The 127,023-nt window shown below is 42.1% G+C and overlaps 1 long non-coding RNA gene across 1 annotated transcript; it reads left to right on the forward strand.

The window, feature by feature from the left end:
• Nucleotides 1-2,508: 2,508 nt before the first annotated feature.
• On the forward strand, nucleotides 2,509-100,345 carry LOC309344051. Its single transcript, XR_014157581.1, has 4 exons — nucleotides 2,509-2,800; nucleotides 46,640-46,798; nucleotides 87,115-87,214; nucleotides 98,712-100,345. It is a non-coding gene; the product is annotated as an uncharacterized lncRNA (long non-coding RNA).
• The last annotated feature ends 26,678 nt before the right edge of the window (nucleotides 100,346-127,023 follow it).

A 127,023-nucleotide genomic window follows, 5' to 3' on the forward strand; every position in this document is an offset into this window, starting at 1 on the left:
GGGCTCAAACCCATGATCTTGAAATCAAGTGTCTCATGTTCTACCAGCTGAGCTATCTCAGCTGTCACCTCCACAGAAGACATACCCAAAATATCATATATATTTTTTTTGCTGAATCAATCTCAGTTTTATATCTATATGAATATCATGTGTGGATCCTAAAGCATTTCTCCATTGTTTTAAGTTACTTAGCTTGTACATTCTAACTCCCAATTTCAGCTGTTGGCGAGAGCTGAACCAAGGACTTCCCTGCTGTCCAGTTACTGCGCCTACAAGAATACTAGCTCTCCGCCTGGGTCTGGCTTAAATTCAGGACGTTTCCCTTTCCCTGAGTAATTCAGTCTACTGACTGTATTGGGGGCATTAAGTGGGTGCTTAGGCAGATGGAGAAGGACAGCTGCTCAGTGCTAGAGCCCTTGCTTTGCATGTAGAAGGTTGCAGATTCAACCCCCAAGTAGGACTGGGAGAGCTGCCTGTCAGTGTAGGCAATAGAGTTGGATGAACCAATGGCCTGACTTGGTGTAAGACAGATTTCTGTGGCCATCCTATTCTGCTTTCCCAGCCCCCACAGCTGCTCCTTTTACACTTGCTAGTCTTTCCACCCCAACCTCTCACCTCATAAACAAAGTGCCTTGCTTTAGAGACACCTCCCTTCTCTCTCTCTCTCTCTTTTCAATGCTTCCAGTTATTGGCATTTATGGCGAGAGTTAATCTGAGGCGGCCACACTTGACTATGTGCTATTTCAAGTTATGGTCAATGCCAGCATAAGAAATTGAGACAGGCAGATTTTGAACTGGAGCTGAATGCCATTTGCAGCCCCAATTAGCATCTTAATAAATGCTTCGTTATTGCAATCATGCCATTATTATGTTTTACAAACCTCTTGCGGATTGAATTTGTGTTTGTCCAACCATGAGACTTTTGTGCTACACAGAATAATGGTGAGGTTGAATTTTACATAGGTAGTCAGATGACACATACTCTTTCGCCTGTGACCCAGTAAAAGGGGCTAATGTTTTTAGCCAGTAGCTAATACAAAGCCATAATTAATGTGATGGATTTATGTCTCCTGGATGTCACGTTAATGTAAAACCAAGGCTGTTTCTCTGACATAATGAAAACTCGATGATAAAGGGAGCCCCAGAAATGAATCCCTTTTGAGTTCTGCGAACACCTTCAAAAAGAATGTGTGTAAATATGAGAGAAAACAGTTTCAAATGAATGACAAAATCAATCAGTGCTACCTTTTGGTGTATTGAAAATGTGAAGCACATGTCAAAACCAGTATCAGTTCGTGGTTTATTATCCAAGTGTAAAGGAATATTGGAAAAATATATTTCATGGTTGAGAAATACATAGGCAGTTCAGCCAGACTCTTCTTGTTTCTTGTCAGCCAATACAAAACGTGTAAGGAATTCTTTCAGGGTAAGGAAATAATAGTTTCTATGATTGCAGTGGCCAGAAACGGGTGTGCTACAAAGAGACAGGCGACAAAGTGAAATTCCAGGCAGATATGGGCGAAAATGTGGAAGATAACAGGTCATGTGTGAGGAAAGAGGGAAGACAAAAGACTGAGTTGGTTAAAAAGGTCGAGACCACGTTTGCCAGATTTCCTAAAAGAAAGTGGAGCCCAAAGTTGGATGTACTTTCCATTCATTGGGAGGGGGGGGGACACGTTTGAGCGATTCGTAGTTGCACTACGATACGATTTTTTTTTTTGGAAAGGGAGTGAGAAAATATGAACAGTGCGGAAGCGCATTCCTTTTGTTCAACAGGCTATGAAACGCGCAGACGCTCTTCTGAGGGAGAAATTCCTCAGCGTGAAGCGAAGCCCTTGTTCATGGTGTGTCGACCAAAACCCCCAAATCCTTAAGCGAACCCTGAACGGAAGCCTCTTTCTTTTCTTTTCTTTTCTTTTCTTTTCTTTCTTCTTCAAATACTTCCCTCAGACCCCAAACGAAGCCCCGTGTGGAAAGCGCGCGCTACGAACGCGCCTCGACGGGGCTCGCTTTCCTCACCACACAATACACACACACGCGTGGTGAATGTGTCTGTGCGTGTGTGTGTCCCCGTGTGCGTGCAGGGGCGGTGGCCTGCCTCCTCCCAGTCCCCACCCACCCTCCCGCCTCAGCCGGAGAATGACTTCACGCTCGCCGCCTCGCGCCTCTACTAATCCCGTCCCCTTCGGAAACCCTACAGTCATTCTTCCACACGGACTGTGGCGGCGGCGGCGGCGGCGAGGAGGAGGAGGAGGACCCAGACAGACAAGACAGACGAGCTCTCCCTCGGCGCGCGCACTCCCAACTCTCGCCGAGCGACGCGTCGGAGAAAGGCGAAGGGGTGCCCAAGTTATGCTTTCGCCGCCAATGGGGGAGCGCGTCGCGCCTCACGTGACGATGCTTAGACCCCCCCTCCCCTCCCCACCCCGCCCGCCCGCCCACCTCCAGCAATCACCATCACCCTGTCTCTTCACACGGGCGCTATTTAGTTCTTCAATTCAGGTCGGCCAGCTCGCGCCGGCGGTGGGATGTCTCTGCGCGCGCCAAAGGGGAGCGCCCCGTTCGCAGCGGCGGCGGCGGCGGCGGCGGCGGCGGCAGCTGCTGGACAAGGGAGACTTTCCCACCACCGCCCTCCTTTCCGTTTCTTCTTCTTCTTCTTCTTCTTCGGCCCGGCCCGACACAGCCCCTGCCCCGGCCCCCCGCGCATCCATCCCCTGGGAATTCTGCATCTTTGGTATGCTTCTCACGCCGCGTCCAGCTCGACGCCGACGCCGGAGGGACTTCGCCTCAGCGGGAAACGGTGAGTGCCGTCCCCCATCCCCTTCTTTCTTCTCCGAGCGGCGGGTTCGGTCCCGGGCATGTGTCAAAAAACGTTTCCCCTCACTCTCGGCGGAGCCGCCTTTGGCGCGCAGGTGGTGGGGGCATTCCTGAGGAGAAGACTTTGCTGGGGGGGGGGGAGAGGGTCGCCTGTCGATTTTCCGAGAAAGCCCTCAACTTCTTTTTATATATATATATATAAAATGTGCAGAGTTATTCCCTCAGGGCAAAAGTCTGCGAAGCCACGCCGCTGCTTATCACAGACAGTGTCCTGCTTTGTTCGTGAGGGAAAACGAGGAGGGGGAAGGTGGGGTGGCTGGCTGGCTGGCTGGCTGGGGGGGGGGGGGACGGCGGCGACGAGGAAAGAGGCTCGGGGGGGGGGGGACGGACGACGAGGACGCTCGGCTCCTTATTGATTTTCCACGTCTTCCTTTCTGGGGGGGGGGGGTCTTGAGTGAGGTGCGGCGCTCCGGGTGGGGCGTCGGGCAAGCGAGGGACAAACTTTGCCAAGTCAGCTGGCGAGGGGAGGACGCGCCACACTTTGCAGGCATCTGACAGTTATGATAATGAGGCCGCCCGGAGACACTTCGGGGACAAAACGCCTCGCAGGTTCTTCTGGACAAGGGTCTATGGGGCAAGAGACGCCCCCCCACTCCATTCTCACCCCCCCCTCTTTCGAGTAGGATATCTTTCTTTCTTTCTTTCTTTCTTTCTTTCTTTCTTGACATATAAATAAATAAATCTCTTCCCAGCGATTTGTTTATTTATTTGCCTGCCTAGGATAATTTAATTGCACCTAGGGGGGAGAGGCTGCTTCCCCCCCCCCAAAAAAAGAAACCCCAACACACATAGACACGCATTGGAATTCTCCTCTCGCCTTTGATTTTGAATTTGCTTGAATTCCCAACGGGCTTGGGAGAAGAAGAAGGAAGAAGAAGAAAAGAAAAAGGAAAGGGGTGTGGGACTCTTTTCATAGCACAAGATCAGAGGGAGGAGAAGACAAGGCAATCAGAAGACATTCATAATAAGGAGCCTTTCCCTGGTGCTTTTTACACACACACCACGAGAGATTCAAGTTGCTTTTGCTGCATGAGATTTACGAGTTCTCAAGCAGGAGCAACAGACAAAGCATAAGGGGGTGTAGTTTCTACTCCTTCTTCTTCTTCTTCTCCTTCTTTGCCCTCTTTTTCTCCCCTCCTCCCGAGAAGGGGAAAAAATGAATTCAAGAGTCTCGGAGTATAGCAAGGCACTTTGATTTACAGCTTATGCTCGTATAAAGAATTCTCACCAGGCACTAAAGAGTAGAAAAATGCGACCCTTTATGAGAAAGTTGCATTCTGAAACTAGCTTCACAGGGGAGCGGTTTGGGACGGAGGGGAGGGGAGGAGGGGAGGGCGAACAGGACAATAGAAATCTGATTCAGACCCAGCTAAGCAGGGTCTGTAAGAAAGTGCAGAGCAAAACCTAACACACAGAGAGACATGCAAACTGTTTCTAGGTTCACCCACAGCGAAACAAAACAACGCCCCTTGAAATATGAATTTCAATTAAAATGAGAAAATGGTTTAGTGAGACTCCAGACGTTCCTAATTACAGTTGGAAATAAATCTTCGTGGGCAGAGCCTACGCTTGCTGTGGTTTGTTGGGAAAGGAACCCAAGGAATGCATTTTCTAAAAGGAGGACTCAGCGTGAAAATATCTCATAACCTTTTTTAAACACACACACAAAGCAACACTCTTTTATTTTTTCCTCTTCTTTGTCTGCTGTACTGTTATCTACACCTCCCCCAACCACCGCCCACTGTGAGCTGAGACACCTGAAGGCCAGACATAATGATCAACAGAGCGCTTTACTCCAGCCTGTCTGGATTCCAGCCAGGTCCCCCCCTCCCCTTTCCCCATTCTCCAATCAAGGAGCTTGCACGCAATGCACGCCAGGCTTATTCTTCAACTGCATGCAGAAGAAGGGTGGGAGTCTTGCTCCTCACACCGTGGCAAGACCCAAGCAAACAATATCCCCTTTCTCTAGCCAGGCGAGGACCCGTTTTGACACGTATTTTCTCTCTGTCCCTCGCAATGCATTTGCAAGCACCACTATCTGCTCCTCTTTGCAGTTTTGTCAAGCTCACAGTTTACTTTAGCATTCATGTGCTGTGCATTTCATATACTATGGCAGTTATGAGACAGTTCCCACAGGTATTATTTTTAGAAAGTGTGGTGTCTATAGAAAGACATTGCACACATGTGTCTTGCATGGTGCTTCTCCCCTCCCCTTTTTTTAAAAAAAAGATTACTATGTTTAGACGAACATACATAAAAATGCCAAGGTAATTCAATAACCTATTTGTAAGAAGCATCAAGTCATTTACTTTGCTGTTATCCCCCTTGTTAGGCAGCTATTGCATTGTTTTGAGAAACAACACTTTCATAAAGTTGGACTTTGGGGTGAAACACTGAGGTGCTTATGCCTTCAGAGCTGCACTTAAAATTTCGATGTGGCCTGTGAATTGGTTAAAAGGAGATGAGTAACTGTGCAATTCTACATTTGTTTACTTGGAAGTAAGTCTGATGATGTGCAGTTCAATGGCTTACTCCCAGGTAAGTATGTACAGGACTGTAGCCTTAAAGACAAGAAATATTTAGAGTGGAGTCACTAGGAAATTTTGCCTGAAACCAAATTCAAAGCGGTTTTGGATGATCCTGAACAGGTGATGCATAGGTATGAGTTTTGCAGGAAGTTAACAAAATGTTGATAAAGATTAGGGAAATATTTCCTGCGGCTTTTGCACGGTAAGTGTTTGTTATAAATGCATTATAATGTGCAGGTTGATTCTTTTATGGTAAGCTTAGCGCAGAGTACTGGTTGGTGTAAAACTGCTTTTACCAGCCTAAAACGTGCCAGGTTATGGAAACCCGGTGCAAAAGCAATGAAACTGGCTTTGAATAGGGAAGTGTTGTGACCTTGTTGCCTCTTCACCTGATAAATTTCACTAATGATGTTTGAAAACAACAGCAACTTTTGCCTGAAATTTGGCCAGTTAAAGAGAATGTTGATGTCGTTTTAAAATAATATTAGTGAAATCTCTTAGGTGAAAGGGTGGGAAGGTCACACATCTCTCATTCAAAGCTAGTTTCACATACCAACCAGTATTCTGTGCCCAGCCATGCAATATAGAAATGGATATGGCCATTATAATACATTTATACCAAACACTGTTATTGAGAGTGAAACCTATGCAGCGAGGGAGGAATGCAAATAAAGTGTTGTCGTTTTTTTTTAAAAAAGATACATCTGTAATTTTGTGAAGTGCTTTAGGTTTACTCAATGAGTAAATTGATTTTCTGTTCATTTGTTTTTGTTTTCAGTGGTGCATTCAGCTAGTAACTTTCTTTCTAAAAGTTCCCCTGACCCACTGAAGGCATTTTTATGAGAGAAAGTATGTGTGTTGGGCAGGGGGCGGGAGTAATGACATTCTCTAAATAATTTCAATGGAAACATTGTCTGCACACATATGGCAAAGTAACTTGAGTAACATGTTAACTGATATAGTGTAACAAAACATTTCCTTAAAATTTCTATTTAAAGAGGAGACCTATAATGTTGTCCATCTGCACTGTAATGCAGCCTATTGCATGTGTATGAAAATACCATCCATACAACAAAACAACATTTAAAACTCCTTACTTAGTTCTGATAGGGTAGTGGAATTCCAGCAGTCTAAGTTCTCAGTATGTAACAGCACTATACTATAAATGTATACCTAGAGTTCAAATGGACTTACTTCCTTGTAAGTGTGTATTGAAGTACTTAAAATGAAGTCCCATTAAGCCCAATAGAGTTTTTTCCAACGTGAGTGGGTAAGGAATTGAAAGGTTGTTCATGAAAACACATTCATTCTAGTGTTCTTAATGTGCTCTATTTTCATTATCACTGTCATTTATTCAAAACAAAACAAATTCCTTCCAGTAGCACCTTAAAGACCAACTAAGTCAGTTCTTGGTATGAGCTTTCGTGTGCATGCACACGAAAGCTCATACCAAGAACTGACTTAGTTGGTCTTTAAGGTGCTACTGGAAGGAATTTGTTTTGTTTTGACTATGGCAGACCAACACGGCTACCTATCTATAACTGTCATTTATTCAGTTTACTTACCTCTTAAAGCAGTTTTTTTTAATTACTTCAAATAACTAGAGAGGTTACAGCATCTCCAAAGATGCATTTATATCCGATTTCTACCTATTTAATGCACCAACAGATGTTAATATATATTCAATACTTAAAGAGATTTCATAATCCCAGTGTGTTACTTCACATCTTACCTGTAAATGACCAGAACTTCACCACAATGGCCAATAACAGCCTTCAATGGCGGTAAGTGATCTTGTGATTTCTTCAAAAAAATGTACAGTACTGGTCTCCTTCAAAGTGTGAAGAGAAAGGTTGAAAACTGACTGTTCGCTGTTCTGACTTCCTCAATGGAAATTATATGGGCACCCATACAGTTTCTTCATTGGGGTGAAAACAGCTGGATTTCAGTTGATTTCAGCGGAGTAATGGGGGAAAGGGAGAGGGCTCAAAAATCTACTTGTGTTTCAAATCACAGCCTTTGTGGCTTTGTAAAACAAAAGAAATACGTAAAAAGGGAAGGAAAAAGAAGAAGACTCACAGTCAGAAATATACACAATGTACAGCTTCATCCCCACTTCTGAGTCAATATACATTCATTAGTACAAAAAGTTTTAAACTTAAAACTTTTAGGTACAGGACTGCTGCTCTAGCCTTTGGAAATGGGAACCTGCAACTGAATTAAGTTTATCCAGGATCAAACACCCTTGCTGTACAGTTTCCCCACTTTTAAGTGGGATTCATTACGATACTGATACTTTCCTTGGTATAATCTTCTGAACAGTAGCTACATCTAATAAATAGTTTGTTGAACAGTTGTGTAAGTTCATTCTGAAGGAGTATCAAAAATCAAGATATTCTCTCTTACTATTATTCATTTTGTGTTTGTGTGTGGCAGTCGTCATTCTCCACACACACACACACACACACACACACACACATCATGCCCTGGAATGGCGCTTGGTCTAGGGCATTGTGGAGGATGCAAAAATGGTGGCCGGTTTGCCTACACAGTTTCTGCACCTGTGTTGCAACAATACGGCAGCAGCAACAACAAAAAGAACTTTAGGGAGAAAAGAAGGAAGCCGTGCTATCGCCAGTGCAAATGGTCTCCCCAAGAAAGGGGAAGAGCTGTAACTCAGTGGTGGAGCGTATGATTTGCCTGTAGAAAATCCCAGCTTCAATCTCCGGCAGGTCCTGATAAGGTTGGGAATTCTCCAATCTGAAACCCTTGCAAGCTGTTGCCAGTCAGACAATAAGGAACTAGATGGACCAATGGTCTGATTTGGTAGAAAGCACCTTCCTATATTCATTTGTGTTAACTGTTGAATAATTTCTCCTTTCCCATAAGAAATTTGGTGAAAACACCAACGCACCACCAATTTCTCTGTCCACAGACTGAGTGGATAATTTTGAGAGTTCATTTGTTATTACCACTAGCCCTTTAAATTTATGGTGTGACATTGTGTTGCCTGACTCAGAAATCTGGTTCTTCTGTATTTCCAAAATAACTGTGAAAATGTATATTCACAGTCTCCTGAAGAATCCAGTGTTGTACACCTGTGCCCTATCTATCTAGGTGCACACACATGTATGTGCACTTACACATACATACGTGCAGTTGAGTTTCCCTCTACTGATCAGCCTCTCCTATTCCTTGGCTAGAAGAACCCATTCAGACATTATGCAGCAAGCTTGTTTCTTCTAAGGACGAAACCAGTGTTCACAGAAACAGGACCACAAACTCTAAGATTTGCCTTTTCAGAGGAACACGCAGTAGACCTATACCGGGAATAGCAAATTCAGCATGACTCAATACCATGCATCCAGCACTGCTTTAAATACATGTCCTGATTTATATATTCAAGGCATTGACTGCTGTAATTACTGCATGAAGTTTGCATCAGCCCTTACCCACATCTTCTCAAATTACGTGTTGGGTATTCTCACATGGTGCTAATTAGGCAACCATTGCTGAACCAGGTCATCCTACTTCCACCACCGGAATGTCTTCGTCTCCATCTTTGCTTCCAGACTGTAGCGAACAGGGTACATTATTTAGGTGACTGCATGCAAAGAATAGATGCCAGAAGTGCCAGAAGGAGAACCCAAGGACAGGAGCCATTCTGAGCCTTCCAAAAAGGACAGGGTTGCATGTGCAGGAAACAAAGGTCGTTGCTGCATGCCTGCTTCAACCCCCCACTGCTTCCAGCGTTGCCACCAACATCTGTAAATCAATGCAAGAAATACACTCAGCACCGCACCCTTTCCCTATAACCATCACCTCTGAATGAACCTAGCAATAACACCTTTTTTAACAGATTGGCTTTTGTAACAAGCTGGAGTAGAAATCATGGTTATTGGAAATAATTAGAATTTGAACAATGCTTCCACTTGGTGTTCTGCCTGGTGGTAGGAGCCGGCAAGGGGGATGCAGATCATTAAAGAAGCACTTCTTATTGCAGTACTTCAGTGTTACAGCTGCTGTTTCAGTGGGACTGTAGCTGATGTGTCTGTAGCGAACTTGCTCCCTGTGCCTTGACTAGTGGTAATGGTCTGTGGCCAGCCACCTGCAGATCTGTAGGTTTTGGAACCATTTACATTTGTGGTGCGTGTATGCCAAAGTGTGGTGGAGGAGATAATTTGGCAAGCCTTTAGGATATGGTCTGATCTCAGCACCCCAAATTTCGGTGGAAAAAATGCTACGAAACTTTGATTCATAAACATGCTGCCCAGTGTCGTGTGATGCTCAGTTGTGTGTAGTTAATTTGTAGCTATGAAATTTACAGACGGAATATTGTGTGGCTGGGATAAGTTGATGGGGTGTGTGGGGGTAGGGAAGGGGCTTACTAACCCTATACCCTCTGTATTTTTTTTCTTGTGTAAATCGATGGTAAAGTCACCAAGGAGTAAAGGGTTAAACAGCTCCTCCTTAGCTAGTCTTCCCCTGTAGCTTGCAGCCTGTCTGGCTGCATTTGGTAAAAGAAAAGCAATAGTCGTATTTGGGGATAAATTTCAAAACATTTACAAAATGCCTGCACACTTACACAAATGGCTTGTGTACATTTCCAAAATAATTTGCATATTAAGTATACACTTAGACTTAGACAATACACATTGTTCTGTTTAATTTCCGTCCACTTTTGTCCATCACTACTCTCGTATTTCCAGCAGGTTATTTTTTTTAACTTCTTCCACATACAAATAACCCTCACCCCAATTAGCGAACTGCCAGATTTATGTTATTGTGCCCATGCAGTCAAAAAAGGGCGGTGGCAGCAGAGGAGGCATAGAATTCCAAATATTGTAAATAGCTGTACTGTGGATCAGGAGGTAACCTGGTTTCGTTCATCCAAAAATAAATTGACACATGGACAGCACATAAGTGCAAAGGTAGAAATCTACATTATGCGTTTTATAAAGCACCCGGTAATGCAGAAGGGGAGACAGGACAGCGGAAAGGGAAAAGAAATGGGTCGACACATCTGTCAGGAACCCAGAAATGTTTGTACCTCATTTAATGGGGTATAAACTTTCCCATGTCAGAAATGAAAGTTTAGCATAGCGTGAGCTGTGGCTTTCCAGGGTGCCTACTTAAGGTCAAATGTGTTATGGTCTACACCCAGATTTCATGCTGTTTCCAGAGCATGTAGGAAAGGCTTAGTACGTGAAGCCATCCTTACAGCCTTGAAGAAAAAATTATATCAGAGACATTCTTAGAACGTTAAAAGGACTGCTTGGATTGCCCCTACTTGTATCAAGCCTGTTGCTGGCAACTGAGCCTACAAATCTTGCTAAGCATGGGACATGAGTAAGCGAACATATGCATCTATAGAAAGGAAACGAGCTGCGTAGAGCATTTTTGGAGATAAAAATATGTTAAGGGAACCTAAATGTAAACATACTCCTCTTTGATTCCTTGGCAAACTCTTGCACAGAAAGAGAGGCGGGTTGGGGGGGGGGAGAGTCTGAGTTTCAACAACTTTTCTGTACGGTAGAACTGAACCAGATGGCCACGTGCTCTTTTCTTATTTAGATGAGAGTTTTCCTTTCAATAACATCTTTCTTCCCGACCTGCTTAAAAATTCCAGAGAATGAAATCAGCACAGGATTTTAAATTCTAATTGACCATGTGCAGAGGAAGGGCCAGTGGAGAAATCAGTAGAGCCATTGTGAGACATACTACATCAATCTCGCCTTTGTCTTGCGTCCTGGTTAGCCAGAGCTGAAATAATTAGGAATATTTGATGTATATGGGTTGGACTAGAATTGCTATGTTAACTGTTTTTATGTGTCTGTGTGTGGAGGATGTAGGTGGAGTCCTTTTTCTAGAATGAGGTGGTGCCCAAGAAGCAGTGGCATAGCGTGGGGGGTGCAGGGGGGGCCGGCCGCACCGGGCGCAACATCTGGGGTTAGGGCAAATCCACGGGTTAGGGGGCGCAAATCCACGGGTTAGGGGGCGCAAATTACTTGCCTTGCCCCGGGTGCTGACAACCCACGCTACGCCACTGCCAAGAAGGCATGGTTATCTAGGGTGTGTGCTATGCGTTCATTCACATTCGGTGCATTTAAAACAAAACGTGCTTGAAAATTCACAAAACTTTAAGATATTTGCTTTCCCTCAAAAGGTGTGTTTCTAAATGCATTTCCTTCCAAATCACAAATTACTAAATGTACTTTCTTTGAAAACCCACACTTCAAAAACATTTCGATAGTTTTATTTTGCACCAACACCTGTGTTAGAACATTTGGAAAGTGTGAAAAGCCTTGGGTAATTTGGGTTCTGGGAGGTTGTGAATCAGTTGGTATCAGAATTCACAACAATCGGGTTCTTCAAGCATCCTTGGTGTCATCCTGCACGCAGGCAAACACTGCTTATTCTCACGATATGAGAGAGAGAGAGAGAGAAACCCACAGGCATTATAAGGGAGGGAGGGAGCAAATTATAGCATGCTTGATTCCTTGTCATTGTTAACTGTAGGGTGAGTGTGGCTGGAGAAAAGTGGCTGTGATATGTAATTTATAACTGCATACACTGAAATGTATGCAGTACTTTCCTGCTGTGCTGTGCAATAATCTACAGGCATGTTCTAGATGTGACAAATAACTAGAAGATGCAAATTGTAATACTTTAAAATATTTTTCACCACAACACTGCCATCTAAAAATTGAGTAAAAGAGCTGGAATTATTAAAATGGCAGTATCATTACCAATGTTTAAAAATAACCATGAACTAACACTGCAAGTACAATCCAGCGGAAGTTAAGCCCCAATTATCTGAATGGGAGATATTTGTCTGTATTCTGAACATACCCATCAGGAGTGTGTGCTGTAAATGTTGCTGGATCATGCCATGTATTTTAATAGTTCCCTTTTAAATTTTATAAGCTCGTCATGAAGGTATGTTGTTTGCGTCAGGAGGAACTGAAACAGTCTCAAATTGTAGTTGAAATCCCAGTATAGGATTCATAGAGTTCTCGCTTGCTTCAAAAAAGTCACGATATCTCACCACAAGCTGAAATTTTACTTTGGTCGTTGTATCTAAAAGGAGCATTGTTTGAATTAAACAAGCTGATCATCAAATGTCTGAATCAGAAAATTCGTCTGATTCTCTGGTCATACCATCATCAACAGTAATCAAAGCTGCACGTGTGTACATTTCACGGTATGTACGTGTGCTGAAAAACCACAACTGGTTGTGGCTTTCCATCCTATGGAGATGTATGAAAGTTATTAAAGATTCTAAGACATCTAGCCCAGTGGTTTTCAGTCCATTTTCTAGGAAAGCCATGGGGTTCCTTGGAAGCTTCTCAGGGATTCCTCAGTTAGATTAGTAATGATGCATGGGTTTCTCCAAAAATGAGCGTGCTCACCATTACCTTCCTTGCAATCTGTTGCCAGAGGAAAGTTTGGGGTTGTGCAAAGTCTAGGTTGTGCATTGTGTTTGTGTTGGGCTACGGTGAGGCCCACTAACTTTGGGAAGTGCCCCACATGAATTGAGTCTGCACTCTGGAATTCATTGTTGCTGTATGGAAGATATGAAGCGGCTTCTCAAGAGATGAGAGAGGAGTCAATGTGGAAAGGTAGAAAGTTTGAAAATCACAAATCAACTTAAGTGACCCATAGTGGCCCAATCTGAAAGCTTTCAGAGATTTAATAGCATAAGTAGTATTTCTGTCTTTCAGTAGATGGTAATATTGGATTGTGGACCAGATCCAAGTGCTCTTGGAGGAAACTGATGCTCTAGGCTTGGTTTTGGCACAGAAACTGCTTTGGTCGCCAGGTTGCTCACCTGGGTAAGGTGGTTTGAGCATGTAACACCAATCCTGGCCCAAATGCATTGGCTGCCATTGTTTCCAGGCCCAATTAAAAGTGCTGGTTTTGTCCTATAAAGCCTTAAACTTCTCAGGACAGTAATACCTTATTAATTGAAGGACTGCCGCTCCCTATATGAAGTGGGGGGAGGGGAAGGGAGCAATACAGCTCCTTGCCAAGGGTGCAAGGGACCCTAGGTAGGTCTCTGCACGGTTAATACAAAATATGGCAGATAGGCAAGTGGAACACATGTTACCCATTTTCAAAGAGCTCCACTGGCTCCCAGTCTGTTTCTTGACCTAATTTGGAATGCTGGTTTGAACTTTAAAAATCCTGCAAGACTCATGACCGAGATGCCACAAGGCCAATCTCTTTCCATACCAGCCTGACCATGGGTAAGAGACCCTTCTGTGGGTTGCTGTGATGAGGTGGGGATGACACGAAATATAGTCCTTTTTCTTATGGCACCCTGCCATAACAGAACTTGCTCCCCCAGCAAAGCTCACCTAGCTGCCCTTTCTGTTACCCTTTTAGTTTGAAGTGAATACGTTTCTTTTCACCCAAACTTTTTATGATGCTTAATCTGACAGATATGTCTGTATGGCTTTTCTTTAAACCGCTGTTACGAAACGGTGTTCTTTGGCTGTACCATATAAATCTTTATTGAGACAATTGTTCCACATTTTAGAAACTGCCTTGGAATGCTATACGCCTAAAAGCACTACTCAAATGGGAAAAATAAATGAGCAAAATTACAGCTGGGTATACTGTCAACTTTCGTGCACCAATAAAACGGCATGTACCAATTGGGTAGAATTATGCACTGTATATATTCTGCTTACCTGCCAAGGCATGCAAGAATTTGTGCATGGAAACTCAGACATTGAAAGCGTGTTTTGGGATCTCTTAATTTTTCTGCTTGCCCATGAACCCCCACAACTGTGACCACAGTAAAGGACAAAAAAAAAAAAAAAAAAAGAAGCGGGGGGAGTGATTCTAACAAGCAGGGCAGAATTCATAATCAGAGCACATATACCATGTTCCCTGAGACTTTCAATTGAATTTGTCCATGTAAGAGCTGCAGAATTAACCCTTGTAAACAAAGGAGGCAAAACAGAGATCTTGAAAATGTTTTGGGATAAAACTGCATTGATTCACAGCGAATGGTGAAGTGAGAAAGCATGTGGTCTTCCCTAGGAGTTGGTCCTGAAGGTCTGACAGTTTAAAACAGAATGAGCTGGTTTAGGGTATTTGACAGTTTTCTTTATTAGACAGAATGGAAAGCTTTTTATTCCATTTAAAAAAGAGTTCTGTGAAATTCAAAACTTTGCTAACGCAACCCAGTTTGTTCAGTGAAAACCCACCTTCATTTGGGGACACTATTGCAGTGAGACCACTACCCTGACACAGACTGACTAGCTCAGCACTAACAGGGATCCTGCAGTAGCACCATGTGCCTCTGACTGCAGATCAGGCCCTGTATCCTTCTAAGCTCTTGCGAAAAACTGGCCCTTACTCCACATATAGATCAGCTATCAATAAGTTATTGGAATGCTTGAATAGAGATATAGTTTAAACCTTTTTTGGACCTTAGGCTGCAATCCTAAACAGACTTACTAGGGAGTAAGTCCTGTTGAACACAGTGAGAATTACACATGCCTAGGATTGTATTGCTAATGCAATCCACTTTGTGCTTTTAATACAATCAAGTGATATACGTAACTTGTGAAATGAATAGATTAAATAGCTGCTGGGGTAGAGGAGCGGGGGAGGGGAGCCCAGTTGCACAGGTGTGGCTAGAAGCATATTTTGGTATGTTTTCAGTTGGCTTTTGACAAGGACCGATAACAGAAAACATCTGGATTCATAACAGAAGTTTAGTGGATGAGCAGAGGTTGAAGTCTTAAATAACATTTTGCGTCTGTGCCTGCCATTTTGTAGGGACAGAAAATTGCTTTCTGACTCACATATGTGGGACTGAAACAAAAAAAGAGAAAGAGAAAGAAAAAAAACATTTTAGGTTTTTGCTATTCCCCCATCCCCACCCCCCACTTCGGTGAAAACACAATGGCACCCAGCTATGCATGAGCGAATCTGTTAATTTAGGTTTCTCGGTTTCTCATTTTCCCAATATTAAGGTGAATTCTCCTCATTTCTGTATCAGTTTGCATTTTTTTTAAAAAAGACATGCAAATTCATCAGCATTTTAGTGTGAATTTCTTCACCACCTTGGTATGCAGTTTTGCCTAAAGACATTTTTGCAAAGCAGTCGCCCCTAATATGGTGCACTTCTCTATGTTATTTACACCAATATATGCATTTTAATGCACACTTAATGCACACTCCAGCCCTGTATATGCATTTTTGAACGCATTACTTGGCTGCATTGCAAAATTCAGAGAAGTGAACATGTTGAAAGTTGATTGTGTTCTCGTTCACATATTGCTACAGAAAGTGTGAATTAGGTAAGTTTGTCTTTAAATGTTAACTTAATCAAATTTCTCCCTAATCCCTACACCCTGGATAGGACAAGAAAAGCTTCCTTCTGCCTGCTAAGCAGGTTGCGTTAAGTTCCACTGGGCATTTCCCATTGCCTTCTTGTTGGCTTCAGAGCTGTACAAAAGTGCATTAAGAAAATGAAATGCCTCTTTCTCCTTTCACATTCTAGCATGGTTGAGGTGGGAAAACAGACAAGTAATGATGTGCTTTGGCCTGTGTGAAACCTTAGCCACAAACCATGCATAAGCTGCAGAATGGGAGATATTGTTTCCTTGCAAAGTAAGTAGGGATGGGCCTTACTTTGGCCAGCTTAATTTTCGCGACAAGGCACCCGAATGTATTAACATTTGAGCTGGTCCTTTGAGATAGGGTGGGGGGCAATGGGACTGCCTCAAATTTGATTTGGGCTCATAAAACCAATCCTGAGAAGTGCTTTGGCGCAGTCTCACAGTGTTGGCACCAGACATGCAAATAGGTAACTTCTTCTTCTTCTTTGGCTATCACTCGTAGCCTAGTAAGATTGTCTTCCATAAACACAGTTTTAACAATGAGCCTGTAAGTGACTGTGGAGGCCAATTCTGGATCCACACATCCTTCCACAGTGGGACTGCACCATTGATGATGGGGTATGGGAAGCACCCCATGGGTTTCTAGAGCTCATTATAACTTAGCCAGCATGGAGAAATTATGTACAGCTGATTGCAGCCATTGCACAAACCAGAGTTCAGAGACGTATTTCATAGTATTTCCACCATCTTGTATAATGCTATAATTAGGACAGTTGGCATTAGATAATTGTTTTATGTGACTATTTGACATGCTCATGTATTTTGATCCAAAATAAGCCCCACAGTGGCTTGTAACAAACAGCACAATACAATGACATGGGGTGGGTACTTCTACAGCATCTAGTAGTTATTCAGCCAGATAGTTTGAGCTTCTGGACTTAATGGCCTGAGTTCATCCTCTCTTTAGATAGTAATGTGCATTGCTTCACTTACTTCAAAACGTGGTAAGCCTGTCCTGCTGCATTTGCGGGTCCCCTGCTCTCTCTGCTCAGCTGAACTCTGGTCTTCTGCTCCAAAGTCATTCCCTGATGGTGCCGCTGCTGTCTGAGCAGCAGATTCTCCCCTTTCCCAGTGATTCAGGGTCTTTTTACTGGCTGAAGGCAGAGTGGGAGGAGTCATGCTCAGCAGCTATGCCCCAGATGAGAGGCTGAGTGAGTGACTGGAGTTGGACCGTCTATGACCCTGATGCTGTGATGCTCCTGTGCTGTCCTTAGTGACTTTGCCATAGCACTGCAAGTCTCTCTTTGTCTGTCTGTCTGTCTGTCTGTCTGTCTCTCACTTACGCACAATCAGCCAAGAGGAGCCAGATGCATTCCAGGTGGATTAACACTGCCACCTCCTCCCCTGGTGGCCTCTTGTTTCCTTTAATTACTGCATGGAAAGGGAGAAAATTAGCAGTTTTCCTTTTACTGTGTCTCTGTTCCAGTAGAAAAGCAACCTGCTGTATTTGTACTTGTCCCCTAGCAGCTGAAGGCAGAGGAGCCTTGCCAGAAAAATGTTGGCAATTCTATAAAGGCAGTTTTCTATTCCCTCCCCTCCCCAAAGATGCATTTCCCAAGAGAATGCTAAAAGCAAAGTTTGCAAATTGCTCTTGAATAAAATTACTCAGTTGCCTGACGTCCTTTCCTCCCACGCCATTGTGATGTGTGTTTTCCAAAATGTGTTGACCGATCTGAAATCGAAATGTAACCATGTTCCAGAAAGGTGAAGCCAGAGCATAATAATAATGGGGGGGGGGCAGCTTCTGACATTAAAAGAATAAGGATTAAATGCTTTGATACGTAAGGAGCAAGTAAAAGTGAGGGAAATCGTATTTTTATTTTTTAAAAAGGATTTCTAAACTATACTAGTGATTTCATTTCTGTTTATCGATTACTTATGCTTTGAAAAGAAAACACCCTCAGAGCTATAAGGTGACACTGCAGGGGTTGTCTGGACTTTTAACTGAGTGTAAAGTCTGTTTAGTCAGTGCCTTCATGCCTAACGCTGACCTTTCACCTTGTCATGCTTCCCTACCCCAGGTGCAACACTCCCCCCCAACAACTAATTAGAATGTGCCTGTTACACATGCATTTTGCAAAGTACAGGCTATTTAACACAGCACAGACCCTGTTTCACAAACATGACCTCCTCAAAGTGTGTCTTTTAGTGCATGTCCAAATTTGTTTGCTAATGTTTCCATTCCCACAATCCTATTAAATTAACAAAAAACAAACTAACATAGCAGCAGCAGTTCCCGCCAACCCTGACTTTGCTGCACCTTGTGGCCAGATATTGTGGTATTTCTGTCACACACATAAGAGCCCATTATTCTCTCTGCTCCAGGTTAACCAAGGCCCAGTATATTACAATCTGTAGAATAAGATAAAAAACAACAACAACCCTATCCTGACAATAACAACTGAGGCTGCTGTGTGGGTTTGTGTGGGTTTGTCTGCAATCAATTCAACCCTGCAGAACCTTTGTCTTTCTCTGTGTCAGGGGATCACTGTTCATGAGGGCTATTTTCCATGGGTAAACAATCAGACCTGCAACCATTCATTAGTAGCCTGAATTAGGATAGTCCAGGAAACGCTCTGTTGCCATAGTCAAATCTGTCAGAATCAGGGTCGAGGTGAAGCAGTTGCACCAGAGCAAGAGGTTTGGGACAGTTCTAAGAAACAGCGGATCTGGGCCTCTAGAGTGGCTGGGAAAGCCCAGCCAGATGTGCAGAGTATAAATGATGATGATGATGCCATATCCTGGAAAACAACAGAACAATTTGATGTTTTGCTTGTTTAAAGAAATCTTCTATCCTAGAGAGTGCAGAACAAAAAATTGTAGAGCGATGATATCTTTGTAGTTGCCCCACTACAGAGTACCTGGCTGACTTTAGTCTTGCAACAGAAGTCCTCTATTTGATTCCTGTTTGAACTTCTACTATTTTCCTCACCAGTGGTGGATGGTAATAGAGGCTCTTCGCTGTTCAGAGTGGGAGAGGGATTGAGGCAGTCATGGATATCTAGTGATATTTTCCTGTGATTTCCCCTTGCTTTCTTTTTAAAAAGCAATACAGTATAACTGTGTCTGATTTAGGGACTTCCCTATTCAGAATACTCTCTCATGAACTCATGCCCTACAATTATCAAAGGAGGCAGATTGCTACAGTGAATTGATTTTTGCCAAAATTCTTCCACAAGTAAATAGCTAAGAATGACTGAAGCTTGGGGGAATGTCCTTTACCATCTTGGTCCTGATCCAGCTGTAATTATAGGAAAATAGTGACATGTAACACCTAGTGGCCTTGAATGAAGATTTCCTCTTTGCTTCAAACGACACATCTAGTGAGTTCATTAGAGCTCAGATGAACATTGCAATAGAAAAAGGGGGCTGTGTATCCAGATGCACAGTAGGAGGTTGCTTACCCTTAGATAAATCTTCCTTGCTTGATTGGGGGATGTCTGCCACAAGCACCTGGAAAGCCAGTTCCACTGTAAGAAAAAAAGTTCTTGTACACCAAGGTGAAAATATTGCTTGGAAATTCACTCTTATTCTGCCTCATTTCTATGAATGTGCTTGGTCTATTATTATCTTGATGAGCATACCTATTCCTATTGGTGTTGCATTCTGTGTGAGCTGAACTATGCTTCATACCCTTCTGAGAAATACCCCACCCCACCCTCCCACTATATATAAGGGTTTGGTGACTTCTGCTTCAGTGTATCTGAAGAAGTGTGCATGCACACGAAAGCTTATACCCAGAACAAACTTAGTTGGTCTATAAGGTGCTACTAGACAATTTTTTATTTATTTTTTATTATTTCGACTGCGTCAAACCAACACGGCTACCTACCTGAATCTATCTTCATATCTGGAGTGGAAGAATAGGTATTGTATCATATTATGGGTGTTATAGGAAATGCATCATCACCAAAAAGGGGGGAGGGAGAGAGGAAGGCACAGTTTTACATAAAATGTTATATATGTTAGCTGCAAATTTAGAAATGATTGCTATAATTTTAATGGGCATATAGTACGTCTCACAACCACAGGAAAACTGATCGAAGTGAGCTCCATCTGCTGTGGAGGCGCGTGATGTTCTGATGGGCAACCTCAAGGCCCCAGCTGCCGTCTCTTCTTAGGGTTCTTTCTCTTCAAACTGGACTTTGGCTGGGCAACCCTTGAAATGGTGTCTGCCTTGAAGCAGAGGACAGCCCTTCAAATAGTCCTGTGTAAACAGGAGAGGGGCCACCCACCAGGCATTGTGAACTATGAGAACGACCATCAGATATTTGATGGGCATCAGTTCTTTGTTTTTGTTTTTAAGAATTTGGAGGGGATGATTGCATGGCCATAATTTGGCCACGTGGATAAATATTGCTTCAGTGCAGGGTTCTGCTTAGGCTGACCTGCACATCACTGTGATATTTCCAGTTTTGTAGTATAGGGCGTGCCTTACTTTTAATTAACCCCATTGACTGAATTCAGAAGATGAATATTGTTCAGTTCCGATGCTCTTCCGACTACCCAGCAAACATTTTCCAAAAATCCAGCTGAATTGTAAAGTTAAAGAACTCTTGCCTGCAAAAATCTATAGCTTTTAGAAGCAAAAAATGATTATTCATCCAACTGGGAAATTAAAACAACATGAACTTGCCCAATTGATTATTTACTGATTAGCCAGTAACTCTACTGTACAGTAACTCTGCCAAAACAACTGCTGAAAATATAAACCAAGACACAGTTTCAAACATATTTAATCATTGTTAGTGGTTGGTGATATATTGGCTTGCACTGAAGACCTACTTCTGATGTGATTCTAGCCAAGTAATTCACAAACTGTGCTGAGGAAGGGAGAGGCCTATGCGCACACACACACACACACACACACACACACAGAGAGAGAGAGAGAGAGAGAAGACATCTACCAACATTTCTCTTACCCATTACTGTGAGTTAGAATGCCCCTGCACAAGCTCTTCAAAATCCTTCTTAAGGAAGAACAAAAGCAGAAATATTATTCTCTGCATTGTTGGTAGCCTAATAGAAGCTTCCAATGCCCTTCCTCACTACTAGTAGTGAGCAATTGACACGGGAGGCTCCAAAGTCACTCAGTGATAGAGCACAATGCTTCCCATGAGAAAGACCCCAGGTTTAAAGTGACCATTGCACATTGCCAAAAGGGGGGAGGGGCAAAGGAGAGCACATTTGTATGTGCTAATTTATATGCATAGATGTAAAATTAGAAATAATGACTATAAATACAGTAGATCTCACCAGAATAGGGGGTACTGTGACCAGGCGATTCCAAAGCCCCATATTACTGTTGGTAGAAAATAAACTATCCTGAGATCTACAGATGAAGGGCAGTATACAAATTTAATAAGTAAATAAAATAAATTAATAATAATAATATATTCATCCACTTTCACATCGAGTCAAAAGGTTCTGTCATTGGAGAGGCATGGGGCCCAACACCTCTCCTTTTAGAGATCAGACACTGAATAATGCCTCCCCCTCAAAATTTAGAGGCTCGGGCTAGAGTTGTGGAAGAAAGGAAAGGAAACGCCACGGGAAATCAAATTCACTGGTGCTTTATGAAAAACCCCTGCAAGGACAATGCCAACACTAGCTCCCCCAACCTTGCTACCACCTCGCCCTGCCGCATCTCCATCCCAAAAAGCACAGCTGCTGCTCCACCCCCACCCCACCCCCTCACATGCTGCTGCAGTCAAAGATGCAGACAACTAGCAGCAAGAGAGGGTTGTTTTTTTCTTCCCCTTTTAAAGAACCATAGTCTAACAAGCAGCAATGAAGATTTAGATTTAGTGACATCTCAGTACATATTGGCTCCTGACACAGAAACAACACATTTCATTTCCCTTGGTGATTAAAATATAATAGCCTCAGTGTCTGAGAGAACTTGCTTGCTGCTGGCTCTCTTGAGGACGGTTGGGGAGGTCAAACTTAGGTTTGTCCATGAAGTGTAGAGCTGTCTTCTGAACATGAGTGCCAGCTTTGAGCCTGATATCTCAGTCTCCAAAGCCAGCATGAAATTTACAACACACTTTGCATTTCCCTCTACCTTCTTTGAAAACGGATGTTGCTATTGAAAGTTTTCAAACTTTAAATTGTGGGCTAGCATACATGTTGGATGGAAATTTCCCCTTTGGCACCAAAGGGAGATTGCCTTCCCCCCAAAGGAAATACTACAAGCTTCAGTGGATGGAACTGTGGGATGGGTTTTAATGAGCAGGAAAGGGTATCTCAGTTGCAATTTAACCCTCCAAGTGCCTACGTGTCTGGGTTGAACAGTTTCACAATCCATCATTGGCAGCAAAATTAAAAGCAATGGAATTGGGCTGTAAAACCTTGTTTTGAGTAAGCCCAGTTATGAAATAAGTTTGTATCCCACTTCTTACCTCACTTAACAAAGAAACGGGCAACAACTTGTAAAGTAAGTTTAAATTAAGATTTACTTACTTTATACTCATGCATTGGTTCACAGTACCAGTAAAAACTATGCCAGCAAAATACTTACATTTAAAGTATAACCAGCTTCAGACATGTGCCTAAAGCTGGAGCAAGCAGAGGCATGTCTGTATCCAATGCTGGTCAAAGGGGGGATGATGACAGGAAGTACTATATGTTCCTTCCTCTCCAGGAGAGGAGAGGAAATGACATCAGGCAGAGCCCACTCTACCAATTGTATTTCTATGGTCTGAGTCAGCAATACAGCTCTGCGGCGTTAGCTCCTTTTCATGCTAGCTAGCAAGAATATGCATTTGTTAGGTTTGGCAGCTAATCTCCCACAGGAACTACCACAGAGAAGGGAAGGGTTAATCACACCTCCATGCCTGCTGTGATCCCAGTAATGATCAGCATTCCCAGCTGATGTTATTTGCACTTTGAAAAAGCTGCACATTAAAAACAAAGAGGCAATTTATTTTTAAAATCACGAGTAGTTTTGCTCTCAGTCCTCAAGAAAGATAATCACGCATTGTATTACATTTTTCATTCTCTTTTTCCCACTGAAATCGGCTGTCGTCAGTGGGAAGCCAAGCTTGTATTTGCACTTGAATGTAGCATTGTGTTCTCAGCTTGTGCACCAAGACTAATTCTGGTATTTTGGGATTGACTTAAAGCAACGTACTTGCTGTATTACAAACAAACAAAAGATTCACAAGAGGAATGACATGCCCGGAGTAAAACCTAAGGTCTCACTTTGCTCAGCCAGTGGTTGACCTTTTGTTGACCTTCAATGGTACCCCCAAACCAGTGGGTTATAAGAAAGATAAGTAGAACTGTTCAAACCCATTCCAAAAAATTATGCTCAGCATCAATATGGACAATGATGAGTAAGAAGTTATGCAAGGCAAGCCAGCCCTGATGTTAGTGCTGTTTAGCTGGGCTTCCGCAGTTTCACCAGCCCATTGCCCACACAGTTTCAAACCCATCTTCATAGCCACGGCCAGAAGGGCTAAAAAAAACAATAGAGAGGCGAGATTATGAAAGTTGAAGCTTGCAGGAGCTGACTTTGTGTGCCCAACGCCAAAATTCTATTGGCAAAGGATAGCTTGCGTACAGTTATGAAAGGAAGGGAGTAGGCGTTGTAAGATCAACCCACAGACACAAAAGAAATGGTCAGGATTTGCAGTACTGTGCAAGGGTACCCACTGACTGATTTAACAAAAAAGGAAGCTCCTTATACCCTAAAGTCTTCTTTTTTAAAAAAAAAACTCCCATAAATCAGCCTGTTCTATGTTTTATTTCATGCTATGCAACTCCTGAAGAATGCTGTCCAACATTACGAAGATAATGGAGCTTTCCCCACTCCTGCCCCATTACACAGACACATTTTTTGAACGAAGACTTTCTTGACTGAAAACTGTTTCTTCAAGAAAGCTGCTGACTGTACCAGCTGTCCAAACATATTTTTCAATCACTCCGTGTTCCATCCCAGTGCTGCTGAATTGGAGCTTCATTTTAGGGTCAAAAGTAAGTTTAACTGCAGGATCTACTGAATATGAAAAAGAACATAAGCTACACATTATTTGCTCTATTTCTGATAGTGGTAAGGGAAATTTCCACTTGGTCCCAACTCCTAATTATATTAGAGACTGCAAGGGAAGTGCTTTCCAACCTTTCCAGGAGTCCAAGAGCTGCGGGGCATCATGACAATATTCACTAAGGTCCATCAGTTTCCCAACAAAGGTGGATTTGCTCCTGTGTTTGCATTTTGTTAACATTCTTTTCTTTCGGTCCCTGTCTATCAGATTTTTGAGCTGCAGATTTTATTATTTGAGCAGTGCTTAGAACACAGTTGGTGCATCATGCTTACCTATTTATACATATTTAGGCCAATGTGCTTTGTGCATCTTACTCTGCAGCATGCCACACCGTATAGCCCAATGACAATTTTATTATAGACAATAATACACATTTTATGTATTTTAATTCTATTTAAGGTGGAAGACTGCAGCAGGGAGAACATTTCCATTCCTAGTTTTGAAATGCTTACAAGTTTACTATATTCCAGTTTAAGGCTTATATGACATTTACAAAGCATTTTTACAAATCAGAGTAATAACAACTATATTCTCCCTTTCTAAATCTTCTCCAACACTGGCAGCTCTTCGAAGGGTGTGCAGAAGACTAAAAGTAATTTTATAACAGCAGGCTTTACTTCCAAGTAAACATACACAGAAGTAGAAGGCTGCAGCCCTCTACAAATCTTACTTGGGGGTAAACTCCACTGAACATAGTGATACGACTTCTAAGTTACCATACGCACAATTCCACCGTGCATTTCTTTCAGCTGTCCTGAGCTTTGGAAATTTACAAATAATAGTACTGAAAGACGTTTCTTCTCCTTGTGCCCAATACATAATCCTAAGCACATTTTAAACTTGACGTGGCAATTTGAAAAAACACACACTTCTGCACGTTATTTAGGCCAGTTGTGAAGATACTTGAATGATGGTTTTTAGTAACAGAAATGCGGGGCCTTTAGTGCAGACCAGGACGTCATCTACACACACATAGTGGAACCTCGGGTTGTGGACATAATCCGTGACAGAGGCACGTCTGCAACCCACAGCATTCTCATCCTGAAGCGCCGTGTCTGTGCAGGCTCCAGCGCAATTTGCAACTTCTGTGCATGCATGAGCAGCGAAACCCAGAAGTAACCTGTTCCGGTACTTCTGGGTTTCCCGTGGTCTGCAACCCAAAAACACGTAACCTGAAGCGTCTGTAACATGAGGAATGACTGTGTGTGTGTGTGTGTGTCTTTTTTAATTAAATTTTGCTTCTTACATCTTATCAGGCATGCAGGCTGGGTGCCCTCCGCACCCGATCCAGCCTGGGAAAGGCTTCCCCATCCTCATGCTCTTGCCTTATGTCAGGGGACACGAGGCCAGACCACAACACCCAGAAATGGTGGGGCACTGCACCATCAGCCCTGCTGGGGCAGGACAGGGGTTTACTCAGGCATGCTAAAGATCCTCCCCTGGGGGATCTGGGCCAAGCCACATTCCCCGAGACCACTGAACCTAATATTTCAGTGATGGATTGGGTTTTGTATCATCTCTTTTCTTTTCAGTGTATCTCTTAGAGTGGTCTTTATAGAGACTACAGCGTTTGTTTTATTATTTGACTAACACATCCGCAGACTACAATTTCTAGCAGAAAAATGCTTCCTGGCAAACAAAATAAAATATAAGGAAACTTGCTGAAATGATCTTCCCTTCCCAGTGTTAACATGCTCTAATATTTAGAGATCACCTTCTGTTTTTCTTGACTCTGTAATACAGTAATTAATAAATGCAAATCAGTCACTCATTAAGACTATCCATGTAATTATGAAGTCTGACACTTATTCCTTGTCCACGGAGACTACTCATTGTCTTGGGGAACCTAACCCTTCCTCAGAACATTTGTTTTTGCCATTGTCAGTAAATGTGAGCTCAACAGATCAGGTTTTTGTGGCAATTTGTGGCCATATTTTAAAAGAAGAGAGGTTAAAAAAATGAAAACGTATGAACTTTCAATAAATCCATCTAATTTATTCCCATAACTTTTCCTTCCTCTTTGGAAGCCACTGCCCATCAAAAAAAATGTTGTTGTGATTCTTCCATTTTGTTGTCCGCCACAAGCAAATCCATTGTTCTCCCTTTGTTTCTGCTTCCTCAAAATATGTGTGGTAAAACAATCACTTAGCCTCCAGTTTGATTTATGTTTTATGTGCTCATGCAATTAGATCATAATGACCAGAGAGGGACATTGAACTCAGAAGGATGCACTTATTGCAATTTTGGATGATGTGTTTATGATTTATGTGCATGTTGGAACTAGAAGCAGCAATTACATGGGCTAAACCAAATGAAGATAAGTGACGGTGGAATATGTTCTGCACATATTCGTTACTCAAATTGGATAGCACTAAGATATTTTAACATTTCTTTAGAAGTAAGCAAGTGAGACAATGAAAGCAATTTTCTCTCTCTCCCCCTGTGCATTTTTTTAAATGAGCACAACATCTGGATAAGACTGAATGAAATGTATGAATAGCACATCTGTTTCCAGGAAGTTTAATACAAAATGTAGAAGAAGTAGACACTGAATTCTTTAGTGCCATGGTAATATCATTCAATCTTCACCATTAAGATTTCTCAGTGTGTTTTAGAGAACAGTTTTTTATGCCTCGAAAATCAGCTTACTGAATGCAGTAGTAGATTTGAACTTCTGTTTATGGTGATGAAAATAATAATACATTTCAACCTTTATAAAAATTGGCATGGTATTTTCTTGTATTTGTAGAATGTCTTGCAAAGATTAAAGAATCACTTCCAAACTATGAAGCTAACCCCCCCCATTTAAAATGGAGCCTGCTTTTCTTAAAAAAAGGGGGGGCTACTGATTAGAAGCCAAAAAGTTGAAAGGGCCTGGGTCATTTATAATTTTTTTTTAACCCATAATTCAATTTTCTTCCATTTCCAGAATTAAATCTGCATTTTAAAAATTCCTCCCAAAATGTGTATTTAATTACGGTTTGTATTTTAAAACACATCATATGTGTATTTTCTCTAAAAAAAATACCTATTGAAAATTGGCATTTTGATATAACTGTATTGCAGCATACAGAGATCTCCAAGTCCTGATCTTCACATGAATCCAAGAAATGTGGTTCAGGTAATTTCATGTAGGAATCCAGAAAGACTGAATTGCTGAAGCGTTCAAAAAGCGAGTGGGCACCCTGACTCCCCATTAGCAGGTTCAAATTTGGCATCATTCCTTCCAGCTGATCACCTTTGGTTGCGCAGGCATCTTAAATCTAAATAGGATATTTTGCAGATTCATAGACTTAAATGACCTTTTCAGAAACTGAAAGAATATACTTCTTCCCACCTTTGACTTCTCATCATAACAATGTCATTGTAAATATTATTAGAGATCTTATTAACTGTTATAGGTAAAGGTAAAGGTAAAGGTCTAGTTGTGGTCGACTCTGGGGTTGCGCGTTCATCTCGCTTTATTGGCCGAGGGAGCCGGCGTACAGCTTCTGGGTCATGACTAAGCCGCTTCTGGCGAACCAGAGCAGCACACGGAAACGCCATTTACCTTCCCGCCAGAGTGGTTCCTATTTATCTACTTGCACTTTGACATGCTTTCGAGCTGCTAGGTTGGCAGGAGCAGGGACTGAGCAACGGAAGCTCACCCCGTCACGGGGATTCGAACCGCCGACCTTCTGATTGGCAAGTCCTAGGCTCTGTGGTTTAACCCACAGCGCCACCCATGTCCCTTATTAACTGTTATAGTCCGCACAATTCATACCACATTTCTGCCTGCTTATAGAAAAGCACTTGAAAAACACTGATGTGCAGTTCCCCTTTGTGATGGCCCAAGTGATGTCCAAGTGACCTTCTTGGTTCATGTCTGTGTTCTCCACCCAAAGAAAGACAAATCATTGGAGCAGCCTTTGCCAAACTGGTGCCCTCAAGATGCCTAGGACTAAAACTCTCTTCAGCTCCAGTGAGCATGGCTATGTCACATACTATCATGTTGGCAAAGACTGTTTTGGAAGATCTATCTGTTGGCAAGATCAAATGGAAGCTCAGAGACACAGGCTTCAGTTTGTGAGCCAAGATGCATGTTATTTTAATTATGTGATTACATTTAAGACATATATTTGAGCCTTTATCTGTTTTAATTATTGGGGAGAAGATTGATATGGATGATGACACATGAGGAGCAGTGTTAACCTTTTCCCCATGCTGCGATGCTGACAAAAGTAATTTTTTCTCAGAGCAGCTATTTGCTGTGTGAGAGAAGGTGCTATTGGTGGCAACATGTTATTTTGGGCTCTGCCCTCAGAGGACCCATGCTCAGTTCCCAACCATTCCCAGTTAAAGGGATCACATGTTACAGGTCAGAATAAAATCTGGAAAATTGAAATCTTATATAAAAATAAATTATCAGATGTCTAGACACCAATGGCTAATATAAAATATGAAAATTTAGCAAATATCCAGTGTATATTGGTGATCAAATTCTCTTTGAAGATAATTTTTAGAAGCAAATTGATTTCCAGCTTTGGAGATAAATAATAGCCTGAGATTTCCCAGCATCAAAGCATTGTTGGAAGTTTTACTGTCAGGAGGTATTTTACATAACACAGTATTTGGCTGCTTTGTTTATTAACGCATAAATGCCTTTGTGCTCACTGTCCTGGACAAGTGTGCAAGATGCTCAGTTTATGAATGACTCATTTTCAAGCTGTAAAAACACATCTAAGAAATCTATTAACAATAAAGGCCATTTTAATGTGTTCCTTTATTGCTGCATAAATGTCACCATCCATTAAACCAATTTAACACAAACACAATTTGCTTGGTTTAATTACTCAATCTTTGAGGAGAATAATTGAAATTTCATGGAGAGGGGCATACAGTTTCTGTTTACTATGCTACCTTTATGTACATTTTACACCTTGTGCCACAATATAACTTTACTAGCAGGGAGTGCCAGGTGCTGCCTGGTATATATCGAACAACAAAAAATGTTTTTTAAACAAAAATTGTAATTTGTGAGTTTGGGCCCATCTCACCAAAAATTGGGAGAAGTCATGTCAAATTCACATTTGGGCCTGTCATCATGATCAAAAATGGCACCTGACACCCAAATATCAACCAAGACTCCCACCCCAGGAACATTTACACCACATTTGACAATAATATCTCAAGAGGCGTCTGAATGTGTAGAGAACAAATGGACAGAAAGACAATTCACACACACACACGTTAATTATCAATTACCCTGAGCTCTTTTAACAAAGACTAAAAACTGCTAGATTTCAACAGAATTTTTCAGTGAAAGTATTTTTTGCTTTTCTTCTGTTATCATAGCCAACGTTCTAGTTTATATATTTCAACAAAATGGCCTTCAACGGGTGGTTGCAGTGGGTGGGCTAGAATCAGAGAATCATAGAAATGTATAGTTGGAAGGGGCCCCAAGGATACTCTAGTCCAACCCCCCTGCAATGCAGGAATAAGCAGCTGCCCCATTTGGAAATTGAACCTGCAAGCTTGGAGTTATCAGCATCACACTCTAACCAACTATCCAGCTATCCAGGCTTCTTTCTCAGGAGACAATGGAGGAGTGCACCTTTGGAGGATGAAGTCAAACTGTTGGGATGTTACAGCACCTGCTGAAGCTGTAGAGACTGTTAGAGGAGAGAGATATTTTCTTGCAAGTACAGTAAAGAACACTTGAATGGTAGTAACACTTGAGTAGACAAGCTCAACAACTTTGGTCACTGCCCCTCCCAAAAGCTTGACAACTCTTGGCAATGACAATGGGTAGATTACTGCCAGTTTTTTTAATACTGGGAGTAGATCGCAGTCGCTGGAAGTTAAACGTGCCTGACGTAGAGCTTATTGGACACAACATAGCTTAGGACTTCTTTTGGGAAGGCCTCATTGTTAAAGGACTGAGACAGGTACAGTGGTACCTCAGGTTACAGACGCTTCAGGTCACAGACTCCGCTAACCCAGAAATAGTACCTCGGGTTAAGAACTATGCTTCAGGATGAGAACGGAAATTGAGCAGCGGCTAAAGTGGTGCTTCAGGTTAAGAAGAGTTTCAGGTTAAGAACGGACCTCCAGAACGAACTAAGTTCTTAACCCGAGGTACCACTGTATTGCAATAAGAAGATAATAAAAGAACCCTTAGATGCTGAGAAAGAATGAGCTGAGGGACGGACAGCAAGACAGCATAGCCTGGAGGCGCAGGCTAGATTCCCTACTGCAAGATAGGGAAGGAGTAAAGCACCCCATAATGTACTTTACTGGGAAGTTATCAGTGTGGGGAAATAAGTACTTTCAGTGGCACAAATGGAATGCCTTGCTATGATTTGGGCCTTGGATGAGTTAAAACCTTATATATGGGGACACTTTTCCAAATAGTACTGGGCCGAAATGTTCAGACCAGATTTGGGGTGGTGGTATTTGTGTGTCTGCAGGAGGGGTGAAAAGCGAAAACACAAGAAATTTGTTACTTATCGTTCCATCCTTGAAACTGGTTTCATAGCCATTCTCTTTTCCTAAGGAGATCTGAGAAGTGCAGTTCTGTGAAAGGGATCACAGAAATTTGGTAAATAATCCAGCAACCTCACTTTTAGTTAACAAGATAAAGCTAAAGGGACCCCTGACCGTTAGGTCCAGTCGCAGATGACTCAGGGGTTGCGGCACTCATCTCGCTCTATAGGCGTATAGCTTCTGGGTCAGAACAGTGGACGGAAACGCCGTTTACCTTCCCACCGGAGCAGTACCTATTTATCTAGTTGCACTTTGATGTCCTTTCGAACTGTTAGGTTGGCAGGAGCAGGGACCGAGCAACGGGTGCTCACCCCGTGGTGGGGATTCGAACTACCGACCTTCTGATCAGCAAGTCCTAGGCTCTGTGGTTAGACCACAGCGCCACCTGCGTCTTGTTATCAAAACCTGGAGCCAATTCTGCCTCCTTCAGTTATGCGATGTTTGTTGTTGTTGGCATCTGTCTGTCCAAGGGAGAAGTCAAACTGAGGTGACGTGCCTGGGGCACAAGCCTAGGCATTGTGTATGGAGGTTTTGGGCTGCCCAGACAACAAGACCCTTGTCTCAGCCTAGCAAATGTGGTTCAAAGGAAAGCAGGGAAATAAGTGTGGCACCAACTGCAGGTGTTGCTGGAAGGAGGTATAGAAAGCACCAGCCAACCATCTTAGGGACTCCACTCTAGATTTACTCTTTAGCCCTTTCTTCTCCTGAAGATATCCTACAAGGCAGCGGAGCTTTAGGATCAGAGTTTTCCTTCTCCTAGATGGGCTACCTTCCCAGGTTGAGGAGCCCCATCTGCCCCTCACTTCCCTCCACAGCACATGCAGAAACTGCCTTCTCAATTGTTGGACCCACTACTGGTCTCGTCCGCTCAGTCCGCCTGAGCACGACTGTATACTCTTTATAAAAGAATTGACTACTTGTACAAGAATGTATAAGGAAGACACTGCAATGATGCTGACAAAACTTCTGGTCCTCCTTCACTGACCTCTATTCATAGATCCCAGATGGGTCAATAAACGCTCACCAAGTCTTTAAAGATAGAGGTTAGCAGTTATTAAATTACTTGCAGGCAAGGGCAATGCATTTCCTCATTAGACCCTCTCTGCTCACCCGTCCTTTATTCTTCTTTGTGACTGAGAGGTTCATGGATACATTTAATTCCTCTTCCCCATTCTTCTGGAACCTTTTTTCTGATTTAGATTCTTAGTCTTCCACATTATACCCAGCCCCTAGTTTGTTATTGGGGTTGAGGGGCTCAGGAGGTTGTTTACATCTGACCCTAAAAGTAGATTTAATACCCCGCCCGGGCACAACCTTATGATGCATCTTGTGCATATATATTATTAACGCATGCATACATACAAGGAAGAATCAACATCTTCCTTGTAGTCTTGAGCTTGTTTATCAGTGTTGCTGTTTCTGTTACATCGGTATGAGGAATTGTTGTTGTTTTACTTGCGGTAAATATAATATTTATTTATTATTTTTATAGAGTATCTGTGTATATAAAAATATATTTTATATTTTAGGGTAAGTTTACATTTTATAGTAATGGAAACCATCTTTCATGTACCCTCCAATATTTCTCCAATGAAAATAGGGATGTCCTATTCTATTATTATTATTATTATTATTATTATTACTCTGCCCATCTGACTGGGCTGCCCCAGCCACTCTGGGCAGCTTCCAACATATATAAAAACATAATAAAACATAAACCTTAAAAAAACTTCCCTATACAGGGGTGCCTTCAGATGTCTTCTAAAGGTTGAACAGTTACTTATCTCCTTGGCTTGGGCTTTACATAACTCCATACCCTCCAGAATTTCTCCAATGAAAATAGGGGTGTCCTAAGGAAAAGCAGGACATTCCGGGATCAAATCAGAAACTAGGATGGCTTCTTTAAATCCGAGACTGTCCTTGCAAAATAGGGACACTTGGAGGGTCTGACATCAAACCATATGACAGTTTTTATGACCTGTTTTTGCAGCACCTCCCAACATGCAGCAGGTGATCTTTGCCACACCATCACCACCAATCCTGGGAAAGAGAAGCATGAGTGCTTTTTATGTGTGGTGGTAATCAATGGTACAGAGTACTGTCACCTCTTACCCTGGCAGCCGTAGTATGCTTGAACCCACAGCACTTCTATCAAGGTATGAGTGCTAGCACCTGATTTTTACCTGGGTGTGGTGCAAGTCATACAGTGTGCAAGAATACTTTTCTACAAGAGAACAGTTTGCTGGTGGAGTCATTTAAAGGGGGCATGCATCCCTGTAGTGGCTGTCCTATGCAAACAAGACATTTGCCTTCATGGCTGTGGAAATAAGCTACAGAACATGTGGGCAGCAGGTCAAGCTACACTGGAGCAGAGCAGAATTTCCAGTGTGGCTGCTGAATGAGGTTTCGTTGCTCTGCGTAGTTCCTTGCCCTCCCTGCTTAGAAAACCAGGAGGAGCTATATAATCCAGAACAAATTCTCTTAGGCAGCAACCCTAACTATAGGAAAACAGCATGATTTTCAAGCAGTTTAAGTTAAGCTAGTGCAAAGCACACCAGATCCAGACCCTGTTCCAGAGCAAGCCTATTGCTGGCTGAACCAGCCCAAACCAGGCAGAAAGAAGACTAGAATTTTAATATAGCGTTTGACTTGCACCACTTTTGTTGGCAGTGCAAGTTCTGCCAGGTTGCCAGGTTACATGAGTGAGCTGAATAGAGTTAGAACACAGCGTAAGTTCCCTTCTCAGTCATGCCCCTCTCATGCCCCTTTTGGGGGACTTAACACTAGCCTTACAGCATATCTCTAGCTGGGGAACTTACACTAGCATAATCCTGATTGAACCAGAGATCTACCAGATCCTAACTTTCTCATGCTGGTAGATCTTGAGTTTGAATTATCCCCTTGGTTTTCAGATAGCTATGGTCAGCAGCTAGGTTTTTTGGAGAGCCTCTTTGGGGAGGGGTGATTGACCTTCCTTTCCCGAGCTGTTAGGAAAGCTTGTTACCCAGCAGTGGGTCTGTGTGCCTTGAGTTTTCCTCCTCCTCCTCCTCCTGTGTATTTGTGGAGGCGAAGGAGGAGCGCAGCCAGGAAAGACATGCTGCGCCATTCCAGCAACCTTGACACATACGTGTGGTAACCATAGCGGGGAGGTGGCGGGGACACCTCACTGTCAGGAGCAAAAGAAAAGAATAGAAAAGACCCTACCTCATCTGAGTCCAGCTTCCATTTGTGGCTGAGCAGTGATTTAAGCCTCATGCAGCTGCAGAACAAATGTAGTAAAATTTATTTACATTGGCCCTTGGCCATAACAAAAGCGGAGTTAAAAAAGAAAGAAAAGAAATCACCCCTTTGCATTCCTGAAATCACAGCCCTTGAAGCATTTGCATAAAGCAAAACCAATAGAAGAGTGCAAGTACAGTTTGGCAATGAGAAATTAAAATTGCATCAGCAACAACAACAGTTAGTGGTGGTAGTAGTTGTAGTTTAAAAAGTATTCACTAATCACTAAGCCTTTTGATCTCTAGGAGTACTTGATTTGATTTTACTGGCATCAAAGACTAAGCACACAAATCCTTTTTGTTTAAATCTATCTTCTTCCCACACACCCCACTCCCCAAGACATTAGAACTGCATGAGGGGGAAGGTAGGCACATGGTTTGCATTCCCATCATTTGGCTCCATGTCTCCTTCCCCCACCACCGCTCGCATGAATTCAAGGTGTAATTTCTGAGCCTGCTTTCCTTTTGTAGGCTCCCCGTGGTTGCTGAGAGTTCTAAATTGTGTAAGGAATACAGCATGCTTTCCCAGCGTGGACACTTTCTCCATAGCTCTGTCCCACCACACCAGCTGTGACTGGTCACAGGTAGCTGAAAATTCATCCCCTTGGTGACAGTTGGTTCAGGTTGCTTCCCTCTAGGTTATGTCAACGGAAATATGACTTCCACAAAGAGGCTGTGTACATGCCATACATTTAAAGTACATCCCAAACCCCCCTGGGAACTGTTGTTTGTTAAGGGTGCTAGGAACTATAGCATGTATTTCCTGGGATTCTTTGGGAAGGCGATGGATGTGCTTAAAATTTATGGGGTTGCGTGCAGCTAAAGTAACATTCCTGAAGAGAGATGAGAGAAACTCTGGCTTCCCTTTGCATATGAGAGAACATTACGTGTAGTATTTGTCTGTCTATTTATAGAATATCTGAGTTGCATTTTTAAGATTAGGCAATCACTCATAGTGACATACTTTTTTTAAAAAGAGGGTTAAATTAGAACATTAAAACCACAATAGAAAGCAGAAAGCTATGCAGATAATTTCAAGAAGGAGCCAGTGGATGCCAGATAGAATAAACATGTTTTTTTCTGGCAGTGAAGTAGGAGAGCCAGTCAGACTTCCATTGGCAGTGAGTTCCAAAGGGTAGCTGCCATAATAGTAAAATCAAATACCTTCTTTGTGTTCTCTTGCTCCTATTATAAGAAAAGGTGGAAAAAGTAAGCAGGGCCTTATTAAATGCTTTCAAACTAAGCACTCTCTATGAGCAAGCTCTACGTTTATTTGGGTCTATCCTGTATTTGGAGCTGTGAAATGCAAGCAATAGAACTGATCCAGCAATAGTGAAGTCCTAGGCAGGGGTGGTACATCCCATTTCGCTGCTTGAGGAAAATCAAAAAGTGCCACCCTGCTCTGCATCCTTTACTGGTGGTATAAGGTGGCGGTGGTCAGTTCTGGCAAGATTTCACAAGATTTTTGTGAGATCTTGATGAAAATTGGAAGTGGGTGGGCTCATGGGGGCAACAGCTTGGGGGCTTCTGCCACCCAAGATGGCTGCTTCACCCCACTTCATGAGCAAGCCAGCAGCACCTCAATGCCCAACAAATTTATTGTAGTGTGAGTTTTGGGACCCCTCCTGAGGTGGTGTTTATTGAACATTCATCCTGATTTGCTTGCAGAAAGCTTGCACAGAAGTTAGATTGTATTTGCTCTTTGTTGTGCATTTGTTCTGATTTGTTTGTGGGGTCGTTATATGATGATGAGTTTTGGAGGCAACAGAGCTCTCAAGTTCACTTTTAACTGCACAAAGTTCTGGCGTGTGCTTGAACTGCACGATCAAAGTAGTGATCGTGCAGAGGCATGCTGTGTCAACAACATTCTGCTTTATCAAACTCGTGTTGTGGGGTGTTGTGTACAAGAGCACGTGCTGCAATCCATTTGTTCGGCTCTACTATAGAACTCATTGTTTCTTTGGCAGCAAGAGACTAGCGTCGTTATCCTCCTTGAATTCTTAATAAATACATGCAATCATTTCACAGTGCTCCAACTTCCAATTCAACAGTGTTCTTGAAGTCTTTAATGTTGCATCCATCAGTTATCCCATTGCCTTGCATGGGACAAGTTGGGAGGGTTTAAACAGGTGCTCAGCATGCATGTGGGCTGCTGCCAGAAAGCTCTTATTGACAATTGCAATCCATACAAAGGGAGATAAGTTCAAACTTGCTGTTGGAAATCCTTGTTTGTGTTGGTGCTCCACACTTGGGGAGTGATACTGAAGTCGACTTCTACCACCTCTTTCATTTCTTACAAGCTCATGTTCTGGAGCATGGTATGGAATGAAAAGGGGTTTAACACCAGCTACCTGGTGCTGCTTGATATGTAGCCACTTCAGCCGGCTAATCTCACAATGGTCCACTAGGTGCCCATCATTTTGTTTCAGGACCCCCTCAGGTGCAGAGTCTCTAAATGTTGCATGTGATCAGACAACAAAATGGGAGAAAGTGGTTCAACTATTGCTCTCCCAAATGCAAATCATGAGCACCCGCAAGGGTTTTTCAGTGTCAGCCAAAGGCAGATGGCCACATCGAATGGACTGGAGACGTTACATGGTTGATTGAAGTGGAGCAAATTGCTTAACAAGATTTCATTTTTCATAAGTTATTAGTGAAACATTCAAAAAGCAACTAGGACAACCCCCCCTCCGCAAATTGCCAGTATTTTGCAGCAAAAACTTTAACTTAGCACTTTTTGTTATTTGCTTAAATTAGGGTAGATTATATTAGCACCTCCCCCTGCACAGACATACAATTTCATGCTATACTCAGGTATATATATTTTCAAATCAGTCAAGTTCATTCCAGCCCGCCTTATAGAGAGGTTCTTACTTATCATTCATCTCAATACCCAAGTACAGTGTAGCTGTTAATCTCCCATGTACAAATAGTTTGGGGGGTGGGGAGAGGTTGAGTAGGAATGTAGGTATATTTTTACCTGTCTTCTCAGAGTTAACTCTATCTCTTTCTTGTATAGAGAGGTGGGAGAACAGACATATAATTTAGCAACTATATATTAAATGTCCAAGCCTGTAAAGATCTACGCATTTACAACTTTGTACACTTGAGAATCAACAGAAAAACCTCACCCCTGCTGTTCTGTTTTTCAAGGTCACTGCCAAAACAAGATGCCATGTGTGGCACACAGTGTAATTTGTATAGGAGGCATGGGAGCAGATGGAGCCATAATTCACTAAGCCAAGCCCTATGCAACCAACTAATATCAAACTATATTTTTTTCCCCGTGGCTTGCCTTCATACATTTGACTTTCAATTTCCATAAATACCAGCCTTTCTGCAAGCAGGAAAGAAAATAGTTAGGGCCCCAGTTCTGAACTCACTTATCACAAGCCAAGGGAACTCTACTGAGGAAACTCTTCAGCAATGAAATAAACATTGTTCCTCCATATTTATCTTTGTGTCATTTAGATCAGAAGAGTGCACTTTGAGCTCGTTTTCCTTCTCCCCCCCCCGCCCCCCTCCACCAAGGAAAAATGCAGACACCACAATTTCTGAGCAGGCAGTGGAAGGAAACTGTTGTGAATCACCTGCCTGGTCACTTGTACTTAAAACTAATTCAAACAAAAACTAGTGTGTGGGGTAAAACGGTTTCTGGTCTGTACTACTAAAGACTACAGACGGGTGAAATTGTTGAATGCTCTTTTCTCCTCCAAATAATAAAAAGACTTCTCTAGAGAAAATTAAAATCATATCAGTTAGCAGGGTTCTACGCTATCATCTTTGCATGCAAGTTTTATGGTGCAGGATTTGTTTGCTTTTTTAAAAAATGTGGGAGCTTTCAAACTTCATTTATTCATTCATTTAATGAATGCACCACATTTCATATGAGGATCACAAGGTGGTTTACAGTATAAAAACACAAAAATGCATAACATAATATCAAATGAAATAATACTCCCACAACCTAGTTTAAAAGGCCATAGGCTGTTTAATTAGCCAGTAGCCTGCGTGAATAGAATGTTTTTGCCTGCCGCTAGGATATGCAATGAAGGCACCAGGCAAGTTTCCCCAAGAAGAGCATTTCACAAAGGAGGAACCCACAAACATGCAGCCCCACCTATAGCCTGCTTTGCAGTAATTCAGTACAAGAACAGATTTAACGCAGAATCTGATACTTGTGACTTGGTATTAAGGCACCAGAGTGATGAGGGTCACTAGACAGACCCTGAAGGTTGATTGAAAAGTCACCGTATGCTAGGACTGGGTGAATCAGTCTATAGAATCATAGAATTGCAGGGTTGGAAGGGATCAGGAGGGTCATCTAGTCCAACCCCCTGCAATGCAGGAATCTTTTGCCCAGCCTGGGGCTCGAACCCACGCTCTACCGACTGAGCTATCCCAGGTCCGTGCAACATTTCACATGTATTCATTCATGTGTCCATTCATTCCTGTTTCCACATTAATCTGTTTTTAAAAAAATCAAAATCATATTTAAATAAGTATTTTATGTGCATTCTATTCTAAACTAACTTTGTGCTAAAATATTAATCTTAATGCATTTTGGGTACATCTAAACTGTCCAATTGCATTCCAAGCTGCACATTAGTTCCGGTGGTATGGATCAGGTCTGCTCACAGAGATATAATTCCTCAAGCACCGCTATGAACTGTGTCATTGGATGCCCAGTCATCTGTATACATCTGTTGGATTTAAAAGGTCAGAACACAAACAAGAGTTGTGCAAGTGGCCCTCTCCATAGGTTTTTGTAGTTTGATTTTAATAACTATACGTGTGTGTGTGTGTGTGTGTCTGTGTGTGTTCCTGTTGTTCCTTATCTTCCAACATATACATTTTTTGTTCCAGGAAATGTCAGGAATGCCTTCTGGTTGCTTTTAAATAAACATGAAAGACTCCCTTGCAAGACACAGTATTTTAAATAATTACAAAGGAGGAAGTGTGCTTGGATTATAACAGTTTAAGAGTTTTGAAAGGTCAAGAATCTCATGCTGTAATTAACATGCATTATCTTTATCACTGAACCCAAAGTCTTCTGCTATTGTGTACCTCCATTAGGCTCGGGCAGAATTTTAATATGTCTACAGCATAATCTGCTCCTATACACTTAACACTAAGCTGCGCTGCTCAACTGGGATCTAACATTACTTGACACATGTTACTGTTGTCATTTCATTTGTCACTAAAACCTTGTTTACTTGCTTCCTGGTATTAATTATTGGGAACAGGATCCTTTCAGGCTAGAGAAGTAGCTCTTTTAACTCCTGTCTAGACTTTTCAAGGGAAATATTGATGAGCCCTTTCATGTTTCTGCTAAACCAGAGATTGAGATAACAATGTGTTTTAGTGCAAACAATGTAAAGCCTCATTATTTCTTGCCAAAAAAATATATCAGCGCAACTCCTACCCTCCTTATTAGTCACTGGAGCAATAATTTCTTACATAGTTGGATACTTCCTCAGTTTGTCAGACTGATTAATTAACGGCTCACAGCAGGAGCTCAGAACTGAACAACCTACAGAAATTGTAAAAGATCAGCATTACTAGTTCATAAAATATTGGAATAGATCCCCATGTAGAAAGGAAGGAAGAGTGTTCTGATCATTCTTTGCTTTCATGTGACCATTCTAAAGTCACCCATGCTTTCCTAAAGATTTCTGGATGGTAGGTGAAGATAATTTGAGTAAAAATAAAAGGGCAGATTTGCTCTAATGCCCCGAAGAGCCGTCCTTTCTGTGGAGAAGATATGGGAATCTAAGATTCCGAACAATATTTGTAAAAAAAGGTTACAGCAACTTTGTCACTGAAGTCTGCAGATATAGCACGCATTTGTCTGAATTCAAAGAACCGTGTGAATACTTATCCTATAGCTTGCAGTTCGTTTAGTGGATTTTCTCCTAAATCCAGTCCACTCCCCTCCCCACTTTGACTGTTACTGTCTGGCAGTTCTTTTTAAAAGCTTTTGACTCTCTCCAGCTATGAGAGTTCCCCTTTTCTAAGCCCCTCTAATAGTGCTGAGTGGACAAAAAATTACAGATGCGGGAAAAGCTGACAAATGACTGCACGGTCCCTCCTCCTCCCTGCCTTTCCAGTGCCTCGACAGTCAAAGCTTCTGCCAAAACATGCCTGAAAGCTAGCGAAGGAGACAAAGGCACAAAGATCCCATTTGCTCGAGGAAAATAGACTTCATGTGTAAAACACCAGCAAGAAGAATACGGAGCTGGCAAGATGTCCAAGGCTTCAGAGGCAAAATGCAGGGGAAAGCATTCTTAGGAAGATGAGAATTGTATATACTAAGCTCAACAAAATAGCTGCAAAGAGGGACACTTTACAGGCATGAGAGCTTCCATGAAGAAAGACTGAATAGAAAATTCTGAGTTTTATAGAGCACACTCTAACCTTTTACTTCAGGCTGTTCATAATCTTCGCCAAATAAATATTTTTCAAGCACTGCAACAAGGAAACTCAATATATGAATTATGCAGATAAAATAATTTTGCATATATTTCCAGAACTCAAATGATTCCTTTATAAAGCAGAGGTGGAGGCAGCAATCCTGTACACACAATCTGAGGTAAATCTCATTGATCTCGGTGAGATTTACTTCTAGGTAGACATGCTTAAGATTGCTCTGTTAGGCTCTTAGAATTTGTGGTGGTTTCTGCAGTTAAGATGGCAAAGCAGGGGTGGAAAGGAAGATCACAGAGAACAGAGATGAGGCAATGGGGACTGGGGGACAAAAGAGAATGAAGATGTCAATGTCATAAAACACTTCCTGTATGATACTACAGATTTTCCATAATGGAATATTAAAAGATGAAGACTGGTACTTGTTATACAAATAAGGCAAATCTCAGGATGGCCATAAATTTCATAAATATCTGGCCGAAAAGCCCTAGAGGTTTACCACATCTCCTTCCTTCCCAGTCCCCCTAGCCATAGCCCTTGCCCATAGATACCCAGTTCTCCCTTTGCACCACTGTTTCTACTTAGATGCCCACCGATTTTAGCTTAGTGCAGTTGTTGTTGTTTTTGGCATATAGTTCCCAGACTATATGCTTCGTGAGACAGTAATCAGGGGCCTCCAGGTGTTTTTCTACTCAGATGTTGTTGCTGCTCCAATCAGCATGGCCAGTTGTTAAGGCAGGGGGAGTTGCAGTCCTACAAAATTTGGGCAGCCACAAGTTTTCCATAGCTGGTTACAGGAGTCCTCTATTTAAAGGATTTTGTCAGTGAGACTGACCTGCAAGTTCTTTTTAAAAGCTTTTGACCTACTGACTGTTAATCTGCTTACTGCCACCAAGACGTGTATCACAACTAGTTGAAAGAAAGATGGCTGACCCTCCATTTTCAAAATGGAGGCACACCAATGGCACATCAAATTTTGAAATATCATTATTTTATCAAATTTAACTAATTATTTCACTATGGACAGCATAATGCATTTGGTAGGGGGGAAATGACTTTATATGCAATGTTTGCAAGAACTAGTTTCTAGCGTATAAATATTTTTCTCCCTTTTGTTAATTTTCTCATTTTCCTTTCCATAATTTAAATCTGTTTTTCTTATATTAACAACAACAGTGAAATCCGGGTAATTCTGCTTGAACAAAATATAAGAATTCCAATTTTCAATTAAGATCCACAAAATTTCTTGGGACTAGGGTGTTCATAAATCTCAAAATATTTGTATTTATTGTATGTCTTCTTCATCATGAGTCAAAGCAACTGTTGTTTTTTATTGTAAGATTACATTTGCCAGGTTGCTTCATATCAGAAATTTAAATGCACCTTTCATGACAAGAGTTTTTAGTTGCTGTTTTGAAGACTGTTGTTGGCATCCATCTGTCTTGAGAGACAATGAAAGAGTGCATCATCAGGAGTAAAGTCAAAACTGTTACAGTTATAGCACCTGCTGGGGCTGTAGAGACCAAAACGGGAGAGACATGTTTTATTGCAGCTGGGGCAGATGAAGGAGTCTGCACCATGGCATTTCTTCTTTCTCTGCTCCTCCCAGTAGACATTTCTCCTCTGGTCATTGCTGTGGATACACAACCTGACTGCCTGTCTGCAGGCACTGCAGTCGTATGCAAAGGATTCCTACATAGAAGGGTTAATGCTTTCAGCCTTCATGTCACATTTACAGACATCTTTTTAACACAGAGTTGGTCTGCCAACAAGCCTGGTGCCTGAGGCCAGCTCCATGTAAAGGACGTCCTTCGGGATCCTGCCTCCCCCCCCCCCCCAATGTACATGACCAAGCAAGTATAGACATCGCTGAGACAGAAGTGCGAACATGCTGGGAATCTGGGCTTGGAAGAACACATCTTTGTTTCAGCCTCTGTCCTGTCATGTGATGCCCAAAATCTTCCTTACACAGTGTAAATGGAAGGCATTGCGGCCTTGATGACTGTAACCATTATATATATAAATATGTATGGAATATGGAAATTCAGAAAAAAGCTGGAGTGCTACCCAGAAAAAGTTCCACTGGGCTTTCATGCTATGTTACCGTGCTGCAGATTAAGGCCATGGTTCAAAACACACAGGGAAGTGTTCCACTGAAACCAATGTGATTTTAGAACTGTAGGTTTTGTATACAAGTCATATGACAAACTCAGATTTTGTTGCAGATTCAGAAAATCACATGCACACACACAAACACTGGTTTATAGGCAGTGCTCACATAGATGTATGTATGTATGTATAATCTTGTAAGCTAATTAAGGTCATGCATTAACATTGTGAAGCCCAAGTTCATATCTTGGATCATATCTTGATCCAACAGAATAGACTTGGTAAAAATGGCGTATTGAATAATGTTTGGTATGAATAGTTACTTTTTAAAAATAGCATAATTTTAAAAAGTCAATGGTGTAAGTGTGTTGAAAATACTACTAGCTTTGGTTTTGAAAGGAGGCCCTTCTGTTAAGTATTTGCAAATTTGATTGACATCTGGAGTGAAGTTCCTTGAATCTCTATATAGGTTATGAGATGGAATATTTTGCTCCTGATGTTCTAATGTCAAGTAATATTTATTTTAGTGCAATCCCATAAGTGTCCACTCTGAAGTAAGCCCCAGTGTATATGTTCTTATCCATACTGAGGCATTTTAGTTGCAGACTTAAAGGGTGGGATCAGTAGGAAAACGTCTATTTAATTTTTTTCAACGTGTGGCTCCAGTACAGCTAAAATTAACCGCAAGAACCATCCGTTGAAACAGCGTTATAACATTCAGTTTTTAGTTATAACATTCACAGTTTTTAGTTGGACTTCTGAACATCTTAAGCATAAAAGTGAAAATATAATGTGAAAATATAATGTGTAAAATGTTGCAGGTTGGTTATATTCACAGTTTTAAGTTGTGTTACTGAGTAGCTTAAATAAACATAGATTTCAAAATGTAATGTATAAAATGTTGCAGAGGTTTCATACGTCCTCATCTCTCCAGGTCACACATCCACTGCTGCTTTCATGTCACTCAGATGGAGATTTGGAAATGTTGGCATAATGCTAACCTATACAACTTGCAACCCATCAAAACACGCAAAGCTCACAACCCATGTACAGTACAGGCGGGAGTTACAAACTAGGCTTTATATCAGGGATAAGGAACATCCAGCGCTATGGTCAATCTTGGCTTTCCAGGGGTGGTTGAAGTTGAGGTCATTTCCCCCCAAACCACAGCCACCTGTTTGCTGGGTGATGTCAGCTGATGGCCAGGGGGACACAGAATACTCAATCCTGCTAGATGCTGCTTTGCCAGTGTGTTCCTGCAGGCACCTGTTTTTTCTATGAGAGCATACTAGTGGATTTCATAATGGGCCAGTCTCTTTGGCAGAGGCATTGGCTGCAGCTGCACATCATGCTGACCTATGTTTAAGCAAGAAATACACAAGCAGGAAAGAGCTCCAGTGACTCCCAGGCTCACACAATTTTCACTCCCTTCTCTTCTTCCCATGTGGCTGGGTGGAGCTTGGAAGCTTTTTCTCCCAGCAACAATGAGCTGACTTTAAGGGGAAATGAATGCAAAAGCTTACAAAGTCCTCCTACTGGCCACAATGCTGAGAGAGGTGTTCAGTTCCAAAGCTAACTGCAGCTCCCTAGGTAGGCTTGAACCACCAACCTTCTGGTTAACAGCCAGACACACTGACCCATTACAAGAGTAAACAACCAAACCCTGATATGTGTACACACTGGGTTTACGTATCATGGTAAATCATGGCTTAACATACTGCCAACAAGCAACAGCAATGCTTAAAAGAAAGAAAAAACTACTTCAAAGAAAGGGGAGTAGGTTGCAATAGTAAGTAAGTAGATATAGTATTCCTGACAAACCAAGTTTTATTTTGATTTTTTTTAAAAAAAACACAACAACCTGTTTTTGCAATTATTAAAATAAAAATAGCCGTAAAATAATACGGTGAAATATGACTGTGGCGTGACAGATTATTTGCATCACAATTTGCATCACAATGCATTAAATGTTCAATCTGCTATTGTGCTATAGCATACAACTAGGGAAATAGTCATCATTGTGACATCTGATGCAAGGAGAAGGAGAAAAAGCAGGTTTCTGTGCTGCAAGGTCCTCTGGAGGTGTAGGCAGTATCACTCCACTCCCGTTGCACCCCCTGTGAAGGCTAGGTTTTGTCTTTTTTGACTACAGGCTCCCTACATGCTTATATTTTTTCCCATAGGAAGGAGTGGGAATTATTCACAGATATGAGATAAAGAAAAGGTACATTTGAGGAAACCATTGGAATGAGGTGGCCAAAGCTTGATCTTTGTTAGAGTGGTCATGGAGCCCTCTCTACAGAGAACAGTCCTTTATATTACTGGGCTGACCTCAAGGTGTTACTGCTAGTATACAAAGCCTTTAACAATTTGGGTCAGCTTACCCCAAATGTGCCAACTAGACTGCTTCAGTTGGTGGAACTGGCACTGTACACGTGTCACAAAGTACCTGCAATGCATCTGTAAGAACTCGATCATTTGGTGTGATGATCACCAACACTTTGGACTTCCCTACCAATTGATATCAGGAAGACTATCCTACTACATTTTTAACCTTCTGAATGCTTTAAATTACAGCTGTGGGGTTTTTTTCCTTTTTAGTGAAATGTTACTGTTGTTGTTTTTTGTAATCCACTTTGAGGTTCTTTTACAATCAAGCAGCGTAGAATTTTTTTGTTAAATAAATAAATAAATAAATAATATTACTAGCTCTTAATGGGGTTCCTTGAAGGAGCAGGTGTGCAGTTCAGAGGTATTCCTGGAACCACTGTTATCACTCGAGGCCCAAGTGGCCTAGGAGGCTGGAAGTGCCTGTGCCAACCTTCGGCCATTTCTAGATAAGGATAGCATGCCTATTTTGGTACTCATCCTCTTGTGACCTTCAAGCTGGACTACTGCAATGTGCTGTATATGGGGCTACTCTTGAAGACGAGCTCATACACATATACTGGTTGCGATTGTCCAATTCAAGGTACTTGCTCTGATATTTGGGTCCAGGACCCAAATATCTGCAAAGATGCCTTCTTTCACATCAACTTACATGCGCTCTCAAGTTCAGGTCCACTGGGTAGTCCCTATACAGGACAAAGAATGTAGTGTTGGAACCACGAGGAACAGGCTTTTCAGTAGAGGCTCCTCACATGTAGAACTTTCTCCCTGCTGAGGTGCATCTGGTCCCATCACTTTGTAGTTTTGTGTGGCTGGATAAGATGTATCTTTTCGGGCAAGCACTTGGAGGAGAAGAGACTTGTTTAGATAAATGAATTCATTGCTGCTGTTGGTTTTTAGTAAAATGCTCCTTTAGTGAGTTGTGTTTTGTATCTTAACAGCTGTGTTATTTATGGAGTTTATAGATTCTTTTTATCTAATTTGACTTGGTTGTAAATCGCCCTGTGGTTTGTTCATACAGCAGAATAAATAAATACATAGGAAAGAGTCAGATACAGAGGTTGCATGTTCAAGCAAGCACTCCTGTGGTATCCTCCAGATGTTGTGAAATTCAGCTCCTCTCTTTAACACTGGCAGCAGTTGATGGAGGTTGCAGCCTGCCAGATCTGGAGGGCACCACGTTGGCTATTCTTGCTGTAAGATGTCCCAAGAATTAAGCTGGGGTTGGGCATCCCTACAATGATTTTCTCATCCATCTGCTAGCAGTCTTCCTTGCTATGGTGAGATGGTGATTAATGAATTAATTTCCATGTACATATCTTAAGGTGATGTACAAAATATAGGTGCTGCACAAAATATATAACTACCAAACGCCTTGGGAACCAAGCCCACTCTGTTCTGAATGGCCCCACCAGGAGTTCTCTCAACTTGAGCATGATAGAATGTTCAGAATTCAGAACAAACAAAATGTGGCTTAGTTGCAGGACCTGCAGGAATGCCTGTATAAAGTGTTGAGGTGTTTTTTTTTGGGGGGGGGAATGAAGTTTCTTTAAAAGCGACCCCTAAACAGTTAAGTCTGTCACATGCAGAGCATCATCATCCTCTTCATCCTCATCATCCTCATCTCCCTCCCCCCCCTCTCACACACACTGCATCAAACTACATTTACACAAACCTACCTTGTTTACCACACTATTCAGTTTGTCCCCAATGTCAGTATATTTAAATGCAATCTGAAGACTTCTTTGTTTGCACTGTTGTTTGGTTCTTAATTATTTTGTGCTGGGGGTGTAGTCCCTTAGTTAACTATACTGCTGCTCTGCTGTGTTTTATTATAGTGGAGTAATTTATATTTCTGTTTTATGTCTTACTGTATATGGCTGTTTTGACAATAAATTATGTGAAGCCACCCTGTGCTCCAAAATAAAGGGTGGAGCATAAAAATAACAAATAACTATTTCATGATGTTCCTTTATCCACACTCCTTCTGTTAATACACAGAGAGATGTGTATTAATTACATTTTCCTTCTTTTCCCAGATGAATTGGAAGAGGCAGATGAGTGACAAAGTTGGCTCAAGGCAGTTGGTCCAGCATCTTCTGTGTCTGCTCACAAGGAGCCGATGAGGCATGTTATCAGTCCATCAAGATGCAATGCAATGGCCTCTTCTGCCATTACATTCTTAGAAAAAGGCACAAGTAAGTTGTTTCTGTGAACTGTATCCAAATGCACGAGTGGTGAGGAATATTCATCACTAGAGACACCATGCTTGATTTTTTAATGCTGAATTTGATACTGCAATTTCAGGATTTTGTTTTTACAATGGCATTTCCAGTCCTTGGTGCTGTAGAGATCGTTTGTGCATATAAGAGCAGCTGTTTGTTTTTAAACACCCTCAAAGGAACTTAGAATAAAAGCCACCAAAACAAAATTTAAAAGCTTCACAATAAAAAGCAATAAATGTCGCATTAGTAAAAGAGATTGAAAACAAACAGGTTAACCATGTCCTTCAATGTGTTTGCAGTTTCTAGTTACACATATTCCATCTAACCTGTCTTCAGCCATCTCAAAACCATGAGCACTACATCACTGTGCAGCCGAAGGTAGCCTGGTACAAGAACTATGTATCTTTGGTACATTGCTTATTCTAACAAGGAGCCATCCTTCTCCAACCTGTTGCACTTCAGATGTTTTGAGCTACAGGTCCTATTAGCCCGCAGCCGGCATGGTCAGCAATCACGGATGGTGATAGTTGTAGCCTTGAGAAGCCTGCTTTGTGCCATTTTATATTCCCAGCAGGTTGTGGTTTGTGTGATTGAAAGTCTCTGAGGCGATCTACTTTTTCTGCATATATACAAAGCATATTTAGGAAGCTTCCTCTGCATCCTATCCTACTCCATCAAAAGGGAGGAAGGGATCTACTCGTTTCAAAAAGCCTCACTGAGTGGTCAGACAGGCAGTCTGGAACTCAAGAATTATAGGTGAAAGGAATGAAATGAAGGCCTGAAAGCTATAATTTATCTTTTTGTGGTGTCATCAGAAGCAGCTGTTAGAGGCAGGCAAATTAAAGATTTAGGCTTCCTCGGACAGTTAGCTCAGGAATGGAAAACTACTGAGAAGAACAAACAATTTGTGCCTATCTAAAAAAACTTCAGGATCTTTTGACCTGCCTAGTTTGTTTTCTTCTCATCTCATCTGTTCCTCTGGCTACACTGCTCCCCACATATGGCCGCAGATTGCAACCCTATACTATTCCCCCCCCCACTCCATCCAAGTACTACTACAGTAAGAAGCAATGAGAAGCAAAGGCTTGGCCCCCAATGCTGTCACCATCTTAAAGTTCTTTATATATATATATATATTAATATTTATTAAAATTTTTAAATACAAATGCACAAATAATAAACAAACTTACTTATATCATAACGTGGTTTCATCACTTCTTTGGACTCCCTCACGTCTCCCGCTCCCATTTACATCGTAAAAAGGTTTTTCCAAGCAAATTAGGATCTTATATCCACTCATTTAAATATAATCTAGCAATTCTCCAAAAAATTTATGTTTTCTTTAATCTCACTTATCATCAAATTCAAATCTAATTTAGTGGTGGGCAATTTTTTATAATCTAGCATCCTTCTTAACATTCAACCAAATTGCAATGTTTTTGTAAATACGTCTTAAATTTCTTCCAGTCTTCCTCAATCCTCTCTTCTCCCAGGTCTCGGATTCTGCCAGTCATCTCGGCCAGTTGCATATAGTCCATCAGCTGCATCTGCCACTCTTTCAGTGTGGGTAGATCTTGAGTTTTCCAGTTTTTAGCGATGAGTATCCTTGCTGCTGTTGTTGCATACATAAAAAATGTTCGGTCCTTCTTTAGCACCTTCTGGCCGACAATACCCAGAAGGAAGGCCTCTGGTTTCTTAGTGAAGGTATACTTAAATACCTTTTTCAACTCATTATATATCATTTCCCAGAAGGCCTTCACCTTAGGGCATGTCCACCAGAGGTGAAAGAATGTTCCTTCATTTTCTTTACATTTCCAACATTTATTATCAGACGAATGGTATATTTTGGCAAGTTTAACTGGGGTCATGTACCATCTATATATCATTTTCATTACATTTTCCTTCAGAGCATTACATGCGGTGAAGTTCAGCCCAGTGGTCCACAACCTTTCCCAGTCCTCAAACATAATGTTATGCCCAATGTCCTGTGCCCACTTTATCATAGCCGATTTAACCATTTCGTCTTGTGTATTCCATTTTAACAGCAAGTTATACATTCTAGATAGTACCTTAGTCTTTGGTTCTAACAATTCTGTTTCTAACTTCGATATCTCCACCTGGAACCCTAACTTTTTGTCATTTTTAAAGACTTCTTTAATCTGAGCGTAATGTAACCAGTCTCGCACTTTATCCTTCATTTTCTCCAAACTCTGCAATTTCCAATTGTCTCCATCTTTTTCTAATATTTCCCAATATTTTGGCCATTTGGCCTCCATATTGGGTCTTTTTCGGGCCTTAGCTTCCAGAGGCGAAAGCCACCTCGGAGTCTTGTTTTCCAATAAGTCTTTGTATTTTGTCCAGACATTAAATACTGCTTTCCTAACAATATGGTTCTTAAAGGCCTTATTGATCTTAACCTTGTCGTACCATAAGTATGCATGCCAACCAAAAGCATTGTTAAAACCTTCCAAATCCAGTATGTCAGTGTCTTCGGGAAGTAGCCAGTCTTTTAGCCAGCAGAAAGCTGCGGCTTCATAGTACAACTTTAAGTCTGGCAGGGCAAAGCCCCCTCTTTCTTTCGCGTCAGTTAATATCTTAAACTTAATTCTGGGCTTTTTGCCCTGCCAGACAAATTTAGAAATATCTTTCTGCCACTTCCGGAAGCACTCCGTCTTGTCCACAATCTGTAATGTTTGAAACAAAAATAACATTTTTGGCAATACATTCATCTTAATAGCAGCAATTCGGCCTAACAAAGAAAGCTTCAATTTTGTCCAACTGTCCAAGTCTCTCTTAATTTCAGTCCAACATTTTTCATAATTATCCTTAAATAGACTCAGATTTTTTGCTGTTATATTCACCCCTAGGTATTTTACTTTTTTAACCACAGTTAGTTCTGTTTCCCTCTGAAACCGTTCTGACTCTGTGTCTGTCAAATTTTTCCCCAGCACCTTGGTTTTCTGTTTGTTTAATTTAAATCCTGCCACCCGACCAAAGTCTTGTATCAGTTGCAATACTCTTTTCGTACTAGATTCCGGCTCCTGCAAAGTCAAAACTAGGTCATCTGCAAAGGCTTTAAGTTTATATTGTTTCGCTCCGACCTGGATCCCTTCCACCAACCGGTCCCCTCTGATCATATTCAAGAGCACCTCCAGAACCGAAATAAATAGCAGAGGGGAAATCGGGCAGCCTTGTCGTGTTCCTTTTTCAATTTTAAACTCTTCCGTAACCACATTAAAGTTCTTAAAGTTCACTGGGCTACTTTTTGATGGCATGTGACAGGCTGCTTACATACAAGGTGCCCATGCAAAACCCTTAGCATTTCTAGGTAGCACTATGGGGTCTCTCTGTGGTGGTTAACGAACATCTGCCTTCCCTTTTTTGGGGAGGGGAGACCACTGAGGTTACTTGAAGGGAAAACATTTTTTTACATACAAATTGTAACTGCCTCATAAACTGGAAATTATATAAAGCCGAAATCCCAAGTCCGCGTACTTAAAAGTAAACTCCATCAAGATCAACAGGACTTCTTCAAGGGGAATACAGTGGCACCTCAGGTTACAAATACCTCTGGTTACAAACACTTTGGGTTACAGACTCTGCTAACCCAGAAGTAGTACCTAGGGTTAAGAACTTTACCTCAGGATGAGAACAGAAATCATGCCGCTGCCACCTGCCCCATTAGCTAAAGTGGTACTTCAGGTTAAGAATGGTTTCAGGTTAAGAACGGACCTCTGGAATGAATTAAGTTCGTAACCATAGGTACCACTGTATATTCAGGACTGCAGCATTAATGGGAAATATACTGCTATTTCTATATCAGTTTCCTGACATGTAGGGCAAAGCTCATCCCACCCCAAAAGCTCTTTGCCTCTGCTGCACCCCTCCCAGTGTCCCCCCCCCATGCAATTATTGTTATTTATTTGCTTGTTTATAAGATTTCTGAGCCACCTTTAATCTCCCAGTATATATAATCTATAAATACTCTTAATGTATCATTGTAGTATAAAAACAACAAGCAAACAGTAACCAGTAAAACCATTTCAATCAAAACAGAATGGAACAGTATAGTATAGCATGTATGTTCGTTATCAATACCAATATTTATTAGTCCCTTTTCTCACAGTGTGACCCAAAGGGACATTGAAAGCAATTAAAAACAACCAAGTAAAAACCTAAAAACATAGCTTGACAGCTCCTGCCCAACTAAAAGAGTCTTCAAATGAAGGCTCAAAAAAGCCTGAATAAAGGGGGGGAAATACCTATATGTGTGGCACCCCACATGTTCAGTCCCTGACTGTTCCCATATCGAAGGTCTGCAGTGGGCTTTTACTCCTGTTCCCTCAAACATGAATATAATCCTCTGTGCAGAGCAACCCTGATAAAGCATAGTTCAACAATGTGTGAGGTAGTCTATTCACATTCAAGCAAACATGAATTTTTTTTTAAAAAAAACCTACAGTCTCAACCCCTGTGCTCAACACAGGTAAAGTTGCAGACTTAGTGCACATGGCAGCACAGAGAGAGAGATTTTAGGGTTGGGTCTTGAATATGCACATCTGCCTCCCATCCACAGATGCAGCATTCAGAGGATGAGGCAGATTCATGGATATGCCTCGTGTTGGCTAACCTGGCTTTGGAGCAGTTAGTATTCCCATGTTGTAAATGACCTAAGGCTAGATAATGACTTTCCTGAGGCCCCCTCCTAGTGCATTCATGGCCAAGGAGAGATTTGAACCAATGGGATGGTGCGGGTTCTGTCTCACAGCTCCCACCCTAAGCCATAACACCACATCGTCCTTGTCCAAAATGAGCAGCTAGCTATTCAGCATGGTAGCGGAACATGTTGCAACCGTTCCGTGCTTGTACGTTTTAGCAGATCGTGAGGAATGTTTTACAAAGCAGGGAAAGTGAAACAAAGAGAAAAAAACATATTCACTCAAACGGGGGGGGGGGGGGGAGTTGGTGATTTGTTTGCCCCCTTCGTATGCCGGCTGTTTCTACACTAGAGGATAAATAGCTGCTTTTATGTTGAACAATGCTTACCACATTCGCTGACAAGCAATTGCTTTCTCCCTGTTTAGTCAACCAGGCTTCCAGATAAAAGAAGTTTGGAAAGAAGAGGGGGTGGGTTTTCTTTCCCCTGCAGTGAGGAGAGACAAAACAGCCACAGTATTTGTGCCCTGTCCGTTGCTTAAGCAATGACTGAGCTGAATATCTCTAGTAAAAGTTTTGTTGCTGTTTACATCCCCCCCCCTTCACTTCTTGCCATGTCTACACATAATCCAGGCTGGGTGTGAATGCTAACATTGGCCTTCTTCAGCTGTCTCATATATATTATTTGGTGGTGAGTTTGTTAAAGGCTCTACACTCCACCTTTACAAAAGAAAACTACTGAAGGAGGCGAGGGGAGTCGGCATTTTTGCACAGATCCTTCCTCTATGAATTCTTTCAAATAAAAAGAGAGCCCCCACACCCTGATTAAGGTAGAATTAAGGCCCCTTCAGACTGCTGAGATTTAAGCTCTGGCTCCATTTATGGCTGGGTTTTGTTTTTTGTTTTTAACACACACACTATGGACTAGACTGTGATACAAGGGTATGCATCATGAATGTGCATCATACCATCTGTCTGTTCCATTTGTCCGTGTGGTTCTGCAGTCAAAACAAATCCGTCAACCCAGATTTGCTAGTGGTGGGTTGCCTAGGAGCCAGGATTACAGCATTGCTCTTGCGTGATGTGTGTGTGTGTGTGTGTGTGTGTGTGGTTGCTGTCTTTCATGATATTGCTTGCCTCTTCAATTATGCCCCCCTCCACACACACACACACACACACACACACAAATCTCAGAAGACTTTTGAAAGCGTTTCAGGAAGCATATCCAATTCCTCTTAAGAGAGGCTCAGAAATGCACCCAATTTGGATCAGGGAAACTGAGGAACAATGATTTATGTGGCTTATTATTCCTTGATGTGCAGATGAAGATGATTTATTTGGTTTCTTACCTGCCCTTCACCACAATTTAAAGGACAATTTAGAATATTTAAAACAAATTGTAGCCACAAGAATAGGGTGGGTCTTCAAAACACACATCTCAAGTGACAAAGGAATCTTCAGCATTCACCAAAAGCTGTATAGTGGAGTGGATATGCCAAACACAACTCTGTGGGAAGGGAATCTCACTACTTAGGTGCTGCCGCAGAGAATTTCCCACTCCACCACCCCAACCTTCTGAGGGCGGTGGAACTACCAGGAGAGCTGCTTCTTGCTGATCTTAACACATCATGAAGATGATGGCAACAATGATAAATGAGGAAAGCCAGACAGATGTTCTGAGTGGGCCTGTGGAAAAGTGATAGGTTGCTGACGCTTTTATTCCCAATCTGGCAACTTCATATTGTGCAGGCTATATCTTAAATGGACTTAGATATTTTATATGGAAATCTTGTTTGGACAGAGCTTACATCTATAAGCTCCATGGGTAGGCTGGAGACAGATGGAAGTTTTAGGAAGATAGGTCAATGTCAAGAGGCCTACTAGTTACTTACATAGGTAGCACTCTGAAATACTTGGTCATGTTTGGCACCTCTGCTCTCTCCCCAGTTTCAGCCTTCATCAAATGCTATTGCAAAGGGTGGGTTAGTGACTGCTCTTGTCATTCTCCGATTGGCTCTGTCTTTCTGTCTTGCACATGTGCAAATGGTGGTCCCCAACATGAAGAAAGGCTAAATCATATCCACATTTCTATTTTGCACTGCCAGAAAGAAAACATCAAAGATTTGATCCTGCATGTCATATGACTGCCTTTCTGCAAGGCAGAGAACCCAGCGCAGAGGGAAACAATTTATCTTGATAATCCAAAATGGAGGCTACAAATTTAATTCAAAGTTAATTTGGTGTTGCATTACGGAACAGCCTTTATTACATCCTGAGTTGTATTCAAGGTAGTCCCTGGTTCCATCAGTGCAAGGACTTCTCCTTGTTCAATGAACCGGTCTTCCCCATTCCACCTCCCACTTGCTTCCTCCATCGATTCTGGGGGTTGCCCCTGCCCTCTGCTGCAGATTGGGGGGGGGGCAGCGCAAGATGTAGGTGGGATGGGGGAAGTCCTGCTGCCCTAGTGCTAATCTTTGCGCTAGTACAATTATTTTGTTGAATATCTCCTCGTGTGTTCATTCAGTGATTTGATAAAGCTATGACTTGCACAGCTAATCCTGCATGACTTTACTTAGAAGTAAGAGCCAGGAAGTCCCATGGAGCTTACCTGGAAGCCATTGTAGATTCGATGGCACTGTTAGTGTCTATTGCTCCACAGCATGTGGTCTAAGATGTTTCATAAGTTTGGGGTATCGCATTCCCATGGCTCCCAATCGTCTGTTGTGTGATCTGCTTTTAAAACTGCCGCATGTCTATTTTTAACTGCCGTTGATTTTGCTTGTTGGCTCAATTTTGTTTTTAGATTTCATTTCGTCTTGCTTTTAGCTAGTACTTTTCATCTTATTTCATCTCGTGTACTATTGTAGAAAGGTGGGGAATAAATTCATAAATAGCCTGTGATTTCCCCTTATTCATTCATAGTATACATACTCTAACTAATATTGTCCTCCACTGAGGAACAGTGTTTACATATTACATATTCCCCCCACCCCACCCCACACACTCAGTTCATAGTGACTTTCCCCCCTCCCCCCCTCAGCCTCAACGGAACAGCCAACTCAGGTTGTGCATATAATTCCTCTCAAAGGAGCCCAGGGTGGTTCATGAGAAGTCCCTTTACAAAGAGGGCTATAGGTTGAAAGCAAAGAAGTGGAACATGGGAAGAGGCCTTATACCAGGTCAGAATTGTCTCCTCTGACTGACTGGTGGTGGCTCTATGGATCATTAGCACCACTTTTTTAACTAGATCCCTGTTCAGGCACTAGTTTCCCTTGTGATTAGGGAGAGTATGGGTCCACTGAGTGTTCTCTTGTTCCATCATGCCACCATGCCCATCTCTGGACTCCCGTGCACATTAGGACCAGGTTCTACTAAGGAGGTGTGCTAGTAGGAGCCAGTGCAGGTGGTCCTGCTTGTGCAATGAGACTTTCCCCTCTCCTCTCTTGCCCACTCTGTGTTTCCCCAGATTGGCTCTTGAGAACCCACAGAATACCACATGGATGGAGTGTGGGAGATTGCTCCCTTGGGCTACTGGAAAGCATGACATTGATGCTTCTCCAAGTTTCCCTTGTGATTAGGGAGGGTGGGAATGCATTGGCAGCTGCTTCTCCCATCATGTCAGTATGCTCATCCCTGGCACACTATGTGCCTGGGATAACAAACAGGTACAGTGGGGAGCCTACAGCACTTACACAAGCTCCTCACTTGATTCAGACCCCCTGATCCTCACTTGATTTAGACCCTCTGATCTATTGTGCAGGCCTTACCCTATGCACAAGAAGATCAAAAATATCCATTCTTAAGGAAATCAGCCCTGAGTGCTCACTGGAAGGACAGATCCTGAAGCTGAGGCTCCAATACTTTGGCCACCTCATGAGAAGAGAAGGTTCCCTGGAAAAGACCCTGATGTTGGGAAAGATTGAGGGCACAAGGAGAAGGGGACGACAGAGGACGAGATGGTTGGACAGAGTTCTCAAAGCTACGAACATGAGTTTGACCAAACTGCGGGAGGCAGTGGAAGACAGGAGTGGCTGGCGTACTCTGGTCCATGGGGTCACGAAGAGTCGGACACGACTAAACGACTAAACAACAACAACTACCCCATGGAAGTACCACAGGCTCTGTGCTGAAGATGTGGGTGGCAATGGGCACAGCAATGACAACACGGACAACATTCCCCAGTCTCCTTCACTGAATTTTAATTTCGGGGGGGGGGGGCAACTACTTGGATAGGTCTTACAACAGGCATAGGCAAACTCGGCCCTCTAGATGTTTTGGGACTACAATTCCCATGATCCCTAGCTAACAGGACCAGTGGTCGGGGATGATGGGAATTGTAGTCCCAAAAATATCTGGAGGGCCGAGTTTGCCTATGCCTGTCTTACAAGATGTCAGGAATTGAACATCAACCCTTCTAAATGCAAAGTATGTACTCTATATACTAAGTTATAGGGTCTGTGGAGGTGGGTATGGAGAATGCAAACATGGCAGGAGAGGGAGGAGAAGTTTCATTGTCTAAGTGGAATTTATTCCGCTTATGCAGTGACTTCAGCCTGGCGGGCTCTGGTCCATGGGGTCACGAAGAGTTGGACATGACTAAACAACTAAACAACAACAAAGTGACTTCAGTGGATTCAACCCACCGGTCTCAAATGCTTTTTTTTTATCAGCAGTTCATTTTTAATGTGCATTAAGAATGCTTTTATTTGTGTCCTAAGACTGTAATGAATCATACTTGGGGTGTGATTGTCACCAGTCCTTCAGCATTTATTCACTGCAGCAGCAGCAAAGCTCTTTTGTTTACCTTTGTTAATGGATCAAAGATTTCCAGATGTGAACAGAAGGAAGTTCACATTACTAGGAGAGCAGCGACTTTGTGCAACACAATCAAAAGAGAGTGAATTGTTTGGTAAGCCAGCAGGCAGCCAGCAGCTTACAAAGCTTTAGAATCAAAGTATGTAGAATTATTGCACACCTGGGGAATGATATGGTCAGAGTTATGCAGCTGAAGTCCTATTGATTTCAATCAATGGAATTCGAGCACTTGTTTCCCATTGAAATCAATGAAACTAAAGAGGGCTTAACTTTATATTGATTGTGCTGTTGTTTCTTAGTTGCGGGGGGGGGGGGGAGGGAGGACACAAATTTTCCAAAAGATTTAACCAACATTACAAAGGCTAATTGTTAGAATTTTTGAGGATTAGCCAGGTTAATAGAAAATTACATCAAATCCTAAAACGGAATTCATTTGAAACTTCCATCTTGAAACTAAAATATCCCTTCATCCATTAAGTTTGCTAAATAATAATAAAAAACAATTACAGTAAGTATTTCTACTGTTATTTTAAAAAAATAATTCGGTTGACTCACTTGCTGTGCATGAACTTTATAAGCATCAGCAGATATTATGGGATGGAATCCCTTGTTTTTCTGCTGGAACATTATCCTAAATATGTGCAAGTCTGTGTAGAAGCAACAGCAATAATTTGAACTGAGACAGAAGAACATAATCTTCAAAGAGCATTGCGTATCTAAAGTATAAACTAGCATCTCCATAATGCTCACTTCAGAGACTACTAAACGATAACCTGAAACTGCAATCCTATAGCCATGGGACTAAGTCCTTTTTAACTCAATGGGACTGACCTCTGAGTGGACTTTGTGCTACTTGAAAACCTTAAAAATAAGATTTCTTACATTGCGTGATTCATTTGTTTTGATCACTAGTTCCCCCACACCCAGTTTATATGACTTTTGGGTTTGTGTCATTTTTCAGTAAGCCATTTCACCTTTTTTAAAACCACATTATTGGATTATTCTTTTTAGCTGAAAAGAAAACAGGACCTGTGCAGCAGGTGATAAAGTAGTAGTGGCTGAGAAAGAGAATTGCAGGCAGATTGTATTTCGGTGGAAGGGGTAAAAATATTTTTAGAATACTTAGATTTCTCAATCAATCACCTCCTTGAAAAAAAAGTTGGATATTCAGGCTTAGATATTACTATGCCTTACACAGTATAGACAATAGTTGCATATGAGCTATGTGTCTCTTTCTGCATCCATACTCCAGGATTTTAGCTCTATTAGGCTCATGGTCTGCATGGAGTCTGCATGGAAGTCTCATTGAGTCCAGTGGGATTTACTTCAAGGTAAGTGGATGTAGAATTGCAACCATGATTCTAAGCATTTTTGCTCAGAAGCAAAGCCCACTGTTTTCAGGATTGCGGCTTCCAGTGTTTAGAAGGCAAAATGGATGGAACCTGCAGATAGAGCAGAAAATTGCCATAGGCTAACATAAGATATTGTTCGAAGAATGTAGAAATCTGTAAGCAGTGATCAGAGAGCAGAATGAAGAAGTATAATTCTGAAAGCTACATGGACCACTGATGTGGTGCATGTGTGTATAATAAAATGGAAAGCCATCTCATGGCTGAAAAATGCAAAAATGTGCGCACATTTAGGAACATTTAGAACATATGAATGTTCTAGCCCAGCCACCACCTTGTCCCTCTGTTTCTACACAGCATTTGATCTCCAATTTTCTGAGTGTTGAAGGATGCCTTCCAGAATGTAAATACAATTTCAAACTGAAATGTGCAAATTAAATAAATATACAGTTTTGTAATCTCAGCTGCGGAATATGTGCTTTTCTATTACAAAATGTAGTTTTTTCCTAGTTCAAAATCCCAGGTTACTTTTGGTTTTATTTACAATGGACTAATGCAATCCGTGACTTGCTATCCTTTCATCTATTAGAAATATGTTACCCATGAGTCGAACAATTGAAAACAGTCATAGCATATTTAAATAGGTGCTGTAATTTGTGGGAAACCTATGCAGCTATTGATATATGTACCTATCAATTCTGATATGCCACATCTAGCCTTTTCTCCCCATTTCTCTGTGCAGTTGATTTCTCTGATTTACATTTACAGATCTATTTAATTAAGCTAAAGCAGAGAAGTGCGTGTAGATCAGAGACAGGGTGGATATCGTGCAAGATTAATTTGTATTTTGCCCTAGACAATTTAGGGGTTGATTTTTTAGAGGAGCAAACCAAAATTGCTATGTAAAGGTGGTATGTTTTTAACTTATTATCTCTCTCACGCATGAAAATATTATAGTCATCACTGCAATTTGCAAGTTCTCTTTAAAGTCAAAAGAGTTACTCTGCTGAAGATTAATATATGTTACAGCCAATGGTGCAGACAGCCTTAGACAGAGGTGGGAAATGTTTTTCAACCCAAGACCACAATTCCTCATAGACAAACTTTCAAGGGCCGCATGCCAGTGGTGGGTGGTGCCAGAGGCAAAAAGTGAGAGGAACAACAGATGCTACTCTTGCGTTTGTGAACAGTAGGCTGCATTGCAGCCACACAAAAATCAGCGATTGCTACATACATCTCTTCATCCTCCATCTAGGCAAGCAAGAGGATGCATTATAGGCATGCAAAAGCACTCAAGGGGCATGCAGAGAAGGGCTGGTGATGGGTGTTGTCTGGGAAGGGGGTGTGGACTTGGGAGCATCTCAGCAGCCAAGCATAGAATACTGAAGGGCTTTAGTTCCAGTTACAGATAGGTAGCCGTGTTGGTCTGCCATAGTCAAAACAAAACAAATTCCTTCCAGTAGCACCTTAAAGACCAACTAAGTCAGTTCTTGGTATGAGCTTTCGTGTGCATGCACACGAAAGCTTGGTATCTGAAGAAGTGTTGGTATCTGAAGAAGTGTGCATGCACACGAAAGCTCATACCAAGAACTGACTTAGTTGGTCTTTAAGGTGCTACTGGAAGGAATTTGTTTTGTTTTGAAGGGCTTTAGGTTCCCCTCCTTTGGCCTAAGACATTTGGGAGCCTAAGGCAGAGCATTAAAATGGCACCCCATGCTGCATGATGTTGATGTTGATGATGATGATGATGATGATGATGATAATAATAATAATAATAATAATAATAATAATAATACAGCAATAACTAAACTGCTGATGATTTTCTACCTTTTAATGGTAGCCTCAATTTGTCATGCTTGATGAACTACTTCTGTAGTTAGGAACTAGGCCAGTATTTCTCAAACTTGGGTCCCCAGCTGTTGTTGAACTACAGCTCCCATGATCCCTGCTAGCTAGGGATGATGAGAGTTGTAGTCCAATAACAGCTGGGGACCCCAATTTGAGCAACACTGAACGAGGCTCCGTGACCATATAAAATTTGGTGAATGATGACATTCACGTTGAAATGCTTGAAATGCATTTTCTCACTTTCTGAAAACACAAGACTGCTGGTAATCAATCACTTTCACCACATTTCAGGCATTTGCTGTAACATATCCAAAAATGTATTCAGGTCATGCATAGGCTTTTTTTGTGTACAGATAGATGTCAACATAAGAGCATAAAAATAGCTTTTTAAATGCAAACCAAAAGTCCAACAAAATGCTTGGGGAAAGTCAGAGCTAGCTAGCAGGGTTAGGCTGTGTGTGTGGTGCTGGGAGTGGATTCCTGCTCCCTGGTTCTTGAATGGTGCCCACTTCAGATGACTAATGTGTGAAGTTAGCTCTAGTGGAAGACCTGGGCAATGGCATTTTAGGCATCAAACTCATCACAGATCAAACGTTTGAATAAAACCTCAGTTGCCAAAATTATTTGCACTTTTCATTCTCCGCAGAATTTAATTATACTGTCGTTAATTGGCAAGGACAGGCTAGGGTTTAATCTAATAAATATGGAAAGACGATCAGATCCAAAGATAGACCAAGTTCTTGAAAGCACTTTTAGCAGCACATGCCCTCTTGATTTTGAACATCATGGGCTTTGAAAAAAACAAACACAACACTCTGTATTACTGCCACGATCACTAAAATGGTTCGGATGCGTTGGGAGTCTAAGAAGAAGCCGTTGTTAAATAGTGCAGATATGTATGTGGGGGATTTGAGTAGGAGTTAATCAAATCATTCAACCATGGCCTATTTCTCTACTAAAATAATATATAGTCTGACAACAGAAAGGACAGCCAGGGCTCGATCTGCCATTACAATCTCCATTCAGTCTGTTGAATTTCTGCATTGCTAAAATCTCTGCCTGTTGCATAAGCTTTTCCTGCTCCAGTACTCTGTGGCAATTAAATGAGGCTCAAAAAGGCAGTTTTTGACCTCAATTTGTTGGTTTTCATCAACTTAAAAAGTTTGACCTTAAGGATTTTCTTGGGGGTGGGGAAAACATTCCTATCCGTGCTACATACCATGCGTTGTTGCATTATCCTATAGAAACAGCTGCTGTGTGGAAGATGAACTGTGCATGTTTTCAAACACAGGACTGCGACTCAAAAACATAAAAAAGAAGTACCCTCCATTGCTTTCTCACATTACACTGTAGGAGAGGCATGGATGCTCCCTTGAGTCTCAGAGATATGAAAGCGAAGCATACTTATGAGAACAGAAATACAGGAAACTAACTTTGGAAACAAACCTTGGCTGGAGGGGTCTCACTGCTGAACTTGGGGTTGCTGCCAAAAGCACAAGTTCCATTTCAGTTCTTCTCATCCCTAGTAAAGTTATTTTTGTTCCAAGACCCTTTGCCTAGCTAACTCAGTGTTGTGGTCTCAGACTGGGGCCTTTGCTATTCACTGCCACTTGACCCTTAAAAAACACACCAACAAACCTAGAAATGCTTGAGATTGAACCTGAGCTCTTCTGCATGAAATTATTATTATTATTATTATTACCCTGCCCATCTGGCTAGGTTTTCTGCAACTGCAGATACTTGAGAAATTTGATCTTTCTGAATTCCCTTATGGAATTCCGATGTGGATTGGAATTTAGATAGACACCAAATTTCACACATCTCCAGATGCCGTGGCACAGTTCTTAGTGGTCTAAATGTATTGATGCCCACATTCAAATATGTATTTCAGGTGAAAAGTAACAGTTTAAGTACATATTTTGAGGAGGGAAATAAGCGTTGAAATACATCATATCTTGAGAGGAATTTTGTTTAAGCGTAGATTAATGCTGAAGTGGAACAGAATTATTAAAAAAGGTGTGATGAAAGTCAGATGGGTTAGAAACAGGTTCATCCACCAGGTAGGTAAGAACACGATGCGGGATTAAATGGGCCTTTTTGTGCGATGCGGCTTTCTTATGTTCTTATCCAGGGCTGGCATTTTGCCACCTGAGGCAGACCACAAAATGGCGCTTCTCCTCTGTGCTAGGGTGAGTGAGGAAGGGGTGAGTGAAGATCTACGTCAGGAACCAGGGGAGAATTAATATCTGCATTGGGAACAAGGGGGAGGGGACCAGCAGCTCCTCGTATTCACCAAGAAGCTGCTATAGAGATGACATTGGGAGGGATGCTGAGGAGGCAGCAGATCTGGCCTTCAAGGAGCACACCACAGCTGTCGCTGCCACCATAACAAAAACATTCCCTGGAGGCGGTATCTGCTGCCTCTGTGAATCCTGCCACCTGAGGTGGTCACCTTACCTTGCCTCATAGGTGGGGTAGGGTGGGGTCTCCATTCACATTTTGCATTTCTGGACCTCATAACTGCATCATTGTCGGGGCAGAGGAACAACACGAGTAAGCTTGCCTAATGGGAGAGAGGAGGTGAACATGGGCTGACTTTTCATTGGCAGCTACATCTGGTTCCGCCCTCGAACATGCAGTGAGAAAAGACTCCAAAACAGAGTGTTGGCATGTGTGTGTGTGTGTGTGTGTGTTCAGATATAGGAATGATTTGAGAGAATATGCCCTTGCATTTAAAATAAGATACACAATGTTAATGAAGGCAGGCAGGCTATGACTGGGTATATAATGCATTATCTAAAGACTTGCAGTACAGACTCAATCTACATTGGTGCAGTGAAATGTGGAGTGTTTGACAACATCATCTGATAGCATAATTGTATCCCTTCCTTCCTGAAATTACACCACTATTCCACAGAACAGACAGACATCTGGAAAACCTACTGCATAAGTAGCAGCTGTGGTTCCTGTGCTAAATTAGGAAGTCAACTGGGTTTCCCCCTGGTTTTGTTACAAACCATTTTTTGTAACTTTAGAGGTATAATAACTATTTGCTAATTTCATCTGTGAAAACAAAATCAGAGAGAGTTATATAGCCTGACTTTTCCTTGCACTTTAGAAGGTTTTTTCAATATGTTGCATCAATTATTTATTTAAAATATGTTCCGTGTAAGAACTCTTGCCTCAATTTTGATAATTTTGTTAGCCATCATTACCTCCAGATTTTAAAAAGGCAGAGTGTAATTAATATAAGGAATGTGTCCTCATACACTGATGGGCAAAAATGTTAAATAAAAGATAGTAACCAAAAACTACCCTGATTTTGTAAAGAAACAGAATTAAATGAGGACAGATTACTTTTCTCTTTTAACCAGTTTTGTAATCACTGCTCAGCCACTGGAAGAGATTTACAGCTCAGCCCTAAACGTGTCTACTCAGAAACAAGTCCTGTTGAAATAAATAAGTCGTGTTATGTGCAGTTCAGATTGAAGCCACAACTTTATTTGCAGGACTTGTGATCGGTGATTACAGCAAGTGCAAGAAAGCATCCCATTACATATCACCACCATCATGTGTATTAATTAAAATATTAAACGGGAGCCATAATATTAAATAACAGCTGCATTTTCCAAGTTTAAACACAACAATGTAGCATCCTCTATGACATGGTAGAAGTGTCCCATGTTGCTTGTATTCATCAAAGGGCGGTGTATTCTACCACAAACTGAAAAAGCAAAATTTCCAGGGAGGAGAAACCTGAAATTTATGGAAATATTTTAGTGGGGAAAACGTCTCATTTGAGGATATCCAGATGTGTGGATTTCAACCACAAGATTCATTTTCTCCCTAAAGCACAGCGAAAGTCTTTCTCTTGATTGACGCACCAACGTGGCTCCCCCTTTGTGATCTTTTATTCTGTGCTGAGTTGTACAGCTTAGGGGCCGGAGCTCCTGAAAGCTACTTCCACCTGGAGGGCACTTTAAAGTGCTCCCTGTGGCGACTGTCTCCATGCAGCACACTGTTTGTGTGCAGTGGATTGCGATGCCAAACTGGGGGTTTGGGGGAAGGATTTCTCTCCATGACACCACAAACCTCCTTAAGAAAATGCAAAGCATCCTCCATGTAAAAGTTATTTTGTGTGCATTAGTGTTTTTTAGTTATTTCTGGTACATGAGTGTCCAAGCCCCAGTTTGGGTGCTTTTAAACGACAACCCACATGGAGAGAGCTGTTCATACAGTTACAATTTTCCAACACACGCTCCCACTGATGATTGCGGGGGGGAACCAAGCATATAAGCCTCAGGCCTTGTGTACCACAAGCCTTTTCGGTTTGGAAGCCCACTCACTTCTGTATGGGCTGAATAGCCAAGCCTTGAATGTAAGAACAGCCTTGATCTAGCCCAGGGTCCTACTTTCTGAAGTAGTCAACTGGATGGCTCTGGGATAGTCACAAGCAGACAGACATGGTCAAATACATTTTGCTTCCTGAAGCGAAGGACAAAGCAATGCCTCACATTTCATGTACTAAAGCCTATAGGAATGTTATGGATCTCACTGCAGCTTTGGCAGTGGAAAGTGTCCTCTGTGGCATGTAAAAGCAGGATGCTAGGGGTGCTCAGAGGTGGAGCTAGCTGCTCCAGCACCCAGAGCAGCCCATGGGGGCGGGGCTAGCAGCCTGAGGGGCGGGGCTAGCTGCCATTGGGTGTGTCGGTGTCGGTGTGCGTCCCAGGGGGGTGCGTCAGCATGCATCCCAGGGGAGTGTGCCAGCGGTGGGGAGCATCCCGGGGGGCACTGCCAGCGGCGATGTCACCCCCCTCAGGGAAGGCACTCAGGCCAGCTACACCCACTGTGCTCCGCTACTGGGGGTGCTGCGTGGGATATGTGTTACACACTGCTCTGTTCTCATAGGGAAGTAAGAAGGTATTGGCTTCTATTATGACCCATGGTCATTGCAATGTTTCCATTCTGCTGCAGTTTGACTTCTGGGGAAAAACAAAACCCTACCTTATTTGTCTTGCAGTGTGCTGTGGCATAATTTTAATTATTTTAATTAGCACGACAATATTCTACATCATTCATTTCAGTGCAAAGGGGAAACATCGCAAAGGCGGTGGACGATCACATCAACAATTAAATTTCATTTGCAGACTGAAAGCAGAAATAACAGTGAACAACCAATTGTATTTACTGAATTGATTTCAAATCTGGACATGGAATAATAAGCCAACATTAGTAATTTTCATTTTCACTCGAATTCTCTGACATCCCTAGTTTTCCAGCACATAACAACCTCTGCTCAGGCCACTTCCCCTTCTGCCCCCCCCCCCTGCATTTGCCTGAAGTTGCCATCTCACTCTTCCTAGTGGTAGGGCTCGCCCATCAAGCTGAGCATTAAGTCCCCATCTGCTGATGCTCTATAGAAACTGCCTCTGAATATAGAGGATCCCTGGAGTAAGCATCACTATTGATAGATCTATCTTTGGTGAATTTGTCCAAATCTCTTTGTATTAAGTTACCTAAGTCAGCCGTAACCACCACATCCAGTGACAGTAAATTCCATTATGTCTTTTATGTGTGGGGGAAATAACTTTCTTTCTTGCATTCATATGCACACTGAGTTCATATAGAAATGTGTACGTATGGAGAAAGAAACACATAAATAAGAACTTGTGCCAGACGTCTCCTCACGCGAGCAGTGTGACATCAGAGAATATATTCACAAAAGATCACAGAAAGTGCCTCTGTGGAAAGGGGTTTCCGGTTTCTAGCACATCCTCTTCACGGAAGTAATCACTGTAATTTTACCAGAGTACCTCTTCTGATGTTTCATTGCTCACATGAGTAGATTACTCCAATATAGTCCAGATGTTTCAAGTTTGAAGAAGGCAAGTATGGAGAACAATTATGATAACTGAAAACAACAGGGTATCAAAATACCCCACACAGTGTAGCAGTTGCTTAGAACATCAGCTTCCTTCTGTTTGATTACATTATCTTGTTGTTCAATTTAGCTATTAAACCACACAGATTTTATATTATCAGGGTTGCAGTTTGATTAAGAACTTTGACCAGGTAAGTGTAAGTACACCTGCAAATTAACAAAACCATAATATGTATATGTTCTTTTTGGAGATAGTAAAGAAAGTGTGAGGGTATCATAGTTACAACTTATAAAAGTTAAGTTACAACACATAAAAATGAAAGGACATTTAAAAAAACCCCTCCTATTATAACTAAAGCGAATAGTTATTCAGAAAATAAACAAGAATGCCCATTACTCACAGCTCTGCTGAGAGGCAGTATATAAATCTTTTAAATGGTAAATGGTAAATAAATAAACTCTAGTGATTAATAAACTCAAGTGATGGAAATGAGCACCACAGATTAATAATCTAAAGTGTCAGTTGATCTATCTATGGATAAAAATTTACAACCTAACACTTGAAACCCAAAGCAGCAGAATTTAGTTGCACCTGATTATTATTATTATTATTATTATTATTATTATTATTATTATTATTTTTAAAGTATTGGTACTTAAATTGGTTAGCTTGACTAACTTGTTCAGATGGTTTCATTGGGGCTTAGTTGCAATGAAATGTAAATAGGCTTGGAACCATTTTGGATGTGAACAAAATTATGATAATGAACATTCTTCAACGGAGAAAAGTGTGCTCTGTGATTCAGAATACCTTCTGCTACCAAGTTTTAAAATGGCTGCACTAAGAGCATTCAATCACAAGTACTTATATGTTTTACATGTTTCTTTTTGATGATAGAAGATGTTTTAAGTCAAAAATGGCAGGGAAAAAAATATATTTTAAAATACATGTGACCAAAAATAAAATTATAGCAGCATCAAGATTTTACTAGCAATCAAATCTGTGTATACAATGACATTGTGTTTGACAAGCGTGAGCAAGTTCCTTGTTCTTTTGTTTCACTTTATACTTTAATGCACCTATTATGATAATCTCCCACGTGTTGCGGGTGAGTGGGTGGGGGAATACAAATTTATCCCAAAATTCACAAATACAATACCATAAGCTATCTGCATGAGTTTTAGTTAGATAAATTACTTCTAGTAAGAGTTGGATCTAGCATTTGCAGACAGTTGCAGCAAATTGAAGTACACGCCGTCATATCTTCTATGAAAAGAGTTCAGGAAGGCTCACTTCAAAGGCAAGGGCAATCAGAAGAAAACATAAATCAATTAGAACTCTTGAGGGAGAGGGAGAGAAAGAAAGGAGTTGCATCAGCTTTCTTGAATATTGTAAGCAGGATATTGCAGAAGTATGGGAAACTGTAAGAAGCCACAGAGTCAATAACCATAATGCTCAGCTGACCACCACTCAAATCCAGTGTTAAGGACTTCACTGTCCAACACCAGGAATATCAGAAACTGCAACTGGTAGCCAGGCCATTATTCCATCTAGCTTAGTGTTGTCTACCCCAAGCTGTCTGTGTGATTAAGTCCCATTTGGACAGTCTATCACGAAAGAGGGGTGGGTTGATCACATGAGCAGCAGCTTCTCACAGACATATGCCTAGTCTGAGGGTCCATCATATGCATAACATACATGCCCAGGCCATGTATGAACTGTATGGGCAGGTCCCCAAATCGCAGCCCTGTCAGAGAAGAGCTCCAAAGACTCAGAAGACTAGGTTTCTTTACCACTGGAGACAGTCAGGTGACCTACTAGGGATATCCATGCCCCAATAAGGCATTCAGCCCCCGTGCTTCAGGTAGCCCGTGTCTTCTGAATCTCACAATTCCTCCTGTAAATTATATTTAGTCCAGGCGGTCCCTTCACCTCACTCCACCAGTCCCAAACCCAAGAGGAGATATTCTAATCCCACCAGGACACACACCTCACCAGTGATGTTGTCAGGACAGAAATTTGATGCAGAAGTTCAAACTAAGTTCTAAATGTGGTTTAAGGCCCTCCCTTGCTCCAAAGTTGGTAACCATATTTTGGATAAAATGTCATAAATGGGCAAAAGGCTTGTTCAGCATCTCAGTTTATTAAGCCAAGAAATCATCATCTGAACACAGCCATTATGTTCTGGAAATGAAGCGAAAAAAAATATTTCTGCACAGGCAGCTACTGTTCTTGTCCATGACATTTTCCCTCTGTATTTTGCATATTTTTATTGGTGGATTTTGAAAAAGCTTTCTTTCTAAAGGCCATTCAGAAATTGCTAGTGCCTTGTGCAACTTGGGCTCAAAGTCAAAGAGTTCTAGCAAAGCTGAAATTTTCAGAAGCGACTATCAGTAATTAAAGACAAGTCTTATTAAAATTGGGGAATAAAGTCAGCTAAATTAGATCATCATCATCAAGAGCAGAAACTGAACATGCTACCCTTCTGCAAAGACTGAGTATGCCTGATCAAGATTGCACTAAACGCCTGCAAATATTTCCAGAGCAGGGGGCAGGGAGTGGGCCCTCAAGGGTGGGGGAAAAAAAGTCCCTGATTAGCTGAAACCTTCGTTCCAGCTCATATTTTTTCTGAATGTTCAGAATCCCCAATTATCATAATTTGGGATACTGTTTTAAGGATTCTTTATTTTTCCGCACCATCTGATCCCAGCCAATCAGCGATTCTGTATGAGTGTGGTGATACCATAATGTCATGCAGCCTATCAGAGTGGGCAATGTAAAGCATCACTGACAGATGTTACTTGCTGGAGCCCAGTGTACTAAAAAAGAGAACAATGACTTAGTTGCCTCAGCATTTGGGATAACTTTCCTCACTGCTAACATCCACTCTGAGCAAGAGGCACCCAGACACAACAAGCATACACTTTTTCTGCTTGCTGTTACAGCACTGAAACATATCCCCTGTCAAAATATATAGGCCTGTGCCTCCAAATGGTCTGGTTAATCCAGTGAACGATCTGTCTATGACCTCCTTGCTGTCAGGATGTGATGTTCCTTTATCTCTCTCCTACCTTCACAAGTTTGCTAAACCATCTCTCCACTTCCAGTTTATTTGAAACTGACTGGCCACTTCATGCATCTCATAAAGTGTGTCCTTGCCTATGAAAACTCGTGCTGCAATAGTTATATACCTCCTGTCCTAAAAAAACCAACCCCTCATGGTGGCATACATGGGTTTCCCCAGGGCCAGCCCATCCATGAGACAAGGAGAGGCAAGCTCCTCAGGAGGCAGAATCCATAGGGGTAGCAGATCCCAATGTAGATCTTTATTCTCTCCTTGTTCCTGTTGTTGATCTTCACTCCCCCCCTTCTTCCCTGGCAGGGAGCGGGGCCCATTTTGTCTTGGGCTGGCCCTGGGTTTCCCCTCCCCATTTTATCCTCACACAGAAACCTGTGCAGTACTTTAGGCTGAGAGATGGTGACTGGCCCAAGATCACCATGTGAGCATCATGGCTGATTGGTGATTCGAACCCTGGTCTCCCAGGTCTGAGTCTAACACTCTTAACCACTACACCACATTAACCTTTCTGCACTGCTCCAATAAACTACTATAAAATAGAGCCACTGAGCAATATCCACTAAGATTCTTCACAAATGAAAGACATGATTCATAGTTGCTGGAGGCTACTCTACTGTGTTTGCTTTCCTTCATCAGGCTAGTATTACCACCATTCAAGGAATGGTGCCAATCCAGTAGTGTGCTCCAAGTTTTTCTCAAGGTTAAGCAAAGGTTAGGTTCAATTTCAGCTCTTCTGATCCTAGTTTTGGTTTAATGGTCCAGGCTTGTTTGTTTCTTCTTAAGATTTATATACTGCTGTTTATACGCTAAGGTTACAGGGAAGGTTACAGAGATCCATCAACGCCAGGCACAGTCTTAATGCTACAATATCAAAAGTCAGTGTACAAGTTTCTCAATCTGTTAAAAATACATACATACATACATACATACATACATACATACATACTATTTTAGCGGTAGCAACTCGGTGTGCTGTGGCTGTGAAGAACTATTTTCATTTTATTTTATGGTTTTTTGTGTTTTAACATTGGACACCACCCTGATGTGTGTACTGATATGACAATACAGAAATAAATAAATAAATAAATAAATAAATAAATAAATAAATGTATTATTTGCCCTGACAGGATCACTGGAGATCATTAGGAAAGCTAGAAAATGCACAAGTATTGTGCCGTTATATAAATCTATGGTTCAATGCATTTGGAATATAGCATGCCTTTCTAGTTGCTTCCTCTCAACACAAATAAAATTTGCACAGATAAGGTCAACTGGAATGATCATGGCCTTGGGGGCTCTGTCTGATAAAAGGCCAAAGCATCCGGGGCTTTCTAGTTCAGTGGGGAAAGATGAGTGATAGAGAGGTGTTAGCAAGATAAAAAAAAGTTCATAAACCATGTGGTAACTGATACATTTTCTTCCCTCTCTCACTATTATAGACAAAGGGTCGTCCAGTGAAGCCGAGGTTAGCATTATACTCAGCAGTGCTAAGAAACCAAAGCAATTCCTCACACAACACCTAATTAACCTTTTTGAAACTCAGTACCAGAAGATGTGAGACTGACCACCAATTTAGAAGGCTTTAAATACAAGTAGACAGAGTCAAGGAAGATAAGTATATGAACACATCATGAGAGGCAAATAGGAGCAAATAAGAGGCAGTGTATATCTGTGAGCGCCAGATGCTGCAGAGCAACCAGCAAGCATCTGCCTGGCCTCTGGTGAAAGCAGAACATTGGAAATAGATGGTCCTTTGATCTGATCCAGCAAGGCAAATCTTAAACATTCCTATGAAGATTCCTTACAGAGCAAAGCCTGCAGCTGCAGCTCTTGAGGAACATATTTGTACAGGACCATAATGAACTTTCTCATCTGATCTAACATCTGCAGAACAATTCCAGGATGCCGCAGATAGGGAGATCCGATTACAAGCGTCTGTGGGTTTCTTGACTATATGCCTGGTAACACAAGCATCGCCATGCAGAGTATAAGTAATTGGGACATAAATATAATTTCTCTGTTCCATAACCAAAACCACCTTGTCCCACCTCCCTGATGAGCGTTTTCCACAAAGTCCTTTGTTTCCTAATTGTATTGGTAATTTCAGATGCTCTGTGCCCCATCGTCAACTCATTTGGAACATGCATATTCCCATCAAAGTAAAGAAAAGGCTATCTGTGTGGGGGTTTTTTGAGAATCACGGCTTTCATGGAAGATTGCCTGATCCCATTATTGAAAATCAAGAGCAAAATGTACACAGAGATCCGTGTCAAAAGCAGGAGTGAAGGCAGCAGTTGATTTATATACATTTAAACCCACAAACTGTATTTGTAACCCTTTTTATTTATAGACACAGCTCGCCATTAAAGCAACTAGCTATTATTTCCATATGTCCATGAAGAGAAATTTTACAAATGAAAATAATCTGAGCATAGCTCAACTGTTTTTCCATGACTAACCATGATGATGCTACAGAAGATGGCTTTAAATGCTTTCTTTGTTCGGTTGCCCCCCCCCTACCCTTGAACAGTTACATTTCTAGATGGACTCAAGTTGTAAACTAATATTGAGCTTCTTGTCGAGGCCAGACTCCCCCCCCCCCCGGTCAGGGTTTTTTTATGGGCCTAATGGGATTAAACTTGGGTATCCCATATCGCCCATGAAAAAGATCAACCTACATTTTACTCAAAGCCTGACATTTGTTTTAATATGAGTCATTTAAAAAAAAAAGGATTGCTTAAAATATAACACACTATCCAATCTTTCACCCCACATTCCTCCTGCCTCAAAATGACAAATCAAGGATCCTAATGTTAATTCTGAAGTGTTAATTCAGAGCTATTTCCCCCTTCTCAAGGCTGTGAGAGCTTGCTACGATTCTGCCGGACTGAAATTCTACAGAATGCAACACTGCCTGGAGAATTCAGTTTCCTAATAATTCCAGCCTTTATGGGTGTATGCCACATTTTGGAACTATGCAGGCCTCCTAAGGCGGTTCACATCATTAAAAAAATAAAATAAAATCCAACATAAATCATGCAGTACAGTATGCAATAAAACAAACCAAGTCACTTTAAATTCTGCATCATATGCATCACGAGATAAGGTTAGCAAGGGCAGGCTGCAAGCCCCACCATCAACTTAAACCAAGGACCTGAGAGAACAGATACATTTTTAACTCATGCCGGAAACCCATTGGGACGGGTGCAGGCTAGATCTGTGAAGGAAGGGCACCCCACAGTGTGGGCGCCTCTGTTGAGAAGGGCATTAGGAACAGCATCGTGTGTTACCTTGAGCTCATTGGAGGAGAGTGTGGTTGGCATGGCATTGGCCCTTGCCATGCTCACACATCACCTCTTTCAAAGGAGAGAGAGGCTACAGAATGCATTATGGAAAATATTAACAACAGCTGAATTGTGTAAAATAGGAGAAATCATGGAAATTTGTTTAATGATATATGATGGAGCAGGTTTTTCTTGCTCAAGCACTAAGGTTTATGCATTCTGACTTATGTATTTTAAAGCATGAAGCACACAGAGCTATTACTATTGCACATAGAACATGCAATAGTGCATGTTATGTTCACCGTTGTGTACAGAGTAGCCTTGGGATAAAGAAGCCCAAATAAATCACACTGATTTTTTTAAGACTGAGACCACAACTTTGTACTAATTTGTCTGAGTGTAACCTCATAGGATTGGGCTTAATTTCAAGTAAACTTGTGGACTTAAACTTACTTCTGAGTAAATGTTAAAAGAAACAGGCTACAGAGCTTATATCTGGAGGACTTTGACCCTGATGGATGGTCGCATATTCACAGCTTCAGCCAACAGATCCAACATCAGGGGTGATGGCAATTTAAAAAAAATAAACTGCAAACTGATACAGAAATGAGAAGCTTGGAGAAATCAAAATCAACGGAGTCATTCATCCCTAATGTGATCCCTAATTTGTCCATCCCTGAGCTTGGGATGGTTGTGTAGGGTATAACTGTGAAATACCAAGATGGAAAAGTATATTAGGACCAAGACATTATCAATATACATTGATAATATACAATATACATTAGGCTTTAGAAATTTTTGTAAACAAGAGAAGAAGAAATGAAAAAAGGCAGGTCTGTACACCAAAAGTTGTTGACAATTGCCTGACCGGTAAAATTGCCATAGTAATTCTTATATTCCATAGATCTAGACTTCTAGCAGACATAATCAGTGTCTATGCAGACTTATGAGAAGTTTAAAACAAAATATTTCAGGTGTCTCATATATACCAGAGGTAATAACTAGTACTAGCCGGAGTTTTGTAGAACAGGGCCCCAAAGAAAACAGAGGAATTACCCCAGAGAGTGGCATTAACATCCTAAATATACACACAGTTGAAAAGCTATTTTCATTACAATATTTATACTGGAAAGTGCAACTAATAGGACCAATATGCTTGGGATTAAGCATTTTATGCAACTGAAGATACTTTTCAGTACCCATGAGAATCTACTGGAACATTTAAAATAGCCACCATTAGAAATACAGGTACACACACACTGTGGGAAGGCGGATTTTACCTTCATTTTGAAGGGTGAAAACATACACCACTTACCAAGAGGTAGATTATGAGAGAGTGCACATAACCAAGCCTATCTATTATGAGGAGAATTTCACTCCTCCTGTCTCTCCAGAATTTGCATCAATTGGGTGGGTGTGGTGTAATTCTCCTCTGTTTTACAGTTATTGCAGATTGGTTTACCAAGTTATTACACTGTGAGAAAATACCACTTGGTAAATAGTCATCTCTAAACTACATAAACATGCAGGCACTCCAAACTGTGAGAAGTATTTCTTTAATAATAGAATTTCTTGAAAAATATACACAGTCCAAAAGAAAATTCACATACTCAAAGGCGGTTACTGAAAACATCAACACTGAGCTTGATGCAGATTGATATAGATCTGTGGAATAAGCCAAATAATCAACAAACCAATCTGTGCATAGATCTGTACTGTACTTATGAGGCAGTGCAAAGGCTGCCTCTTTCTTACTTAAATGTTTTACAGTTGCTTAGAACAGTTAATACCTCCACTGTGGCTGTGTGCTGTTGTTGCTCCAAAATGCTCCCAGGAAGCAAGTTCTCTTTGGAAATGGAATGATGGATTATCTAAGTTTGTAGGCATATAAAAAGCTTGAGGTGTTAATGACAAGCACATAACAAGGCTAGATATGTTACTTGTTAATGAGCTCTGCTGCTTGAACAAATGATGTAGCAATTTACCTAATACAGTAGTCCTCAACCTTTCGTGACCCAAACATGCATTTGGGGACCTATTTCTTATTTGATTTTTTTAATCTCTTATTTGTATGGTAGTAATGCTACCTGCCTTAGATCAGGCTGTGATCCAGTAGGGGTCATTGACCCAGCAGCTGAAGGCAAATAATAATGTGCAAAGGAATTAAAGGAATTGTAGGAAGGTGTGTATGAGAAGGAGGATTTGCGCGGTGAGTTCCCGCCTCCCACCAGTAGAAATAAAGACACAAGACACCATTATTTAGGTTAATGGGCTAAAATTGGCCACAACTTTATTGGTTAGAGGTGATGAGCGGTATTGGCTTAGACATTGGTGCTAATAAACTATCCGGCTTCAGTCTGTCTGCCTGAAGGCCGGCAAGGGTTAACACCAACAGGGGGAGTCCTACTGATGCACATCAACTAGGAACTCCCCCGGGGTCACCGCTTGGGGGTGTGCCTTGGGCCCTGACCTCCAAAGGCTTCGGACGGGGCCATGCGCCCCGAAATCCTTTACCGGACTACCCTTCAGTAACTGGGGGAGGTGATGGCGCTCCTCCCCCCATTCATCTACATAACAATACCCCATCCAATGCCTAACCGCCAAACCGAGGAAGTTGTGACGATTTGCTACGAGGTAGGCGAAAAAACCAAATGGCTGGTGCCAATTTGCCAAGTGGAAAATTCCTACCAGGCCCCTTAACGGCAACCAACCCAAGTCCATAGCAAGGTCAAAGTAGAAACCTTGAAGGGTGGTTGGGTGGGAAATTCCCCGGCTGATCAGCGGCAAAGAGGAAGCTCCTCTGCCGCGCTTGTCTTAAATGCTGCAAGCCACACACCCCTGAGCCAGCCAATTGGCAGAGGATTCCCCTGATCGCGCAGGGCTGGGAGCCAGCCTCCGCGCGCATGTTGGGGGCATGAAGCCCACAACACCACCTCCTCCTGAGGTCAGAAGTGGCTATCCGGAAACATGGAAATGGATCAAATGGAATTGCTGAGGATATGTATGCAGAAGAAGGATGATAAACAAGAGGTTGGATGGATGCTTTAGTTGAGATTCCTGCAATGCAGGGGTTGGGCTAAATAAAACTCGGGGTCCCTTTCAACTCTACAGTTCTATGATTTTATGATGCCTCACTGAACTGGGGTTTGTTTGTTTGTTACTTGAATCTTAAAGAAACAATGCAGGTGTTCCTAGGCAAGAAAACGAAATGAAAGCTGTTTACCAGGGGCCCCTGAAGTGACATGTCACAGCCAAGACCTTTTCTTGTGCAGGCAAGCATCCGTGCCCCGATTTCTCTGGATGAGTAGGACCATGCATATTCCTGAGAGCTAGTCACTCAGCTTGGCTCTCATCCACGTCACCTGGGAGATGCCACTTCAAACTGAAGAAGATATAAAAATGGTCCGTGAACAAACAGAATGGGGGGGGGGGGGAGAGAGAGTTCCTAACTAGACTTCTGTGACAGCCATTCTCCTGTGTGCCAGAATGATGATTATTTACACAATGAGGCAACGCTTTCTGCCTGCTGAATGGCAGCCTGCTTTTCTATTCACCACGACAAGGCAACTCTGAAAGGAGCCAGGCATTACGCAGCTAATGTAAAGCCTTTAGGATCCTATTGAACTCCCAAGACAAGAGGTTTTGTCTTGAATTGCGTTTTCAGAAATTGGATAATGAGATTAAGAAAATGGGGAGAGTATTATTTAAAAGCAAGTGCTTCTGCTAGATACACTGTTGGTTGCCTGCTGTAATTATAACTAAGAAGTATTTCTCCGCTCACAGTTTTTTCAAACTTGGGCCCCCAGCTGTTGTTGGACTACAACTCCCATCATCACTTGCTCGCAGGACCAGTGGTCAGGGATGATGGGAGTTGTAGTCCAACAACAGCTGGGGGGGGATTCCAAGTCTGAGAAACACTGATAGGGTATCTTCAAACATGATGTAATGCCCGCATAGGAATCACCGCCATGTGAAAAGGGGATTCAGTCTTCCTGTAGATCAGGGGCTTAGCACTTTTTCCAGCTTGAGGGCCACATTCGCTCCTGGGTAACTTTGCAAGGGCCGTTTTCCAGTGGCAGGTGGGGCAAGAGGCAAAAGTCAGTGGAATGTAAATATTGACTTTGTAAAATATGCTAGTTTTCTACACACAATCACACAACCCTGTCTGTCCTCTATCCAGATAACCAAAAGGCTGTGTAAATCAGTCTTGAATGTCACAGGTAAGATAACATCATATACATTACAATGAGTAAGTTGAGATTCCTGCATTGCAGGGGGTTGGACTCAGTGTTTCCCAAGTTTTGGTCTCCAGTTGTTTTCAGACTACAATTCTCATAATCCGTGACCACTGGTCTTGATAGGGATGATGGGAGTTGTAGTCCAAAAACAGCTGGAGATCCAAGGTTAGGAAACATTGGACTAGATGACCCCTATGGTCCCTTCTAACTGAACACATTTGTGGTTCTATGATTCTAATATTGACAGTTCATGAATGTCTATATTCGTATCGAATTTTGTGAATGCCTGAAAACTCAGAGGTATGTCAGTGAATAGTGACAGTCATTTTAAATGTGTTGTGTGGGGAGGTTGGGGTTATTGGTTTGTTGGTCTTACTTTTACTATGTATATTGTAGTTTTATTTTGCTGACCGCCCTGAGATCTGCGGATGAAGAGCAATATACAAATTTAATAAATCATCATCATTTAAATGGGATTATCAGAAATTACTGGTGTATGTCCCAAATGTGGGGAAACATATCTAGTGTTGGACACAGTGAAATTCATCTGGCATAATCAAAATTCACATGTGAATGTCACATTCACTAATTTTTTTGGCACTAACTAACACAAACGGGGGGGGGGGGGATCACACCTGCAAGTGGAGCTCAGAGCAATGCTCATTTTCAAAAGTCTATATTTAAGATCCTTGGTATTCAGAAGCATATTGCTTCTAAGTAGGGTCTGACAGCAAGATGTCCCAGAAACTTTGAAGCAATGGAAAGATCAGATAAGTGTTAATCCGTGCAGTTTCCTACTGGCTCTGATATCTTCTTTGAGCACATCCCAATAATACCTTCAGCCAAGTGACTAACATCCATCATGTGCAGCTAACTCTCACATACCCCCTTCCAAGAACAAGAAAATGAGAAACAGGCTTTTGACTGGAATGTGTGTTTGGGTGCTATTATTGCTGGCCCAAGGCATTCTGCTGCCTGCAGCAAAGCCCCTCCCCACCCCCAAATAACAAGGGCCAATGCTTGTAAAAGTATTGCTGCACTATTCAAACACATCCTGCTTTTATCTGCTCGCTTTCCCCAGCCAACTGTTTCCTGAAGCAGATTGTATCACCTACCTGCTGACCCTCAGCATTATTAAAGTAAAATGTGGTTTGTAAACTGGGGAGACCAGGGGGGAATTGGCCTCGCTTGTGATATTTGGATTTTATTGTGGCTTGTGGATATTCAGATTTGGGTTGAGGGACTAAAACATAGGAAGACAGAGAGCTGTCTTAGACTGAGCAAGAGGCATGCGGTATTATCTACGTTGATTGGAAGCTGCTATCCAGGTTTCAGACTGTGCATTCCCAGTGCTACCTGAAGATGTGGGGTAGAACCTGGGACATTCTGAATGCAAAGCAGATGATGTACCACTGAGAAGCAGCAGCCTCTCCCCACAATAGACCCTTCCCTTCAAAAGTTGCAATGAAGATGTCTTCGGTTTGCTTGGTCACAAGCACGTGCATGCTATTGCAGTTTGACAACACAAATCTGATGCAACATGAATGCTCAAGGCTAGCTGTGCAAGTGGTTCACAATCCCTACAACCAATGCAGGTTTTAGGTACAAAATAGATTGAAAATGACTGGCCAAAGCAAAAATTCAGTTTTTATTTTTAAACCCAACTTCAAAACAGGAAATGAGTGCATTGCCTATTTCCATTTCTTCAGTCTGATATTTGGGTCTGTACTGCCTTTGAAGGAAACTATATCTTAAGCAAGGTTCATTTCTCTTCATTAATTAAATTATAGGAATCTGTGAGACGGTGCCCTTTCGTTCCTTGTGCCTGATCATATGTAAACAAGGTTTTGACAGCTAAAGTTTATCTTTCTCTTACAGAATCAAACTGTCTATACAACTTAACAACCACCCAAAATGAAATAAATACATCAGTATGATAATTGAAAGGGATTTTTGGAATAACCACTGGGTTCCTACCTAGGTAGTGAATCATGTGATGGCTATTAAGGGGAAACCAAATTATTTCCAAAGTAGCTTTTGTACTTGCCATGTACATGTTTTGCTTTGTTTTTCTAAAATAAGCAGTATCATTGCAATGGTTAATTCATTTGCCAACAGACCATAAGGGTTCAAGGCAAAAGCAATGTTGTACCCAGGTCAGGAGAAGCAGGCAATGTACGTGGTGCTAGCAGATGGATGTGTGCTGCTGCATTCATACATGCAGAGGCAAAACTTGAAGGGAGTCTATTCTTTAAGCCCACTCCACCCTCACTCAGATTTAGGATAAAATTAACCAGTTGCTTCAGGGCTGAGTAGGAATTTTGGCCTGCTCACCAACTGGCCTAAAAGCAAACTTGGAAATACATACTCGGGTGAAGAACAAAGGGATTTTGAAGCCAAAATGAGTTCGGATAAGACTAGTAAAATTCTTGGAGGGAGAGTATACACACACACACACACTAAAATGAGTTATTGTTCCATTTCAAGTCAAGAAACATAGAGAGTAAACGCCACTGAGTAAAGCAATGCTTACTTCTCAGTAAACATGTGTGAGACTTGACTAAAGAGTTCTTTGCCAATAAAATATCACCCTCTCGTGATCACGGTAAACTTACTACACTGTACAGATGTCTACATCCTCAAGATAATTGTTTAATGTTCATTTTCCTCTGGCTGGACAGTGATTTTTTTAAAAAAATAGGTATGTGACCTGTCCAAAGTTGCTGAGCAATATTTGAAGCATGGCAGCACAGTTCTAACCATGTCTACTCAGAAGTAAGTGCCACTCAATGGTGCTTACTCCCAGGTAAGTTGGCACAGGACTGAAGCCTCAATTTAGATTCTGTTCCATATTTACTCCCATCTTTCCTAAAGAGCAAGACAAAAAATACCTTCCAAGTTTGTCTCAGGTTTCTTATGTGCTTATGCAAATGTACTTCATCAGAATTTAAAAAATCCAATTAAACAGAACTCAAAATCTTTCCATCCACTATGCTTCCTTTTTTCTCGCTAGCTGTCATATTAAGATGTTCCCCTCTCCAGTTTGTGCTACAAACACAAGCATGGTCTCTTGGCTGCCTATACTTGTAACCATCTGTTGCAATGGCAACATGCCCAGTTGAAAGGAGCTTGCTTCATTTCTCAAAGACAGAGGTGCTAAGAAAGGTTTGGATGGACAGGTGACAGCTTTGACATCTCTCTACAGACAGGGTTTTCACCTTGAGGCATATTTTTCTCCCTGTCCTAGTTTGACAAGATTACATCTGTTGGCAATCAAGGTCCATAATTCCCCTCAACAAAGTGTTTCAGTATAGCAGAAGATCACCAGCATTTTCCTTTGCCAAGAGAAAGATTATTTCATAACCAGAACTCTGCCAAATAGCATATCCGAATACATATAGCTTCCAGACATACTGTTCTGATAATCTCATAGAACCATAAAGGATTCAGTCTGATGCTAAAAAAACACAGTCAGTCCAATCACATCACTGGCTGCACATAGCCAATCAGGCTCAATGCAATTGCTAAAAGTGCCTAATGAGAAGCTCCGCAGCCATATTATGACAGCAAGAGCAGTGGCAGGGGAAGAAAATAATTGCGAGGAGAGGAGGGGTGATGTCCGAGTCTCCAGCTGGAATGGGTAGGACTTGAAATACAGACTTCTGCCCCTCCCCAAGCCCATGCCAAGTCAAGCCCAGGCATCTCCAGAGTTCAGTCACAACTTAGCATGAGTTCATTTGTGTTCCCAGCCATAAGAGCTGGTTGCCAGTGCTGATTCTATCCCTGACCCACACTTAACTAGCAGCAGTGAGAGCTTGTGGCTCAAGTCTCCATTAGGCTTTACCATGCTACCAAGGGCTATTTGTTTTAATGGAAAGAGACAACTATATATACATTGTTCCCAGACATGTGAATTTGATAGGCTTGCCTTTAGATGTCAGATGAACCAAATTTCTCCCCCATCCCTACTGATAAGGCATTGGAAGGTGATGAGACAGGATTCCCATTCATGGGGAGGAGAGATTCCACAGTGTCGCAGTACAAAGGCAGAACCACTAACAGGAGGAGAAAATCACCTTGTCTGCATAGCACAATCACCTAAGGACAGGAGCAGTGCCTTCTACTACACCAGGGGTAGTGAACCTGGCTGTGGACCTCCAGGTGTTGCTAGACTCCAACACCCATCAGCCCCAGTCAGCGTAGCCGATGGATGATAAGAGCCAGGAGTCCAGCAGCATGCCCTGGTCTACCTAATCTGGAAACTTCAAGACTTCAGGAAGTGCTAGTTGGTATTATTCCATTAGGGGGAAGCAGAAGAAGAACCTTCCTTTTCCACGATACCCAGTCAGTATAGAAAGCCTACCACTGGTAAATATCACCTTTTAAAATAAAAACAAAAACAAAACAAGGAGTATGCTAAGACAACAGCAGGAAAACCATTTGCGCTTTCAGATACACCCTCAGGTCATTTTCCAAAACATAAATGAAAATGCTGGGGATGTTTCTTTTGTCCAAAGCAGCACTAAGTAGCTTTCGGGGCTAATTAGTTGCCTAGGTAAAAAAAACACCCAAACCACCCTACAGTAATTTTTCCATGTGCTTGGAAATGCTTAGATAGGCTTTTTTCACCTTCCAGTGTAGTCTTAGAGAACAGCAGTAAATCAGCAGGGTTATGGAAAGAGCTAACTTTCAACAGAAACCCATTAGACATACCCATGTGATGTATCTCACTGCTTTTACTGTAATACTTTCCAGACAGTGCTTTTTAGTTCCTGGTTCATTAGGTATTATATATCCAGTCCTTGGGCAAGAAACATGCTGTGGGAAATGCCTTCCTCGGCCTGGCCCTGTTTCAGCTCCATGCGTGCACAGCGACAAAGGCTGGATACAGGTTGTTCCAGCCAGATACTCAGCAACAGCACTAATCAGTTGTTTGGCAGGGTACAGGAGGGAGAGTAAGTCAGCCTCCATCTCCCCATCCTAAACTCCATCAGTCTGAAGGAGGCTATGTATGCACAGCTCTGGCTGGGGAAAGGCTCTAGTTCAGTTGTAGAGCAACTGATTTGGGCACAGAAGGTCCCAGACTCAATCCCAGGCATCTCCTGGTATGTCTCCTGCCTGACCATGGAGCAACCATGGAGATTTGCTGCCACCCAGGTAGATGGTGGAACAGTGCCCTGGCTCCGCATAATGCAGATTCCTATGTTCTGTTTGGGCTGGGGAATTGCACACAAAATGTGTACATGTGCGCACCTGATTCCTGTTTCTTCATTACATTTCTCTTTAATTATCCATAACGATCAGAAGCCTGTGTTTTCTGACCGTGTAGTTTTATTAGCGTTTAAAAAGAAAACTACAAATATTGTTGTCAAATATCTTTGGGTCCAAACTAAAACATTAATTCAGACATCCAAGCCAAGCCATCATCATGTAAGAATAATATATTTGAGGAAACTGGTAGGGACATCAAACCTTTGTATAGCAAAGCATGTGCTCTATCCCTGAGCCACAGCCCTTTCCCCTGCACCAGTGGGTGGTGATTGCAGGTCAAATCACTAGCTGGGAAGCTTTTTAAAAAGTTTTCAATCTGTATTGGCTCTCCGCTGGCTTTTGAAGATGCACCTGTTTACAAACAGGTGTGCACCCAGACATGCACAAACCTCAGAACCACTACACTTGCAGTAGCTCTGGAACTCAGTCTTTCATTCAGAAATTAGTTTTGGGAACAGATTTGCCAATGGACTTGAGGTTTTAGAAGTCTGCAGAGGAAATGAATGGAAAAGGCAGCAAAAAGGCAAGAAACGAGTTTACATGGTGCTGTAGCACTAAGATGAATTTAAAACAAATGTTAACTAACATCTAGCTGTGCCATCCCATTTGAGTCTCCATAAAAAAACACACCTCTATTTTCAACAGAGATCCATGGTCCAGTGACCACTTTCCACACTTTCCATTGAAGAAGGTATGGATGGGGGTGGAGGCAGCTCAGAGCTCAGATTAGAACATTCAACAGAGTACAAGAGCTGAATGCAGTTGCTGAACCACAGAACTGGGAGGACTGGAGTGGGGTGGTTGCAGTCCTGTGCACAGCCTGACAAAGCAAGGGTTTCAGCAGGCTAAAGAGGGGACTGAAAAGCATAAGGCTGCATATCTTTTGGAAGTACCCCACCACCACCACCAAAGCACAATACAGTTTATTTGCTGTTCCTACAGAAAGCCCTGCAATGGGGCCTTCTGGGTGTGGGGATTCTGTGCATCCTAAGCTGCCATCAGTTGATGAAATTGGGCATGGTGTGCAGAATGTGTCATGCAATAGGGTTTCCCATGTCAACATAAGCAGGAGGAGTATTGCATCCTGTACCAGTGCTTTTTTCTAAAAATAAATAAATAAATATTTAGGGCTACTCTCATTTTCCTACTCATATTGAAATACTGCCACTCAATGAGGCCAAACTTAGATTCACAAAATCTTTAGGGGTATGCGTACCCCTGCGTCCCTCCAGAAAAAAGCACTGTCATTAGAAAATGCTATAGGGTTCCTTAGCGTCTCTCTTTTCACTCTCTGAATTAGAAAGCATTTAGGATGAGAGCTACTAACATGCCCACTCATGTCACCCTCTTACCCCGTGAAACAATGGGGTGGCTCTAACGAACTTGAATTGCCTCACAACAGTACCGCTTCTAGGGATGTGGTGCATAGCCCTTTTGTTGTTGTTGTTGTTGTTTGTTTTGCATGCATTGGGTTGAGTTCAGCTAGCAGTTTCCTTAACAGAATCTCTAAAAGGCTGCTGTGCTGAGGTCACTTCCTGCTTATTGAAGGCAATAATGGTGCAGCTCTGAGAACGTCTCCAGCCAAAACCCAATTCTGCCCAAACATAAACTTCTTCATCAAAAGAATGCAAGCTGAATATAAACATTAACTCATATAATAGCTATTTGCTGAACATTTGACAGGTCAACAGATTTAGCTGAAATCGCAATAATTCTCCACACATCGTCAAAGCTGCATCATATGTTTCTTTTGCATGATAGAATTGCAATAGTCATATTTTGAACTTCCTTGATGCTGCCATTTGTTCTGATCTGATAGGAAGATGAGTGCATTCATTTCCCTTGGGGTGGAGGGTGGGAAAGAAAGCCTGATGAAGAAGTTGGATTAGATTGTGTTCTGTACTACCAATCATCTGTTCAGGGGGAAGGAAAGAGAGAGAAGAGGGCAGCTCCTGAACAGATGATCAGTAATATGCAGTCTCTGCTCCTTGAGCAGGTTTTTTTAACCCAGGGAAATGTCCCCACTAAGCTGATTTGCAAATGCTTTGTTTTGCTAGTGGAAAGGGGAAATTGCATCCTGTATCTATACACACATGTATAGATATATTTCTTATTGCACTAAATAAGGCCAAGTTTACCCTGGCCATGACTGTATAGAAGGAGAAAACAGACTTTGGAAATCCATTTAACAGCCTTGTGCAAACTCATCCAGGAAATTTGAGGTACAGCAGTCTCGTCTCAACTTAAAAAGGAGCTCTCTGTATATTCTCTCCCACATACAATGAAAAAAAAGAAAACAAATGCCTTTCCAAGGCAAATCAGGACAACTGTTAGCCGAAAAAGGAAAAAAGAAAATCCTCACAAAAGGAAATTAACGTGCATGGGAAACTGCACACAGGACACTGTGTGGTGCCTTAAGTTTCTTGTGTGCTGATTTTCACGTCTCCATCCTGTTTCCTACAGTATTATTTCTGCTAGGTTGCTCCTGTGTCTTCGCCTACTCACCCTTTCCCAGAATCTGATTCCAGTTCCCACTGTCTAGAAAATGGGATTGCCAAGATATTAGTTAAATCATCCGAACCTAAACATGAAGTCAGGATGAGAATATTTGCTTCGGGGATAATAATGAGGAAAGCAGTTGTACTCCTTTGTGGTTGATTTACAGAACAGATGAAGGCATTACGATTTATAAAACCAAACTAGGTACCTCTCTTCTAGAAATAAGAGATTGTTCCATTAGCAAAACAGTGGAGATCTTGCAGTCCAGAAGTGAGGAGAAAGTATGTTTTAAGTAACCCATTACTTTTTGGTTTGACGTTGGTGCTTAACTTTTTGTAAACCCAAATGTGTGTCCTGTTGGCACATACCGTATTTTTCGCTCTATAACACGCACCTGACCATAACACGCACATAGTTTTTAGAGGAGGAAAACAGGAAAAAAAATATTCTGAATCAAATGTTGTACTAAACTATTTAATAAACAACCGGTATATCAGAATCATATTACAACCATGTAAAGTGAACAGCAGTCAACAGTGGCATTAAGAACCATCATCACTGTCATTAACAAATGAAGAGAGAATTTTAGGTTCGAGTACTCTTCTAGTCTTCTGTGAACCCCAAGAACTCATCAGTGCTAGAGTCAGAATCTATGAAGTTCAGCTGCTCACAATCACTGGCATCACTTTCTTCGCCATCTTCATATAAAATCTCATCTTCTTTTGCATCCAAACCATTGCTAATGCCACATTTTTTGAATGACTGTGCAACGATTTCCTCCTTCACCAAGTGCCATTATGTTTTCACCCCATTAAATATTTGAGGGAGTCATCCCCCACCCCCCATTGTGGTATGTGAGGTGGGGCTTACCTGGCTGCCCCCCAATATTGTTTTAAGTTGGAAGAGGAAGGGAGGGAGGGAAGGAAGAGAGAGGGGGAACTCACATTTGTGCAGCTGCCTTGCCTCGAACGGGAGCAAAAAGAGGAGGAGGAGACACAGGGACACGAGCCTTGTAAGCCGCTTTGTTTGAATTTACCGGTGAGGTGCTGGGGGATGGACGGAAGGGGATGCCCTCTTTGTCCCTCCTTCCAGCTCATTGTAAAGAAAGCAGAGCCGCTTACATGTGTGTAAGGGAGAACCATAGAGCAGGCAGACACTGAGAATCTGAATGCGCTCAGCTGTTGCCGGCTTCCCTCCCAGCGACGGAGGAGGAGAGGAGAGGCTGCCGAAAAGCCATAGAGTAGACAAGCCAGCAAGCAGGCAGACAGGCTGTGCTCAGCTGTGCCGGCTTCCCTCCCAGCGACGGAGGAGGAGAGGAGAGGCTGCCGAAAAGCCATAGAGTAGACAAGCCAGCAAGCAGGCAGACAGGCTGTGCTCAGCTGTGCCGGCTTCCCTCCCAGCGACGGAGGAGGAGAGGAGAGGCTGCCGAAAAGCCATAGAGTAGACAAGCCAGCAAGCAGGCAGACAGGCTGTGCTCAGCTGTGCCGGCTTCCCTCCCAGCGACGGAGGAGGAGAGGAGAGGCTGCCGAAAAGCCATAGAGTAGACAAGCCAGCAAGCAGGCAGACAGGCTGTGCTCAGCTGTGCCGGCTTCCCTCCCAGCGACGGAGGAGGAGAGGAGAGGCTGCCGAAAAGCCATAGAGTAGACAAGCCAGCAAGCAGGCAGACAGGCTGTGCTCAGCTGTGCCGGCTTCCCTCCCAGCGACGGAGGAGGAGAGGAGAGGCTGCCGAAAAGGCAGCAAGAGCGGCTCCTCCCGCCTGCATTCGCTCCATAACACGCACACACATTTCCCTTTATCTTTTAGGGAGGGAAAACTGCGTGTTATGGTCCGAAAAGTACGGTACTGAAGTAAAGCGGTCACAATGTAGAGATTGTGGGATTGTCAATATTAAGGCCATTCTCTGTTGTTTTTAGACACATCTGTTTGCTTTTTAAACAGTTTATTTTATTATTTTACTGTTGTGTGTTTTATTATTTATGCTCCATATCCTACCCTGGGATAAAAGGCAGAATACGTATATTGTTTAATGAATTAAGCTAGAGAGGCATGTGTGCTCTCGCATGTCTGTGTAGCACACTCTGCTGAAATTAACGTGAAAGATGTTGCAACCAATAAACTTCTGTGCATGCATTGGAGCTTGTGACCTAGAAGAGATAAGAGGATAATCATTATTTATATACTGTACTGCCCATTTGGAGTTGCTCGTTACAGAAAATTTCTCCGGGAAGCAAGATTAGATCAGCCAGACCCTGTGGAATCTCTGTGGATAATCTTGTTCTGTTTGCAATCTCTGCACTTCCTCAGGCAGGTCAGTTAGCAGTAGCCCCCACACATGTGCTTGTTCTGAAATCAGCATGGATCACCAGCATCCCATCTCTGTAGGATTGCCATGCACACATACATTATTAGTTGGAGAGCTTTATTTCAACAGTGCACTCCATTTTCAGAGAGCAAGTAAACATACGGTACTTCAAGTGCCACCAGAATAATCTTTTGGGTCAATAATAGGCTCCCCGGCAGTAGGAAACGATGAACATGCACACTGATTTGCTGATCCTACTTGATCAGTGCATATTCATGTCAAGCACTTTCACATCTGGTGCACATCTGCCAGCTTCCTTCAGAATTCAGATTTTTTTTTTAAATTAATGGTGGTAACAACATAAAGAGTTAATGTTACTAAATTGCACTGCTCTTCTACACATTTTATTTATTGCTTAACAACAAAACAACAACAACAACAACTAATAATAATAATAATAATAATAATAATAATAATAATATGCCAATCTGGACAGCTCCCAATAAAAGATTAAAAGCACAATGAAACATTAACTATTCAAAACTTCCCTGTACAGAGCTGCCTTCAGATGCCTTATAAAAGTCAAATTGTTATTTATCTTCTTAACATCTGATGGGAAAGCATTCCATAAGGTGGATGCCACTATCGAGAAGGCCCTCTGCTTCCCTGTAGCTTCATTTCTCACAAGGGGGAACTGGCAGAAGGCCCTCGGAGCTGAACCTCAGTGTCCAGGCTGGATGATGGGGATGGAGAAGTTCCTTCAGATATACAGGACTGAGGCCGTTTAGGGCTTTAAAGGTCAGCACCAACACTTTGAATTGTGCTCGGAAATGTACTGGGGTCATGGTATCTACCCAGTTTAATACAGTGGTATTTCATATTGAAAAGCACCATCTTCCTACTTATGGTCTTCCCTGCAGAATATTACATATTATATTCGGATAACAAAATTTCTTACAAAAGATTTTATTTGGAAAATCCTACACTGTTTGCAAATTAGGAAATGGCAGGTGTAATAATTTGGTCCTTTGGTTGCTGATATAACAAGTTGCATTTATTTTCTCAGATTGCAGCAATATGATGAATGTGCAGTGCAAGAGAATCTTTAAGACAGCATGAAGTTGAAACCAGGAAAAATGGCAAATATGAAATAAAGAAAATGTGAGGTACGTCTCTACCTGCCACTAAAGGTGAGGTTGGTGTAGACTGATGTCAGCTGAATGAAAAACAAATGGGCTTGCAAAACACTTTCCATTCTCTTTTACTTCTCTACCTATTCCTACGTTTGCCTATGGCCATTCACTTTGTCAAAACCTTCCAAATATCTGATACCTGGATTTTTCATCGCAACCAACGACAAACCAATCTGATATGTAGAACAGAATAGACACCATTCTTGAAAAAGGGATGTGTAACTGAGTGAATGGAAATTTTGAAACCAGTTGTAGTAGTGCAGATGTTAATGTTGTTGGGTTTTTTGTGTGCAAGAATATAAATATAAGAAAAGCACTGCTGGATCAGGCCAGTGGCCCTTTGAGTCCAGCATCTTCTTCTCATGGAAGCCAACCAGATGCTCATGGGAAATACAGAAGCAGGACATGAGCTGAACATCACTCTCCTCACCTGTGATTCCCAGCAACTGGTAGAGTCTTACACATTGTAATAGAAACAAAGAAACAAACAAAAAGGGACACGGGTGGCGCTGTGGGTTAAACCACAGAGCCTAGGTCTTGCCAATCAGAAGGTCGGCAGTTCGAATCCCCGCGACGGGGTGAGCTCCCGTTGCTCGGTCCCAGCTCCTGCCAACCTAGCAGTTTGAAAGGACGTCAAAGTGCAAGTAGATAAATAGGTACCGCTCCGGCAGGAAGATAAACGGCGTTTCCGTGTGCTGCTCTGGTTTGCCAAAAGCAGCTTAGTCATGCTGGCCACATGACCCGGAAGCTGTACGCTGGCTCCCTCGGCCAGTAAAGCGAGATGAGCACCACAACCCCAGAGCTGGGTCACGACTGGATATAATGGTCACGGGTCCCTTTACCTTTAAACAAACAAAAATAGTTCAAATGCATGGTTTCCTAACTGATCAAAATAATATTTAGGAGCAACCCAGTTTCAGCCTTGCTGGGCAGCAGTGGCCTTTTCCCAAAATGGCTGCTTCGGTGATGGAAACTGCAAAAATGCAATATATAATATTCCCAAAAGAGCCCCAGGGCGGCAAACAACAAACTACCAAAAAAACACACGTTTTATAATAATATAAAGACATTAGGAGCATCTAAAAACATGTAAAATTTATAAATGAAGTTATTCCGATGTAATACCAGCCTTTCAGATGTAATAAGATGTAGAATAATAACGTGTTCTTTTGGTGCTTTATGCTTTGAGGGTGTATTCGCATGAGTGCACTGCATACCAAAATTTCATCAGTGACATTGACATGTACATGACCACAGATGTCTTCATTGCAAGTCATTCTTCTGATGCGGACATTTTCCAGAACAGTCTGTTTTACATCCACAGTAATCACTTCATAGCAAAAATCCTAAACCTGTGAAAGAGTAATCCAGTGTGGTTTCCATCCCGTTGCTCCAATTATAACCCCTGTGCTGACAGAGGTTGCAAGTAACCATTTTTTCACCCCCATACACATAGCTGTCAACGTTTCCCTTTTTTTAAGGGAAATTCCCTTATTCCAAATAGGATTCCTCGCAAGAAAAAGGAAAAGTTGACAGCTATGCCCATACATGAATAGCCTAGTAGACGGCAATGCATGATATGTTATTGTAACATTTCTTTTATGGATTGAATGTATTTGATGGAACTATCATGTGAAAAGCAGCACTTGCATCTCTTCATTCAGTGATATATATTTACCACAGTTGTACATCAGTGCAACCTACCTAAAAACATGTATTGAACTCCATGAGTTTCAACACTGAAAATATGAGTGTGTCTGAAATCCTGAAGACTGACTACGTGTCCCATGCTGTGAGGTCCTGCTTCCTGCAAATGATGACATGGCGTCGCAAGCTATGGATTCATGAAAGAGAATCAATGCCTTGGTCATCTTCTCATCAAGTTTCATAGCAATATCACAAACATCTCTGTGTAAAGTGCCTTGCCAGACCAAAGCCACAGCTTAACAGAAATCTGCAAAAAGAATAAAATGGCGAGGGCTTCAGTGTAAGATTCAAGAGTCCTGATCTGTTTTCTCAAGCAGTTATCAGTGAAAGCAGCATCTTACATGAGGAACATTATTCTTGATTGCATTTCTTCATGGTTGTATGGGGTGACAGTACTAATGTCAAAATGATAGATGGTGGAAATTGCTGGCTAATCAAGATTATTTTGTAGATACTCCTTGAGATAATCTCTACAAGAACTTTGAACAATTCAGTCTTGTTTTCAAAATCCATAGCAGTTGATGGACAGAGGTGTCTCATACTCGCATCACATTCCATGCAACATTGGTTGACTAGTATGCATGACTAGAAAACCAGTTCAGCATACCCGTGACACCTAAGAGCAGTCCCAGTGTTGAGTATACTTATCTATCCAGGGCCATCAATAGCTACTGCATTAACATCAGGGCAAGTGTTACCCATATTTGAAAAACAAAACAAAATAAAAAATTCCTTCCAGTAGCACCTTAAAGACCAACTAAGTTAGTTCTTGGTATGAGCTTTCGTGTGCATGCACACTTCTTCAGATACACTGAAACAGAAGTCACCAGACCCTTCTATATAGTGAGAAGGTGGGGAGGGGTATTACTCAGAAGGCTGCCAATCACCCATTCCCACCACCCTTCTGAGTAATACCCCTCCCCACCTTCTCACTATATAGAAGGGTCTGGTGACTTCTGTTTCAGTGTTTTTGAAGAAGTGTGCATGCACACGAAAGCTCATACCAAGAACTAACTTAGTTGGTCTTTAAGGTGCTACTGGAAGGAATTTTTTTATTTTGTTTTGACTATGGCAGACCAACACGGCTACCTATCTGTAACTTGAAAAACAAAGACACTTTACCATCAGCCTAAACCTGAGTTCTCGAAATACTAAAATAGGTGGTGATCTCTGCTGTCTTTATGTGACAAATTACTGATAATTGCATATTATTTCCATGACTTGGCAATGACTGCTGGGGCTCAACAGGGTAAATGGGATATGGGGGTGCTCTGTGAGACGTAAGTGTAGCAGGCAGCCAAGGTAGTTCACTGATGACTTTTCAGTGTATCGCCAGTGACACCCATATATATATAACCCCTTTAGAGGGAGACCCTGGAATCGCTGCCGCTGGGGGGTGAGTCACCACTTCACGCCCCCCCCCCCCCATATGGGGAAGAAAAGACTGAAGGATTCCACCCAAGGCCATAACCGACAAAGTTGTGGCGAATTGCCATGGGGAAGACAAAAGCTGCCAATGCAGGAAAATTTCTTCCTGATCCTTCAACAGCAACCAGTCAAAGACCATAACAGCGCCTGCTAAACAGGAAGAACAAGTAAACCTGCAAACAAGAAACATTAATCAAAGGGAGGGTAGGGAGGAGGAATCTCCAGAGCCGACTGCCTGGCTATTGTCGGCTCCACCCCCTATTTATAAATGGGGCTGGCCCCACCTCCCAGCAAGAAACTTGGTTACTGAGGCTGGTCCAAAAATTAACACTGAGAGACAAGCCAGCCCCTGTTTGCCAGTAAGCTCCCTGGGAACTGTAGCACCATGCGCGATCCCGCAAAGGGCACCCACAATGTAAAGTGTGAGTGCTCATTATATCAATTGGTTTGTGGCTTCTTATTTTCATTGTTAGATAAACCACCACTTGCCTCTATTGATACAGCTTCAGATGCGATGCTGCTGTGCTTTCTCTGCATCGTACAGTTGAATCATAGGCACTGCAAAATGATGAATGCTAAACACCAAGAAGCATCTTCTGTGATACTACTCACGCCTTACAAAGCCATCTCTATGAGGGCTGTGAATACAGTGTATTTCCACAGTCTGGTATAAATCAGCTTTCCCCAACTTGGTGGTGTTTTGTGCTGCAACTGAAACTCCCATCAGCCCCAACCACCATCGCCAAAGGTCAGGAATGATGAAAGTTGACTTCCAATTATATTTGGAACACACCTGCTTAGAGGAGGCTAGTATAAATGGATCACTAAAGGAGTTTTGGACAAGCATCACAACACACTATTTTATCGGTTTCTGCTAGATGCTGTGCTTCCTGTTCACACGCACGTTTGAGATTGTTTCCCCAATATCACAGATTCCAAGAGCACATACCATCTTTGAGACTGTGCAGCAAACCAGGAATAATTGAAATTAGTTTATTCTTGTAATACATAGCATTGTAGTTGCTTATCCTGTCCACACCTTGTTCTTTGAATTGGACTCCCCCCCCCCCCAAGACCAGCCACATAAAGTGCCATTTCTGTGTCCGTTGTTTGAGACGTATGACATCTCTATAGAATTTTGTAATGCAGTCAAGATGATAAATGGCACGATTTGCCACTAATTGCAACCTGATGGGAACTTTGATGTCCCTCAGCTAGGTGGGGAGTAAATTTGGTTCAGTTCTCATTTCTCGAAACAATATGCCAACCAAAGAGCAGCTACTTATTTGAAATTTACACTTTCTGAATTTTGTGGTTCAGTTCTTGAACAACACAATGCTGGGAAAATGTTATATTAGAGGAGAAAGTGATATATAAAATACATGTGTTAGTGAAGATAACATATAAAGTGCATTAAATCAGGGGAAATTGTTTTCCAAAATGTGAATATCAGGCAAAACAACATGCATAAGTGTACATATTAGGAGAAAAGTGTACTAAAATGCTGATGATTTTCATGAGGGCTTTAAAGAAAATCACAAGCTAATGCAGTGAACTGTACTTAAGGTTGGCAAAATGAGAAAACGAGAGAAATTGAAAATGGCATATTTGTCCATCCGTACCCTCAACTCTGTCATAACCTTTTGGACTTGATCGTTAAGATTGAACCTCAGTGCTTTTGTCAGTTTAACTTTGTCCCCTTACGTTAGAAAAAAAAGGAACCTTGAAGATCGACTAACATTGCCTACTAATTAAAAACACTAATTTAATCACAAACTGAAATTGTAAATAAATTAATAATAATTAAGTAACCAAGCACTTTGAAATGAATAATATAAAACCAATGCAATAAATATCAGCAAAGCTGTTATAAATTAGAATTGATTCTATGCCAATTTGTCATCAGCAGGCAGAAAGCTACATTTGAGCCAAATCCCAATACTTCTACTGGTTGCAAATTAACTCCCATCTTTGATGTGCAGCAGACAGTTGCTTTGGGTGCTGTTTCTTGTGCAAAACGGCTGTTTGAAGCACAGCATGGGCAGTTGCATTTATGAAGTTATACTTTGTTATTGCTTTCCCTCAGCCACAAAAGTATTAAGTTTAATAGCATATTTATATTAAAGTGTAGGAAGAAACCACCAAACCACCGACTCTAAAACCTGAAAGCACTGCATTTCCAATAGGCAGTTTAAGTACTGTGAATAACTGCCACAAACATATGGATGGAAATTAATTTTAGAGTTGAGTTGAAATTTCTTGGAAAATAATATTCTGATAAATTATCTGATTAATTCCTTTGCCGGAGGTGGAGTGTCCCTGAATCCTCCCCTCTGAGGTATACTTTGGCCCAGTTCTTTAGTTCAGTCGTAGAGCATGAGACCCTTAATCTCAGGCAAGACTTGCATTTTCTAAAGGAAGGTTCCTGCCCATTTCCCTCTACCTGTAATAAGCTTAATTGGCACTGTTTGTTAACCATGTTGGTGAAGAAGAAGAAGAAGAAGAGTTTGGATTTGATATCCCGCCTTTCACTCCCTTTAAGGAGTCTCAAAGCGGCTAACATTCTCCTTTCCCTTCTTCCCCCACAACAAACACTCTGTGAGGTGAGTTTGGCTGAGAGACTTCAAAGAAGTGTGACTAGCCCAAGGTCACCCAGCAGCTGCATGTGGAGGAGTGGAGACGCGAACCCGGTTCCCCAGATTACGAGACTACCGCTCTTAACCACTACACCATACATGGCTCTCCATACTGGTGACTGGTGTTGGTACGGATGAGTTCTTAATGTGATAGTTCTTCGAAATTTTCTGCTGATTTTTTTTTTTTTTGCTCCCACGCAAACTATTGGAGAACATATTGCAGCCATGTGGCAGCCATTCACTTGCATGGGAAAGAATTGGGATGAAGATAATCCTACTTACTCTGCCTGATGATCCCAGCTTTGAAAAATAATTCTCCTGTTTTAAATACCCAGCCTCTTCACCAGAATTTTGGACGGAGGAAAAATCTCCTGCCTTTCTAATAGTAGTAGTTAGTGTCACCAAATGTAATGGATTGGCACAAAGTTCAGCACGGACAAAATGAAGCAGTTATTCAAACAACATTTAATTAACATACAGAATTCATTACCACAAGTTATTATGGCCACTAGCTGAGATGCCTTTTATGAAGGAATAGACAAATTCGTGAAGGATGGGCATTTAGTGAAATGAAACTACTAAATTGTACACTAGTGTTGAATGCTTCGTGCTGAGCAAGTGAACGTCATTAGCTTTGATGGTCTGCTTTAGTCTAGTCACCATTAGCAGTAGAGTTCCAGGTTGATCACTGGGTGACCTTGGCCCAGACATTGTCTCTCAGCCTACCCTACCTCAGACGGTTCCTATGAGAATTAAGTGGAGCGGATGAACCATGTTTGCCACCTTGAGCACCTTGGAAGAAAGGTGGAATACAAATGCAATCAGCCGGTCGATCAAAAACTATTCATCTAGCCATGCAACGAAGGAAGCTCAACACTCACATTACCTCGTGGGCGGCTGTAATGTGCTCTGAATTTGCCACTTGAGCCAAGTTTGGGTTTTGTGGAATTGTAACTTAAGAGCTAAGCTTAAATTACTCTTGCCTCAGGGATGCCATCTAAACTTTTCACAGTTACATTTGCAAGTTTTTACTGTGTGGAATACAGCTATCACCTAGTATATTTCTCCATCCTTCTAGCAGCCAAGAGGAATGTGATGCTGAGATTTCACATGGGGTGTAACCATCATAAGTGAGTAATTGCGTATAAACAGGCAGCAGATCGGGGAAGTGGAGAACTTGTCACAGCTATCCTATTTTGGGTAGCATTCCCATGGCAAGAACAATGTGTGGTCCAGCGCTCTGTTAACATAACTTATTAATCTTTCTACAAGTGAGTACATAGAGGTGAGAAAGAAAAAAGAAAAAAGGGAAAAAAGAACGGGGTGTGAAACATCCCGAACTTACAGAAGTAATAATGAAATAGTTTCCTTCTCTGCAGAAGCTATCATGTTCAGTTATGAAGCAAAGTCTGCATGTGGAAACCCAGTAGTGTCAGAGATAACAGTGCTAATTGGTAGTGTCCTCTGGGAATCAGCTTCACTGTGAAAGTCATTAATGTCAACAATCACCGCAATTAACTCTTGATAGAGCAAATCCTTCATGATTATTTCTTTATAGCCAGAGAAACTATTAGATCTCTCCAAAACGGTAGGCCCAGTGCAGCCATTGCTAACCATCTTTACGTCTAATTTATTTCAACTTGAGTGATTCAATTACATGCATGTCATTGCCCTTGAAATCAGCAAGACTTGATAGTGCTTAACGTTGCCTGAGTCATGCCAATTATTTTTATGTATACAGTGCTACGCATTAATGTACCTGGTACTTTTCATGATAAGCAAAGGAGCCAGAAAAAATCTCTCCTGATTTCTGGAAATTATGGTGTCATCAGTGTCCTGTTTTATTTGATTTCTTCTCTACAGAAACAAATAAACCTACCTAGATGGTTTGGCGGACAATTTTACTCTCCCAAGGCAAATTCCCATACCTATTGGGGTGGCAAAATTGTCCCCCCCCCTCAAAAAAAGTGATGTGTTGTTTCAGAAGAAGGACACTTAATTTTACTTCTCTAGATCAGTTTTTTGTTTGAAAAGCCATGTGGAACATTCTTTTGCCTAAGACATTTCACCATCTGGGGCAAAAAAAAAAAGAACCCCAAACACAAGAATCAGTTGGGATTTTCTGGATATATTTTATGCCAGTTGGATTTTTTTTACCCCAGCATATCATACCACTTGGGACAAAAGAAAGACCCCGAACCCAGGATTTGATTGATGGACTTATTATGTCTCAGGTGCTTTTTATGTACTTGGGGAGGGGGGAAATGACTGAAATCGGGAAACATAATGTTTACTACTGTGAGAGTGCCAGTATCATATAAAGGATTATGTTATAGGTCTACTTTTGTGTCAGTTCTACAGTGAAAAGTACACTCAAGGTTGACAGCATCCCACCCCAATTCGTTGGAGAAAGGTTTTCATTATATATAATATGCATAGGATCTGCTTATTAAAGTAAACACAAAACATATATTTGAGTAAATTAATGGCCTTAAGTTCTCCTTGGCCTCCAGATAGATAGATGAATGAATGAACAACATTGTTTCATTTTAATTAACCATTTAAAAGATGTCGCTTGGCCTAGCAGTAAAGCAAATGTTCTCTGCAACACAGCACCCATATTTTCAATTTAGGTCAAGCCATCAAAGACGATGCAAAGGATTGAAGACGGAAGATGAGATGCTCTATTTCACATATTCGCCCTCTGGAAGAGCTGGCAAAAGCAGCCACTTAAATTAAGTACAGGTCATCAGACAAGATATTTAATCTATTCCTAAGACAGACAACTTCCACAGCCGAAATCCCCATGGCCTTTAAAGCAACACAATGAACTACTTCCTCGTGTACTCCTGTCAAGTCATGTTAGGTTCCTTCTTTTTTAGAAGTGATATTTCATGTACGCTTATGACCATATTGCTCAGAGCAAGGAAAAGTGTTTTGGTTTATTTATGACCTACTAACCTTAAATAAAGAACAAAAAAAAAAGTTTCAGCCAATCTGAATGTTCTCAGAAGCCCGGAGATATGAAATGAACATAAAATAAATCTGGCATTTGTAGTGCAGACCAGGAAAGGCACACATGGCCAATCCACAGGGTTTCTTTAAAAAGAAGAAGATGGAAACCAGATGATGGAAGAGGCAGGGGGAGAAGTCATTGTTACCCAGTGTGTAATGTGAAAGGCAGACCACAGAACTGAAAGTTTAGGAGAGAATAGGGATTTTCGAATTGCACTCAAGGTGAGAAATAACAGGAGAATGAATGGTAGTACTGAGCTTTCCAGTACTTTATTGGGGAGGCAAAATGGAAATGTGAAGCAGCCAGCTCTATTGTTTGAAGACTGAATGAAATGGAACCGACATAACTAAGGGACACATTTGCCTGTTTGATACCAAGAAAGTAAGATACAGAATTAGGTGGTGGTGGGGAATAGAGTCACAGGAAGAAGACAGCAACTGAAAAATAAATACAGAAAGGAAGGGAATAATTAGAAGACGTTAAACATGACTGGTCCCAAACTATGAAGTCTGCTCTCTTTATTGGGACAATGGTGAACACATGCAGATGCATTCAAAAGGCTATAAGGCACAAAAGACTTGCAGTGATGTGAATACTGAATAAGTCTGGCTGAGCTGAAACTACTCAGAAGTCTCAAGCAACCAGAAAGAGGAAAAGCTACCAGCACGGTTTTATTTTATTTTGACTAGGAAAGGTATGTCTTAATCTACTCAGAACAGCAAAGAATTATCTCTGGTAACAATCCTACACTTTGCAGCAGGGCTGGAGATGGTTTCAACGAGAAGGCAATTTTCAGCAGTGTTTCCCACGTCAACCATACCACCCCAGCTCAATGAGTGGAGTCAGATGACTGAACTGTTCACAAGACACTTGTGGTTAATTTACAGTAGCCCCCTAACCCATTTGATTCTCATAACAATCGTGTGATGTAGGTTAGGGTGAGAAACACTGGCACCAGTGACTTAATGGCTGAGTATTTGAACCCGGTCTGTGCTGAGCAGTCTACAGTTGTTCTATTCTTCTAGTTAGGCCAAGATGTCTACTAAAGTTTTGGCTTAGAAATAGAATTAAAAGCAATAATCCAATGTAGCCGTATGGGAAGGACATACTAGGAGCAGTTCCTTGGCTGCTTGAATCACTTTTTTGTGTGTAGTAGCATGCATTATTTTATTAAGAATGTTATTGTTGAAGGTATTTGGGCTTCAGCTTATACTGGTGGTGGTTATTTGTTTTAACTGGCCTTTGTTTTTCAGAAAACTGTTAATACCATTGTGAGTTTTTATACTGCATTATTTTTATAAGGTTGTAGGCTTGGGTGGGCTGTGCCCCAAAGGACAGCACATAAATCACTTTATAAATTAGAAATAAATGCGAACTAACTCAGAAAGTCCAAAATGGAAATAATGCCCTGATGCATTAAAAACAGCTCTTGCTTAAACTTCCCAATGTTTGTAGGAAACTTTGGTCAAAACCTAGGCATGCTTGCTTGGGAGTAAGTCCCAATAAACTCAACAGGACTTACTCATAAATAACCAGGTGTGGGATTGGGCTGCTCCTCTTCTCCCATGGCCCATTGTGATCGAAAACTACTTGAGAAGCTAATCTTCATCACCCTATCCTTGCATACAACAACCAAGTATGATTAGTAAGACAGTCCCCTCCATATAAATAGTTCTTAACAACAACAACAACATGTGAGGACAGGTTTACACCCTTAATGCGCTTACAATCCAAATATCAACACAATGGAGGAAACAGGGACGTATGAAGGCATGGACCAGAAGGTAGAAAGTATTCAATTATGTTTCCCACAGTTATGGAATTCCTTCACTTAGAAACTCACCTCAGACCAAGCCTGGAGATTTGCTGAAAGATGCTATAAGATGCTTTCTATTATGTTTTTTTGTGATCAGGGACAAGTCTGTACTGAGGCAGTTGGGGCCATATGAGTCTCAAATTAATATTGATATATATTTAATGTTTAATATTGAAATTGTGCTGTCTATTTTATATGGCATATTTAAAGAATTATTGTTAAGTTTGGAAGAGCAAAAGATGCAATAAATTTCCTGAAACACCAGGATAGGAGCATGGGGAAGGGGGGAGAGATAACACAAATGGGAACTTGGAAGCTGAGAGACTGAGTTGTGCACAGGGATGTCCCCACTCCAAATCTCTGTCTCTGTCCTGACCTCATTCAGTAGCCTGAAGCAAGCTCAGTTCTCTAACTTGGGAAAAATAATAATGAGCTGCCTTATACACTTGTTGTAAGGGTCTATTAGATCATCTATGTTATGCTCTTAGAAGAGCAAAGTGCTATATAAATGCTAGGCATTTTTGGATCTGAACAATGGACTAAAGCTATTATTATTCTGTACAATTTCCTTCCCAGTTTTGTTTTGTTTTGAAGAAAAGATAAACCAGGGGGATGTTTTGATCTAATGTTAGACTTTCCTCCCAGGATTTGAGGGCTGTATCACCCACTATTCCTGTACCCGCAGTCCCTGAAATTACATTAAATGACTCACAGGAATTATTTGCTGAGAATTATTTGACAGAACAATTTAACGGGATGGGCCAATGGTCAAGTGTTGGGGGACCACCAAATTAAAACTGAGTTTTCTATGGAACTGGAATCATTGTCTTTTCTTAAAATTTCTCTCTCCCCCCCCCCCACTTTCAGACATTTGCAGGTGGATACTGTGAAGTCTGTGGAGTTCTGCTTCTTGTGGTTGCTTCAGTGAACATTCAACGCTGTCGGTGAGTTTGGGATTAAAGAGAAAACCATCGACCGTTGATTGTACCCTCCAGCTAACCATCCTCCTCTTTGCTTCATGCGTGCAGACCTTTCGCTGAAGACAGCCACAAAACCAGCGCACAAGATATTTGGGTTTCTCGGTGGGGGAGGGGAAGAGATGAGGGAGCCCATCTTCCCTTGCAGGGTTTCACAAACACAAAAGGTCACAATTAACATTCATTGCTGTCGGTGGGTTTAACTATGTGGACAAGCTCACTGAACAATGAATGCAACTGTGGCCCCACTTTTTACAATCGTAGTCAAGAGGAATACTGGCTTTGAAAGCAGCACCCAAGATGGATTTCTTTGGCCGAAAACCTACGTTTCTTAAATCAAGAGGCTCAGATAATTTCAAATTGCTTGCTTGTCTGTGTCGTGTGGGGCCAGGAAGACCTCCAAGGATGTCATTTCATTGAATTTCATGATTATGTCAAATAAAAGTCTTTGCTTTTTATCTATCATTTATTACCTAGATTGGAGGTTCTTGACCTTGTTTTACCATGAATATTCTTTAAAAAAACAACAACAACACTGATTTGCTGTCCTAAAGCACCTTCAGTGTAATTAAGGCTAGTAACACTCACAACAAAACTCATTACTGCCCTTACCTAGGAAAAAGAAGGTCAAACAAAAGAAGGAGGAACAGGAACCCATGGGAATGTACCATGTTTTAAGATCTGTGGTGGAAGGGGGGGGGTGCAAATGAAAATTCAGTGAACGAATGAACACGACTTTCTTTATTGTGCTGATTGGACATACAATGACCAATCAGGACACATGATGAGAGGGATTAGGGAGGAGCTAACCACTCCTATGGAGGTCTTGCCTAAGCCCCTGAGAAAAAGCAGAAACATAGGACGCTGCTTTATACCAAAACAGACACTAGTAGATCTATGTGTAGCTCAGTATAGTTTGTTTCCTGGTCCTACCTGAAAATGCCAGGGATTCAACCTCAACCCGTTTACATTCAAATCTGTGCTTTACCAAGCATCTTTGGTCCTCTCCTAGATACACATTCATGCACAGGTTACATCAAAACAGAAGGAAGGAAGGAGTCTTTGTTTTCTTCCAGGAGGTTGTCTCATATCCCTAAACTACCTTAGAGGTGAAACGCAATCCACGTGTGCTACTGTGACAACAGCTCATTTTAATTTTGTCCTAGAACAAGAGTATTCTTGTGATTTTGTGTTTTAATTTGCATATGTTATGCTTCAGAAGCTTGTGTCTGGGTGTTTTCTTTTTATATCAGATGGATATTTTTCTTTGTACATAATTTGTTTTAAGGGTACAGTTTCTTGACAGTAAGGTTTCTATAGAATTGACACCAACACTCCCCTTTTCAAAAGTATTGTAAGCCACTCCCTCCTCATAAAAAAGCATCACTAGGTATTTTTATTTAAAAAGAATTCAGGTAATATTTTCCAGATGGAAAGAGCGATCTCTTGCAGAAGGTGCTGTTCAAATAATTGTAACAACTTGATTTTGGAGCCTGTTATTATAAATTGCTTAACTCTGCTGCATTTTCAAGTGTTGTGAATTATTTTCATTATGTATTACATTCTTTTCAAATATTTTTGATACTTATCAGAATGAAGAATGTCAGGTATTGAGAAGACAAATATCCTGCTGTTTAAGTGGAATTTTTAATGAATGCATCATTGATATTTAGCAGTAATTGGTTAATGCATCAGAACGACAGCTCCAGATGAAAACGAATTTCTTTTAGGATGAAAAGTGGTATATTAGTTGCCTGTTCTTTTATAATATTTGGTTGTCTAAGTATTTAAAATTATCGCTATTTCAAGTAATTCATTTCGGAGTTGTGCTGCTTTTCTCACAGTGTTGGAAAAGTTTTAATAAGTATGCATTATTAAAGAAACAAGACATAAGGCAAGCTGGCCACAGGCACACTGGCCAGAAGACCAATGTCTGTTGAGAAGCTGTAGATGTGTACATGCAAACTCTTCCCAACAAAAGGAAGATCTGGTTGCTGGCAGCTTGCTCCCTCCTACCCTCCCAAAGAGAAGTCTGCCACAACTACCAGTTGCCCTGTGGCCTACGTAAGCAAAAAAGGAACAGTCTGCTGTCATACACAATAACTACAAATCCCAGAACTTCTGGGGGTTATACCTCCTCCTTCAATCAATATCATGCATATATGAAAACAATTCTCAGAATCACTTCCATAAGACAATGCTTCTGAATATGCAGGTGGCATTTAGCTATAATGAGTTAACCATTGATAAACATATCTTCCACTGTGATTTGCACAATCCTTTTTTTAAAGTCAGCTCAGATATCACCACAACTTTGGATTCCATAAGTTACTAAGTTCACTTTGTGAAGAAGCATTAATAATGATGATGATGATGATGATGATGATGGTGATAATATATTATTTATTATTTATACCCCGCCCATCTGGCTGGGTTTCCCCAGCCACTCTGGGTGGCTTCCAACAGAATATTAAAATACAACAGTCTATTAAACATTAAAAGCTTCCCTAAACAGGGCTGCCTTCAGATGTCTTCTAAAAGTCTGGTGGTTGTTTTTCTCTTTAACATCTGGTGGGAGGACATTCCACAGGGTGGGCGCCACTACCAAAAAGGCCCTCTGCCTGGTTCCCTGTAACGTTGCTTCTCGCAGTGAGGGAACTGCCAGAAGGCCCTCGGTGCTGGACCTCAGTATCCGGGCAGAACGATGGGGGTGGAGACTTCAGGTATACTGGATCGAGGCCATTTAGGACTTTAAAGGTCAGCACCAACACTTTGAATTGTGCTCAGAAACGTACTGGGAGCCAGTGTAGGTCTTTAGTTCACACTTAGTCCCGAACCTGTTGCCAATCAACTTCATTGGCTGCTCCCATATTCTAGTAATATTTGAGGATGGAGAGTGTGGTGTGTGTGTGCGTGCATTCTTTCATATATAATTTACAACTATTCCAGCATCAAATCTTCAGCTTGTATCACTGTTTCATCCTTGTTATTTGCCACTTACAGCCACTGTTAATAAATTACACTGAACCTGAAGAAAGCAAAATGAATGTATCAGTGAAAATAATATACAAGAGTGTTTTTAATTAGGGGAATTTGCTTTGCAAAAATGTATATGATGGAAATGTAGAAAACTGTTAAAAATGGAAATTGACAAATTCACCTATCCTCAGTGCATCATATGTTACCAAGGGTCTACATTCTTCTTGCCTTAGGATTCCACCCCTGCCTTTATTTTATAGACCATTTTTAGTGAGCTACAGGAATTTATAATGAGAAATATCATGCCACATAGGTACGTCACATATATTTCAACATTGAGGTCGCACTTTCTAGACAGAGTACTGTAAAGTATGTATTATTTTTTAAATTGAACTCATTAACTGTACGCTTTGTGCACATAATTCTGGATACAGGATTAACGGTTTGGGAGAGAGTGTGTGTGTGTGTGTTTAAATAAATAAGGATAATTGATGATAAACATTTTTCAATCATGAAGCTATTTCAAAAATAAGTCGTACCAGATTTTGGTGCAATACGGTAAATGAATTTGCATCGGTATTTTCTCTATCTCTTTTCAAAGTAGCATGTTCAAAGAAAAGAGAGAGAGAGAGGAACCCAAACCACAACTATTGTTATAGGATTTGGAAAAATGTAGAGACAGAATATGTCTCAAGACACAGAAACAAGATAGCACCTCTTGCAGTATTAGTAAATACAGAACCAAAGTCTTTAATCGTACACTTACTGTGGTTCAGTTTACAATTGTTACACATTGTACAAGTATTTCTGGACACACACCCCTTTACTAGTGGCATAATAGAGGCAAAAAGTTCAAGGAATTAGGTCACTTCCCGATGACCTGTTTACTGAGCATTTATCCGGCATCTGTCTGTATTAGAAAGTGCATTCTTAGAGACATATTGTGGAGTCCCATATATTTGAAATATGGTGCAGGGTTTTGCGGAATCAACCTCAATCTGCAAGGTTTGTGAGGAGGTTGTACAACAACTACTGCTTACTGAGCGCTCATTTCAATTTGTTTGTGCAGAGGTTATATAAAGTCACATCTAGCAATTGTTATGCTGCACGTTCCATAATTTTCCTTACCACAAAAATCCAGTTGGGGTTTGAGAAGAGGAGCTTTGTTGTACAGGAGAACCAAACCCACTTTAATGCACCACCTGAATTTTCCCGGAGGCAGTTGAATCCCACTTTCAAAATGACAACAGTCTGGAAACAGCCTTCAAAAAAATTGGGTCCACTTCCTGGTGGGGCCGGGTTGTGGCCCTGCTGCCTAGCCACTCCCCTCAGCATCGGGGCAGGATGGTGTCCCACATCCCACTGGGGAAGACCCCGGCCACGTCAGTTTGCCAGGTGAAATTCTGTGTTCTTGTGTCTTTATTCTCCTGCAGGTGGCTTGGGGGCCTTGACACACAAATCACTCATTTCACTCTACTCTGAAATTTTGGTCAACATGGTGTGTAAAAGATTTCTCAGAATAAAAAACTGTCACATTTAACACCCCCACTGAGGTGAATAGCCTCTGGTGTTCTTCAGCCAGGTGCAGAAGTATTCCCACAGAACTGGCAAAAAGTAAGTAGAAATAGGAAGCTTTCTACATATTCCCCTTTGCTGTATTCCAGCAAGTCCAAACCATTCTTAAACATTTACATCTGATAAATTATAGTGAAATCCTTCCAGCACTGAAGTTTGTAACAGCTGGTGGGCACATTTTCCTACTGGGGATGGACTGGAAATAACTCAATATATGCACATTCTCAGGTGGATGAGGGCTCAAAAAGGTATCAGGGTAGCAATACTCTCTGGAGGTTGTGGCGGATTGTGGAGTGAGGAAGTTCTATCACAGGTAAGGTACAAACTAGCTTCAGTAGCTTTGAACAAAGATTCTTCTTGTTGTCTAGAAGTGAATCTACAATGCTAATATTCTACTTACCAGACCTAGCTCATCAGCAGTCGCTTCTATATATCTTCTTGTCAAAAAGCAAATTAGAATAAGGTAAGGGTGTAGAGATGAATCTGTCCCCAACCAGAATTTGGACTGGAAGGTCACTTAACAGCTGTAGCAAAATAAAATACCATAGTTAGCCTAGCCCTGCCACCACCACCATACCTGCTACTGCCATTTTCATTTCTTTGCCCACCCTGCCACACTCGTGGAAAAGCACTACTGGTATCGGTGCCAATTTCAGGTGAGATCTTGCCCAAATCAAATCTCGTATGATTTTAGATGCAATTCTGCCCAAAATAAGCACTGATAGTGGTGCCACTTTGGGCCAGCAGTAGAAGCGGCAGGGCAGGTGAGCTGCTCACAGGGCTGTCATCTTGGGGGCTTCTGCCTGCTGAGGCAATTGCCTCAGCCTGCCTAATGGCAGAACCGGCTCTGTAGCACTGTGTAAATTACCCCCTTTATAAACTTCATTCAGGAGTGTGGGTACTGCTAGCTGAACTGGCCCAAGCCTGGCAGAAGGAAAACATCGAGTTTGACTTACACCATCCTTTGGGTCAATGTAAGTTCTGCTAGCTCATATGACTGAAAGGGATTTGAAATAGGGGTCTATCCCTCCTGAGATCCAGCGCTGAGGGCCTTCTGATGGTTCCCTCCTTGTGAGAAGTGAGGTTACAGGGAACCAGACAGAGGGTCTTCTTGGTAGTGGCACCTGCCCTGTGGAACACCGTCCCATCAGATGTCAAGGAAATAAGATGGAGCCAGTCGTCTTCTCCTCAGATGCCAGCATTCAGAATTGTTGTTGTTGTTGTTTTACAGGCTGATAAAGCCTAGAAAGAAATATTCATATCAGTATTACCTTTTTCCTTCCAAAATGGAAACACTCCAGGAACGAAATGCCTAAACTGACAGATAGCTTTGTCAATTGGGGGGTGGGGGGGGAGGGGAAATGACCTTGAAGTAATATGCCACTCCAAATAGGAAAAAGTCTGAAACCTCAAGATTTAAGGAAATGTGTTTGAATCATGAATCTCCATCTTGTGATAGTAAATGGGGGTGGGAAGAAGCCACCACTGGTATTAATTTCTGACTACAATGAGATGGCACAGGTGGTTGCCCCAAATGTCAATAACACCATCTGACGTGTAAATCATTTTAATTATCAAGTACAATCAGTGCTAATTGATGCGTTTGTGGTGAAATAAGGAACCGTAGCAAGATCCTTGCTCCTGTGGAATTTGCTTTTAAAAATAATCTCGAATGCCTCAAACTACACAGTGAGCAGGGTCACATGACACATGCTGGACTTGGCAATGGCTCCTGTGGAGGTGAAGGTGAGTCCAGCATACAGCATCCAGAGCAAAATCCCTTTGTTGCTCAGGCTGACGAGCAAACCGTACCTGAAAGCCCTTACAGAAGTCAGGGAGCACCACCTTCTCTCTTTGGCCCATTGGTGCAAAGAGACCCTCTAGTTTGATGGAACTGCTTTCTTTGCATTTTCTGTTTTGGTAAGAACTGCCTGGATTGGATACCCAGGCTAGATCCCTGGCAGCTCTCACATTGTCATAAGAGCTAGTTACCCTTCACCACATGAGGAAGCATTTATTGGTGTCTTCTGAAGATCAGGAGTAATGCCTTATACAGTAGCCAGAACCTGGTTTAAGGACTGGCATGTCCCTGGGGATTTGAGTTAGGGATTCCACAGCTTGAATCAGAAACTTGGTAGCCTGAGATGAGGCCTTAGCAGAGGGAGCTGTTGTGAACTGTACAGCGCAGAGCTGCCTTCGGACATAAAAATAATAATAGGAGCAGTACTTCTTATGTGTGGTGGTACTCAATGGTACAAGACTCAGGTAGATAGCCGTGTTGGTCTGACGCAGTCGAAATAAGTGTGCATGCACATGAAAGCATATACAGTCGTAGCTCTGGTTACAAACTTTATTCGTTCCGGATGTCCGTTCTTAACCTGAAACCGTTCTTAACCTGAGGTACCACTTTAGCTAATGGGGCCTCCTGCTGCCGCTGCGCCACTGGCACACAATTTCTGTTCTCATCCTGAAGCAAAGTTCTTAACCCAAGGTACTATTTCTGGGTTAGCGGAGTCTGTAACCTGAAGCATCTGTAACCTGAAGCGTCTGTAACCAAAGGTACCACTGTACCCAGAATAAACTTAGTTGGTCTCTAAGGTGCTACGGGACAATTTTTTTATTTATTTCAATGGTACAAGATACTGTCACCTCTCCCCCCCCCCTCCCCGTCCAAGGTAATCATTCTGCTCTGGCACTCGCAGCACTTTTATCAAGTACTGGCACCTCATTATTCACACAAAAAGTGGAGGGGAGAGAGAACTGAATGGAGTGTATAATGTTGATTCTTGTGACCAGCCGCCTGAGTGTATGAAGACTCAGATTGGCCAGACTGGTCAACAGAGGACTACTTTCTAGCTCAGGGACCCTGAGCTTTAATAAAAACCACAGCCTTTTTTCTAGATTTGGGCTGGCCCTGAGAATTAGTTGCGATAAAAGGATGGTCTGTACACAACTCCTTTTCTCTTCCCGTCTTGCAACTCAGTGTTTTTCTGGATTTGCACGAGCAATATTAAAACAAATCTCCAGATCCGTGAATTGTGAATCCTGCTTAAATTATGAGATTAATTACACCACCATATTCTTAATGTCCTCCACTGCTTTACACAATTGGGCAGGGATATAGGATGCAACCATGCAGCGTCAAGATTCCAGGCGTATCAGCAAAGAGTGTACAAAAACTTGGAACATGACATTTAGAAAATAGGCAACTTCTCACTTACACTTTTGGCTTCCATAATTGTGCTATAGGTCTCAGTCAGGGGAGATAAGTCAAGATAGCTCGCACAGGCAATAAATCTTTGTGCACAAAGGCACAGTGTGCAATTCCCCCCGAGGAAATCTAACTATCCTCAAACTATATTAGGCCTATCTATCTATCATCTATCTATCTATCTAGTTTCACAGGGCTTCTTTGAAATCTTCACTTCTGTTGGGAGAGTTGCTGTTTTGCAATGCCGGAAGTGGCACTTTTAAACAGGTGGTTTTCAGGATCACTGATGATCAACCAGAAAGTAGCAAAGGCTTAACTTGTGCTCCTTTTACTGGGTGAGAAATTCTGTTTCCTCACGTCTTAACAAAAAGCAGAGCCTTGCCTTCTGCTGCAACAGAACGATTGCCGACACGATGAAGCTGTTTGGCAGGCAAAGGTGTGCGTCAGGGGAATTCAGAGCCTAGTCAAACTCAGATTCTTAACTAGCTGGCAGAACGTTTTGGCTTTGCGAATGCACATACACACACACACTGAGAAATAGGAAGGCAAGGCATTTGGACAAATACTGAGCACTGAATCTCACTGGCTTAGAGCTTATTCCTATGAATGCAAACATCAATTTATGGGGTTCAGTGCCAAAAGATGTGATGATGGCCACTAGCTTATACAGGATCAGTCAAATTCATGGAGGAAAGATCTATCAGTGGCTGTTAAGACAAGAAAAACAGAGCGTCCATGTACAGAAGCAGTAAACTAGAATAACAGATGCTGAGCGTAGACAACAGAAGCACAACTTCACCTTTCTTACCTGTTTGTGGTTGCCTGGAGGCATCTTGCTGGGGAAGCATTTATCTGCTACTTTTGAATACAAAGTTGAACCCACCATTTCTGCTCTGAACAGCTGCCTAAAATAACAAATCTAGTGAAGGAATGAGCTGATAACACTGGACTCATCCACAAGGCCAGAAGCTACTAGCAACTTCTTTACCATGCAATGGCAGGTTTCATGTGGCAAGCTCTGAAATGGCTTCTTTATGCCTTTATGTCAACGTGAGCTCATTTTCTTGATCCCAGAAGTAGAGGGATGAGCAGTGCCTTTTTAATACACTCTTTAAAAAGGATGTACAGCAAGACGTCCAACTGTCCATTCAGACTTTGTAAGATGTGTTACTTGTCTCCCTTGAAACAAGATAAGATGGGCAGCTTCAGAGGCAGAGCTAGCTGCTCTGGGTGCCTGTGCAGATCTTGTTTTTGCTAATGAAGAGTTGACTCCAACATGCTTGGTGTGATTTCTTCTGCCTTGTCCCTGTCAGTCTATCAGAAATTGTCCAGTAGTCCAGTAGAGCAGTATTCTTCAAACTTGGGCTACAGACTACAACTTCCATCATACCCAGCCATTGGACAAGCTGGCTGTGGATTGGACCTGCACTCCAACAGCATATATTGATTCCAAGTTGAGGAATATTGCAAGAGGGTACCATGGTGGTTTAACACATGCATGTTGTACTTGATACAAATTTACATGCAAAGTGTTGTTTTAAGTACTCAAGATAAACACTGGACAATGCACAAAATACCAGGATTTTTTTGCCTCTTTCTGGTATATCTGCCCTAAAGATGGTAGGCTACAATCCTGCAGCAGAACAGGCCCACTCCATAGATTTATCAGATATATTTGCATGGTCAGTTGCTTAATTGTAATCCTCTGTTGCGCTCAACTCTGTGCCCCATAGCGCCCATGCAGATGCATGGACGAGGAACAGAAACACCAAAGGCAAGGCCACATGAAAAGAGGCCAGGGACAACATCCTGTCAAACTGCAGCTGGCGGCACTTGCAGCTGAGATTAGCAGCTGCTCCCCTAAAGAGCTGGATCAGCCGAGAATGTCAGCTGTGGTAGTCGGACCACTCCTGGCCTTGCCCAAAGGGCTTCTCCTTCTCCCATACTGGTGGAAGCCTATACACAAATCTTTGCAAACCAGCTGTTTCCAAACTTTAAAAAAGGATTTTTTCTCCACTGTTTGCTAAATAGAAAGAAGATGAGAAGATTACCTTCAAAACATCCAGTGTTTGGAAGCTACAGCTTTGTTTTCCTGAAAGCAATATATGGTGGCATTTGGGGGTTGGCTGTTGCTGTGGTTTTAAATATAAATATAACCAGTAGGTAAATTTATTTAGCCTAGTACGCCTACAGCTTTTGCCTTTAGCTTAGGCTAAGTGGGCTAACATAAACTCTGTTTCTGTCTGGCTAATTGGCTTCCCCACTTACAGAACATTTTACAGAATGGGCTAACTTTCTGAAAGCTCTGAATTAGCTCTCAGGCAGAAGTCATTTTTACATTTTGTTCTACAAGGACATTTAAAAAATCCCTAGGAATTTAATTGAAATTTACTTCCACAAATGCGAGGTCGGGGAGGGGGGGTAGACTGTGTGAGATTTTTTCCTTTTTCTTTCTTTCTTTGGCTAAAGGGAAACGATGCCAAAAATAAACATCTATCTTTCTCATCTTTTAGAATTAACATGAGAGAGAAAAACAAGAGATCCACAATGAGCAATTATGTCTTTGGCTTTCATGTCATTTTTACATCATTCCATGATCAGCCAAGCTCAGAAGCTGGAAGGCAACATTCTAGGTCAGTAGCTTTTGCCTCTCGTGTATTTTGATAATTAAACTAGAAGCATTTAAATAACATTCTGAAGCAGAGGCAAAATAGCCAAACATGTGTGGCACACTGAAAAAAAATCGGCCGTAATATATTTTATCCAAGCATCACAGTTATTCCTGCAGGAGAATTAGCCTACATGTCAGAACCAGTGCTTCCGGGGTCAGTTCCAAGACTCAAATTTAGATCCATTCCAGCTTAAAGTCACTATATCACAATTTACATAATTTTGGGCGGACTGATTCATGCCGTATGCAGTTTGCTTACCAGGGCCGTCTTAAGCATATCCAGCACCATATCTTGCAGGGCAGGGACTGGCAAGGAAGTGTTGGAGGGCACCGCTGTGTCCTCCACACAGCCCGTCCTGCATTATATAAGCTAGTCTGTTGACTTTTGTGCAATGCGTTGCTCTCCTTGCTTCCACTGCTCCAGCATTATATGGCTCTGCAGCTACACTTATTTCAGATACGAGAGGGAAGCTTTTTTGTTGTGGGCCTTAAAAGTCTGGGCATGCTAAAAATCGAAACTAGAGACAGAACTGTTAGAATCAAAAAACAAATTACTTTCGAGAATGTATAACTTGCTGCTTAAATGGAATACACAAGATGAGACAGTTAAATCCGCCATGATAAAATGGGCGTGGGACATTGGGCATAACATTATGTTTGAAGACTGGGAAAGGTTATGGAACACCGGAATGAAATTTACGGCATGTAGTGCCTTGAAGGAAAATATTATGAAAATGATATACCGGTGGTACATGACCCCAGTCAAGCTTGCTAAGATATATCACCTGTCTGACAATAAATGCTGGAAATGTAAAGAGGCGGAAGGGACATTCTTTCACCTCTGGTGGACTTGCCCAAAAGTGAAGGCCTTCTGGGAGATAATTTATAACGAGTTAAAAAAGGTATTTAGATATACTCTACCCAAGAAACCGGAGGCCTTTCTTCTGGGCATTGTGGACCAGAAAGTGTTAAAGAAAGATAGAACCTTTTTTATGTATGCTACCACAGCAGCAAGGATCCTGATCGCAAAGTATTGGAAGACACAAGATTTACCCACGCTGGAGGAATGGCAGACGCAGTTGATGGACTACATGGAACTGGCTGAAATGACTGGCAGAATCCGAGACTTGGGAGAAGAAACAATGGAGGAGGACTGGAAAAAATTTAAGGACTATTTGCAAAAACATTATAAGCTGTATGAATGTTAAGAAATTGCACTTTTTAGGAAATGCTAGCTTCAGCAACCGTAATTAATGAAATGAAAACTAAGGTAACAAGAAGTTGGAGGTGGAATTATGAAATAACTTTATTGTGGTTAATTTAAAACATATGGGAACTGGGATACAACACTTTGAAAATTGGTAACACGATAAAATGGAAGATACAATAAGCTGTGAAACAAGTTAACAAATTGCTGATGTTTTATAATATAAAGAATGCAGGGTCCGGTAGATGTGGGGAAGTCCGTTAGATTTGCTGAAAAAAGGAATATGGAAATATGAAATTTTTCTATTCTATTTCTGGTATCTGTTATCTACTTTTCTGTCTTTTTTTCTGTATTTCATAAACTCAATAAAAAATATTTTTTTTAAAAAAAAGTCTGGGCATGCTAGTGTGAAAAAAGGAGGGGGGGGGAGCTGATCACCACTGTGCAGAGGGCTCTCAATTGCTGCACCAGTGGCATGTCCACATCACTTTAAAAAAACAGCATTATAAAAGAGAGCCAAAGGGAGAAAACAACACAGAGACAGAACAGTTGCAAATAAGGGGGAAATTTGGGAGATGCATATTTGTTAAGTTGTGGGTGAACATATCAGACGACACAGCGATTCTTCAAACAGCTCTTGTTTATTCACAGGCCAGGCTAGAACTGAACTGAACTGAAGGGCTCAGTCAGCCTGCTTATATAGAGCTCAAGTACCACGTTACTGTAACAACTTTCTAAAACTATCCAATCACTGAACATCACTTTCGATCCTTCATTTGCATAACTATCTACAGTATCCCCCTGCTGGCCCAGGGTGAGAACTTCAGTACATAACAATATTCTCATTTATTATTCTTATCTGACAAGCTGTGCCTGGCAAAAATCCTCTTAAAAATATACTGTTATTAAGGGGCACTGATCCTGCTCTCTCAGTTGTTAAAAACAAGGGCAAGGACAGACAGACACAGTAGAAATATGGGTCTGATGTTGGAGGGCTAGGCTTAAATGTGAGTCCTGGCAATATTACCGTTTTGCAAGTGAACTGACTTGGCATCCTGGGATATTTCCCAGAATCCTCTGCAACATGCCAGGGTTCCATGCCGGTTACACATGGGTCTCTTCCGCAGAGAAGTCAATGTGGAAAGGGGCAAAGTTTGCAAAGCACTAATGTGGGATAGCCGGAAAGTATTCTGCACCATGAAGAATATGCCCTGAAGAAATCAGTGGGTAATATATAACAAGGCCATTTGTTGCCCTAATAAAAGCTATCCAGAACAAAGATATATATTGTGTCTGTTTCTGCACCACAGGAAGGGAAGGCTTTCTGCACTGACATTTCCAGCTTCCAACAGGTGCTGTTGCGGCTATCAGTGCAAAGGTCCCATTCAGTACAGTTTCCCGCTCCCATTACGTACCCTCATGAGAAGGAAAACAGGAGAAAACAGAGAAGTCGTTATACTAACCTTAAAAGCCCTCACACCCTGACCTCAGCTATGTGTTTCAAGCTGTGCAGATCACAGAAAAGAGGAAAAAGTTGTCCACAGAAGGATATTTTCTGCTCCAATAACCTTGCCTTTGTTAATACGCTGCTTGGGGAGAGAGAGAGAGAGAGAGAGAGAGAGAGAGAGAAATGTCAAGCCATTTTTAAAAGCAGCACACAGGTGCAGCCCCCAGCTATCAAAAAAATAAAAAATAAAAAGATTGTTGTTGTTATCTTGTCCACCATTGAGATCACTGAGAGAGAGAGACAAAGAAAAAATGAAAGTAAACATCCATAGGAAGGCAAAGATTATCTTATTATTATGGACCTTTGAGATGTGACCCCCGCCTCCTGCCCCACAATTGTTTGGTTTTATCTCAGGCATAGGCAAACTCGGCCCTCCATATATTTTGGGACTACAACTCCCATCATCCCTAGCTAACAGGACCAGTGGTCAGGGATGATGGGAATTGTAGTCCCAAAACATCTGGAGGGCAGAGTTTGCCTATGCCTGTTTTATCTGCTCTGTGGGGTTTTTTTTGCTCTTGGGGTGTTTTATTTTTACCTTGTAAAATGCTTTATTCTGCTTTTATCTATGTCAAGAGGTTGCAGGCTAAAAGGTGGGAATTGTTTTTTCAAAAGAAATATTTATAGAAATATGAGCTATTCAGCACATAAGAGTATTTTTTTAAAAATACTCTGCTCCCTTAAGTGGTTATCACTCTCTGTAGGGAACTAGTTTACTTTTCTGAAGAAGAAAAAGCTTTTTGAGATCCCAAATGTTCATGTAGAATGTTTATTCTGTTAGCCTAATTAATGTCAATTTTGCATATGTGTGATTAATGGTCCCTACTGGCATCAGTAGGGGCTGCAAAGTATAACCCTATTGGGACAAATATTGGTGCTGATACCTATACATTAGCACTTCAAGCACTGATACACGATAAATCAATTTTGTAGTCCTTTCCGAATCATAGATCAGCAAAAGCAGCTGTGTTTTGTTTTTTATTGCTTTTTTTATTGGGGGCACACACAAGGGGAAGGAAAAAAAACTTAACTCTCCAGTTCTACTTAGGTATGTGCTCACATATGTGAAGAAGAGGCTACTGCAATCATTTGGCAACTGTGCTTTGCAGAGCTTCATATTGCGAACCTGTTTGCAACACTAGAATGTACCTCCCTTCTAGCTTGGTCCAGTCCTGGCTTTCTATGCAAACCTTAGAATGAGACGATGAAACCCATTAGGTGGAATATACCACTTCAGACTATGGTGGGTGCTACGGGTACGAATATAACAAGCAGTTCAGTTCAGTGGGAACTCCTCATGTAGGAACTTCACTGAAGTGGACACTGCACAAGAGAATAACCATTCATTTCACAAATGTTCGTGCAGGGAAACTTCCTGTGTATATCAGGGAGAGCTGTGATCCAATGTTAGTGCTTTTTGGAGCTTTGCATGGTGTTGTGTTATTTCTGTTACAGATAGGATGCTTGGCCCTTGCCTGTTTTGATGCTACCTGAACACGGGGCTTTTTTTCACCCAGAATTCACTGGAACTCAGTTCCAGCACCTCTCAGGTGGGCACCATTGCCATTATAAGAGAATAAAGGAGGTGTTCGTGGTGAGTTCCAGCACCTCTTTTTCTAGAAAAAATAGCACTGCCCAAACACAATACTTTTCTGGCAGTGAGGATCCTGCTGAGAGCTGAGTAACCAACAGGCAGTGTGAATCTGTGAAAAGCAGTCTTGCTGAGTTGGAAGGGACCACAACTTTAGTCCAAATAAGGCCTCCATTTTGGAATCTGAGCAGACCCCTCCACTTCGATTTTTTGCTAATCCTTGCCCGTTTTCCTCGTAATGCAACAAAACACAAAAGTTTTCAGGCAGTCTTGCTACCTGAAGTACTTTGAAAGGGAATTCTTGGGACTAAATCTGGAACCATACACATAAACAATGTACCTGGGCACATCCCATGCTGTGAAAAAATGGCGGTAGTGGGATTTAACCATTTATTTATCTCAGATTACCCCCAAAAGATGGAGCATTGTAAATAAATAAAAGAGGGGAAAACTTTTCCTTGAGATACTTTGGGCCCCCAAGCTGTTATTATTCAGCTTTTAATGAGTTGCAGTACCCACATTTCCAAGCCTTTTGCCTCTTCAGAATTTGTTGTCAACGAGAGAGCTAAACCTGTAAGGCCAGCCATGATTATTCAAGGGGGATTGCAGCACTATAGAGGTGAGCAGGAGAGAGGGAAATGGTGAGAGGAATAAGAAACAGAAGAAGTAGACTCCACCGTGGGAGCAGGGCCGGGGCGGGAGAGTGCTAGAGTCCTGTCTAGTCAAACTGTGTGGGATCAATTCCAATCTGTTACCTCCGAGGATGTGGACAGGCTGCTTGGACGAGTGAAGCCAACCACCTGTCTCCTGGATCCTTGCCCATCCTGGCTTATAAAAGCTAGCCGGGAAGGGCTGGGCGATGGGCTTCGTGGGGTGGTGAATGCTTCCCTCCATGAGGGAGCCTTCCTAAACCCGCTGAAAGAGGCAGTTATTAAACCGCTTCTTTAAAAACCATCTTTAGATGCGGCCACGATAGCCAACTATCGCCCAGTCTCAAATCTTCCATTCTTGGGCAAGGTGATTGAGCGAGTGGTTGCTGAACAACTCCAGGCATGCCTGGAAGAAGCGGACCATTTGGATCCCTTCCAGTCGGGATTCAGGCCTCATCACGGGACTGAAACTGCCTTGGTCGCACTGGTTGATGATCTCCAGCGGGCTAGGGACAAAGGTGAGAGCTGTTTCCTAGTTCTGCTGGATCTCTCAGCAGCGTTTGATACCATCGACCATAACATCCTTCTGGACCGTCTTGAGGGGCTGGGAGCTGGGGGCAATGTCATACAGTGGTTCCGCTCCTTCCTCCTGGGCCGTGTTCAGATAGTGGTGGTGGGGGATGAGTGTTCAGACCCCTGGGCTCTCACTTGTGGGGTGCCTCAGGGTTCTGTCCTCTCCCCCATGCTTTTCAACATCTACATGCATCCGCTGGGAGAGATCATCAGGGGGTGCAGATGATACCCAGCTCTACCTCTCTTTCAAATCAGAACCAGTGAAGGCGGTGACGGTCCTGTGTGAGTGTCTGGAGGCGGTTGGAGGATGGATGGCGGCTAACAGATTGAGATTGAATCCTGACAAGACAGAAGTATTGTTTCTGGGGGACAGGAGGTGGGCAAGTGTGGAGGATTCCCTGGTCCTGAATGGGGTAACTGTGCCCCTGAAGGACCAGGTGCGCAGCCTGGGAGTCATTTTGGACTCACAGCTGTCCATGGAGGCACAGGTCAAATCTGTGTCCAGGGCAGCTGTGTACCAGCTCCATCTGGTACGCAGGCTGAGAACCTATCTGCCTGTGGACTGCCTCGCCAGAGTGGTGCATGCTCTGGTTATCTCCCGCTTGGACTACTGCAATGCGCTCTACGTGGGGCTACCTTTGAAAGTGACCTGGAAACTACAACTAATCCAGAACGCAGCAGCCAGACTGGTGACTGGGAGCGGCCACCGAGACCATATAACACTGGTCTTGAAAGACCTACATTGGCTCCCAGTACGTTTCTGAGCACAATTCAAAGTGTTGGTGCTGACCTTTAAAGTCCTAAACGGCCTCAGCCCAGTATACCTGAAGGAGCGTCTCCACCCCCATCGTTCAGCCCGGACACTGAGGTCCAGCACCGAGGGCCTTCTGGCGGTTCCCTCACTGCGAGAAGCCAAGTTACAGGGAACCAGGCAGAGGGCCTTCTCGGTAGTGGCGCCCTCCCTGTGGAACGCCCTCCCAACAGATGTCAAAGAGAACAGCAACTACCAGACTTTTAGAAAACATCTGAAGGCAGCCCTGTTTAGGGATGCTTTTAATGTTCGATGTATCACAGTATTTTAATATTCTTTTGGAAGCCGCCCAGAGTGGCTGGGGAGGCCCAGCCAGATGGGCGGGGTATAAATAATAAATTATTATTATTATTATTATTATTATTATTATTATTATTATTATTAGACATTCTCAAGTGACTTCTCACTTCACTTTCGTCCTACAATGTACAAACTCATGCTTAGGCAGAACGCCTGAGGAACTCGAGAAAAGCTAAAAGTATAATTAATGAGGATATTTTCCCCCACATTTATATGATGGCTCACTCACATATTTATTTATTCATTTGGAACATCTGTTGACCACCCAATCAACAAGGTCTGAGTCGCTCACCCAGAGTTTAAACAGCATTTAAACAGAGTATAACAGCATTGGAACCTGGTTATGTTGAAAAGATGTACTAAAGTTCCTGGATCTCTTTCTTCTGCCGCTTCACCAAAGGGGCAAAAACTCCCACATAGTGGTTGCAGCACTGCACTGAAACTGTGGCTACCATGTCCGGATCAGCTCTCCTGATAATACAATCTGGCACTGCTGTTGTTGCATTTCAAATCACGAAACCAGAGACCTCAGCCCTTGAAGCAATCTTTCACACATTTCCACTAGACTTACCCTCCCTCACTGCCTGTTCCAAAAAATAGCAAGCAGACAAGCTCCCAAGAATGGTGCCTGGGTGTCTCAAAAACTGCTTATACACTGCACATTTGTAGACAGTATGACTGCTAAAAAACAAAGCGGGGCTGGGGGCTTGCTTTATTTCAACACTTTCATCTCTAAATATCTAAGTTAACACACCAACCCGGGTATCTTTATAAATTACTTGAACACAGCATGAAATACTATTAAAGGCATAGATTCCAGGCCATAAATCAGAAATTGCCTGCTTGTTAGCAATAACTGTACAAAGTATATATTTTATAAGGAATGCAATTAAAGACAGAAACATATGTCTAAAATTACCAGAGATTTAACTATGAAGCCTATCAACAGTCTTGTGTCTCCATCGGGATATGTTTACTTAAGAAGAAGTCAGCAAGTTTTGTTTTGGTCTGTCCCCCCCCCCCAAAAAAAAGTCCCCTATTGTAAGAATTACACACACAAGCTTGGAATAATTTTTGTGTTTTTTAAAATGCCAGGTTGTTATTGCTGATACCTGGGGAAAGAATATGCACAGCATATATGTACCCCTTGGTTTACAGTGTGTCTTTTCCGTGTTGTAAATTTCAAATTAATCAGATATGTGACTTGAGCAGTTTGGATGAGGGTGTGGCTATGACTACATAGCAGTCCTTACGCAATGGAAACAAACAATGGGTGCGGGTAGTGATGAAATTTGTGGCGGTGAACAATGCGCCAGGGCTACAATCTTACTGAGATTATAATCCTATAATTTTCATCGACTAACGGCTCTGTCAGAAATAATCAGAATACACACACATACAAACACACTAGATGTGGTGAGTGAGGGAAAACTGAAAGGCTTATTTCTTTTAATCTTCACCATTGCCATAATCAAAAACTCATTTCAATAAACAATGTCACGTAACAAACCTATTCCAACAAGTCTCTTCTGCTGTGAATGAACCATTTCCTAGTTATAACCAGCGATCATCACCATGTATTATTTGTATGGGATTCAAAAATACTGAACCAGCCGTTTTGACCATCACTACTGATATCATTGTTCCCCCAGAAAGGGATCTTTTTCTCCTGTATTTCTTACAGCTGTCTGTATTTTGCTTCCCTCCTTTTGCAGGTTTTTTGGGGGGCGGGTGTGTGTGAAAGAGGGGCGGTTGGCTTTATCTGCCCTTCAGTTCCTACCTTCCTGCTTGTGAAGTCTATGCTTCCTTAAAGGAAGCATGAAATTATGCAAAGCTTTCCCCCTCAGGTCCTCCCCCATTTCCCTCCTGCAGACAAACCCTCTCACACGCCTAATGAGGGTAGCCAGTGAAACTCAGCAGCTGCCTTCACTCACCCCAGATAAGCTCATAATGAGAGGCGCTGACTTCTTGGAACATTGGTCTTCCATTGTGTGGGGAGAGCCCTGCTGCAGGCGAATTCCCTCATGACGCAAGTGCCAGAGACTGCTGGCAAACATCGCCCGAGTAATATTTCACATGAGGAAATTTGTGAGAGGGAAAGAGAAAGTGGACGCTTGTGGAAGCCCACAAACACTGCCAAGCTGGGGGGGAAAATATTAGTGGAATTAATTGGAATTGTAGTCCTATTCCTCTGCTCCAAGGAACTTCAAACATGGCAAGTGTCATAACGACATAATGACCCACATAATTCAAAACAGAGCTGACACATTCAAAAAGTTATGCATATAGGCTCTCCACAGACATGTTTGTGAGATTGGCGGGAGAAATTTGCTACCTAGTTCCTTATATTGACTGTCAACTAAGATGATGTAAAATGAAATTATAATCTTAATTATATGTCTTTTATTCTTTCTGTGGACATTGTATTAAATGTTTTAATTAAAAAAGAATTATGGATATACAGTGGTACCTCGGGTTAAGTACTTAATTCGTTCCGGAGGTCCGTTCTTAACCTGAAACTGTACTTAACCTGAAGCACCACTTTAGCTAATGGGGCCTCCTGCTGCCGCTGCGCCGCTGGAGCACGATTTCTGTTCTCATCCTGAAGCAAAGTTCTTAACCCGAGGTAATATTTCTGGGTTAGCGGAGTCTATAACTTGAAGTGTATGTAACCTGAGGTACCGCTGTAGTAAAATATTTTAGTCCACCATGTTAGAGATAGTGAGTTAAGTAAAAAAACCTTACGACCATTGAAGCCAAGACCACAGAAAGCAACCTCATAGCAGGTGAGGTTACATGTCCATCTTAACCCACTATTACCTATACTTGGTTTCCCCTACCTCTTGCTTAATCTCCATATATTTTGAACTACAACTCCCATCGGCTCCACCAGCATAGCTAAAGAGCTGGTGGGAGTTGAAGTCTAAAACATCTGGAAAGAAGCTGGTTGGGAAAATCTACTCTAATGGCCCAGGGGTTAGTCAGGGTATAAGAACAAGACGCTGTTCCAAAATAAATAAACAAACAAACATAAAATTCCACCATAGTTGAATCAAACTTCATAACATTGTTAAGTGACTTCCTCGTATCCCCCTGGTTGGATTTCAGTGTGTATCATTTTAACGGTTTTCCAACACCTAAATTCTAAAAAGATTAACTTAATCACTTATCATCTTTCTTTCTAAACAATTCAACTTTAAACATGTTAATTCATCACATCAAATATTTAAATCCTAGGCCTATCTGGTAATTGCAAGCTGACCAATTAAGTTAATTTAACATATTTAACTAAATAGTCTTTAAATTTCCTCCATTCTTCCTGGTAATCCTCCTCCTTCTTATCGCAGACTCTTCCAGTCAGGTCGGCTAGCTCCGAAAAGTCCATCATCTTCATCTGCCAGTCTTCCACTGTTGGTACTTCTTCTTGTGTTTTCCAATTCTTGGCCAATAAAATTCTAGCAGCAGTTGTGGCATACAAAAATAATTTAACATTTTTCTTGGGCAATTCCAATCCTGTTATTCCAAGAAGAAAGGCCTCTGGTTTCTTAATACAGTGGTACCTCGGGTTACATACGCTTCAGGTTACATATGCTTCAGGTTACAGACTCCGCTAACCCAGAAATAGTACCTCAGGTTAAGAACTTTGCTTCAGGATGAGAACAGAAATCGTGCTCCGGTGGTGCGGCGGCAGCAGGAGGCCCCATTAGCTAAAGTGGTGCTTCAGGTTAAGAACAGTTTCAGGTTAAGAACGAACCTCCGGAACGAATTAAGTACTTAACCTGAGGTACCACTGTAAATGTATATTTCAACTTTTTCCCCCCAGCTCATTATAAATCTTCTCCCAGAAGTCTTTCACCTTGGGGCAGGTCCACCACATATGAAAAAAGGTACCTTCTTTTTCTTTACATTTCCAACAAAGATTATCACTATTATGATACATCTTTGCTAATTTTACAGGAGTTAAGTACCATTTATACATCATTTTCATAATATTTTCCTTTAATATCGTACATGCAGTGAACTTAACCCCTTTCTTCCACACTCTTTCCCAATCTTGAAACATTATATTATGTCCTACATCTGTTGCCCAGCCTATCATTCCTGATGTAACTTAAGGTGCACGTTCTGGGTGCACACATAGAGTGGCGTAGGGTGGGTTGCTGGTGTCCAGGGTGGGGCAAGTATTGTGCTCCCTGCTGGACTGGGCAGCTGGAGTGGAGCTGTGGGGAAGTTTGAAGCCCTCATGGAGGGAAGGGCGAGCCAGCCCAACTTCATCGGCCAGACGAGGGGCAGGCATCCCTTTGCTGGCCACATGGCTACAGTGAAGACAGATCAGCCTGCTTTCCCTGTGTATTCATAGTTAATATACCTAATGATTCAGAAATGTCTAGCCTTATCCACCTCTGCGTCCATAATTCTGCACTTAGGCAGTGCCACATTTTCCTTGCCTATAGGAGCAGCCTGGCTACTTCCCAGTTGGCAAGTTAGTGTTCAGCTGGAAGGTAAGTCCTTTGGTTTCTAAAGAACCCTGAGGAGCCATTGGGGGAGAGAGGGTGAGGGTGAAGAGCTGGGCAGGTCAGCAGATATTCTCATAGATGGGTTATCATTTGTACATCTGTTGGAAAACCATATCAGTCACATGGTCACTAACAGCTGTTTCATCAGACTTATAATGAAGCACTATATAGAAAGTGTGTGCATGCTGGTGGTGGGAAGGACACTGGAACAGATGATGGAAAGTGATTGTTCAGGATTCCTTGATAGGCAACAGCAAACAGATCCCACTTTACTAAGCCTTTGGGGGGGGGAACAGCTGAAGTGTAAAGGGCTTTGTTATGAACTTCAGAAGCCACACAAAATGGAACAGTGGTCTGAACACAAAGCAGCCTGCGCATAAGAAAAGTATCTTATGCTGTGCTGATGCATAGTGCTGAGTCTAAATAGACGAGATGGCATAATGTGCAGTACAGGATTGTCTGATGAAACTACCCCTTGGAGGTAGCGATACAGAATGTAACCAGTAAAATAACAGACGTCCCACTCCAGTGTTCAAAGTGTTTGTGTGAAGGGGGCACAGTGTGCAAGACCCAATCCCAAACCACGGGGCTTCTTGCACTGAGGAGGTAGGGAACTTCTAACCATGTTCTAACCCCCACAGGAACGTTCAGAGAATTTAGCGTGCCCATCCACACGCACTTAAAAGCTTCCTTTCAGAGCTTTCTGCCCATCACAGAATGGCTTGGAAGAGACACGTGGGCTGGGGCTGCTGGGGAGAGGGCTGGCGCGCACACACACACACACACACACACACACACTTCTCTCCTTACCCCCCAGCTGTTGCTTGAACACCCAGACAGGGCTTCTGCCAGGTCTTAAGAGGGAATGTTACATTAAACTGACACCATAGCTAGTTATTATTAAAGCAATCACATATAAAATGAACGCAGCACCCAAAATATTAGTCTGACTTGGTTTTCCTTTGCCCTTAAGCACACACATGCAAAAGCAAGGTCTATTTGATTTAGTAATAGAATTCTGTAATTTTGGGCAGTGGAAAAGGCGGGCTAAATGCAAGTGCACCTCATCACTCATATAATTGAGAAATTAATCTTGGGTACAGAAGGTAAATGGCCTGTGTAAACCCCCCTCCCCACCTTTGTCAATGCTACTCTATGTCAAGAGCACTGGCAACTTCTGACTGGCTTGCCAAGACTGGTCCTGTGTCAAGCAAAGAGTGCCAAGACTGATTGCAATGTGCCTCCCTCCCTCCCTCTCTCTCTCTCTCTCTCTCTCTCTCTCTCTCTCTCTCTGTGTGTGTGTGTGTGTGTGTGTGTGTAGGAGGGCGAGTGAACAACTAGATTTCAGTAAGGCTTTTGACAATGTATTCTTTTGGCATGGTATTCTTTATTTATTTATTTTGAGGGCAGGATATTTATTTATTTAAATTTTATCTAACATAATTGTTACAAATTAAAAGCAAAACACTGCAAATACATACACGCATATACACTTCAAATAAGCACATATACATAAAAAAGGAATAAAAGAGGAAAAAAGAAGAAGAAAAAATAAAGAGAAGAAGAAGAAGAAGAAGAAGAAGAAGAAGAAGAAGAAGAAGAAGAAGAAGAAAAGTTGGAAGAATTTCTTCCAAATTTCTTCTACAAATATCTCAAACTGAAAATAATAATAAAATTTCAATGATTGACTTCCATCGCTTACACTGCACTTCCTATATACATTTCAAGCATGGTATTCTTGTGGAGAAGCTGGTAACACGTTAGGTGGATTTGGAACTGGTTGCCTGACCAAACCCAGAGTGCTCTCAAATGGCTGGGTGCTCATCCAATTTGAAAGATGACACCAAACTGGGAGGGGTAGCCAGTGCTGGCAAAGACAGAATCAGGATTCAGAATGACCTTAACAGATTGGAGAACTGGGCCAAAACTAATAGCGCTTTATGGGAAGGAATTGGTTAGTTTAGATAGATAAATGTTGGAGAAGTTGCGCTGAAATGCCCTGTAGTGTTTTCTCTCTGGTCAGAGATTACTGCAGATGCTAACTTTGATTGAAATCCTTTGCTTTTGTGGCTGTTCGCACACTCCTAAATTATATTTCTGTGGTGTGAAGACTAACAGAGGGACAACAAAAATGGATTCTGGAAACCCTGATGGTAGCTCATGCTGTAAGTGTTATGTACTGAAGTTCTCACCCTGGGCCAGCAGGGGGATACTGTAGATAGTTATGCAAATAAGGCATCAAAAATGACGTTCAGTGATTGGATAGTTTTAGAAAATTGTTACAGTTACGTTGTACTGGAGCTCTATATAAGCAGGCTGACTGAACCCTTCAGTTCAGTCAGTTCTGTTCTGGCCTGTGAATAAACAAGAGCTGTTTGAAGAATCGCTGTGTTGTCTGATATATCTACCCGCTACTTAACAGTAAGGTTGGAAGGGCAAACATTCATTCACTCTCTCTCACTTAGGGGTTTCAAGATCTCACTACCCTTTCTATGAATGCATGGCTTATCATTGCTCAGTTTTGTTGAGACACATATTTGGACTGCCTGAATTAATTTTATATGTTTAAAACAAGACTGGTGGGATATTGTTACTGTTCAAGTCAACTGGCAGCGGTTTGTTGTGGTGGTTAAAATTATTATTCTTATTTATTAATTAAAATAAAGTCATGCCAATGGAGAGAGTGGAATTACTCTATGTGAACTGGTCCAAACAAGCTTTTGTGCACAAATCCATGACTTTAAACTATCAGCTTTGCACTTGTGATGGCAAAACCTTATATAAGTTTCTGCTGAAATGAGGCTGTACAAACATACAGCTGGCAGCAGCGTCTGTTGTTTAATCTGGCATGCCCACTTCCCCCCAAAGACGTCCAGCAGCCTAACAGATGAACACCTGCAAAGACAGAGTTTCTTTTTCCTTTTTCTTTTTTTGGCCCAGCTCAAAGTATATCCTGTTCTTACGTTTCTGTTTTTATTTAGCCCAGGTTCCTTTTTTAAAAAAAGCATTTCCTGCCTGTGTGGTCTTTATCCTGAAACCACTTGCAACAGACCTTAATTTGCCCTGGATTATTTCAAAGCCTGAGATCATTGCATTTCTCTTTGTTGCATTCTTCTTTCTGGGTGGATATCTGCGTTGCAGTATCACTGTAGTTTATGGTTCAGTTTCAGAATGTTGCCAATAGGGGTGAATAAACATTTCAAATACGTTTTATATATATATATATATATATATATATATATATATATATATATCCACCTTCCTGTTTGCTTTACTTTTTGGAGTACAGTTTTAATTTCAGTTTTGGTTCATTACAACTGTTTACCTTGGATTTGTTGGCATTAGATTTTCTATTTGAGCACAGAAGTGCCTGTTTTGACAGAACGAATCCCATCCCATGATTCACACATCGCACAGTGGCAAATCTAGGTTTTCCATGGAAAATACGCTGATCGCAGCTCCCTGAAGGGTGTACTTGCGATGTACATTTGCAAATCTATTTTGTTGCATTTGTGCTTAACATTTTAAGGTGTGGGCTGTACAGCACGATCCTGTGCATGTTTATTCAGACGGAAATAGGCCCCACTATTCCACATCCATGGAAGTGAGAGCTGGACCATAAAGAAGGCTGATCGCTGAAGAATTGATGCTTTTGAATTATGGTGCTGGAGGAGACTCTTGAGAGTCCCATGGACTGCAAGAAGATCAAACCTCTCCATTCTGAAGGAAATCAGCCCTGAGTGCTCACTGGAAGGACATCGTGAAGCTGAGGCTCCAATACTTTGGCCACCTCATGAGAAGAGAAGACTCCCTGGAAAAGACCCTGATGTTGAGAAAGATGGAGGGCACAAGGAGAAGGGGACAACAGAGGATGAGATGGTTGGACAGTGTTCTCAAAGCTACGAGCATGAGTTTGACCAAACTGTGGGAGGCAGTGGAAGACAGGAGTGCCTGACGTGCTCTGGTCCATGGGGTCACGAAGAGTCCGACACGACTAAACGACTAAATAACAACAACAACAACATTCCACATCCCCCCCATTCCATTTACAGAAGCCAACTGGACTGGCAATTGAATCTGGGAATTGCCACTGGCCACCATCCTCCACCACGCCAGACACCTGATGGCTAGTTTAGAGGGCACAAATCATGCCACACGCACACACAGTTCCATCTTCCAACACCTCACCACTGCTCTCTGCCCCTTAGAATCTGATCACCAAGGCAGACACTCCACCCTCCCTAAAGTTAGAGCCAGCCCTGTGTACATTCAAAGAATTCCAGAGGCTGAAATTGCCTTACTGTGCAGTTCAATAGAAGATTAAAGGACTGAAGGATCACCACTCTCTGTCCTGCTGCCTAAAGTCACCCTTTGCAGGAGTGATGGACTGCTCACGAATGATCTCCAAACTCATTTAAATACTATGTGATTAACTTGTAGGGTGGGACAGTCTACTGCCCGTCATTCTCCTGGAGGTGACCTGCAGCAGCCCCGAATGTGTCCATCTGCACTATGTTAAGAAGCATTCAATGGAGTCCTAGAAGACATTGTGGGAAAGAGGTGTTAGGGGGCAACAACGATGGAATGGCTAGGGATTAAGTCAGGAGCTGAGGGGCTCTATAAATTAAGACCCAAAGGAGCAATGCAGGGGTGAGGAACCTGTGGCCCTCCAGATCTTGCAAACCTTAATGGCTGGGGCTACCAGGAGTTGGGGGACGCGGGTGGCGCTGTGAGTTAAACCACAGAGCCTAGGACTTGCTGATTAGAAGGTCGGCGGTTCAAATCCCCGCGACAGGGTGAGCTCCCGTTGCTCGGTCCCTGCTCCTGCCAACCTAGCAGTTCGAAAGCACGTCAAAGTGCAAGTAGATAAATAGGTACCGCTCTGATGGGAAGGTAAACGGCGTTTCTGTGCGCTGCTCTGGTTCGCCAGAAGCAGCTTAGTCATGCTGGCCACATGACCTGGAAGCTGTACGCCGGCTCCCTCGGCCAGTAAGGCGAGATGAGCACCTCAACCCCAGAGTCGGCCACCACTGGACCTAATGGTCAGGGGTCCCTTTACCTTTACCAGGAGTTGGAGTCCAGAAGCATCTCAAGGGTCACAGGTTCCCCATTCCTGTTATTGTCAGGACTTCAAAGCACACCACAGGGCAGCAGCATTGTGTCATTTGCTGGAGCCATGGGCACAGAGGGTAAACAAAACCCACTGCATCGGCCAAGCCTTATTGCTGCTGCTGCCAGATGAGCGCAGGGCACAGAGGATTCATGGGGCCGTGCTGCACTGCCAGCCCATGCAGTGGGGAGCCCGACTGGCCGATGTAGCACATGGCAGGTGCACCCCCCCCCCATTCTGGCTGGGTGGCCATTCAGCGAGGAGGCTGGGGGAGCGGCAGCAAGGCCAGGGCAGGCTTGGCACAGGGCTCTTTCTCAGGGGCCTTCTCACCCGTTTTAGAGCCTCATACTGGAGCTCAGTTGGTTAGAGCATGGTGCTGGTAATGCCAAGGTTGCAGGTTTGATTCCCGTATGGGACACCTGCATATTCCTGCATTGCAGGGGGTTGGACTAGATGATCCTTAGGGTCCCTTCCAACTTTATGATTCTAGGTATAGATGTTCTGCACATTCCCCTACAAAGGCAAGCATTGTGCAAGTCTCTGTGAAGCCCATGCAAAGATCTGAACGGGGAGTGAGTTAACTTCCTCGTCTCCTCTTGTGGCCACCAGAATGGTGCCATCCTCAGCAGAGATGCAGCTAAAAGCTTTCCTCGTCTTATCCTCCATCTTACATTTATGAAGTCAGAGGAAGCAGTGACCACAAACTGAAATTCAAGGCCCTGGCAGCACGCTCCGTTTAATGTACATAGAGATGCACATAGAGATGTTTTGTCATGAAGGAAGTATGATACATATTGAGGAGGCACTGGACATGATGGAAATACTTTGATTTTTGGGAAATTGGTCTTAGGGAGTTCTTCTGGACTAGGCCAGACAGTAGTCAAGATGGGTCTTGATCAGACAGTAGCAGAAGCACACACAACAGCCATGATCCTGCACAGTTGGCTAACAGGTTGAAGTTAGGTGTGAGTCAGCCAGATAGTACCCACCATGCTTGAAAACAGGGTGAAACTATTTTTGTCCTTTAAGCCAAGGATGGAGAAGCTATTTTTGTCCTTTAAGCCAAGGATGGAGAAGCTGAGGCCATTCACCTGTTGTTTGACTAAAAACCCCATCATCTCTGACTTTTGGCCATGCCGGCTAATGGGAGCTGAAGAAGACCTCAGTTTCTCCACCCCCATGTGAAGCAAAGATCCTGCAAATGTATAGTGGCACCATAAAAGTCTTCCCTGGCTTACAATGCAGTCTTACCATGTCTACTCAGAAATATGTCTTATTGAATTCAATACGAAATTGTTTCACACGAAAGCTCATACCAAGAACTGACTTAGTTGGTCTTTAAGGTGCTACTGGAAGGAATTTGTTTTGTTTTGACTATGGCAGACCAACACGGCTACCTATCTGTAACTGAATTCAATGGGATTTACTCCCAGGTAAGTGGGGCTAGGGTGCAACTTCAATCTCATTGTCATTTGCACCAATGGCCGTGAATTAAGAACC

Source organism: Podarcis erhardii (assembly GCF_964252035.2).
Source record: "Podarcis erhardii genome assembly, chromosome: 6".
Lineage (NCBI taxonomy): Eukaryota > Metazoa > Chordata > Lepidosauria > Squamata > Lacertidae > Podarcis > Podarcis erhardii.